General features: G+C 38.6%; 1 protein-coding gene across 3 annotated transcripts; it reads right to left on the minus strand.

Annotated features, from left to right (window-relative positions):
- Positions 1-17,900: 17,900 nt before the first annotated feature.
- On the minus strand, positions 17,901-73,290 carry LOC138072306 (lysozyme C, kidney isozyme-like). 3 transcript variants are annotated; one of them, XM_068963417.1, is made up of 6 exons: positions 73,135-73,290; positions 43,071-43,180; positions 23,712-24,048; positions 21,945-22,109; positions 20,008-20,086; positions 17,901-18,772 (listed from the first exon to the last, which is right to left on the minus strand). In XM_068963417.1, the coding sequence occupies exons 3-6, from the start codon at positions 23,845-23,847 to the stop codon at positions 18,706-18,708; spliced, it is 447 nt and encodes a 148-aa protein (XP_068819518.1). In that variant the 5' UTR covers positions 23,848-24,048; positions 43,071-43,180; positions 73,135-73,290; the 3' UTR covers positions 17,901-18,705. The 3 variants fall into 3 exon arrangements, with proteins under 3 accessions (XP_068819518.1, XP_068819519.1, XP_068819520.1); XM_068963418.1 differs by lacking the exon at positions 43,071-43,180; XM_068963419.1 differs by lacking the exons at positions 43,071-43,180; positions 73,135-73,290 and adding an exon at positions 31,705-31,827.
- Positions 73,291-144,179: the final 70,889 nt, after the last annotated feature.

Here is a 144,179-nt window from a genome sequence, read left to right on the forward strand (position 1 = left end):
ACAAGATATGCAGACACATCTTCATGTAAATATCCCATATGTAGTGGTTTTCATACAGGGCCCCAAAGTCATTGCCATTCTTTCCATCCACATGTGGGCATCTCTCCCCTTGAATTTGGGCAGACTTTCTAAAGCTTCAAAGAATGGAGCAGGAGTCAGTAAATCATGGCTGGTGGGCCAAATCTAGGCCTCTATTTTCTTTTATAAATAAAGCTTTATTGGAACACAGCCATGTTCATTAGTATAGGTATTATCTGTAACTGTTTTCATATCACAGCAGTGGAACTGAGTATCTGCTATAGAGCCTGGATGGCTTGCAAGGCCTAAAGTACTGACTGCTGACACCTTATACAAAAAGACATTAAACTCCTGCAATAGACTATAACAAGGGTGATGCTATGTAATATCTAAGACTAGGTCATAACGGTCACGCAGCTTCTGCATGATTCTCTTGGAAAGCTTGAACTCTGGACACTCATTCTTGAGACACTCTACCTTGAATCCTAACTATCATGTTATAAGAAGTCCAAACCAGGCTGGCGGTCCTAAGATGGCCGAGGAATAGGATGGGAAGACCACTTTCTCCCTCACAAATTCCTCAAAAGAACATTTCAACGCTGAGCAAACTCCACAAAACAACTTCTGTAGGCTGGCAGAGGACATCAGGCAACCAGAAAAGCAGACCATTGTCTTCAAAAACAGGTAGGAAAAAATATAAAAGACGAAAAAGGAGACAAAGGAGGTGGGGAGGGAGCTCCGTCCCGGGAAGGGAATTTTAAGAAGAGAGGTTTCCAAACACCAGGAAACACTCTCCCTGCCGAGTCTGTGGCGAGCCTTGGAAACACAGAGGGCAACATAACCGGAAGGGAAAAATAAATAAATAATTTAAACCAAGAGATTACAAGCCCAACAGTAACTCCCCCAGCAGAAAAGCAGCACAGACGCCTGGATCCGCCACTGGGAAGTGGGGGCAGGGCAGGGACACGCGGGAGGCGTGGGCTGCAGTGCTTTGTAAGAATCGGGCAGGAACGCCCCACACGCAACCAGAACAATCTAACTTGGGCTAGCAAACCAGACTGTGGGATAGCTACCACGCGAAAAGCTCGAACATAAGACACCGCCAGGACCGAGCACAGAACAAAGGACGGAACAGAAAAAGCCAGCTGCAGACCATCCCCCGCCGGGGATAGGCAGCCAGAGCCGTAAGGGCTGGAAAGGGGCAATTACAGACCCAGAGAGACTTTACTTACCAAACTGCAAACAGGCTTCTTTGCTAAGACTTCTGGGGGTGCTGGACGGTCACCATCTGCCTCACAAGGGGCGCCAGCGGTCCACCCAGAAAACTGAGCAGCAGGGGCAGAAAAGGCGGCAAGTTGCAGTGATCGTGTTCGCCAAACTCCTGAGCTACTCAGACCCGGGAAGGGCACAAAATGCAGTCCCAACCGAATCTGAGCCTCTGAGGGCTACCTGAGCACCAAACCTGAGCAGCTTAGACCGGGGAAGTGCATGCAGCCTAGGGCCGGCCTCAGACGGTTCCCGGCTGAGCATCGTAGAGCCGGAGCGGTTTGTGCGCCGCGAGAAGGGACAGGTCCAGCGGGGCTGAGACACTGTGTGCACACGACAGCACTATTTGTTTGCAGCATCTCCCCTCCCCACAGCGCGAATGAACTAGCGAGCCTAAAAACCCAGCAAAAAGAAGAAGTTAAACAGAGGAAACCGCCTTGGAAATGACCCCACACTGCCCACAACATCAGAGAAGGGCCAGAAATATTTTTACTATTTCTAAAATCATTTCTTTTTTTTTAACTTTTTTTTTAATAGTTAAGTCTTCTATTTCTCCTCTAATTTTTATTTCTATAACCTATTATTAATATTCAAAAAAATGACTTTTTTTTTTAAGGCAAACACCATAGATAGTCTTTGGTTGGTTATTGGGTTTTGTTTTTGTTTTTTTTTAATAATTCTTGTGGCTTTTTTTTTTTTCTTTTCTTTTATTTTCCTTTTTTCCTTTTTCCTTCTGCTTCTTTCTTTAATATTGTATTTTTGAAAATCCAACCTCTACTCTAGATTTTTAATCTTTGCTCTTTGGTTTTTGTTGTCAATTTTGTACATTTAAAAACCCAAACTTCACTACCCAATTTTACCTGAGAGCGAGATTACTGGCGTGACCACTCTCTCCTCCTTTGGACTCTCCTTTTTCTCCACCAGGTGGCCTCCGTCTCTTTTCTTCCCCATCTCTTCTCTGTCCAACTCTGTGAATCTTTGTGTGTTCCAGACGGTGGAGAACACGTAAGGAACTGGTTACTGGCAGGATTTGTGTCTCTCCTTCTCATTCCTCTCTCATCCTCCTGGCCACCTCTGTCTACTTCCTCCCTCTCCTCTTCCCTGTATAACTCTGTAAATACCTCTGAGCGGTCCAGACTATGGAACGCACATAAGGAAGTGACCACTGGCTAGCTTGCTCTCTCTTCTTTTGATCTCACCGCATCTCATTCCAGTCACCTCTAACTACCCCCTCCCTCTTCTCTTCTCCTTGTAACTCAGTGAACCTCTCTGAGTGTCCCTCAATGTGGAGAAACTTTTCATCTTTAACCTAGATGTTTTATCATCGGTGCTAAAAGAGGAAGAGGTAGGGAATCTACCTGAGAAAGAATTCCCAATATTGATAGTAAAAATGATCCAAATTCTTAAAATCAAAATGGAATCACAGATAAATAGCCTAGAGACAAGGACTGAGAAGATGCAAGAAAGGTTTAACAAGGACCTAGAAGAAATAAAAAAGAGTCAATATATAATGAATAATGCAATAAATGAGATCAGAAACACTCTGGAGGCAACAAATAGTAGAATAATGGAGGCAGAAGATAGGATTAGTGAAATAGAAGATAGAATGGTAGAAATAAGTGAATCAGAGAGGAAACAAGAAAAACGAATTAAAAGAAATGAGGACAATCTCAGAGACCTCCAGGACAATATGAAATGCTCCAACATTCGAATTATAGGAGTCCCAGAAGAACAAGATAAAAAGAAAGACCATGAGAAAATCCTTGAGGAGATAATAGTTGAAAACTTCCCTAAAATGGGGAAGGAAATAATCACCCAAGTTCAAGAAACACAGAGAGTTCCAAATAGGATAAACCCAAGGCGAAACACCCCAAGACACATATTAATCAAATTAACAAAGATCAAACACAAAGAACAAATATTAAAAGCAGCAAGGGAAAAACAACAAACAACACACAAGGGGATTCCCATAAGGATAACAGCTGATCTTTCAATAGAAACTCTTCAGGCCAGGAGGGAATGGCAAGACATACTTAAAGTGATGAAAGACAATAACCTACAGCCCAGATTACTGTACCCAGCAAGGATCTCATTCAAATATGAAAGAGAAATCAAAAGCTTTACAGACAAGCAAAAGCTGAGAGAATTCAGCACCACCAAACCAGCTCTCCAACAAATTCTAAAGGATATTCTCTGGACAGGAAACACAAAAAGGGTGTATAAACCCGAACCCAAAACAATAAAGTAAATGGTAACGGGATCATACTCATCAATAATTACCTTAAACGTAAATGGGTTGAACGCCCCAACCAAAAGGCAAAGACTGGCCGAATGGATACAAAAACAAGACCCCTCTATATGCTGCTTACAAGAGACCCACCTCAGAAGAAGGGACACATACAGACTGAAAGTGAAGGGCTGAAAAAAGATATACCATGCAAATAGAGACCAAAAGAAAGCAGGAGTGGCAATACTCATATCCGATAAAATAGACTTTAAACCACAGGATGTCAAAAGACACAAAGAAGGCCACTACATAATGATCAAAGGATCAATCCAAGAAGATGTAACAATTATAAATATATATGCACCCAATATAGGAGCACAGCAATATGTAAGACAAATGCTAACAACTACGAAAGGGGAAATCAACAATAACACAATAATAGTGGGAGACTTTAATACCCACTCACACCTATGGACAGATCAACTAAACAGAAAATCAACAAAGAAATGCAAACTTTAAATGATACATTAGACCAGTTAGACCTAATTGATATCTAGAGGACATTTCACCCCAAAACAATGAATTTCACCTTTTTCTCAAGTGCTCATGGAACATTCTCCAGGACAGATCACATCCTGGGCCATAAATCTAAACATGATAAATTCAAAAAAATCGAAATCATTCCAACCATCTTTTCTGACCACAATGCATTAAGATTAGATCTCAATTACAGGAGAAAAACTATTAAAAATTCCAACATACGGAGGTTGAACAACACACTTCTGAATAACCAACAAATCACAGAAGAAATCAAAATATGCATAGAAACTAATGAAAATGAAAACACAACAACCCAAAACCTGTGGAACACTATAAAAGCAGTGCTAAGAGGAAAGTTCATAGCAATACAGGCATACCTCAAGAAACAAGAAAAAAGTCAAATAAATAACCTAACTCTACACCTAAAGCAACTCGAAAAGGAAGAAATGGAGAACCCCAGAGTTAGTAGAAGGAAAGAAATCTTTAAAATTAGGGCAGAAATAAATGCAAAAGAAACAAAAGAGACCATAGCAAAAATCAACAAAGCCAAAAGCTGGTTCTTTGACAGGATAAATAAAATTGACAAACCATTAGCCAGACTCATCAAGAAGCAAAGAGAGAAAAATCAAATCAATAACATTAGAAATGAAAATGGAGAGATCACAAAAGACAACACAGAAATACAAAGGATCATAAGAGACTACTATCAGCAGTTCTATGCCAATAAAATGGACAGCATGGAAGAAATGGACAAATTCTTAGAAAAGTACAACTTTCCAAAACTGAACCAGGAAGAAATAGAAAATCTTAACAGACCCATCACAAGCACAGAAATTGAAACTGTAATCAGAAATCTTCCAGCAAACAAAAGCCCAGGTCCAGACAGCTTCACAGCTGAATTCTACCAAAAATTTAGAGAAGAGCTAACACCTATCCTCCTCAAACTCTTCCAGAAAATTGCAGAGGAAGGTAAACTTCCAAACTCATTCTATGAGGCCACCATCACCCTAATACCAAAACCTGACAAAGATACTACAAAAAAAGAAAACTACAGGCCAATATCACTGATGAACATAGATGCAAAAATCCTCAACAAAATTCTAGCAATCAGAATCCAACAACACATTAAAAAGATCATACACCATGACCAAGTGGGCTTTATCCCAGGGATGCAAGGATCCTTCAATATCCGCAAATCAATCAATGTAATTCACCACATTAACAAATTGAAAAATAAAAGCCATATGATTATCTCAATAGATGCAGAGAAGGCCTTTGACAAAATTCAAAATCCATTTATGATAAAAAAAAACTCTCCAGAAAGCAGGAATAGAAGGAACATACCTCAACATAATAAAAGCTATATATGACAAACCCACAGCAAACATTATCCTCAATGGTGAAAAATTGAAAGCATTTCCCCTAATGTCAGGAACAAGACAAGGGTGCCCACTTTCACCGCTACTATTCAACATAGTTTTGGAAGTTTTGGCCACAGCAATCAGAGCAGAAAAAGAAATAAAAGGAATCCAAATTGGAAAAGAAGAAGTAAAACTTTCACTGTTTGCAGATGACATGATCCTCTACATGGAAAACCCTAAAGACTCCACCAGAAAATTACTAGAGATCATCAATGAATATAGTAAAGTTGCAGGATATAAAATCAACACACAGAAATCCCTTGCATTCCTATACACTAATAATGAGAAAGTAGAAAGAGAAATTAAGGAAACAATTCCATTCACCATTGCAACGAAAAGAATAAAATACTTAGGAATATATCTACCTAAAGAAACTAAAGACAGAAAACTATAAAACACTGATGAAAGAAATCAAAGAGGACACTAATAGATGGAGAAATATACCATGTTCATGGATCGGAAGAATCAATATAGTGAAAATGAGTATACTACCCAAAGCAATTTACAAATTCAACGCAATCCCTATCAAGCTACCAGCGATATTTTTCACAGAACTAGAATAAATAATTTCAAGATTTGTATGGAAATACAAAAAACCTCAAATAGCCAAAGCAATCTTGAGAAAGAAGAATGGAACTGGAGGAATCAACTTGCCTGACTTCAGGCTCTACTACAAAGCCACAGTCATCAAGACAGTATGGTACTGGCACAAAGACAGAAATATAGATCAATGGAACAAAACAGAAAGCCCAGAGATAAATCCACACACATATGGACACCTTATCTTTGACAAAGGAGGCAAGAATATACAATGGAATAAAGACAATCTCTTCAACAAGTGGTGCTGGGAAAACTGGTCAACCACTTGTAAAAGAATGAAAGCTCAATTCCAGAAAAATAAACGACCCAATCAAAAAATGGGCCAAAGAACTAAATAGACATTTCTCCAAAGAAGACATACAGATGGCTAACAAACACATGAAGAGATGCTCAACATCACTCATTATCAGAGAAATGCAAATCAAAACCACAATGAGGTACCACTTCACACCAGTCAGAATGGCTGCGATCCAAAAATCTGCAAGCAATAAATGCTGGAGAGGGAGTGGAGAAAAGGGAACCCTCGTACACTGTTGGTGGGAATGCAAACTAGTACAGCCACTTTGGAGAACAGTGTGGAGATTCCTTAAAAAATTGCAAATAGATCTGCCTTATGACCCAGCAATCCCACTGCTGGGCATATACACCGAGGAAACCAGAATTGAAAGAGACACATGTACCCCAATGTTCATCGCAGCACTGTTTATAATAGCCAGGACATGGAAACAACCTAGATGTCCATCAACAGATGAATGGATAAGAAAGCAGTGGTACATATACACAATGGAGTATTACTCAGCCATTAAAAAGAATACATTTGAATCAGTTCTGATGAGATGGATGAAACTGGAGCCGATTATACAGAGTGAAGTAAGTCAGAAAGAAAAACACCAATACAGTATACTAACACATATATACGGAATTTAGAAAGATGGCAATGACGACCCTGTATGCAAGACAGGAAAAAAGCCACAGCTGTGTATAACGGACTTTTGGACTCAGAGGGAGAGGGAGAGGGTGGGATGATTTGGGAGAATGGCATTGTAACATATATACTATCATGTAAGAATCGAATCGCCAGTCTATGTCCGACGCAGGATACAGCATGCTTGGGGCTGGTGCACGGTGATGACCCAGAGAGATGTTATGGGGAGGGACGTGGGAGGGGGGTTCATGTTTGGGAACGCATGTACACCCGTGGTGGATTCATGTCAATGTATGGCAAAACCAATACAGTATTGTAGAGTAAAATAAAGTAAAAATAATTTTTTTTTTTTTTTTAAAAGAAGAAGTCCAAACCACATGGGCAGCCTTCTGCAGGCACACCAGTCAACAGTCCTTGTCAGCCCCAGTCTTCAAGTCATCCCATCTCAGGTGCCAGACATGAAATTAAGATGATCTAGATGATTCCAGCCCTAGCCACTCAAATCCTCATGAGCTGAGGTTTCAGACATCAGTTACGGAGTAGAGACAAGCCATCTCCTCTGGGCACTGTTTGAATTGCTGATCCATAGAATCTGTGCATATGTTAAAATTTCTCTTCACACACTACTAGGTTTAGACTTTCTATCATGTAAGCGATTGATAACTGTAGCACTGTGTCTGTACACAGGAGATCTACATTTCACAGCACATGTACAAGAACTGATAAATCCCTGCATTGTATAAATTTTCTCTTTTAACCTCATAGACACTCCCTGAGAGAAGCAATATTGTCTCTATTTTATAGATGAGAAAACGGAGGCACGAACAGGTAACATACTTGAGTACTCAACAAGCAAATTTTAGTCAGGGTTTGAATCCAAGCAGTCAAGTTTCAGATCCCTTTCTCTTAGTCATCAAGCAATATGCTGAGAAAGGGGATGCAAGCTGAAAGCCATTACTTCATGTTCAAGAAGACAGAAAATCAGCAGGCATGGTTGAAAGAATGCAGGACTTGGGAGTTGTAAGACCAGAACTCAAGTTATGCAACGAATTCTCCTCTCATCTAGATATAGGTTTGTGTTAGAAAATGAAGAAGAGTACTACATATTTTGATTGTTAATGTCTGTACTTAAGAAAATTACCAAAGATGAGCATTTCACCAAGGAGTTATTTTGCAATGACAGAAATTACTGATTCAAAATTAAATCTTTATTAAGTATCCATTGCATCAGAAGTCTTTCCCATTCTGCATTTTAAAAATTCCTTTTCTGTCTATTCTTGGCTAAAGCCTTGAAGCCTAACATTTGGAAAGACAATAATTTAGGGGAGACTCCTATTTGCTAAGGTTAGAACCAAAAGAGCATGGTGGGTAAAAAGCTGCCCAAGGATATAAGTTCCTGCAGCTGGGAGGAGACAGAATGAATATCTGAAGATGTGTACTGAGCCAACACTAATTCTACAGCATCAAGTTAGAATTCAGGGAGCCAAACTGCTGGCAATTTTTCCTTATTCCACCCCCCGCCCCCGGCCCCCACCAAAAGCAGCAAAACAAGCACATTGGCAAATGAAGAGCATTAGCCATCACAAATTCCTTTTTAGAGGTGACCTAGCAAATGATTTGATGCAATGTAGACTATGATTTGGCTCCAAAAACCATAAGTCAGGCCTTTTATAAGAGGTCTGTCCTCAAATATCCATGATAGAATCTCCCCAGCTGATTATATTAATAAAATGCAAATAGGGTTAAGAGCCACCAACATAGCCAGTTCTAGACACATAATATTGGAGAGAACATTAAAACTGAAATTTAGTTTAACAGTAAAACAAACTGTGACTTTACTGGCTGGAACTAGCTAAGGGCTGTGGATTTAGCAGGATGAGAGAAAAAGATGACTAGGGAGTAAATCAAATGCTTTACACCTGTGCTTAGCTAATTGCTACTCATAATTCAGACAGTCTCATAGTACCTGCAGAGAAGGCAATAGCAACCCATTCCAGTACTCTTGCCTGGAAAATCCCATGGACCGAGGAGCCTGGTAGGCTGCAGTCCAAGGGGGTCGCTAAGAGTTGGACATGACTGCAGCGACTTGGCAGCAGCAGCATAGTACCTGAACCTTAAAATCCCTTAGTTCTGTTAAAAAAAAAAAAAAAAAAAAAACTCTTCAAGTAAATAAATTCTGAGAATTATATAAATCATAAAGAAAAAGAAGAAACCTTACTTTCTGAGTTAGTTGCTTTCATATTTACTAGTTCACTTTCATGACATAAACTAGATTATTTTTCTCTCCAGTTTATATTTGAGGAAAATACGGCTTTAAAAATGGTACTGAAACAATTGAACATCCCTCCAAATAAAAATAATGATAATAACCTCAACCTAAACCTCCACACCTTATATAAAAAATAAATCAAAGTGGATCATAACCTTAAAAAGTAGAGGGAAAAAAATAGAAAATCTTTGGCATCTAGAGCTAGGTGAGGAATTCTTAGACTTGACAACAAAAGTATGATCAATAAAAGCAAAAACAAGAAATTGGATCTCATCAAAATGAATTAAGAGTGCTTCATAGAATATCCTTTTTAAGTGGATGAAAACTCAAATTACACACTGAGAAAACACATTTGAAATCCCATATGAGAAAAATGACTTGTATCTATAATATACAAAGTATTCTCAAAACTAAACTTCAAAAAATGTAATTAGAAAATAGGCAGATGCAGGCAGAATACAGGGAAAGACATTTCCATGGAATAGAATATACACATGGCAAACAAGCACACAAAAAGATGTTCAACATCATTAGCCATTAGAAAAACACAAACTAAGACCATAATAAGATATCACAGAATAACTAAAATTAAAATACAGTGACAACATCAAGTGCTGGTGAGTATGAGGAAAAATTGTATCACATTGCTGGTAGGAATATAAAATGGTTTAGCCACTCTGAGAAACAGCTTGACAGTTTTATTTTTTTAATCCTAAAACTAGATTTACCCTACAAACCAGTAATTGTATCACTGAGCATTTATCCCAAAGCAAAACTTAAGTCCCTGCAGAAACTTAAACATAAATATTCAACTAACCACATTTCTTTCGATGGGTAAATGTTTAAACAAGTTGTGATCAAATATTGTGATAGAATACTACTTAGCAACAAAAAGGAATAAATAATATATGCCAAAAATTGAAATAAACTTCAAGGGAATGATACTGAGTCAAAAACTTTAAAAAGCCAATCTCTGAAGATTAATTCATGATCGTGTTCATATATCATTCTTAAAATAACAAAACTGTGGAGACAGGGAAAAATTAGAAGCTGCCAAGGGTTAGAAACGGGGGTAGAAGGTGCAGGAGGGAACTTTGTGAGTTGTTTTTTTTTTTTTTTTTTTTGGTCCCAGTACAAATAACATAGCAATCTTCGTTTTAATCCCTAAAGATATTTAAAAGCAATTCCTAATATGAGATGTCCAGATATTTAGCAATGGGAGCAGATCAGAGGTGACAACTTCAAAAGAGACTGTACTAATTCAAACTATGTGTCAGTTTTTACAACACCAGTGACACTACTTAAATGATACAAATTTTTTTAATGGAACATACTTTAACTATTCTGGATATCCAGTATACCAGATGGACCAGCAGCATTTTCTCTACATTTAATCTTATTTAAGAAAATAACTTTCATAATAAGACAGTAAGAGAAGAGAAGCCACAAACCTCAAGTACAGTTCTCACAGGAAGACGAGGTTAAAATAAGTGGTAACAGTTCAAAAGCTTAAGCCATAGTACCTAAATTTGGCTGTGCCTTAGGATTATCTGAGAAACTTTTAAAAAACCCTCACACTCAGGATGCACCCTAGATCAATAAACTCATTTTAAAGCTCCTCATGACACCAACATCTAGCCAGAACCAGCAGACTAAACAGAAGGGGATGTTTCTACAAAAATCTTTTAAAAGTAAGTCCTTTCACCCAATCAGATTTACCTCCCCCAAAGACCTCCCTACTCAGCAAGTAAAGAATCTCCCTGCAATGCAGGTGTCACAGGAGACAAGGGTTTGATCCCTGGGTCAGGAAGATACCCTGAAGGAAATGGCAACCCACTCCAGTATTCTTGCCTGGAAAATCCCATGGACAGAGGAGCCTGGCAGGCTATAGTCCCAAGGGTAGCAAAAAATCTGGCATAACTGAGTGACTAAGCGCACACGCACACACACACACACATGTAAAAAAAGGCTAGATGTTGTCCATACTGAACTTTAATTAATACTTAGGACTTGCCAAAAACTTGAATCATGTTCACCCAAATTAGATATCATTCTCTAAGTTTTTCAAACCCAGAGCTAAGGGGAAAAGTTTCCCAAAATGAGATTTTAAGTGCTCACAGAGGACTAGTCCCTGGAAAACCAGAAGAGCCATCACTCTGCGTTGAAACGTAAAGCGTTCTTGATAACCTTACCACTGCCAACAGATACTAGTCTCTGCCAACCAATGGAGAAAAGATATTTCCCATTCCTACCAGGGCAAATTCGGCTGTACTTCTCTTAGCTAGACCCCTTCTTTCCCAGGCACCACTGCCCTTCACCTGGTGGTGGACACTTTGGTTCTCTGACAGTGCAGCTATTTTGAAACTCTCAGGTGAATGAAAATCATCTGGAGGACCTATTATAACAAAGATCACTGAGCCTCTCTAGAGCTGCTGAGCCCCTAAGTCTGGGACAGGGCCTTAAAACTTGAATATCTAACACAATACCAGGGGACACTCTCAGGCTGTCACCGAATGCCAAGTTCCTGGGCCTGAAGCACAGTGAGGCCAAACAAACCTAAACCCTGGAGTGTGGAGCAGAGAAAGGTTTACAGTAGGGCTGAGCAAGGAGAGGGGTGGTTTATGCTCCCAAAATCCCAAACTCCCTGAAGGGTTTCAGCAAAGCATTTTTTACAGGCCTGTCATAGGCAAGGGGCATCCCCAGGAATGTGATAACCTCACGTCCAATTTTGATTGGCTGATGTAGAGGTAATAGGGCAGTTAACATTATCAATCCTCAGGAGCCACAGGCCTGGGGGCTACAAGCTCCAGATCATCAAGTGGTTAATTTCTTCCATTTGGTGCTGGGTTTTAGCATCTGAAAACTCAGGAAATATGCATGAGATACTAGAGGGCAGCTACAGCTGAGGATACCAGGGACGGAATCTGCTCGAAGAAGGCCTGGTCGATTACTGCTTGGTTAATAGATGACCATACTTTGAGACCCACTCGAGGAAGGGCTGGTAGGTTACTGCTTGGTTACTAGATGACCATACTTTGAGAGCCACTCTTCTAGTGACTTGGAATGTTAAGTAATCGAATTCCTTTCCTTGTAGAGCCAACTATGGGGGGCAGGGAGTAAGTTTCGTCTTTGGTTGTGTTTCTTGTTCATTTAAATCAAAGCCTATTTGAGGGACTTCCCTGGTGCCCGAGTAGTTAAGAATCTGCCAGCCAATGCAGGGTACAAGGGTTCAATGTCTGGTCTGAGAAAATCCCACATGTCTTAGAGAAACTCAACCTGGCCGCCACAACTACTGAGCTAGCGCTTTAAAGCCTGAGACTTACAACTACTGAAATTACTGAGGTGCGCATCCCACCCCACAACTACTGAAGCCTGAGTGGCCTAGAGCCTGTGCTTCACAACAAGATAAACCACTGCAATACCTCAATGAGAAGCCCACCCAACACAATGAAGAGAAGCCTACTGCCCCCACCCATCCCCCGCCCTTGCTGCAACTAGGGAAAGCCACCGTGCAGCAAGCAAGACCCAGCACAGACAAAAATATACCTAAAAAAGAAAAAGCCTATTTGAGACAGTGCTGCACTCAAGCAGGCCGGCAGACCTGTCTCTTGCTTCAACAGAGTTTGCACAGAACCGACCCACGTATTCCCCGTCCTCTAGCCTCCACCACCCTCCAACCTCTTTTCCAGGTGCAACCTTTGGAATCCACCACTCAGCTCTCCTCGGCCTTTGGGACTAGCCAACATCAGTTTTGAGCTTACTTTACTCCTGTTCCACCAGGAACTCCCTGATTTGTCAGAATTATTCCACCGTGGTGGAGACTGCCGTTCACCGCCTGTTCATCACGCATCTGCGGGCACTTACCTCTTTCTGCGCTTCCACTGCAACCACAACAATGCGGCTCTGCACAAGCTAGGTCCACTGTTTTTTCCCCCATTGGCCCAGGAGAAGCCAAGAACGCCTAGAGTCTTCGGAAAACACAAAACCAGTGTTGCGACTGCGCCCTCTTCTAGGATATGCAGAAGCTTCTCAAGAGAGTGGGGTAAAACCCAGGACGCTGTGAAGCCACCACTGTCATGGAGAAAAACCTGAACTGGGCCCTTCTGGATCTGTCTGCCCTGGTTCTCGCGAGCAGACTTGCACCTCCGTGATTTCCTGGGGAGACCCGTCCTGGAGGAGCAGGTGAAACTCATATCAAGGCCTGTCTCCTCAGGCTCGCGGCCCCCCAGGCTGGGCTAGGTGAGTCTCTCTCTCAAAGGCTCACCCTCAAGCTCTACCAGGAGCCTCCAAAGCCCAGAGGCCTCTGAGGAGCCCCTCTGGCGTCAGGGCTTCTCCCTGAAGCCCCTTTTCGGAGCCACAAGGCAGCTGTTTAACCACTCTGGAGCCCTCTTTTCACGCCTTGAACCAAATGGAAACAGAAAAGCTTTTTGCAGTGGGGGGTGGGGCGGGGGGAAGCATGTTTGAAACTCAAACAGTATAATGAGATATAAAGAATAGATATATGAATTAATGTCCTTTTTACATATTTATTGCTCTCACTGTATCTGCATGAAATAAGTTTGTCCCCCTATTGGACTGGTTCTCAAACTTTGCTGCTTTTGTTTGAACTACCTAAAGAGCTTAAAAACAAAACAAAACAAAACTAGTGTCTGCGTCCCAGCCCCAGAGATTTTGATTTAATAGGTCTAGGAGGAGCCTGGGCACAGAGAGCTAAGTAGAGTTCCCCAGGTGATTCTAATGTGCAGCAAATTTGTGAACTGCCTCTTGGCTTCAGTCCAGCTAGTGATCAGCTATTAAATCTAAGACACATGGGCTATTGCGTGAGCTCTGTTGCTCTGTGTATTCCATTTTCTTCCTCCTGGAATATCTGTACCAGGGAAAAGGATGGACAGTTGTGTAACTTTGATGAAATGGACTGACATTTTCAATTAGCTTGAAGGCAGGGCGGGGGTAAATGCAATAATGCATATAGCCCTAGGTGAGTGGCTAGAAGCTTTTTCAATTGAGTCCACTCTACTGTTCATGCTAATGGTAATACTTCTCCTCTTAATGCAGCTGTAAACTTTATAAGCCCACAGGTAGAGCGCATCACAAAATATTCACCCCTCCCCATTGGCCCACTCTCAAGCTCCATTCCCTTCCCCAATACACCAAGGTACATCAGTGTGCTTGAGAGCAAAATAAACATATTGATCTTCAATTCCTCTCCTTTGCAGCTTCTCTCTTATCAGGAGATGTCAGCATTTAGTGCAAGGACAAATGCTTGCCTCTTGGGAAGTAATGCAGACCAAGCCTCCAAGAGACAAATGCCCTTTAGGGAGTGGGGGGAAATAGTCTTTCAAAAAGGTTGATGGCCTTTTCCAGTCATCTCATCTTAGAGATCAAATATCCAAGATAAAAATGGTTAAAAAGAAAAAGAAGAAGAAAGGAAAGAAAGAAAATATAACTTTCTTATTACATTATAATAAGGCAATTTTCCTTTAAATAAAACACCTTAAATTCTCTTTCCGAAATAAAATTTGCTATCCCATCTTTAGACTATCCCTCTTACTTCCTATATTATTCATGATGCTTAATTCCCCAAATAGCACATGGCTGAAAACAGAAGCTAACCTCTTGTTAAGCATGAACTAAATCTTTTTCTAGAGCCCACATTCAAGGTACAAATTGGGGTTGGCCAATACAAATATTTTATCTGAAATAAGTTGCAGTATTATGCCTCTTCAATATATTGTTAACACAATATAATTAATATAGTTACTATAATCAATATAGTTAATATAAGTGCAAGACATGGTATGATGCCACTTTGGTGATTTCCTTCATCCATGTAATTTTGAAATTTGACTGTATATATTTTTTTGTATTCTAATGAGCTTAATAATACCTTTCCAGGGATACAAAAATAAAATAAATCTGTAATATTCATGTGTGGTTTGCCCCTGGGGTGGATTATCATAATGGCGGATGAGATATTTGAGCCTTTTCCCAAGTCATTAAAAAACCTCTGGCAAGCAGCCCCTGGTCCTCTCCAGGGGGTGGGAGGAAAGGATCTTTAATCATAATAATCCTGGGGGGGAAAATCTCGGAAATAAGACATCTGCTTCTGTGCCTGTTGTTTTGTAGAATAGCAACGATTGCTTTAGCAGCTTCCATTGCCATATGTGTACAATAAGTAAATGAACATAAAATTGAACGAACACATAAAAGAAGGATAAACCCACCCAGCTTAACAAATCCAGTCTCTCACCTGCTGTGCCCTGAAACATGAAAAAGAGAATCCCTGGATCATAAGGATTAATAAAATAACAGTCTCTGTTAACAATACTGACAGGCGGTACAGGATCATTTGTCTGATGTGGGGACTGACAGCTTAGCTGCTTAATTCTTAAGCCTGCCCTCTTTTATCACTTTTCTCCTAATTAGGCAATAAACATCACCTATACATTTGCCTTAGAAAAAATTAAAAGTTTGTAGTCCAGACATTCCATTTTGTTTTCTGTCCAGCTGGAAATGGAATGCATGCCTGAGTTTTCTCCATCATTCAGACAGTCAGTGTGGAAAACATCAGGGCTGTGAATCTCAGCGCAGTAAGATCAGAAACTTTTATATTGGTCTTTCCAAACCACCAATAATTAACCAGTACTTTGTATAATGCTAAAATCTTAGACTTTATCTGATATTTTACAAGTTCTGAAAACATTAGCAATTTTTCATAATCACATTTCTCATGCCTCAAACCTAGGTATTATTGAAAGTCCTTAATAATTCTTGATGAATAAATGTTTGTGAATTCTCACTGCTGCAGCAAAGTCATACTACTGAGAAAAGAAATTTTATTTTAGATTTAGTAGCACAGGACAGAAGTAGGAGATTTTTGTGTGCTAACAATGGTAATAATTAAATGTGTAAAAGAAGTTTCATATATTGTTGTTGGTCATTCTAAAATGTAATTAATACCCTCAGTTTCACAAGCATTTATCACAAAGAAAGCATATCATGTGTTTCCATTCAAAGTGCTACAAGCTCAGGCAATAAATTCAAGAAGACCCAGGTTCAAGTTAATGGTTACCACTTACTGTCTATGTGACCTTGGGCAAGTTATTTAACCAAGCTAGGCCTTTATTTCCTCCTTTATAAGATAATGCTCGCTTCCCTGGTGGTGCAGAGGTTAAAGCGTCTGCCTGCAATGTGGGAGACCTGGGTTCGATCCCTGGGTTGGGAAGATCCCCTGGAGGAGGAAATGGCAACCCACTCCAGTATTCTTGCCTGGAGAATCCCATAGATAGAGGAGCCTGGCAGGCTACAGTCCATGGGGCCGCAAGAGTCGGACACGATTCAGCGACTAAACCACCACCACCACCACAGTTGCTGAGGAGAAGCTTCAGGGTTCTTGAGCCACCAGGAAGATAGTTGCGGTAAAGTGAAGTGAAGTCGCTCAGTCGTGTCCGACTCTTTGCGACTCCATGGACCGTAGCCTACCAGGCTCCTCAGTCCACAGAATTTCCCAAGCAAGAGTACTGGAGTGGGTTGTCATTTCTCCAGGGGATCTTCCCAACCCAGGGATCAAACCCAGGTCTCCTGCATTGCCAGCAGGCGCTTTACCGTCTGAGCCACCAGGGAAGCCTGTTGCGGTAAAAGGGAGTCTAAAATGATGCTGTACCTGGAGGGCTATTTGCAAGATGAAAGGTTACCAGGGCAGTTCTTACAGTAAAGGGGATGATCCAGCAGAGGGAGAAACTCAGGATCGGGAAACCCTCAGCCTAAACTGGAGTAGGGAGAGGGCTGTGATGAAGACTGCATGTGGAGACACTGCCATCGGCAGGAGCAAGGCCCTTCATCCCAGTGATAACGGGGAAGGAAGGGAGGGTGAGCCCACGGAAAGACATGAGCTCTGTTATGGTGGCCAAGAGGGGAGGGTTTTATATGAGTTGCTTCTGTTCTGTCAGTGTAATGTGAGGCTGGGTGGTCTACCACGGGCAGAGTGTGGAAGGCCAGTGGTTGGCGTGTGCGCCAGGACTTTGAAATGAGAGAAGAAGTAAATAGTAACAGTCATTTTGAGGAATTGGGACACCAACACAGGATTTCAGAGAAGTGACTAAGATGACCAGGCTGATTAGAGGGCCCATTTGAGATTTGTGTTTATGAATTTCGTGTGCGGGACATTCCCTGGAGGTCCAGTGGTTAGGGCTCCAAGCTTTCACTGTGGAGGATGCAGGTTCAATCCCTGGTCAGAGCACTAAGATCCCACAAACCTAGTAGCACCGCTAAAAACATTTAAAAATAGAGATCTGTCAGCATGCTTATGTATTTTTCTTCAGCAATATTTACCTATTTTTGGATTTTGTAAGAACTTTCTTTTTAAGATGATATATACCCTATCTCTTTATGATTAAATCCATTGAGGAAAAAATGTTACTTAATGTCAATGTGCATTCTATGATTAAAGAGAATATACACACAGAAAAAAATCTAGCTGTTTCGGTACAGGTAAGGATGTAGGAAATACTAAGTGTCAGATAATCTTTTTCTCAAATATATATGTATGTATTTTTTCAGAGACGCTAAATGACTTAACAAAGAAAGACAAAGTATAAATTGCAAAGCTTTTACTGAAAATGTACTTTTTATAGCATTCATGATTTCACACCTGTGATTAACTAGCAATGATTTCAATACTTACAAACTCTTCTGCCTCTGAATTTGTGATAATGCATGAAACTAAGCTTATAACATTAAGAAAAAACAACAGCTCATCTAATCCATCTTTATATCCTTCATGACAGCAAGATGCACAATTGAGTTCTTTAAAAGGGCTAAAAGTGATTGACATAAATTCTGAGCTTATTTTTAAAGCTGTGTAAATGCAACATTTTTAAGACAACATTTAAAACAAAGGTCACACCTTATGAAAACAAAATTCTTAATTCAGGCTTTCTTCATTCTTAGTCATTTGGCATTCTGCTCCATTTAACATTTTATATTGCCCAACAAAGAGTGATTATCTTTCACTGTTTTTGGAGATGACTGAACAGATGACGGTGTTACGTGCCTACTACACAGGTGGGATCTTGCCTAAGATCAGTTTGCTTAAAGATATTATTTTGCTATATTTTTGTTGAATATTGGGGAGTACTTGTATGATTCAAGATTAAGTCTGTGCTGTTTCTTTAAGAACTGAATGCTCTGGATATATATTTGATAATTAAGATTTTAGACAAATATTCACCAGCATTAGGTCTATTAAACTGAAATACACTGTGGGCCTCATATCAAATAATAAATACATGAAGTAAACATTAAGTATCTTAAAAGAAAGACCACATGATCCTTCTTCTGTAAAAAAAACATTATTTGTTTGAAAGTATGACCCTTCCCTCAACTATTACTTCCTGAATATGAAAAAGAGACAAAATGGGTTGAAGTAAAAACTCCAGCGTTACACTCCACAACCCTGAATGTAACTGGTGAGATCTTGGTTTTGACAATGACTTCTCCATGCCACCCTGTAGAGAAAGATGAAACAAATGGTAATAAGGTTGAAACATAGCTTCACTGTATTACCTATATTTCAAGTCCTTTGGGAAAACAACATAGTTTATCAATACATGAAATAAAAGCTACAGACAGATCCAAGTATTGCTATTTATTACCTGGAGATATGTATACCAAGGACTTCACATCTCCCCCAAACCTTCGCTGGGGCACAGAACATCTGAGTACAAATGTTGAGTCCTGTGTAGTTCACAGCACAAATGCAAAGTGCATTCCATATTTACTTAATGACAAAAATAATGTCAAGATATGACAAGGAATTAGTATAAGGTGGAGAATCTTAAAACCTCTAGAAATTCCCAAAAATAAATTGAGGAGTAAAAGAATAAGATTTTGAATCCGTTAAAGTAGATTGTTTCTATGTTATACACCATTTAGCATGAATCCAAAGCTGCAATTTTCAGTTCTCAGTACCATACTTTGCTCTTTGGAAATATTCTCTCACCTCTTTCATAACAGTAGGATAAAACAGCTCTCTCCTTTAATACTTAACACATACCACACTCTGTAATGGGAACTAACATAGTGTTGTACATCCATTATATTTCAAACACAAACAAACAAAGCAATAAAGTCCTAGAAAAAGAGGTCAAATTTGTGGTTAGGTAGAGTGAGGGAAGGGGAATTGGATGAAGGCAGTCAAAGGTACTACAAACTTCCAGTTATAAGATAAATAAATACTAGGGATATAATGTGCAGCATGGGGCTTCCCTGGTGGCTCAGCAGTAAAGAATTTGCCTGCAATGCAGGAGATACAAATTCAGTCCCTGGGTTAGGAAGATCTCCTGGAGGAGGGAAGGGCAACCTGCCTCAGTATTCTTGCCTGGAATCATCCCATGGACAGAGGAACCTGGCAGGTAACAGTTTATTGATCACAAAAGTCAGACAGGACTTAGTGACTAAAGAGCAAAAACAAATATAAAGCATGATAAATATAATTAACACTGCTATATTTTATATATGAAAAGTGTTAAAAAGAGAGTAAATCCTAAGAATTTTCACCACACACAGAATTTTTTTTATTTCTTTAATGTTGTATCCATGTGAGATAATGGATGTTCACTAAATTTATTGTGATACTGTTTCCTGATGTAAGTCAAATCATTATGCTATACACCTTGAACTTACATAGTGCTTTATGTCAATTACATCTCAATAAACTGAAAGGGGAAAAAAACCCACATACCATGCTCTAATGCCTTGTGGATCACTGACAACCCTCTTGGCACATGCTACAGCTTGAGTGATGTCATCTTGCAGCAAAGCTGAAAAAGAGGTGGTGAGAAGTGAAAATAACATTCATAGAAATGTTAAGTTTAGGCTCAGTCAGCTTTATTCTGTTAGGCTGAGGAAAGAACAACTAAAATAATTTTTAAGGGTCTGTTTATCTGTTGATGTTGGGGGAAACTCTTCATTCCATCCCATTTGGCATCTGTTTCTCATTTACCAAAGTCATTGGAAGCTCTGGAATTATTAATTAGCATGATAGAAGGTTTTCTTTTTACTAGGAACTATTGGAAAAAAAAAAAAAAGACAAACAAGCAGAAACTGGTCTAGCAGGTTTTTGCTCAGCAATTCAACGCTGGAAATTGATTCTAAAGAAATAATAAGAGATGTGCTGAAAGACATGTATACAAACTGTTTCATAGCAATTAATAGAGGGCATAAATGGAACTAGCCTAAATGTTTAACAGTAAGAGTTAGGTTGATACATTATAGAGCATTTATATTGTGAAAATCTATTCATTTTTAAAAAACAATAAGGATTGGTATTTGTTGACAAAAATAATTTTGTGTAATAAAGACAAAATTGTAAAGCAGTGACTATAGTACAATTTCACTTTTGTTATGTGGGTACAAATGTGTATAATATAGCTTTACATTCATGTCCGGGATTGTTGTGTATTCCAAAAGAACATGTGGATACCAAAATTTCTCTATGGTCATACATGTCTGGGTAGTAAGAATTTTTATTCAATGACAACAGGTTATTCCATAATACAAAATTTTTTAAATAAATTAACTGGATACAAAAGTATATTCTTAGACTCATCTTCACTATTAGGATTTGTAATATTTAAAAATTTAGCAGTATCAATTTTGCTATATTTCTCCAATATTTCAGGCACTAAAGATTCTACATGCTTTGGGAGGTTCAAAAAAAATGTAGGGGATATATGTGTACCAATGGCTGATTCACACTGAGGTTTGACAAAAAAGAACAAAATTCTGTAAAGCAATTATCCTTCAATTAAAAAATAAATAAATTAAAAAAAAATTTTTTTAAAGATTCCACATGCTTTCTCTATTTTAAAAGGAAATCAATAGAATACTTGTTTCACCTCAATTAAGCAAATTTAGAAATTAACTTGTTAGAATGACAATTTTTATATAGGAGCTGTGTTTTTGGAGATTCGTTCTAAAGAATTTATAAATGAAATGTCATAATGTTTCTAATTCACCTTAAAATCACTCAGCAAAAAGAAGTTTATATACATATATATATATATATATATATACACATAAGTAAATATGCCAAAATGTTAACAACTGTTAAAGTACGTGATGAGCATATTGATGCTTATTATAGTAATGTTTCTAATTGTCCATATATTTAAAATATTTTATCGTAAAAAGTAAAAACAATTTTTTAAAAATACCACGTATATTCCTCCACTTTGATTAACTAGTAATTCTTTTGTTTTCCAATAAAGGAGGGTAGATTTTTAAAAACAGACCACCCAACAAAATTATCGCTAATCCTCCCCAAACAAGGAAAGTAGAAGGAATGGCATTGTTTTCCAAAGTATCAATATGTCCAGTTATGATAAAGTGATAGGTCATTCCAGCAACTCCTGTATGTTAGCAAACAGCAAACTTTTATGATTAGAAACTGAAGAAATTAGGAGGAGGAGAATAGAGTTTCTAGATATTAAAATGGAGTTTTTATAGGTCCCTGATGAACCCTTCAAGATTTTTTTATTTCTATTGAATCTTGACCTATAGGATTGTTCCAATTTCCCCATAAGATGTTTATGGAAAAACCTGAACGAACTTTTTGGATAACTCAATAGGCATAACCAGGTGAGTCCTGTGCCATCACTCCACATTATCTTGTCTTACCGCTGCAGGGTATATGACAGGCATTAACTGCTCCTGGGGTTTTGCCATCATTACACCACCACTGGCTATTGATTTGAAATATCCCATAATCAGTGCTTCTGTCTCCACTATTGTAGTTTGTAGCTTGTGTGTTATAACTGCTTTCCCATCTGGCCAAACACATCCCTGAAAAAAACATATTTTGAGTAATAAAGAGTGAATCATGTGACTTACAGTTCATAGCATAATCAGTTCTACTTAACTAGTTCTATTTTACTAACGACTTACTTTACAAGTATAAAGATGCATTTTACTTGTAAAGTGTTTTAACACTTTGGTGTTAAAGGTCCCTTCAGAAAATTCTTTTATTAGCAAATGATTTGGTAATACGAATGAAAAAGATAACATATTTTTAAAAATATCTTCCATTGCTATTACACTTTCCTTACTACTAACACCCAGGTAGGATTAAGCCTAGAACAGAAAAATCAACAGAGTTGTTGACTGGGTTTGGTCATTAGCAGCAGATGCATATGTTAATGGAAAAATGCTTTTTATCAGAAAAAAATAAGGATTTTCTGGGAGAAAGAAAATTTATGATACCGAAGGCGAATTTGGGTATCAAATTATAATGCAGGCAAGAATCATAGAATAGGAAAGGCTGGGTCATCCATCCATCCATCTAGCAATTGGCTAACTCATTCAAAAATATTTATGGAGGAGAAATGTCTGAATTCAGTACGAAAACTACAGTGATGACATTGACAAATATGGACTAAAATACAAAGGAAATTTTCCTTATGGCACATCTTAAATTCTGTGAAAGAAAATGAAAAATAATTAATGAGCTAGAGTCAGAATAATAAAATGTCATTTCATGCTGCATTTCAGGGATCCTTATATAGATATTGATTGAGGGGAGATAGTTCTACTGTCCCTGTTTTAAGAGTTCAATGGAATTTTTAAAAAACCTTGATGTTAAAAGTGCAACATCATGTTAGGGGGATTAAAAATGAGAAAAATACTGCCTTATTCAGAACCCAAGATCCAAATTAGAAATGGCTAGAGTCAAACAACAAGGGCTTGACAGACATGTTCCAGGTGCTAAAATGTATCTTATAGTCAGTCTACATGCACCAGTTGTCAAATTTAGTAGCACTAGAGGAGTACATGGGAACCTTGCATGCTTAGAATGATGTAGAATTTGACCCACCATGCCTCATTCCTTCACCTGGTACATCTGATTCTAAAAGAACAAGTGGATACTTTTAACCATTGTAAGTGTATAAGCTTTTGAACTGTGGTGTTGGAGAAGACTCTTGAGAGTCCCTTGGAGTGCAAGGAGATCCAACCAGTCCATCCTAAAGGAGATCAGTCCTGGGTGTTCTTTGGAAGGACTGATGCTGAAGCTGAAACTCCAATCTTTTGGCCACCTGATGTGAAGAGTTGGCTCATTGGAAAAGACCCTGATGCTGGGAAAGATTGAAGGCAGGAGGAGAAGGGGACGACAGAGGATGAGATGCTTGGATGGCATCACCAACTCAGTGGACATGGGTTTGGGTGGACTCCGGAAGTTGGTGATGGACAGGGAGGCCTGGTGTGCTGTGGTTCATGAGGTCGCAGAGTCGGACACGACTGAGCGACTGAACTGAACTGAACTGAAGTGTGTAAACCCTCCAAGAAAGAAAAAAACATTCACTCAAAGACCCTTTCTTTTGGTTCATCCTCTATTAGTATCTGTTCTACACCTAGCTAACTATTTGAAAGGATGAAAAAGAGTTAACTTACAGTTTGCCAGGCTGATTCCCCTAAAGCCATCCATTCCAAATCTTTTCAGAGTTCTGGCAAGCTCACATCTCTCAAAGACCTTGCCTTGGACAGCGACCGAAAGGAGGAGAAGCCCCAGAATAAGCAGAGCCTTCATGTTGACTGAGAAGCCAGACCTCCAGGCTGACCAGGGGAGCTGGCCCTGCTTTTTAACATCTTTTCACTTCCTTCTTATGCGACTGGTTTGGGAGCTCCACCCTCTGAGACGTGGAAAACAGGAAATGTTGATTGGTTCACTAACTTTAAATTTTTCTTTCTTATGTTTGAAGAGGGACATTCTGACGTCCTAAGAATTAATCTGCAAGAAAATAGTGAAATGACATTACTTAAAGACATTGCTCAGGACTAATTGGGATTAGCACTACTGCCAAAAGCGGAACTTTTTCCTATTTTATTATGAATTTGAGCAAGTATAAAAAAACCTGAATGAACATTTGACTCAACTGAAAATGAATTCCAATCTTTCATTACATTTTTCTTCATTAAGTTGCTTTATGTGCCTTCTGTATGTTGCCTTCATCTTTTTCCTTTAAGATTATTTTATATACACTTTCCACAAAAGAACATTGCCTGTTGTTCAGATAGGTATATAGTACAACACTATGTTGTTCGGCCAAATTCCATTCCTAACTTCTTGGTTACTCTTGTAAATTCTTAATTTATAAATCAATGTTTCGCTATTAGAAGTAAGCCTCGTGCAAATAACATTCTTAACTCCATGAACTGTGAACTTCCAGATGTTCAAGCTGGTTTTAGAAAAGGCAGAGGAACCAGAGATCAAATTGCCAACATCCACTGGATCATGGAAAAAGCAAGAGAGTTCCAGAAAAACATCTAGTTCTGCTTTATTGACTATGCCAAAGCCTTTGACTGTGTGGATCACAACAAACTGTGGAGAATTCTTCAAGAGATGGGCATACCAGACCACCTAACCTGCCTCTTGAGAAACCTGTGCGCAGGTCAGGAAGCAACAGTTAGAACTGGACAGGGAACAACAGACTGGCTCCAAATAGGAAAAGGAGTACGTCAAGGCTGTATATTGTCACCCTGCTTATTTAACTTATATGCAGAGCACATCATGAGAAACGCTGGGCTGGAGGAAGCACAAGCTGGAATCAAGATTGCCGGGAGAAATATCAATAACCTCAGATATGCAGATAACACCACCCTTATGGCAGAAAGTGAAGAGGAACGAAAAAGCCTCTTGATGTAAGTAAAAGAGGAGAGTGAAAAAGTTGGCTTAAAGTTCAACATTCAGAAAATGAAGATCATGGCATCCAGTCCCATCACTTCATGGCAAATGGATGGGGAAACAGTGGAAACAGTGTCAGAATTTATTTTTGGGGCTCCAAAATCACTGCAGATGGTGACTGCAGCCATGAAATTAAAAGACGCTTACTCCTTGGAAGAAAAGTTATGACCAACCAACATAGCATATTCAAAAGCAGAGACATTACTTTGCCAACAAAAGTCCAGCTAGTCAAGGCTATGGTTTTTCCTGTGGTCATGTATGGATGTGAGAGTTGGACTGTGAAGAAAGCTAGCACTGAAGAATTGATGCTTTTGAACTGTGGTGTTGGAGAAGACTTTTGAGAGTCCCTTGGACTGCAAGGAGATCCAACCAGTTCACTCTAAAGGAGATCAGCCCTGGGTGTTCTTTGGAAGGAATGATGCTAAAGCTGAAACTCCAGTACTTTGGCCACCTCATGAGAAGAGTTGACTCATTGGAAAAGACTCTGATGCTGGGAGGGATTGGGAGCAGGAGGAGAAGGGGACGACAGAGGATGAGATGGCTGGATGGCATCACTGACTCGATGGACATGAGTTTGAGTGAACTCTGGGAGTTGGTGATGGACAAGGAGCCCTGGAGTGCGATTCATGGTGTCGCGAAGAGTCGGACATGACTGAGCAACTGAATTGAACTGAACTGAATTCCTTTCTGACAAAGCCTTACTTCACGTTTTCATGTTAGAGCATAAAGAGTCATTGTAAAGCAAGGGAATTTTACAGCAAAAAAACCCCAAAAAAACAGAATATGCCACCCCAAGAATCTTCCCCTTTGACACAAGAAAAATTTTGAGCTGAAGGCAATGCAGAAGAAGAAGATCCAAGAAAAGTTCTCTGTTCTCCCCCTATTTTCCTGAAAGCAGCACATAAATGTGTGCAAGAATTAATCATCAACATCCCTAGACACATATTAGGCCCAAGTCAGGACTAGAGAACTCTGGAAAACAACCTATACTGACTAGCTATTATTTTCCATTAGTTTCTGATGTATTTATTGTACCACTATTTGCTGCCCTTGGAAGCCCAGTACTCTTTGCCTCTGTCTTGTAGTTCCCCTAAAAATATATTGTTCTTTGGTTAAGATGATCTGTAAGTCCAAGTCCTAGACACCTCTTTGAGTTACTCACCACTTTCATTTCTCATAAGTATATATGAGATGTACATGTTAATATACTCATTTCCTTTTCTCTTGTTAAGCTGTCTTTTTGTTACAGAGTCCCAGCCAAAAACCTAAAATAGTGAAAGGAAACAAACATTTCCCCCTGTACAGTTTCTGGTGAGGAGGATGGGACCGTGAAAGGCTAGAACACTCCATTCTCCCTGGCGACTGCAATTGAAATATGGGATAACAGACAGCAGACCAGCAGAAGGTACAGATTCTTACCATGTCAGTCTCCCAGCTCTTTCTCTGTAGTGCACAGACAAGAGAGGAGGATAAAACTTTCTCCTTTTCCCTTCCTTTCCAAATTCACAGTGGCAGAAGAAAAACATTTGTGAAAACAGACCTTGAATTGTGATTCTCGTGAATCTGTTTTTGTTAATCAGCCCCTATGGTTACTGACTCTTAGCCTCGCAGGAAGAGTTACGTTTTCCTTTGTCGTCTGTCATAAGGACGAAAAACCATAAGATGAGAATCTCCATTTGTTTTGTTTTCTCTTCTGAGAACTTGGCTTTGTCACCAGTGAGAATACTCCCTTTGTGGGGTTGGCGGGGTGCAGGTTGTCAGGCTTGCATCAGCAGTTAGCCAGCCAGCCAGCTAGCAGCCGAAGACATGAAGGGACAGGCAATATTCTCTTTGTCCAACCATGCTGGCTGTCAGGGAAATTTGTCTTAATGAAGTGTCTCAGGTCATAAGAGGCCTTTAGGGCCTCTACCTTTGCTGCCTGGTTTGTGAAGGAAAAATTCTCCTCTCAGTATCACCTTTCTGGTAGCATAGGTTAGGAGGTCAGTTATGTAAGGTGTCCCACTTTGCAGGACATAGAGCTTTCTTTGTCACCTGAGACAAGGAAGGTCTTTGTTTCTTAGGCTTTCTCTGGAGTGGCTCTGCATCTTGAGAGGCCTACGTTTCTTAAGGGACAGCTCTTGCGTCCTAATAGTATAAGCTCTAATATTGGTTTTAAGCTCTTGTAAGCCCTAATATTGGTTTTAAGCCATGAAAAAGGCTCACTGGCTCAGACTCACAGTTGGAATAGATCTATTGAAGACTTGAACTTTTACACCTAAAAGGACTTTTAAGATAGCTCTCATCTTAAACAAGTGTCCTACAGGTACCAATGGGAAGATCAAATTGAGAAAAAAAAAAAAAAAAGGAAAGAAAGAGAGAAAAGATAGAAATAGATACAGAAGGTACAGGGTTTTCCTGATGGCTCAATGGTAAAAAATCTGCCTGCCAATGAGGGGGACCCTGGGTCAGGAAGATCCCTTAGAGAAGGAAATGGCTACTCACTCCAGTATTTATGCCTGGAAAATCCCATGGACACAAGAGGAGCCTCGTGGGTTACAGTCCACAGGATTGCAAAGTCAGACATGACTGAGCGACTGTGTGAAAGAAAAACAAAACACTTCCTTAACTTTCTCAACAAGGTTAGGAGGGGAACATCAGAGGACTGTCAAGAGCTACAGCTGGCACTCAAGCAGGTATAAAACTTACAGAAATATTGATAGCCAGGAAATAGCTTTGACAAAGGTCCAGAAAAGGCACATGAAGGTTTGATTTATTGTCCTTTACTTTGTAAAGCCAACCCCACCAGGTCCAGACATCCCATATTTTGGGCCTGCACTACCAAAAAAATGTCAACATTGTTGAGTTATCCTATCCTACTGTTAAACAAAGGGAAAATGTAATAATGATGATCTTAGGTTTCTGATAAGGGCAAATATACCCTTGAGTTCCATCTCATATAAGACCTACAGTCCCTTCTCTGACCCTTGGAAATATTGATCTTACTGTATCTTTGAAATGTAAGCACCCAAAGAGATCCTTGTTGCTAAAGCAATTCAGTTCAATTCAGTCACTCAGTTGTGTCTGACTCTGCCGCACCATGAACCACAGCACTCCAGGCCTCCCTGTCCATCACCAACTCCCGGAGTCCACCCAAACCCATGTCCATTGAGTTGGTGATGCCATCCAACCATCTCATCCTCTGTCGTCCCCTTCTCCTCCTGCCCCCAATCCCTCCCAGCATCAGGGTCTTTTCAAATGAGTCAGCTCTTCGCATCAGGTGGCCAAAGTATTGGAGTTTCAGCCTCAACATCAGTCTTTCCAATGAACACTCAGGACTGACCTCCTTTAGGATGGACTGGTTGGATCTCCTTGCAGTCCAAGGGACTCTCAAGAGTCTTCTCCAGCACCACAGTTCAAAAGCATCAATTCTTCAGCACTCAGCCTTCTTCACAGTCCAACAATCACATCCATACATGACCACTGAAAAACCATAGCCTTGACTAGACAGATCTTTGTTGGCAAAGTAATGTCTCTGCTTTTGAATATGCTGTCTAGGTTGGTCATAACTTTCTTTCCAAGGAGTAAGCATCTTTTAATTTCATGGCTGCAGTCACCATCTGCAGTGATTTTGGAGCCCAGAAAAATAAAATCAGCCATGGTTTCCACTGTTTCCCTGTCTATTTGCCATGAAGCAATGGGACCAGATGCCATGATCTTCGTTTTCTGAATGTTGAGCTTTAAGAAAACTTTTTCACTCTCCTCTTTCACTTTCATCAAGAGACTCTTTAGTTCTTCACTTTCTGCCATAAGGGTGGTTTCTTCTGCATATCTGATGTTATTGATATTTCTCCCGGCAATCTTGATTCCAGCTTGTGCTTCCTCCAGCCCAGCGTTCTCATGATGTGCTCTGCATATAAGTTAAATAAGCAGGGTGACAATATACAGCCTTGATGTACTTCTTTTTCCTATTTAGAACCAGTCTGTTGTTCCCTGTCCAGTTCTAACTGTTGCTTCCTGACCTGCACACAGGTTTCTCAAGAGGCAGGTTAGGTGGTCTGGTATGCCCATCTCTTGAAGAATTCTCCACAGTTTATTGTGATCCACACAGTCAAAGGCTTTGGCATAGTCAATAAAGAACAAATAGATGTTTTTCTGGAACTCTCTTGCTTTTTCCATGATCCAGCAGATGTTGGCAATTTGATCTCTGGTTCCTCTGCCTTTTCTAAAACCAGCTTGAACATCTGGAAGTTCATGGTTCACATATTGCTGAAGCAATTACAGGACCGGAAACAAACAAATATGAGAGATAGTTTTTTAAGAAAACAAACCGTTTGATATTTTCATAAGCTCCCTTGCCCCAAATTTTGTCCATAGCCTCCACAAGATTATTCATTCAAGACAAGTAAAATTCTTAATAGTCTTTTCCACAAATATTGGCAAAAGGCTTTAGCCACCTGAGTGGGTAAATTTAACTTGTTCTATCTGCCAAAAATCCCATTTAGGTCTTCTATAAGCTAGAAAGTTTTTGTACTACTGTACTGGATATGTGGCTAAAATTTTTAAATGAAAGCTATGAGATCACAGTTTGCATCAGTCTCTATCTATATATCCATGTATATCTATGTATGTATGTTATGTATGTGTGATATTTTTATTCCTCTGGATAGTATTTGTAAAAACTTGTGAAAGACCTCTATTTAACTGGCTTAAAGACAATACAAGCACTTATTTAAACTAAGACTAGTCAAATAAGTTTATGTTGTCTCTACTTTATGCTTGAAATTATAAAATTATAAATTCTACTCAAGAACTAAATTTACAATAGAAATTATTTCCTTAATGTATGTCAATATGGTAGAGAAAAAAGTCATCTTTAAATTATTAGATTCTTTACTTCTGTAAGTTTTGCTACTTGCCTAGTTTGTCAACAAGAAAAATAACATAAAATGATGGTTAATTTTTAATATCATTAAATTTTCATGGCGACTCAAGCATAATTGTTAAGTACACATGAATTAAATAGATATAAGTGGTAGAAATGTTCGTAAATGAATTTTGCAGGTATCATTCATAAAATGTGTCTGCTTAAAAATAGTTTTCAAAATCTTTTTGTAACATTAACTTTAAATGATATTCATTGATATCTAGTTCATTTCCAAATAAAATAGTGAAATATTAATTGCCAAACACATGTTTAAGTTTATATGCTTTTCACCTCTTATTACAGACAAACTAAAGGTATTTGGGTTTGTTAATAACATGTTGTTTTTACCACTTAAAAAAAATTGTACTATGAAAAGGCATATGTCTTTAAAAATCACGAAGTGATATATTCCTGGAAATTCCCTGGTAGTCCTATGGATAGGACTTGGCGCTTTCACTGTTGTGGTCTGGGTTCAATTCCTGGTTGGAGAACTAAGATCCTGTGGCGTCCACACAGCACAGCCAATAAATAAAGATATAAAAATTTAAAAGAGCAAATAAGATAAAAGATAAGGGTTCTAGTAAACAGGATTTTAATACAGGAGAAAGGAGAAGGGAAATTATTGAGATGAAGGGAACAGTAACCCTAAGGACTCCCTGGGGGAAAGCCAAGTTAAAGAAGTCCTGGAAGGCTTCCCTAGGGGTGCAGGGGATAACAATCCTCCTGTCAACAGCGGGCATGCGGGTTCGATCTCCAACTGGGAAGATTCCACATGCCGGAGCAACTCAGCCCGGGCGCCACTACTCCTGAGCCTGCCAGCGGCAACTACCGAAGCCCAGGTACCTAGAGCCTGTACTCTGCAACAGAAGCCAGCACAGTGAGAAGCCCAGGCACCACAATAAAGAGTAGCTCCCCACCCACTGCAACTAGAGGAAGTCCACGTGCAGCAGCAAAGACCCAGCACAACAAAAAATAAACGTTGACTAATTTTTAAAAACCCTACTACAAATGTGTGTAATAGACAAGCTTAAAAAAAAAATGTCCTGGAATGTTTGAAACTATTGAAAGGAGTTTGACAACTCTGACTGAGATCTAGGGCGATGAATTAATACATGAATAAGTAAATGGAAGACTATGCAAACAAAAAGTAAGGCAATTGTCAATTCCAAGAAAACTAAAACACAAGAAAAGAAGATATACAACCAAATTATACGATCATAGTATACTCATCTGTGAGAGTTTGTACATGCTTGTAAAGGGGAACAAGACATGGGGAGTCCAGAGAGCTAAATCTTCATCTTCCTTGGCGGAAATCAGTAGAAAATACCCATGATTGAAAATAAAAAATGAATAGAATAATCATACTCTTGACATATATGGCCATAATAATAAAATAGAACTAAAGAAGCTAAAAATACCTAAGAAGTTGAAAGACATTGCCTCTAGTGTTGGGAATTGGATAAGAAAGTTTAGGGCTATCTTTCAGCATTTAACTTATAACACCTCATTTGACTTTAAAAAATGTGCGTATGTATTTTATGATTAAAAAAACTTTAAAACGTCTTATGTAAGAAAAAGGACTAAAAGATACACACCAGAATGTTTATACTGACACTCTTCAGAATTTTATTCAACTTGTATATTTTGGCATTTTCCAAGTTTTGTTCTTTCAGCATATATTACTTTTATAATTAGCAAAATAATAAATAATTACACATACAGAGAGGAGTGTGCAGAATCACTAAAAAAAGAATGATTTTTTTGAAGTCCTCAACATTCCTCTGTGTATATGAATTCACCCATATTGGTAGAAATAGTCTGCCAATTAACTTTAAATTTATCCTTCTTTCATGCAGCTCATCTGTACCCAGATCAGTGGTCTCTTAAGCTTCAATAGAAAGGAGTTAAATATTAATTTTCAATGAACTTCATGAGATGCATTAAAATGGCATATAAGCTATAGAAAAAGAAACATGAGAGAATATGTCAGAACAATCCTGTTTTGTTTAGGATCATTTTTATTGTATCATTAACTTCCTTAAAAGACTGAAAAATACTCTTATAAGAATAGAATTTATATTTCTTGGAATAAGAGATAAGTTGCCAAGCTCCTGGAACACTGTCCCATCCAGGCCTTCATTTGGGAGATTATATTATTGAAGGAGGATAAAGCAGGAAGAAACATTTCCTGAGGCCTGGGTACTTGAGGAGGCAAATTTGGCCAGATCTGAGATGATAGTGGTAACAGGCTTGAGAAGTGGAAGGGCCCTGCATCCCACTCCGTGGGGGTCCCAGAGCAGTGGTAAGAGGTCTCTTGGATGGCATGCAGCTGCTGGGAAAGTGAACATGAATTGCTCTCCCTTGGGAATCAATAAAGCTTTTTAAAAAAATATTTATTTATTTGGTTGTGCTGGGTCTCAGCTGCAGCAATGTGAACTCTTAGTTGCAGCATGTAGGATCTAGTTCATTGACCAGGGATTGAACCCAGGCCCCCTGCATTGGGAGCACAGAGTCTTAGCCACTGGACCACCAGACAAGTCCCTCAACGAAGCTTCGAGAAAGAGCTTCTGCCTTCGAGTGAACCATGTCAGCCTGGGTAATTACCATCATATGAACATCTCAGTGATGGACTGAAACTCTAAGGTCTTCCTCAAGTTTTCTGGGCTTTGTCCTTTCTTGAGATGCTTGTAAGCTCCTGGGCAGGGGATAAGCTAAAGAAGTTTTACAACACCATCTTTTGGGGAAACGGGGCTTAGAGACAAATTTTGTTAGATTTAGAAAAATAAAGCAAAGTGATGGTTCTTGCACCCATTTATAGTATAGCAAATTTAGACCCTCTGCACTATTTGACCTAGACTTACCTTCTCTGAATGTGACTGCAGAGTGGGAAGTGAGATGGTTCTTGAGAGCCCTAGAGATGAAACTACTTTCCTGAAAATGGCTCTTCGATTTAATGATTTTGGTCACCACTGACCCTGGAGGTAAGCCACGGTGTTTTTAATTTTCAGTGACTCAGACCTCTCTGTCTTGATAATCTTGTTTCACTATAATCTATCCCATCACTTTTTTGCTGTTGTTGTTCCTGCAATCTGGTTTTTATTTTCTTGTCATTCAGTCACTCAGTTGTGTCTGACTCTTTGCAACCCCATGGACTGCAGCATGCCAGGCTTCCCTGTCCTTCATTATCTCCTGGAGCTTGCTCAAACTCATGTCCATTGAGTTGATGATGCCATTCAACCATCTCATCCTCTATTGGCCCCTTCTCCTCCTACCCTCAATCTTTCCCAGCATCAGGGTCTTTTTCAATGAATCAGCTTTTCGCATCAGGTGGCCAAAGTATTGGAGCGTCAGCTTCAGCATCAGTCCTTCCAATGAATATTCAGCACTGATTTCCTTGAGGACTGACTGGTTTGATCTCCTTGCAGTCCAAGGGACTCTCAAGAGTCTTCTTCAATACCACTATTCGAAAGCATCAGTTCTTAGGCACTCAGCTTTCTTTATGGTCCAGCTCTCACATCCATACATAACTACTGGAAAAACCACAGCTTTGACTACATAAAACTTTGTTGGCAAAATGATGTCTCTCCCTTTTCTAAATTAAAATCTATTTGTGTCAATATATGAAGGACATGAAAAACTATATGAAAATAGCATAACCTCAGGAAGTATTAATAACTGACACTGGTAAAAAAAAAAAAAAAAAAGACCGTATTAATGAAAAGAGGCATTGGAATGAGTTTTGTCAAAGATTGTAAATAGTCACTTGCTATGAAGCAGTGCCATTCCGTGGTCAGGGCAGCTCCTCTCATTAGCCAGCTGACACTGTCCTTGTGTAGTTTGGCTCAGGGGTGCAGAGGACCTAGTCTCATCTCTGCTGTGGCAGCATGGCTGCTAGGAGAATTTGGAAGAGGCAGGGGAGATGGGAGGGCTGGCATGTGGGGTAAGGGACACAGCTGGACTCTCCCAGGGAGCCCAGATGCTGAAAGCTGAAGATGGAGTAATTTCTAATGGAGCTGTGTAATAGCCCTGTGAAACAGGACCAGCATCCAGCTGCTCCCAGCAAGTCCAGCATCCTAGCCACAGGTCAGAGTGGCTCTCTGTGGGGACATTCCCTGACTCAGGGCAGTGCTTCACCCTAATCCAAAGCTGGCATTTTGTTGGCCAGGTTCTTGGGTCATTGAAAAATGGTAAATGATTTGGGTTTGCCTAATCCAAACCAGTGTGTCTTTTTCGAGGATTAGTGATCACTTTCTGTTCTTTTAGCTCTCAATGTCTCTGTAATTTCAGTTCCCGCTCTTTGCAAAATAGATCGAACAAGCAAGATGCTTTCCTGCATCTCATAACACCACCCAAACTCCAGAAATCATCTAACTTTTGTACTTAATTTACTATGTAGTCTTGGTGTTTTTGTGTTTTGAGTCAGATACTCAGTTCATGGGCTTTCCAGGTGGCTCAGAGATAAAGAATCTGCCTGCCAAGCAGGAGACGTGAGTTTGATCCCTGGGTCAGGAAAATCTCCTGGAGAAGGAAATTGCAACCTACTCCAGTATTCTGGCTTGGGAAATCCCATGGACAGAGATGCCTTGCAGGCTACAGTCCTTAGGGTCGCAAAGGAATCAGACACAACATAGCGACTAAAAAACAACAATCTGTTCATACTGAGAAAAAATACTACTACTTAATATACACAAGAGAAATTATTTCTACTGTGGTGTCAATACTGTGCTATAAAAGTTATTGTGGTCTCGCACAGAGCCACAACTTACTGACCCATGAATTGATCTTTAAGCCTAAAACAGTACCAGCCTAGTCATCTGCCAGGTGCTTTACTGCTAATCACAGAGGAGACTCTACCATTCTTCACCCTTGCCATGCATCACTCTCTTTCATCTTTGTTCCTGCTGTCTCCTCAACGTGCTGTGCAGACAATGGAAGAAATAATAGGTGCTGGTGTCAAAGACAACGCTGGGGGGTGAGCAGAACCAGACCTAAAAGCTTAATCCCCGAAACAGTAAAGTTCAGCAATTAATCCCAAAGACAATGGAAAGTATTCATGAGTATTAAACTGGAAGGTAACTGGATCAAAATCTTAAAACAAAGTAAATTAACACTCTCGATTGCATTCAGGGACTGCTGCTAGAAAACTATACGAGTAATTCAGATGGCAGATGAAGTGGGAAGTGGATAATAGAACTAGGAGAATTCAAGAGATATTTAGGAGGTTTGAATAGTCAAGATTGGAGACTATTTTGAGACACAGGGATAAAAGGAAAGGTATATAATGCTAGCTTTTTTTTTTTACTCAAATGCTTGCAATGTGTTAGCCACTTAATAAACATTATTTATAATTCTTTCAGGGGTCTTAAAGATAGGTATTATGTCCATTTTACAAATGAAAAACTATGTCTCCCAGAGGAGAAAAGTCCTGCCCCAAGACATACAGATAGTGAGTGGGGGAGCTGGGAGTTAGATTCAGGTCAGGTCCATGGTCTTTTCAGTTTACCTCGTTACCTTGAAGTTCAAGTGAAAGGGAAGAAATTCTCTCACAACACACTATAACTTCTTTGTCTACCTCTTGCTGATTTTAGTTCCCAATATAATTATACAAATCCATTTTATGTGTTTTAAGTGTGATTTTCATCTAAGAGGTTAATCTAACTCCAGGCAATGCCGTTAAACAATCAGAGACTATTTCAAAATCAGTATTCTTTTTTTGTTAAACAGAGATGTTACTTATTTATTTTTGGCTGCATGGGTCTTAATTGCCACAGGTGGGCTTTCTCTAGCTGCGACGAGTGGGGGCTGCTCTCTAGTGCTTGGGCCTCTCATTCCCGTGGCTTCCCTTGTTGCACAGCACTGCTCTAGGCACTCTGGCTCCAACAGCTGCGGCTCCCAGGCTCTAGAACACGATCTCAGCGGTGTGGCACTGGGGTTATCTGCCTGGTGGCACATGGGATCTTCCTGGACCAGGGATCAAACCCATGTGCCCTGCATTGGCAGGTAGATTTTTAACCACTGGACCACCAGAGAAGCCCCTAAAAATCAATTTTCTTAATGTGAGTACAACTGATAATTGTGGAAAGTTTTTTATTTCTTTGTGCATACTTTCTTTGTACTATTTACAAAGTACATTTAAACTTTCAGATTCAATGAAATTATAACTTTAGAGTTCACTTCCCTTTTTCACATTATGAACAGATATTTCCCTTCCCACATGGGTCAGGTTACAAAAATCCTTCCTCAATTTACACAAAAATTGGGCGTTCATCATTGAGAAATTGTAATGAAATAAGTAACTGATTTTTCAAACATGTGATAAAACATAATCTTGTTGACAAAGAGATGGGAATGTTCCTATTTTCGTTTGCTCTTTCTAGAAGAGTATTCTGATTTCATTTCTCTGTTAAGTATGACTTTTGAGTTTAAGGTTTGATCTTTTTATTTGTGCCAAATCAACTGCATATCATTAAAGTTCTTTCACTGAACTAAAACGCAGTGATTTCAATCTGTAAATTAGCTCTGGTAACATTACAAAATGCTGAGAAGAGAAGAAATAGTTGGAAATATGGGAATAAGGTAATGTACCTGGATCGTATTTTTTTTCCCTTTCTTGACAAACAAATATTTTATTTCTCCTCTTAAGAAGCAAATAAGATAATATGCTCAACTTCATATTAACAACAATTTATCTGTACACACTGAATTGAAGATGCTTCTGTTCTCTCTTTGACATCACTCTAAATGAAGATGCAGCCACAGATTATTTCACCCCAACACCTCACCTCAAGTCAATATCATACCTCTGTAAGGTGGCTGGTTGCTGGCATGTGAGTGGTCTATTTCCAACTCTGTTAAATAGGAAGTGAACTCACAAACACAGCATCATTTTTCACACTGTCTCACATGAGCTGAACCAGAGATTATGAGGGCTAGTATCAGTGCTTTATACATTTATTTTGGAAAATAATTTCCTTGACTGCTGATTCAAAAGGATTTTCAATTAAAGAGTCACTTATTAATAGTAAATGAGAAATACTGTAAGAATATGGAATGATAAACTCTGCATACAGAATCTATGTGTTATCTTAGTAATTTTTATGTAAATCTCAAACTATTCTAAAATTAAAAGTTTCAGTTCAGTTCAGTTTAGTTCAGTCGCTCAGTCATGTCCGACTCTTTGCGACCCCATGAATTGCAGCACGCCAGGCCTCCCTGTCCATCACCAACTCCCGGAGTTCACTCAAACTCACATCCATCAAATCGGTGATGCCATCCAGCCATCTCATCCTCTGTCATCCCCTTCTCCTCCTGTCCCCAATCCCTCCCAGCATCAGAGTCTTTTACAATGAGTCAACTCTTCGCATGAGGTGGCTAAAGTACTGGCATTTCAGCTTCAGCATCATTCCTTCCAAAGAACACCCAGGACTGATCTCCTTTAGAATGGACTGGTTGGATCTCCTTGCAGTCCAAGGGACTCTCAAGAGTCTTCTCCAACACCACAGTTCAAAAGCATCAATTCTTCGGCGCTCAGCTTTCTTCACAGTCCAACTCTCACATCCATACATGACCACAGGAAAAACCATAGATTTTTTTTTAAAAAAAGTATAAGAGAGAACATAGTATGTTCTGGAAATCTCCTTTGAAGTGGGGAGTGGAAGTGAAGAATTTGGCTAGGTAGGCAAAAGACCTTTTATGCTATTCAAAGGAGATTCAATACATAAATTGTATAGGCTGGATGAGGATTCCTAGATCTGTGGATGGGCTTCAGGGGTGTTGCAAAACCTCCTGAGTTGTATAAGATTATATTGTCTGAATGTGTATAGTATGTTTTTCTCTGAAGAAAGTTAAAAACTTTAATTATTATTCAATTATTCTTAAAGGGAAAAGCACATAAAATTGTTAATAATCACTGCTGAAGGTAATGTTGAAATTGAAATATTTCGAGCAAGAGATATGAAACAATTCTATTTTTGTGTGCAAAAAAGATCCCTTCTTGGTAGTCCAGACTATAGTGATAATGTGTATGTATTTGGAGAAGGAAGGCAGGAGTTAAAGCCAAGATGGTGATAAAGACCATGATCTTCAGACTTTTTTGAATTGTGGTCTACTTTGCAGGGGAAAGGAATGACCCCATAAGATACCCTACCCTACTGTTGCCACTTTCCTGAGAAAAAAATTACTCAGTCTTTGGGATGAAATGTCATTTTTGTAAACCAAAGTTTGATGGGATTATATATACATCAACTTTATCATTGTAGATAAATGCACTGTACAAAAAAGGTCTCAATGACCCATATAACCACAATGGTGTGATCACTCACCCAGAGCCAGACATGCTGGAGTGTGAAGTCAAGTGGGTCTTAGGAAGCATTACTACAAATAAAGCTAGTGGCAGTGATGGAATTCCATCTGAGCTATCTAAAGTCCTAAAAGATGATGCTTTAAAGTTCTGCTCTCAATATGGCAGCAAATTTGGAAAACACAGCAGTGGCCACAGGACTGGAAAAGGTCAGTTTTCATCCCAATTTCAAAGAAGGGCAGTGCTAAAGAATGTTCAAACTACAGTACAACTGTACTCATTTCACATGCTGGCAAGGTAATGCTCAAAATCATTTAAGCTAGGCTTCGACAAGATGTGAGTCGAGCGATTTCAGATGTACAAACTAGATGTAGAAAAAGCAGAGGAACCAGAGATCAAGTTGGTAACATCCGTAGGATCATAGAAAAAGCAAGGAAATTCCAGAACATCTACTTCTGCTTCATTGAGCACGCTAAAGCCTTTGATTGTGTGGATCACAACAAACTGTGGAAAATTCTTAAAGAGATGGGTATACTAGACCACCTTACCTATCTCCTGAGAAACCCGTATACAGGTCGAGAAGCAACAGTCAGAACTGGACATGGAACAATGGACTGGTTCAAAAATGGGAAAGGAGTATGTCAAGGCTGTATATTGTCATCCTGCTTATTTAACTTATATGCGGAGTACATCATGCGAAATGCTGGGCTGGATGCAGCTCAAGCTGGAATCAAGATTGCCAGAAGAAATATTAATAACCTCAGATATGCAGATGACACCACCCTAATGCCAGAAAGCAAAGAGGAACTAAAGAGCCTCTTAATGAAGTTGAAAAAGGAGAGAGAAAAAGTTGCTTAAAAGTCAACATTCAAACAACTAAGATCATAGCATCCAGTCCCATCATTTCATGGCAAATAGATGGGGACGGGGGCGGGGGGGGGGCGGAGCATGGAAACACTGACAGATTTTATTTTCTTGGGCTCCAAAATCACTGCAGATGGTGACTGCAGCCATGAAATTAAAAGATGTTTGTTTCTTGGAAGAAAAGTTATGACAAACCTAGGCAGTGTTTTAAAAAGCAGAGACATCACTTTGCCAACAAAGGTCTGTCTAATCAAAGCTAAGGTTTTTCCAGCAGTCATGTATGGAAGTGAGAGTTGGACCATAAAGAAGGCTGAGCAATGAAGAATTGATGCATTTGAACTGTTATGCTGGAGAAGACTCTTCAGAGTCCTTTGGTCTGCAAGGAGATCAAATCAGTCCATCCTAAAGGAAATCAGTCCTGAATAGTCACTGGAAGGACTGATGCTGAAGCTGATGCTCCAATATTTTGGCCATGTAATGCAAAGAACTGACTTATTGGAAAAGACCCTGATGTTGGAAAACACTGAGGGCAGGCGGAGAAGGGAATGACAGAGGATGCGATGGTTGGATGACATGAGTTTGAACAAACTCCGGGCGATAGTGAAGGACAGAGAAGTCTGGCATGCTGCAGTCCAGGGGGTCACAAAGGGTCAGACATGACTGAGAGTCTGAACAACAACATGGGTCACTATGCACCAGCATCCTGGCAACAGAGAAGAAAAACTCTTCCCCCGGAACAGGGATTCCCACATGCTGCAGCAGCAACTATCTCCAGGCTGGTGAAAGGTAAAGCCCACTAACTTCTTCTGGAGAAGGACTGAGGCTTAGCAATAGTAACAGCAGCTTTACGATCAACAGGTCATTTTCTTGAGCTCTCTGGGATGTCCAGTTTCAGGATGAAGTTAGAGTAACTATAGATACCGTGGACTGAGTAAGTATCCTTGGATTCTTTGAACTTCAAAGGAAGAATTGTTTAATAAAGAAGATAGAACACAATTTCCTGTTAATGTGGCCAAGTGGGATCTTAATTAGGAAAACATCTCAGAATGGTGAAGCCCAACACTAAGGCAGGCCACCTTTCAGGATATAGAAGTAGCTATAATTCTATTGAGTTATCTACCTGTAACTCAGGTACTGGATAAATATCCTTTCTTTTCAACCTCACCTTACCATGAAGAGGTTATCTACGGTTGAATTAGCACTATCAGAGCCCACATTTCCTATAAGTGATATAAACTTGGCTCCAAGTGCTTTATACATATTTGCCCAAGTAACCTATCTTAAAAAAAAAAAAAAAAGGAGGAAAGATTACAAAGCTGCACTAATCTCTATGATCCTGCCAAGATCATTCTCATGAAGTTATACTTTATAAAGTATGTGCTTATGCTCATAATTTGTACTCTATGAAGCTCAATCTTTTCTTCTATAAAATGAGAGTACTAATATTCATCCTGTAGCTTTGTTGAAATCACACCATGAAGATTACAGCAAAATTTAAACAACCAAATGACAGCTCCTTTTCTACCCTATTAGTTCTTTCTCCTCTCTAAACAAGAAAAACAAATTATTATTTTAATATATCACATGCCATAGCATTTACATAGACCACTCTTGACGATCTCAACAAACCACAAACCCAGAGGTAAGAAGATTTTATCATAGTTGATGAATCTTATACTACAATAAGAGTGAGAGAAAACAGAAAATTTGTTACCTTCGTGGCATCTATTTATTAGTTGATTTTAGAAGTGTTTGAGGAAAAATAAATAATAAGAAATACCACCTGGAAAGACCGGTATTAAAAACTTAGCACAGTAATCAAGATAGCATAATACTGAAGGGAAAATAAGACACGTAGGTCAATGGAACAGAATAGAAAGCCCAGAAACAGACTCTTACAAATATGCCCAGTTAATTTTTGACTAAAGAGCAAAAGTGACTAAATGGAGGATGGGCAGCCTTTTCAATAAATGGAACTAGAGAAATTGAAATTCATCAGCAAAAAAAAAAAAAAAAAAACTTGACCTAAAAACTCACACTTTATGCAAAATTGTACTGAAAACAAAATTTTAATTTAAACTATAACACTTATAGAAAATAACATAGGAGAAAATCTTTCAGACCTAGAATTAGGTAAAGAATTCTTAGGCTTGACACCAAAAGCATAATTCATAAAAGGAAAAAACAGATAAATTGGCCCTCATCAAAATAAACTTTTGCTCTGCAAAAAGACCCTATACAAGGATAAAAAGACAAATTAGAGACCAGGGGAAGATTCTGAAAATCACTTATCAAAATTCTTTTGTCTAAAATACATAAAGATCCTTCAAATCTCAACATTTAAAAAATAATAATCTAATTAGAAAACTGGGCATGGACAAAAATTCACAGACATTCCTCCAAAAAGGACAGGTATACAGCTGGCAAATAAACAACTGAAAAGACTTTAACATTATCATCCATTAGACGGATGCTAATTAAAACTACAGTATCCTGTCAAAATTAACAATGGACTTATTATACAACCTAGCAATCTACTTTTGGGTATTTATCCTAGAGAAATGTCTTCTTTCCACATAAGAACTTGTATATGAATATTCATAGCAACTTTATTCTTAAATAGCCAATAACTGTAAACTATCCAAATTTCCTTGAGGTTCCTTAAGATGTTGTTTGTATCAATAGTTTGCATCTTTTTCTAAATCACTGAGTAGTATTCCATGGTGTGGACACACCAGTTTGTTTAATCATTCACCCACTCAATGAAATCTTACTAGTTTATGGTTTTTGGCTATTAAGAATAAAGTTGCTATGAATATTCATAGACTTCTAAATATCACTTGGGTCAAAGAAGAAATCTCAAGAGAAATGAAAGAATTGTTTAAACTAAATGAAAATAAAAATACAGCTTATGAAAATGTATGAAATACACTGAAAATAGTGCTTACAGAGAAATTTACAGCATTAAATACATATATTAGTAGAGAAGAAGACGTAAAATTAAAAAAAGAAAAACACTAAGAAAAAAACCCCTAATATTCTACCTTAGGAAATTAGAAAAAGAAGAACAATTCAAGCCAAACCAAATGCACAAGAAAAGAAATAATACAAATTAGAGCAGCAATGAAATTGAAAATAGGAAAACAATAGAGAAAATCAACAAAACCAAAATCTGGCTCTTTGAAAAGATCAATAAAATTGATAAACTTCTAGTAGGCTAAGAGTACAAGAGAAGACACAAATTACTAAATTCTGATACAGGTCCTGATCAGTCCAAGAAGAACTTTGAAAAATTATGCTAAGTGAAAGAAGCCAGTCACCAAGGACTACCTATGATTCCATGCACATAAAATGCTCATCCCAGGGAAGTACACAGAGACAGAAAGCAGATTGGTGACTGCCAAGTGCTGGGGTTAGGGGTCAGTAGGTGATAGCTGAAGGACACTTCCTTTCTTTTTGAGGTGATGAAAATGTTCTGAAATCAACTTTGGTGACAGGTATATGTATCTGTGAATACATTAAAAACCACTCAAGTGTACACTTTAAATGAGTGAATTGATGGTATGTGAACCATCTCAATAAAGGCATCTAAGAGAAACAACAGAGTGCAAAAAATTGTATACAACAGGCTAAATTTTCTAAGAAAAGAATGAGGGGGGGAGGTGACAAAATGTTTCAGAACAAAAAGCTTATCTATGCATAATATTTCAGGGAGGACCCAGGAAACAGAATATATCTATTGCCTCCAAGGAAGAGAACTGGTGACGGAAGGACATGCTTGGAGGAAACTTTACATTGTATTATCTTTTTGCATTTTCATGTGCCATATTATTAGGCAGATTTACCATGAAACTAATGAAGCTTAAACTTTGGGCCCCTCACTTGCACAGGCTCTTCATAAGGCCCCAAGAGGGCCCTAAAACATACTTACCTGTTTGTAAAATTGATGCTCATGTTTGTAAAATTTCCAAAAATGAGATGTGTTAACTTCCAACAACTCACCTTGCTATTTCTTTCCACTCCAAATTCCCCTTCTTTTACTTCTCCTTTTGTGATGTGTGAGGAAAGGAGAAGAAAGAATCTGGCTGCAAACATTTTTGGGAGCCCATGCTCTGCAACAAGAGAAGCCACCTTAGTGAGAAGCCTGAGCTCGGCAACTACGGAGTAGCCGGTGCTCGCTACAACCAGAGACAGCCCAAGCGTAGCAAGACCCGGTTCAGCCAATAAACAAATAAATGACATTTTTAAAAAAGAAATGTTTGACCAGTTTTATTGAGGTATAAATAACATACAAAAACCGCACTTTAAAGTATACAATTTGATATGTTTTTATATATGCATACACCCATGAGGCCATCACCACAGTCAAAAAAGATCATATTCTTCACCTTCAAAAGATGCCTCTCGTTCCTTCATCAGATATGTGCTTTGCAAAGATTTTATTCCAATATTTTCATTATCTTAGCAGCATCTTTTTAAAAGCAAAAGTTTTATAAATTACACTGAAGTTCAATTTATTTATTTGTCCTTTTCTTGAGTATGCTTTTGCTGTTGTATCTAACAAACAAGTCACAAGATTTTTGCTTATTTTTCTTGGAGGAGTTCTATTGTTTTAGGTTTTTCATTTAGGTCTACAATCCATCTTGAGTTATTTTCCGTATGTAGTGTGCAGTGTGGATTCAAGTTCATTTTTTTGCATACCGACATCTAGTTGTCCCAGCACCACTTGTTAAAAGGCCCATCCCTTCTCCACTACATTGCCTTTGTGCCTTTAAAGCATTTTTCTATATTTACAGAAACGTTGCAAAGGTAGTACTGACAATTCTGTCACTGAGTTTTCCCAATGTCAGTGTTCTAGTTTTGGCAAATGTAGTTTTCTCTTAGTTTTGTCTACGTAAGATGTAGACATTAGTAGATTACTATTAACTAAGTTCTAGGCTTTATTTGATCCCACTAGTTTTCCCACTAACGTTCTTTTTCTGTTCCAGGATCCAACAGGGAATACCACATTATATTTGTTTTCATGTCTTCTTAGGTTTTTTGGTTTACACATAAATAAAAATGCGCTTAGACCAAAGTTTTCAACAGGAACAAGAAAGAACATTAAATATTACTCTAATCGTTGTGGCTATTAAGATTTTAAAGCAAAAGTGACTTCCCTGGTGGTGCAGTGGTTAAGACTCCATGCTCCAATGCAGGAGGCCCAGGTCTGACCCCTAGTCAAGGAACTAGAGCCTGCATGTTGCAGCTAACAGCATGCGTGCCACAATTAAAGATCCTGGATGCAGCAACTAAGACACATCACAGCCAAATAAATTTTAAAAGGAAGTTCAACTGGATTAAAAAAAACGATTTTAAAGCAAAAGAATTTTCTTTCAGAGTTCATAATGAACAGCAGCATTATTAAATAGCAAATATTTCATAGGAATCATCAAAATAGCTGCTGTTTTCATCCAGGAACATTCGGAAAAATACTAAAATGAGAAAAGCTAATTAATATTTATCCAAAACACTTTATTAAAACTTAAAATGGAAAAATATGTATAAAATTAACTGGTAAAGAAACAAATCAGATAGCAAGTAATAGTCCATTACTGGAGATTTTATTTCAGATATAACAGCCCTGATCAATTGTTGACTGTTGTGTAATATGGTTAATATAGAAAACCTTATGAGTGATTTTTAACTTTCTTATCAACTGAAAACTAGCTATGGCTTTATTCAACAAAGTGGAGCAACTTCTGGATGACTTGAACCTGTTGTTGAATGGTATTTGTAGTCAGCTGTATGATAAGAAAGCTATAATGAAAGATGTGAATAAAGCATTTTTTAAAAACATGAACAAGTACAGAATATGTGCTCTGTCTAGTTTCTTTAAATTCACTGGAGAAAATGTCACATCTTTGATATTAGGATTTGTTGAGTTGGATTCAACATTTCGCAACGATTATTTGTGTTCTTTTCAGGTATAATTCTCCACTTTTACAAAAGAATTCTGTTACTAGAATTGCCTACATGATTTTCCAAAAAGATTCTAATTCCATATGCTAACTCACAAATTATCCTAAATAAATATATAAGGAGTATACATGCACGCATGCTCAGTCCCTCAGTTGTGTCCAACTCTGAGACCCCCTGGACTGTAGCCCACCACACTCCTCTGTCCACGGATTTTTCAGTCAAGAATACTGGAGTAGGTTGCCATTTCCTAGTCCAGGGGATCTTCCCAACCCATGTACCTGGAGGCAAATGAACTTCTCCAGTGTGACGGCAATATGTGAGGCTAGCTAGAGTTATGGTGAGAGTTCGTGTCCTTGCCAAGTGCTTGGATTGTTAGAAACAGAGGCTCTTTTTAAGTAGATATACACCAAATTCTGGTAAAAGTTCATTATGCCCTCCAAGTCCCCTATGAGGACACTGGCTTACTATATGAGAACAAAATGAAGGTCCATCATTAGGACTGTGGACCCTTAATGAGGTCACTATTCCAGAACTTAATAAACACACTCACTACTCTCTGACCAGCTCACTGGGAGGTGGCTATCTTGTAAAAATGTGGGCTCCTTGGGAGCTTCAGCTTTATACAAGGCAACACATGGAAGATGGCCTCTCAAATGTGGCTTGGCCATTCCTGAACACAACATGACACTCAGATTGTGAAAGACCCCAGACATCCACTGATTAACAACATTCCCTTCCAGTTACTTTCCCATACAATGTTTTCTCCCATCATCCCCTCCTGAATTCAGTTCAATCATCCTTTTATCCTTACCACTCCATTAATATCATTCCACTCAAAGTCACCATGAGTTCCAGATGTCACAGCCAAAGGTCAACTCAATCTTCATTTTATCAAAACCGTCAATAGTATGTGACACACCTCACTCCGTTTTGAGAAACTAGGCTTCCAAGACACCCTCCTTTTCTTTCCCTCTCTCCCTCCTTTCCTCTCCTTTCCTTCCCTCTCTATCCCACACTCCCTCCTTGTCTCCCCACACTTCCATCTCTCTTCTTTCTCTCCTCTATTCCTTTCTTCCTTGGTTCTCTTACCTCACGAGCTGCTGCCTATCTTTTTGGTTGCATCATTCTATCTTCCCTATTTCTAGGTATAAGAGCCCCCTTTTTCAGACTGTTGACCTTTCCTCTTTATCCATCATTGTTCTCCTGGTGATCTCACCTGGTCCCACTGCTTCAAATATTATTAGATACTGATACCTCACACAGTTGTACCTCTAGTCATGAAATTGTCCCAAATTCCAGATATGTACATCCAAATGAGTACCTAGCTCCCCCTTGGTAGCCTAATCATTGTCTCAAACTCAACATGCCCAATATGAAACTTTTTATTTCTGCTCCCACCAAAAAATTAAAAAAAAAAAAAAAAAAATCCCACCCAACCCTCCAGTTTTATCTCAGTAGAAAACAATTCTATTTTTTTATTTCTTAGGTCAAAGACTATAGAGATATCCTTGATTTCTTTCTCTCTCATTCAGCTTTTGTCCATCAACAAATGAAGTCAGCTCTACCTTTAAAATATACTGTCTTACTGCTTCTTCACAACTATTGCCTCAATCAAACCACTTCAATTTCTCACCACACTAATGCAAAATTGCCAGTTGGTCTGCCTGTTCCCACAACTGTTCCCTAACCATTTCTTCTCCAGATAGTGACCAGTGATAAAAGGGGGATTGCGACACTCCTCTACTCATACCCTTCCATGCTTCCTGTCACACTGTGAGTAAAAACTAAAATCTTCACCATTCCCTATAAAGCCCTACCCAGCCATGCCCCCAAACATCTTCCTAAATCCATTTCCAACCATTCTCCTCTTCCCTCATTCTACTAGCCTTTGCTGCTTCACTTATACGTAAAGTTCCTGTACACACACAGCTCTGCAGCTGAATTATCTGTTTTAATTCACCTAGTTGTTCCTTTGCTAGTCCATACTCTTGTTATAATATTTTCATCAGATCCCTTAATATCTGGTGTAGTCATCCCCCCTTTAATTTTCTTCATCGACACAGATTTGGCAACTCTGAACTCCATTCTTTTATCTGAATTTTAGAATTTGTTATTTTGGATACCCTAAGTATCTTAACAGTAATTTGATTTGCAAAGCATTGAGTTTGCAATTTGGTTGATCTTTAACTTTGAACGTGAAGTCTTCCCATCTTTAAATATGGTATATTTGCCCAATTATTAAAACCTGTTTTATCTGCTTTGTTAGAGATTAAAATACTTCCCCATAAAATCTTGAATATTCTTAATTAGTTTGATTCCTTTTCTCTTTTGGCCTCATCCTTCTCCAGCCTTTCCCCACCTTAAGCCCCATACATATATACGTGATTCAACAGTACTCTCTCAGTGGCCTCTCATGAGTTTTGCATTAGTTCTTCAGGTCTTCCTAGCTTTTCTTTTTATCCTGCGGCATCTCTGGAGCTAGGACGGCAAAGGCAACATGCAGCCTATGCTGGTTTGCCCCCATGGTCCCACTGATTGTCTATGATGGTTTGAGCTGAATTATTTTACTATTGGCAAGTGAATCTCCTAATTAAAACATGTCAGTAAGTGGCACATATAACAAAATGACAAATAGGGTTGTTTATGGGCATTATAGGAGAAAGCAATGGCACCCCACTCCAGTACTCTTGCCTGGAAAATTCCATGGACAGAGAGGCTTGGTGGGCTGCAGTCCATGGGGTCGCTAAGAGTCGGGCACATGACTGAGCGACTTCATTTTCATTTTTTACTTGCATGCATCGGAGAAGGAAATGGCAACCCACTCAGTGTTCTTGCTTGGAGAATCCCAGGGATGGGGGGAGCCTGGTGGGCTGCCGTCTGTGGGGCTGCACAGAGTCGGACACGACTGAAGTGACTTAGCAGCAGCAGCAGCATGGGCATTATTTTATATTTGTCATATGCTCTCTATCTCACACCATCCAGTCCTTCTTAATCTTCCAGGCTCCCTCTGAGTCCTCCAGCAGCCCAGGTCATCACATGGCTGCTAAGTCCTACTCCTCTTTCTGTTCCTTCCACCTGCTCTGCACAACAAAGCTCTTCAGCATCCAGAAAGGCTGGATCTTCCCTCTACCATCAGATCGGGATTTCTTCTTTTTGAAAAGTGATCTAACTTTAAAATTTAGAAGCGATCATTTGTTTGTACCAAGAGATTTTTCATCCTAGCAGAGATAGTTTCAATCCAAATTAATTTATAATTGGTGCAAAATTTCACAGTATAACCAATGAAAGCAATTCAACAAGTATGGTAGAGAATGGTCCTGGGTTGTAGCATTATCAGGTAAGTAAACAAGTTCTAAGAGACTTCCACAGATGGTTTATTCTTTACAGTATTTTCTCCATTTTTATAACTTCTTCCTTTGTTTTCACTTTGCTTAGCACCTAGGTTTTATAATGTAAAAGTGAAAGTCACTCAGTTGTGTCCAGTTCTTTGAGACCCCATGAACTATATAGTCCATGAACTTTTCCAGGCCAGAATACTTGAGTGGGTAGCCATTTCCTTCTCCAGGAGATCTTCCCAACCCAGGTCTCCCACATTGGAGGTGGATTTTTTACCAGCTGAGGTTTTATAAAAATTCTACAGTTTTTTCTTTCTTTTTTCCTTATGCAACACTGTGACATTGTAATGTGGGCCTGTAGTTCTCTGACGGAGACAGGGTTTTATTCATCATGCTGTTTAAGTGCAGGTCAGTCTTAAGGCTAAGACACACGATATGAAAAAATTATGAAATCTGAGTCTCTTAAGCCTAGACATTAACCCAGCAAACCTCTAAATTCTGATTAGCTTTCTCTTTACCCTCATTTTACTTTCTCTTCCCATCTTCACTGTGTGAAATTTTAAGTTCGTAATAGGGTAAAATTGCTTCTACCTTTGTTTGTAAGATATGTCATTTCAAAATTTAATATCTGAAAAATATCCAGAGGGGAATTTCATCAGATACACTCCACTCATTAGTACAAAGGCTACTGAGGTTCTCTATAGAGTCTACGTAGAATATAAGGATCACTCTTTTGTGTGTCTTGCTTGTTTTATTTTTTCTTATTCTTGTCTCCTAAACTATCTGTAGTTACAAATATCTAAACAGGTATATTTGGTACATGCAGAAGTCTGTCAGCATAATAAGCAAATGTTTTAAGTTAAAGTCTCTGGTAAATTACACTTGTGTTCTTGTACTGTTTAGTATGATTTTAGTAAATCATAAGAAAATTGATGGCTGCACTAATTAACTTTTTTCAGTAATTTTTAAACTTTCAGATTTATAAAATGTAATCATTGTTGCAATTCTTAGTGTTTTATATTTCTAAAATATGGTTGTTTCATGATAATCAAATATAAGTTATATTGGAAATATACTCGTTAAAAAATACTCCCTATTTTTTATATTTTCACTAGCTATACCTAGACAACATAAAGGCAGCTATTATTTTTTAATCAACAGTGGTTGTAAATATTCTATTTTACTTTCTTAGTACTAGACTATAGCACCAAGTGATACACTTACTGTTCTATTTCTGATATTACGATTTCAAGGCAGTTGTAGAAAATGCTTTAGTAGATGTAATAGTCAAAGAAGAGTCGCTAGAATTTGGAAAGTCATTTTGTAGTTTAAGGGGAAAATTAATTTTGTTTTGTTGTTTTAACTTTTGTTTGCTTTTCTCAAAAGTCCCTTCTTAACTAGTGAGCCCAAAATGTCAGGCCTGTAATCCCAGCTAGAGCTTTACCAGGTGTGTGTACTTCCCGGATCACACAGTTCAATGAGCTGTATTATCTGTCTCTGCACAATCTCTTCTGAAGTCAGTTGCTGATGCTGTAATCATAACCCTTGAAATGTATGGGTAAATAAAAGCTCCTTTATCAGAAATGTATGACTACTCACTTTCTCAAGAGACTCTTAATGGCAAAATTGTGGCAAAATGAGAAATTTCTTCCCTCCTATTTATTTGAAAACAACAAATTATAGTCATGATTTCAAGATTTCCTTCCAGGGCCTCATTAAATTGCCTCCCATGTCATAAAAAACCTCTTGTGAAAGATGCTTCCGGAGGAAACTTGTCACATTAAACTGTCAGTCAAGTCCTCTTCTCAAGTTTTGCTACTGTCTTTTGATCCAAGAGGAGCCACGGAGATGAACCATCTCTTCCTTAAGATTATTTAATAAATAATTTTCCATCCATTACTCTTATGCATAATAATCAGCAGCACTCTACACTATACAGTCTTGTATGTAGAGCCTACTTTAGATTGGGATGTGGAATAGACATTTTAGAATACTAAAATCATTTCCATACAAAAAGCCAAATTATTAACCTAGCAGGAGATTTTGTTGTGTTTGGTTTGTTTTCTAAAGACGGAGACACACTAGATAAAGCGTTGTTCATCTCTTCCATGAACCATAAAATTAAAGGAGATAACTGGGTTTTCCACACTTGATTCTTTGTCTCTGCAATAGAATAGGTTTTTAGCATTTGAGCAGCTTAAAGCCATTTGGTTAGTTTTTCCATATACTTTCTTTAAAAATCACTCTTCAAAAGTGCCAAGTTCCTGATTTGAAAACTCTAATCATTTGGTTTTGACCAATTGTGTGGGAAGAAATATAAAATAGTTTTTCTTCTGTTCAGCCATATTTTCTTTGGTCAATGCCATTTCTGTTTTCTTGGTTTATTCTTTCTGGATTTTTCTAAATCATTACCCTTCATACTGAATATTATGGGGGAAATATGAGCTTAATTTTTTTTTTTTTTCCAAAACCAGTCTTTTGATAAAGGGCAAAGTTGAAGGCCAAAATAGACAGATAGCTCAATCAACAGATTGATTTGTACCTCCACTAGTTTGTTCCTCCACCAACATAGGCTACATTATATTTTCAGTAAAAACAGAATTTAAGACATTAGTAATAGAAGTGAACAATTCATTAAGTGTTTGATAGGTTCTCATTCTAGTTTATATATTAATCTTTAAAAATATTAACTACTGAGTAGCTCACACAAAATGGAACTTTTTAGAGGGAATTTAAGCTGATTTTTCTGTTCAGAAATTTTATAGTTAGTTTTCAGATCAGATTCATGATTTTCTCTCCTATGTTCTTTGTCTTACTTACACTGTTTTATCTCAGGGTACAACAAAGAACAAAATTAACAGTGCCTTAAATGTGAGAAAATACAGTGGGTCCTCATCATTTAATTCTTACAAGAATATTTTGAACTGAGTGTTTTTACTTTCATTTGCAGATAAGAAGGTTGCAACTTGAATGGCCTATGTAACTTGCTCAAAGTCATAGTGCAGAGCCCTGAGGTTCAAACTCAAACTTCTTTTATTCCAGAACCTAAATTCATAACTAAAATACTAACTCCTAAAAGCTATGTGGACATCCTAGTGGGCATTAGAAAGGTGTCAAAGAATGTTAGAATCAGACGAAATATTAGTGAGCATGTCATTTTAATATGGATAAACAGAAGTTTATAAAGGCAATGACCTTAATGTCATATTTTTGTTTAACGGCAGAAGTCAAATATCTTCCTATTTAAGTGCTCACTGAAAATAATCTCAAAATCATTATTTATAATTTTATTTAAAATCCTTTTTGACAGTATTACTTCTATAATGTAGAAAAATCTTATGGTTGCTATGTATGTATTTTCTTTTTGCTGCTCTAGTCTTGCATGTATGCTAAGTTGCTTCAGTCATGTCTGACTCTTGGTGACCCTGTGGACCAGAGGCTCCTCTGTCCAAGGGATATATCTCCTGCATCGGTAGGCAGGTTCTTTACCACTAGTGTACCTTGGGAAGCCTACTGGGTTAATCAACTTAAAAATAAGTCTTTTGTCACAGAAGAAATTTCTAATTCCCAAAAAAGTTGATTTCCAACATGACAATTTGGAACCTCATGGGAAAGACTTGAAAGCCTGGCTTGTGATAATTGATTTGATTCACAAAAATTACTTATCATCTTTTTTTCAATAATTGTTGCTTAAACATTAGGTAAAACAGACAAATTTGCTTAAGTAAATGTTATATCTCAAAATTTTCAGCACTATACTGATTTACAATAATTTTTCTGAGTTTAACCTCTGTTAAAAGGCAGCCATTCATTAAAAATCATTGCTCCCTCCATAACAATAAAGCAAATAATGAGTGTGTGTGTACACCCACCTGTTTGTGTGTATATGTTTATATACACATATATATTTGAAGATATTCAATAGTTGCAGATGTAAAGAATTCTAAAAGTAAGATATAGAGAGGAATGAGATCTTGAGTAAATAAAGGAAGATTGTTGGCAATTCCCTGGTGACACTTGCTGAATACAAGCATAGAGGAGAAAGATCAGACCTAGCATAGTGAGAGGTAATCTGTTGGAGTAAATAGAATCCAGTAGAGTTTTCCACAGCTGTGTAGGTGACATGAATGACTGGAATCTGGCGGAGCTAGTTTTTTCTTCCTATAAGACTTCACTCACCCAGTAAACATTTACTAAGAGTGTGGCATTATAGAATGCTGGGGGACAGACTGAGGAAGAAGAGGAATCTTCATAAGTCTTGCACTTTAGTTCCAAAGTCCTGCTAGAAGGATGTGCCTATAATAATATCTTATGGATATCAATCTTTAGACATTTGAAAGCTGACATGAATTAAACAAAAGTGGCGAGACTGGGCACATTCAGGGCGGTGAGGAAATGTAGATCAATGGAACAGAAGAGAAAGCCCAGAAATAAACCCATGCATCCAGGGTCAATTAATCTACAAGAAAGGAAGCAAGACTCTACAACAGAGAACAGAGAGTCTCTTCAATAAATGGTGCTAGGACAACTAGACTGTAAAAGAATTAAATTAGAACATTCTCTAATATCACACACAAAAATAAACTAAAAATGGATTCAATAGCTAAATGTAAATGTAAGACCAGACACTATAAGACTCCTTAGGAAAACATAGGCAGAACACTCTGACATAAATGACAGCATAACTTTTTGGATCTGTCTCCCAGAGTAATGGAAATAGAGGAAAAACAAACATATGGGACTTAATTAAACTTAAAAGCTTTTGCATAGCAAAGGAACCCATTAACAAAACAAAAAGACAACCCATAAAATGGAGAAAATATTAGCAAGCAATGTGATCTACAAGAGATTAATCTCTAAACTATACAAACAGCTTATATAGCTCAGTATATTTTTAAAAAGCCAAGCAAAATATGAGGTCCAAATAGACATTTCTCCAAAGAAGCCACACAGATGGCCAAAAGGCACATGGAAACATGTTTACCATTGAGAACTATTAAAGAAATGCAAATTAAAAGTATGATCAGGTATTATATCATCTCAAGTCAGAATGGCCATCATCAAAACGTCTACAAACCTATTTATGAAACAGAAATAGTCACAGATGTAGAAAACAAACTTTCAGTCACCAAGCAGTGAAGGGGAGAGAGGGATAAATTGGAAGATGGGGACTGACATGTATACAACACTATATATAAAACAGGTGAGTAATTAGAATTTACTGTATAGCATGGGAGCTCTACTCAGTACTCTGTAATGACCTCGAAGGGAAGATAATCTACAAAAAGAGTGTTTATATGTATATGTATAACTGAATAACTTTGCTATACAGCAGAAACTAATACAATATTGTCAATCAACAATACTCTAATAAAATTAATTTTTAAAAACACACAAATAAGAAATGCTGGAGAGGCTGCTGAGCAAAGGGAGCCCTGCCACACTGTAGGTGGAAATGTAAATTGGTGCTGTCATTATGGAGAATAGCATGCTATGTGCTAAGTTGCTTCAGTCAAGTCTGACTTTTTGAGACCCCATGGACTGTAGTCCCCCAGGTGCCTCTGTCCACAGATTCTACAGGCAAGAATACTGGAGTTGGTGCCCTCCTTCAGGGGACCTTCCTGACTCAGGGACGGAACCCATGCTTCTTATGTCTCCTGCACTGGCTGCTGCTGCTGCTAAGTCGTGTCAGTCGTGTCCGAATCTGGGCAACCCCATAGATGGCAGTCCACCAGGCTTCTCTGTCCCTGGGATTCTCCAGGCAAGAACACTGGAGTGGGTTGCCATTTCCTTCTCCAATGTATGCAAGTGAAAAGTCAAAGTGAAGTTGCTCAGTCATGTCCGACTCCTAGCGACCCCATGGACTGCAGCCTACCAGGCTCCTCCATCCATGGGATTGTCCAGGCAAGAGTACTGGAGTGGGGTGCCATTGCCTGCATTGCCAGCCCGGTTCTTTACCACTAGCACCACCTGGGAAACCTGGAAAACAATACTGATGTTCCTGAAAAAACTAAAAGTAGCATTACGGTGTGAAGCTACAATCGCAGCCTGGGTGCATATCCAGAGAAAACCATAATTTGAAATGCACCCTCAGTGTTAACTACAGCACTGTCTACAAAAGCTAACATATGAAAGCAATCTAAATGTCCACTGACAGATTAATGGATTAAAAAGATGTGATATATTTATACAATGGATTGTTGTGTGTGTGTGTGAAGTCACTCAGTCGTGTCTGACTCTTTGCGACTCCATGGACTGTAGCTTACCAGGCTCCTCTGTCCATGGGATTTTCCAGGCAATGGTACTGGAGTGGATTGCCATTTCCTTCTCCAGGGGATATTCCCAACCCAGGGATCGAACCCAGGTCTCCTGCATTGTAGACAGATGCTTTACCCCCTGAGCCACCGGCTGACATAATGCAATTTAAAGCAACATGGAAGCACCTAGAGATTACCACACTGAGTGAAATAAGTCAAAGAATAACAAATATTGCATAATATTGCTTATAAGTGGAATTAAAAATAAACCATGGTACAAATAAATGAACTTATATACAAAACAGAAACAGACCCATAGACAAAAATACAAACAAACAAACAAACTTACAGTTACCAAAGCGGAAAGGAGGGGAAGATAAATTAGGAGTTTGGGATTAACATAGGCAATGGCACCCCACTCCAGTACTCTTGCCTGGAAAATCCCATGGATGGAGGAGCCTGGTAGGCTGCAATCCATGGGGTCGCTAAGAGTCGGACATGACTGAGCGACTTCACTTTCACTTTTCACTTTCATCCATTGGAGAAGGACATGGCAACCCACTCCAGTATTCTTGCCTAGAGAATCCCAGGGACAGGGGAGCCTGGTGGGCTGCCATCTATGGGGTTGCACAGAGCTGGACACGACTGAAGCGATTTAGCAGCAGCATGTATAAAATAGATAGCCAGGAAGGACCTACTGCACAGCACAGGGAACTATATTAAATATCTTGTAATAACTTATAACAGAAAAGAACCTGAAATTCTTTTTCAGAGTCACATATATAAATATTTACATGCATATATATGACAATTCAATCATTTTGCTGTATACCTGAAACTAACAAAACACAGTAAATCAACTGTATTTCAATTAAAAAGGAACACAATATTCACAGAAGAATTAAAAAGTTCTAGCGAACTGAAGAAAAAAAAAAAAGGAAGTTAAATTGCAACCCACTGCTGACATGGCTCATCTCCTGAATCAATCGATACATAATCAGTTTCTTATCCTAACTGCCAGAGAGAATGCTCTCTTGCTGGGATGGGGGACAGATATTTCTTTGTCTGTTTGTTTGTTTGTTTTTTAATGTATAATACCTGACATACAACCACAAATTTCAAAACACGTAAAGAAACAGAAAAATGTCAACTAAAATTAAGAGCAAAAATAAAAAATAGAAGCAGACACTAGCATCGCAGATTAGAACTTCTGAAAAGGAATTTTAAATGTCATTATACATATGTTAAAGAAATATAGGCAATAAAGACAATAACTGAAAAAATAATCATTTAACAAAGAAATGGAGACACAGAAGAGAAAATAAATTGAATACTGTACAACTGAAAAATAAGGTGTTTGGAATTAAAAATTTTTGAACAGATTTAACAGAAGATGGGCAGCAGACTGAAGCATCAGTGAATTTGAATTAGGTCAAGATAACTTATAAAGACAAAAGCACAGAGATAAAAAGAATGGGAAATAAAGAACATAGCATCAAATAACTTCTTCCACCAACATATAAGTTGTAATATCAGTAGAACCCATACTTTTCCTTTCAAAACTGATGCATACAATAATATGTCAGGGGAGAATAGTCTTTAACAGTCTTTTTCTTCTCTCTCGTCCTCAAGGAGAGGGATGTGACATCATTTTTTTTTTCTCTCAAATATAAATTTCTTGAGTATATTCATTAAACTAACATTTAGGAAATTTCTACTGTGGCATCGGTTCTGGAGATATATAAGTCAGTAACTACTATATGGTAGAATGGTGGAGTATGTAGATAAAGCAGCGAGCAAAATAAAGATACTCTCCACGTGCATGCACTTTACTTTTAAGCAAAATGAGACAGAAAATGAAACTGTGTGTATGTGTGTGTGATCATAAGGGTTTAAAAACAGTCAAGTAGTAAAAGGAGATATCATATGCACAGGGGATGGAGGAGTGTGTAATATTTGAGATAGTTCATCTGGATATGCCTCCCTGGTGACTTCACATGTGAGTAGACACTTCAAAAAAGTTAGCTGACATTCAGGCCATGAAGATACGTTGGAAGTGTTTTCAACAGAAGGGATGATGAGTGTCAAGACAGTGAACCAGAGGCATTTACGCTGTGTTGGAAGGACAGAGTGTACAGCCTGGTTAGTGGAGAGATCAGGGTGCAGCACAGTAGGAAAAAAAAGGAAAAAAAGGTTAGCTGGAGATAGATCATCAAAGGAAGCTGAACCAGATAAGACCTTGACCTGTACTCTAAAGGATGTGTGGGGGGTAACCTATCTGGCATATTTGAAAACAAAACTTTCTCCTCTTTTGTAGAAAGACAAAATGAAACAGGTAGAAATAAGAACAAAGAGTAATAGTCCGGTTAAAACATGTTCATGGCTGGGCTAGGATGGTGATAATGGAAGTGGAGAGATGCAATCAGAATTTAAATATAATTTTTAGATAGTATTAAAAGCATTTAAGTATGGATTCAATGTGAGATAAGAGCAAAAAAAGGAATACATGAGTTACCCAATGGCTGTTTAAAATGTTAGTGGGTACAAAATTTTCATCTTGTTTGTGAATTGCCAATAGTTTCATAGAAATGCTTTTGAAAGGAAAATTTTGAGTCAGTGTAAAAAGAAAAAAAAAAAAAACGGTTGACATAATTACTGATGTTGATCATGTGTCAAGTTGAAGAAAATACTGGGATATACACCATGTATTTGTAATCCTTCAATTCAGTTCAGTCGCTCAGTCATGTATGACTCTTTGCGACCCCATGAACTGCAGCACGCTAGGCCTCCCTGTCCATTTCAACTCCCAGAGTCCACCCAAACCCATGTCCATCGTGTCGGTGATGCCATCCAACCGTCTCATGCTCTGTCGTCCCTTTCTCCTCCTTCCCTCAATCCCTCCCAGCATCAGGGTCTCTTCAAATGAGTCACCTCTTCACATCAGGTGGCCAAAGTATTGGACTTTCAGCTTCAACATCAGTTCTTCCAGTGAACACCCAGGACTGATCTCCTTTAGGATGGACTGCTTGGATCTCCTTGCAGTCCAAAGGACTCTCAAGAGTCTTTGCCAACACCACAGTTCAAAAGCATCAGTACTTCAGTGCTCAGCTTTCTTTATAGTCCAACTCTCACATCCATACATGACCACTGGAAAAACCATAGCCTTGACTAGACGGACCTTTGTTGGCAAAGTAATGTCTCTGCTTTTGAATATACTGTCTAGGTTGGTCATAACTTTCCTTCCAAGGAGTAAGCATCTTTTAATTTCATGGCTGCAGTCACCATCTGCAGTGATTTTGGAGCCCAGAAAAATAAAGTCAGCTACTGTTTCCCCTGTTTCCCCATCTATTTGCTGTGAAGTGATGGGACTGGATGCCATTTTAGTTTTCTGAATATTGAGCTTTAAGCCAACATGTTCACTCTCCTCTTTCACTTTCATCAAGAGGCTCTTTAGTTCTTCTTCACTTTCTGCCATAAAGGTGGTGTCATCTGCATATCTGAGGTTATTGATATTTCTCCCAGAAGTCTTGATTCCAGCTTGTGCTTCCTCCAGCCCAGCATTTCTCTTGATGTACTCTGCATATAAGTTAAATAAGCAGGGTGACAACGTACAGCCTTGACGCACTTCTTTTCCTATTTGGAACCAGTCTGTTGTTCCATGTCCAGTTCTAACTATTGCTTCCTGACCTGCATACACGTTTCTCAAGAAGCAGGTCAGGTGGTCTGGTATTCCCATCTCTTTCAGAATTCTCTTGAAGAATTTTCCACAGTTTCTTGTGATCCACACAGTCAAAGGCTTTGGCATAGTCAATAAAGCAGAACTAGATGTTTTTCTGGAACTCTCTTGCTTTTTCCATGATCCAGTGGATGTTGGAAATTTGATCTCTGATTCCTCTGCCTTCCCTAAATCCAGCTTGAACAGCTGGAAGTTCATGGTTCACGTATTGCTGAAGCCTGGCTTGGAGAATTTTGAGCATTACTTTACTAGTGTGTGAGATGAGTGCAATTGTGTGGTTTTTTGAGCATTCTTTGGCATTGCCTTTGTTTGGGATTGGAAAGAAAACTGTCTTTTTCCAGTTTTGTGGCCACTGCTGAGTTTTCCAAATTTGTTGGCATATTGAGTGCAGCACTTTCACAACATCAATTTCCAGGATTTGAAATAGCTCCACTGGAATGCCATCACCTCTACTAGGTTTGTTTGTAGTGATGCTTCCTAAGGCCCACTTGAATTCACATTCCAGGATATCTGGCTCTAGGTGAGTGATCACACCATCATGATTATCTGGGTCTTAAAGATCTTTTTTGTACAGTTCTTCTGTATATTCTTGCCACCTCTTCTTAATGTCTTCTGCTTCTGTTAAGTCCGTACCATCTGCCCTTTATTGAGCCCATCTTTGCATGAAAAGTTCCCTTGGTATCTCTAATTTTCTTGAAGATTCTCTAGGGCATCAGTGACCCTACTTTGCTTTCATTTATCTACAAAACTGTCAAATATTTAGTTTATTTCTTCCACATATTCTTCATTGGTTTATTGAGATAAAATCTACATAAACTGAAATATGCAGACTTTAACTTGGTGATTTTTCTCAAATACACACACACACACATATACACACACACACATGCAACCGCACTAAAAGATACAAGAAAATTTTTAAGAAAGATATTGTTTCTTCTATCTCTGGCTAGTCTTAACTTCCCCTTTGTATTTACTATTTAGATTTTTACTATTCTAGATTAACTTGGCCTGGATTCAGTTGATTGGTCTGATTTTTTTCACTCTACGTTTGGAGGTTTATCAATTTTGTTTTGAGGATCAGTTAGCTTAAGTTTTTAAATTAATGTTAAGTAGTGTTCTCTCTCAAAAAAAAAAAAAAAAAAAAAAACCCAGTATGTTTACCTGTTCTCTTGTGGATTGGTATTTGAGTTGTTCCAGTTTGGGGATATTTAAAATAAAACTGCAATATATATTTCTGTACAAATAAGATTCTTCATTTTAATTTATGATGTTTTCTTAGCAGGATATAAAAATTAGGTCTCATAAAAAATAAATTCATAATTGTACTGTGCTCAGCTGTGTCCAACTCTTTGTGAGCCTTTGGAGTGTAGCCAACCAGGATCCTCTTGTCCATGAGATTCTCTAGACAAGAATACTGGAGTAAGTTGCTGTTTCCTCCTCTAGGGGATCTTTCTGACCCAGGAATCAAACTCACTTCTCCGGTATCCCCTCCACTGAAGGATGATTCTTTACCTGGTGAGCCATCAGGGAACCCCAGATAAAGCCAGAATCTTTAAAAGGAGACCCCTCTTTCTACACTAAAATAAAAATTATCTTAAAAAGGAGAAACATGGAAGAAAAAAATAACTTTCAGGTGGCTTCCTAGAAACAATCTTTTTTAAAGAAATGAAAAAATCGTCTCTGAGTGTTTGCAGCCATATTTAGCTCTTGCACAGGTTTCACGTTACAACTGATGCCATTGGGGCCTTCTGAATATATTCAAACTGGTTTTTAATTTTAAAGTTTTGGATTGCTTGTTTATTCAGGCACACAACTGAAGCAACACCAAATCTTTTCTGGAAATGGATTAATGTTTAAAATCACCCCCCATAGTTTACCATACATGCTAAAGAAAATATCGCCCACCTTCTACTACACACACATACACAAAGAACATACTCGGGGAAAAAAGGTACCATGAGTGAGAGTTGATAGAAGCAATAAACTGAAGAATTAGACTCACAAAGTTTGAAGATACTGTAATTATCAGATAGAGATCATGAAAATTTTGTTTATTGTTGTTGAGGAAATAAAAGAAGGAACTGAATAAATGACTGAAAAAACAAAAGACAGAAAAAATGACCAGACAAATTGAAAATATAATATCTAAAAGAGAAAATATAACAGGTAAAAGAGAAAAACTATAATTGTTAAAAGGTAAATCTCAGTACATAGACTAGCAAGAAAAAAGACATACTTAAAAAATAAAATTTGTAAGCTGGAAATTCGTTTTTCTAAGGCTACCTAGAATGCAGCAGAGAAGGATAAAGAAAAGGAAAATGTGAAAGAAATGTTAAGAGACCTGGATAATACCATGACACTTTCTAATATACAGTTTCAGAGGGATAGAATAGAGAGCACATAAAAAGGAAATAGATGTATATCATCTCTCAAAATTACAGGCTGGCTTGCTTTCCCTTACTCACAATTTTTGAAATTGAGACATCATTCACATCACTTAAAATTTACCCTTTATGAGTATCTAACTCAGTGGTCTTTATTTATAAAGTTGAACAGTTAGCACCATCTAGTTCCAGCACATTTTCATCGTCTCCCAACAAATGGGGCTTTCTTGGGTGACTCAGTAGCAAATAACATGTCTGCCAATGTAAGAGTCATGGTTGGGAAGATCCCCTAGAGAAGGAAATGGAAACCCACACCAGTATTTTTACCTGGGAAATCCCATATACAGAGGACCCTGAGGGCTACATACAGTCCATGGGATCATGAAAGAGTCGACACAACTTAGGGACTAAAAAAGAGATACTATTCCCATCGAGAGTCACTCTTCATTCCATTTTCTGTCTATGTGGAATTATCTATTTTGCACATCTCAAATATATGAAATCTTCACATATGTGATCTTTTATTTCCTGTTTCTTTCACTTAGCTCAGGTCACGAGCTCCTTATTGCAAAAATCATGCTTAAATTGAAGAAAGTACAAGAAACCACTAGGTCACTCATGTATGACCTAATCTAATCATTTATGATTATACAGTGAAGGTGATGAATAGATTCAAGGGATTATATCTGGTAGACAGAGTGCCTGAAGAACTATGGACGGAGGTTCATAACACTGTACAGGAGGTGGTGAGCAAAACCATCCCAAAGAAAAAGAATTACAAGAAGGTAAAGTGGTTGTCTGAGGAGCCTTTACAAATGGCTGAGAAAAGAAGAGAAGTGAAAGGCAAAGGAGAAAGGGAAAAAATATATCCAACTGAATACAGTTCCAGAGAAAAGCAAGGAGAAATAAAAAGCCCTTCTTAAATGAACAATGCAAAGAAGTAGAAGAAAACAAAAATAACAGAATGGGAAAGACTAGAGATCTTTTCAAGAAAACTGGAGCTATCAAGGGAACATTTCATGCAAGGACGGGCACAGTAAAGAACAGGAACAATAAGGACCTAAGAGAAGCAGAAGAGAATATTAAGAGGTTGCAAGAAAGCTGAGCCCCAAAGAACTTATGCTTTTGAACTATGTTGCTGGAGAAGACTCTTGAGAGTCCCTTGGACTGCAAGGAGATCCAACCAGTTCTTCCTAAAGGAAATCAGTCCTGAACATTCATTGAAAAGACTGATGCTGAAGCTGAAACTCCCGTACTTTGGCCACCTGATGGGAAGAACTGACTCATTGGAGAAGACTCTGATGCTGGGAAAGATTGAGGACAAGGGGACGATAGAAGATGAGATGGCTGGGAGGACAAGGGGACGATAGAAGATGAGATGGCTGGATGGTATCACCGACTCAATGGACCTGAGTTTGAGTAAGCTCTGGGACTTGGTGATGGACAGGGAGGCCTGGTGTTCTGCAGTCTATGGGTTCGCAAAGAGTCAGACACAACTGAGCAACTGAACTGAAGAATATATAGAAGAAGTATACAAAAAGGTCTTAATGACCCAGATAACCACAATGGTGTGATCACTCACCTAGAGTCAGAAATTTTGGAGTGTGAATTCAAGTGGGCCCCAGGAGGCATTACTATGAACACAGAGGAGGTGACGGAATTTCAGCCGAACTATTTAAATTCTAAAGGATGATTCTGTTAAAGTGCTATACTCCATATGTCAGCAAATTTGGAAAACTCATCAGTGGCCACAAGACTAGACAAGGTCAGTTTTCATTCCAATTTCAAAGAAGGGTAGTGCCAAACAATGTTCAAACTACTGTACAATTGCACTCATTTCACCTGCTAACAAGGTTATGCTCAAAATCCTTCAAGCTAGGCGTCAGCAGTATGTGAACCTAGAAGTTTCAGATGTACAAACTGGGTTTATAACAGGCAGAGGAAGCAGAGATCAAATTGCCAACTTTCACTAATCTTAGAAAAAGCAAGAGAATTCCAGAAAAACATCTACTTCTGTTTCACCAACTATGCTAAATCTTTTGACTGTGTGGATCACAAAAAACTGTGGAAAACTCTTACAGAGATGTGAATACCAGACCATCTTACCTGTCCCTTGAGAAACCTGTATATAGGTCAAGCAGCAACAGTTAGAACTGTACACGGAACAACAGACTGGGTTGTTGCCACCCTGGTTATTTAACTTCTACGCAGAGTACATCATGTAAAATGCTGGGCTGGGTGAATCACAAGCTGGAATCAAGACTGCTGGAAGAAATATGAACAACATCAGATATGCAGATAATACCACTCTAATGGCAGGAGGTGAAGATAAACTAGAGAACCTTTTCTTGAGGGTGAAAGAGGTGAGTGATAAAACTTGCTTAAAAGTCAACATTCAAAAAACTAAGATCATGGCTTCCAGTCCTATCAATTCATGGCAAATAGAAGAGGGAAAAGTGGAAACAGTGACAGATTTTATTTTCTTGGGCTTGAAAACCACTGCAGATGGTGACTGTGGCCATGAAATTAAGACAATTGATCCTTTGAAGGAAAACTACGACTAATCTAGACAGCATATTAAAAAGCAGAGATATCACATGGCCGACATTGTTTGCATAGTCAGAAAAATGGTTTTTCAAGTAGTGATGTTCAGATGTGAGAGTCAGACCATAAAGAAGGCTGAGCAAGGAAGAACTGATGCTTTTGGATAGTGGTGCCAGAGAAGACTCCCGAGAGTCCCTTGGACAGCAAGCAAGGCTTCCCTGGTGGTTCAGTAGGTAAAGAATCCACCTGCAATGTGGGAGATCTCAGTTCGATCCCAGGGTTGGGAAGATCCCTTGGAGAAGGGAATGGCTACCCACTCCAGTATTCTGTGACCAGAGAATCCCATGGACTATAAAGTCAGATACAACTGAATGACTTTCACTTTTACTTCGGACAGCAAGGAGATCAAACCAGTTAATCCTAAAGGAAATCACCCTTGAATACATACTCACTAGAAGGACTGATGCTGAAGCTGAAGCTCCAATACCTTGGCCACCTGATGCCAAGCGTTGACTCATTGGAAAAAACCCTGATTCTCCAAAAGACGGAAGGAAAAAATAGGGGACAGCAGAGAATGAGAGGGTTAGATAGTATCACCAACTCAATGGACATGAGTTTGAGCAAACTCTGAAAGATAGTGAAAGACAGGGAAGCCTGGCATTCTGCAGTTTGTTAGGTAGGACATAGCGACTGAACAACAACAACAACAATTTGTAAAATTCATCCACACTGTAGCAAGTATCACTTCATTCCCTTTAGTGGCTGAATACTTTCCCATTGTATGGATATACCACTGTTTACGTCTCCATTAATCAGTGAGGTTCATCATTTGGGTCATTTCCACTTTTTGGTTACTGTCAATAGGGCTATTGTTTTGTTTGGTCTGATGGACATTCTACTCCAAAGCTTTAACTAACACTCTCTCAATACTAGTTTTTAACAACTATGCCTGGCCCTAAACCTTAAACGTATGTTATGATACTGGGAGCCACGCCCTAGGCAGTATGTGTTTAGATGTAATGAAATACATACATTCCATTATGTATGTATTTGTGGAATAATGTATGTAATAGTGGAAGAAATGTATGTAAAAGTGGAAGAAAGTATTTAAAAGTGGAAGAATACGTACTTCCACTTTTATAAATTCATGGGGTCACAAAGAGTCGGACACGACTGAGTGACTGAACTGAACTGAACTAAAGGGGCATCTCTGTGTTGGCATTTAGGCTGGATGTAAATATACTTAAAATATCCCATGCTTTCACTAACCTCATGGTCTTTCAAAGCAAAAAATTTAAAAACCTAAATAATTTTAACTCCTACTGAAATGTGTCCTGAAATAGATTTCTTACTGCTCTCTAAGGAAATCACAATACATTATCAATATTTTATTGTTTTTATTTTCTTCCTTGGAAGTCTGTGAAGAAGTCTGTACAAAAAATCAAACAGTTTTTTAAATCTTTATCAAACAAAACTATTTTAATGAATCTTTATTCTTTGTTAGAGATACTCTATCTGCTCTATGCAGCATCTGATTGAGAGAGATTTTTAATTATGCTAAGACTCATTGGAAAAGACTCTGATGCTGGGAGGGATTGGAGGCAGGAGGAGAAGGGGACGGCAGAGGATGATGAGATGGCTGGATGGCACCACTGACTTGATGGACGTGAGTCTGAGTGAACTCCGGGAGTTGGTGATGGACAGGGAGGCCTGGCATGCTGCGATTCATGGGGTCGCAAAGAGATGGACACGACTGAGCGACTGAACTGAACTGAAGGTACAACTGAGAGTCCCTTGGATTGCAAGGAGAACCAACCAGTCCATCCTAAAGGAGATCAGCCCTGGGTGTTCATTGGAAGGACTGATGCTAAAGCTGAAACTCCAATACTTTGGCCACCTCATGCGAAGAACTGACTCTGATACTGGGAGGGATTGGAGGCAGGAGGAGAAGGGGACAACAGTGGATAAGATGGCTGGATGGCATCACCGACTGGATGGACAAGAGTTTGGGTGAACTCTGGGAGATGGTGATGGACAGGGAGGCCTGGCGTGCTGCAATTCACGGGGTTGCAAAGAGTCAGACACGACTGAGCGACTGAACTGAACTGAACTGAAGGTACAACTGAACCTAACATGAAGCATGAAAGACATGCTTCGCTTTCAACTGCAGTCTTATTTCTGTCCTAGCTCACAAACTTTCAAGCCTAAGTCAGAATATGCTGTCTTTTCTCCTTCACTTAACATCTGATGTGTACAACTGAAGCATGAACAGCTGGTACTGATCAGAACAGGCCAAGCACTCAAAAACTTACATCAGTGGAGCAATGCCGGGGGTCAGACGTCCTTGGCAAAACTCACTAAACATTTTTGTAAAATTACTTACAGATTCATCAAGTTACCAGTAATATTTCTACATGGATGAGATCCAAAACACATTTATGTGCCTGTTGATGTGCTTTTCAAACTCAAGCAAAAAGTAAATAGTTGCCCAATCAGCATTACTGAAAATATGGGACCTGAGAGAAAGGTGCATAAGAGGCAAATTAAGTGAGAGGGGGAAAATAAAAAGGTATTCCCAGAGAGAGCTATTCTAGATGTTACAAGGATAACTTTTAAAAAGAAAATGACCTTGAAGGTTGGAAGTTCATTTGAGAGGGGGTAAAAGAAACAGTCAGGTCTGTGATCCAGAATAAAAAGGAAATGGAAGTGCTTTTATTTTGCCCCTAGAGCAATGGAAATTTATTGTGTGTATTTGGATATAGATTTTATTTTATTTTTTACTACCCTGGTGGGTGAGCTGAGCAAAAAAAAAAAACAAAAAAAAATCCATTTTATGACATTATGGACCTTTTAGACAGAGATTTAGGCCACTGGCAAGAAACATTAGTTTATTTGGGCAAAAGGTTAGTCCAAAGATAAGGCATCTTTCTCACTGGGCTGGCTTACCAAAGGGACTCTTCTTTTCCATACACCTTGAAACAAAGGGAAGGGTAAAAATTCTTAGGAAAATAAAATCTATGTTAGTTCTGTGAGACAGTGTGTTGTCACTGAGTACACAAATCTTGTTGGCTTACTTATAAAATAAGCAAATCAGATAGGGAAAGCTGTGAAATTAAAGCTTAAACTCAGGATGCGTTTTGTTTGTATTTCTTCAACAGGCTTCTGGGAAAGTAAACTCGTCTTTGATTTTCTCTTTGCTCCTCTCTTTGCTTGCTTTTCCTGTTGTTGTTCAGTTGCTTGGTTGTCTCTGTCTCTTTGAGATCCCGTGGACTGCAGCACGCCTGGCTGGCTTTGCCCTCAAATTATGGCAATTGTTTACTGTTTGAACGCATTTCTCTTTGAGAGACAGGATTATGTCTTTTTTAAAAATTATTCCCAGTGTCTGGCATATAGTAGCTGCTCAATAAATATACAGACTAAATCATTCATTTGCAGCAATCGAGATTATGAAAAGGCTGTCCTACAAACCATACTAGTTGAGATTAAGATCATTATTCCTTATTTAGAATCTTTTCTCTGAGAGCATGTAAATCCCTTGGGTTTGGGAGAAAAGAAAAAAAAAAAAAACTGGAAGAGTTCAGTGGATTGGCTTTCCTTGAAAGACAGCCAACACTTTTTTCTCCTGATCCATAATTAGAATAAAGTAAGGACAGCCATTTAGATGTTCTTTCAGCAGTTCCTAAATTAACCCAGACTCACAAGAGAAGTGGGAGGAAGAGACTGGGAGGGAAAAGAAGGAGAAGATAGAAGCAAAAAGAAAGGGAAGCAGAGGAGGACAGAGGAGGATTGGCTAAGAAATCTACTGCTGTGTTTGTCTGAAGACATTAGCACTTTTTATTTAATTGTACTTTTGGTCCCAAAATTTATTTTTACCACATGTGCCTTGTTTTAAACTAACTCCCAGAACTGTGCCACAAAATATTCCTGCTTCAACATCACACCTGGGTCCAGTTCAAGAACCTAACTACTTCTAGTCCACATGCTAAAGCCTTGCTCTCATATGCCAGGAAAAATAGCCAGTGCCATTTAACATCTGGACCCAATGTACTCTCTTTACTAATTTATATTTGTGTAATATTTTATTTACCAAAAGATAAAATCAGTAAAAGTAGATAGTGAAAATCATTTAGAAATTTTAATGAAAATCTGAATATAGTAAACGCAGATTTATAATTTATACTTTCATGATTTTAATGTTATATATGCCTAAAATGGAAAATATCTTTTAAATGCAACTAACTGCCCATCAGCAGTCAGGCATGAACCTGGGATGTATCCATTCTGTAGTACATATTCTGTATTTCAAATACATATTGAATAGGTTCTAGCTTATCATTAATCCTGGTTCTTACTGAATTTGCATCATCAAAATGCAACACTTAAAAGCAATTTTTCAGTCTCTTGGATGATATAATTTTGGTTGTATCTTCTTTGCTCTATACTTAAGACCATTTTCAGTTTTACATCTATAAACACAATTTAGAATGATCAATGAGTTTTTAAATTTCCTCATGACTTTCTCCCCCAATCACCTTTTCTTACACATCTGTCTTCAGCATTTGCTGATTACAAACTGTATCAGGTAAGTTTGGTGCAGAGATATCATAACAGGTGAAAGAAGGGTGTCACACATCTTTTAAATAAAATGGAATGGTCTTGTTTTTCTCACAAATATAGATGGTAATGTGCTTTCTGTGTTAACAGTTAACTATGAGGAAACCAAATATCTTTTTCATCCTTAAAATTTTATTTTGGATCATTATTGATTTTTGAATTTGAGAAAATTTATCCAGGACATCATAATCTGAATGTCTGAAATTTTTGCTTATGAAATGAATTTCACTGTCAGATTATAGAATGTTCCTAATCTGTCTCCATTAGGATTCTGAATCATCTCGCAGTTGTGAAATATCTTCCTCTTACAGTTTTCTTCAATTTGCCATTATGGACAGAGTATGAGAAATTATGAGTCCAAAGTTACATTCCACAAAAGAGTGGAGTACAAAGATGATGTCTCCAGTCCCCTTTTATATCTTCTCAAAAAGAGAACCTGAAGCATGAAACAGTAGTGATAGTTTATTTTAATAATTTACTATCCTTCTAGGTTCCTTAATTACTCTTGTGTTTGTTTATAATTTTTTTAAAGTATATCTGGGAATAATTGATAAGTAAGTTGACTCATTGGAAAAGACTCTGATGCTGGGAGAGACTGGGGGCAGGAGAAGAAGGGGACGACTGAGGACGAGATGGCTGGATGGCATCACGGACTCGATGGACGTGAGTCTGAGTGAACTCCGGGAGTTGGTGATGGACAGGGAGGCCTGGCGTGCTGCGATTCATGGGGTCGCAAAGAGTCGGACACGACTGAGCGACTGAACTGAACTGAACTGAATGAGAAAATAATTCCTAGGATGATTAAATAGCAAATGTTTCAAGAAACAGAGAAAGATGAAATCACTAAGAACTCGTATCTCAAATATGTTAAAGGTTCCAATGGATTCAAATGATTATTACAAAACAGAGTTTTATTCTAGTTTCATAAAAATAGGTGTATCTTTCTCTTTATTTTTTGGAATAAAGAGAAAGAAAGAATAAAAGTCAAGAAATATTAATACTTGCAAATAGAGTTATTCCAAAATAATTAATAAACTAAAACTGGGTCATATGAACCTTAATGGTATATTGAGTTAATCAGATATTATAGCAAATACTTTAGAACAACAGAAATCAGCAGTATATATTTGTGAGTATGTTGAAACATACCATCCATTCTTACAATTCTGTACAGTATTGGGACTAATACTCTGGTGTTCCATTTCCATTTTATTCACTGCAACATTCCTCATAAATCCAATTCAGCATCAGTTTTACTCTGGATCAGTCCTGAGGACTTTGATCTAGCTCACTGCCCCCACAGGTGGAAGAGTGTGAAAATCTTGATTTGGTAAACAACTTGAGCTTTTGATCTGAAAATAAATAGCTTCCACGGAAATAGGACCAAAATATATTTTATTTCTCTGGCTGTCTCTCTCGTTTTCACTCAGAAACTCCAACTGCATACAGATGACCTCTCTCCACATTTTATCTAGGAGCACCTAGTGGGTATCTCACACGTGCTGAAGAAAATGTCAAGTCTCTTTCAGGCATAGTGCTTCTTGGTACTTCTCTATTAGAAATAGCCATGGTCCTGGCAGGAATTGCTGGTCCAAGTGCACAGTTCTCTCATTGATAAAAGCAGCCCACAATTTCTTTATCAGTAGAGGGTACAAGTCTAGAGGAATGAATGATGTCTATTTATTCTCTTTAATAATTGACTGGAAGGGTCCCGAAGGATTACTGCTTGGGCCCTAATGTGTTACAGAGTTCAGGGAAGCAATGTGTCCAGATTTTTCCTACAACTCTCTCTTGATTTCCTTTTGCCTGAGATAGGATTCCACAACATTTGGCAGGGCTGGCTTTGAGTAGAGGCCACCTGCAAATACTTTTTTTTTCCTGAGGATGACTAAAAACATCTAATTACTGCGTCTTCACTTACTTTTGTTATGTCCTGGTAGGTTTTCTGCAATCTCCTTGAAAATGGATGCCCATTAAATTCCCTTAACTAACTGGTTAGATATGCAAATTTCATTACAACATTCTCTTTCCTTTTGGATAATTCAGACAATGTACAAAGCTAACGCATGTGGTGCGCTCATCCAAACATTTGCCAAAAAGGGCCCACATTTTATAAAGGCAGTGGTGCAAAAGAAAAGGCAATGTCTTAAACTGCAGTCCCTCTGTAGTTAAATCTAAAGGAAACATATGATTTTTTTGTCAATAAATGTTATATATTCTTATGTCAGAATTTGGAGGAAAACAAAACATGAACGAAAATATGGCCTGTGTCATACTATGCTCATGATTATTAACCCGAGCTGAAGACAGATATAGAGAAAAGAGATGGAATGGTATTTTAAATTTGAAATTCATTTGTCTTAACTGTTTATGCTGTGACAATATTTTGGTTGATTTCTTTTAAGTTGAATAAAAATAATTATGTTAAATATTCAATTTTACAAAATTGGCATCACATTGTAAATTTAGCTTTATATTCTCCTTTTTCACTTAAATTTATATTTGAGCATTTTCTATGTCATCAAACATTACTTGAAAATACATTTTAATGGCTTCATAATAGATTATTTTAAAGAAAAAATACCACATATTTAACTAATCTCCTATTGTTAGACACTTAAATTGCATCCAATTTTTCATTATTATTAAAAAAAATTATAAACAGTATTATATGTAAGTTTTTGACTGAGTATCTCTGATTGTTGGTTTCTCTGGGATGGATTTCTTGGAATAGACTTACTACTCAAAGTTTATGGTATTTCTAAGGCTTCTGAAGATACGACCAGCTTGCCCTCCCAAAAGGGGTTTATGTATTTACAGTTGGTTAAGTGCCTTTCAAAGCATTGATTCTAAGTCCAAAAAACTTTTTAAACTCTCTTCTGCCCCATTTCAGAGCTGAAGTGTCAGATCAGATGGTTCATTTATTTATCTGACTTACTTTCCCAGAAGCATGCAAAAATGTGTTTGTTCCGACAAATTCTAGTCTTTTAACATTTCCCATAGGTTATTAAGATAACATGACCTAATAAGAAAATTCATTTAAAGGTGACAAATTTTGCCTCTGGTTGGGTGACCCAACTTACTTAGAAATATTTTCTTTCATTTTTGAGTGCCTATTTTGAGCAAACTTGCCAAGGTCCACACAATTTTGGAAGGGAAGGATTATTGATCCTGTTGTTTGTATGGACGTTGAAGATGACACTGAGAAAGCTTTGTCCCATATGACATATATAATACATGGCAGAGTCATGATTCAAAACTCAGGTCTAATCCTATAGACTGGTAGAAAACATTTGCAAATGATACAACCAACAAGGGCTTAGCTTCCAAAATAAACAGATTGCTTCTACAATTCAGTAACAAATAAACAACCAATCCAATTGAAAAGTGGGCAGAAGACCTTAATAGACATTTTCCCAGAGAAGACAAACATATGGCTAACAGACACATGAAAAGATGCTCATCAGCGCTAATTATTACAGAGATGCAAATCAAAACCAAAACAAGGTATCACCTCATACTAGTCAGAATGACCATCATACAAAAGTCCACAAACAATAAATGCTGGAGAGCATGTGAAAAAAAGGGAACTCGCTTACATTGTTGGTGGAAATATACATTTGTGCAGTCACTATGGAAAACAGTATAGAAGTTCCACAAAAAACTAAAAATAGAGTTACCGTATGATCCAGCAATCCCACTCCTGGGCATAAACCCAGACACAACTATAATTCAAGAAGATGCCTGCACCTCTGTGTTCACAGCATCTTTATTCACAACAGCAAAGACATGGAGACAGCCTGAACATCCACGGATAGCTCTGTTTACAGGAGCCAAACATGGACACTACCTAAAGGTCCATTGACAGATAAATGGATAAAGATGTGGTGTGTATACAACGGAAGACTACTCAGCCATAAAAAAGAATGCAATAATGCCATCTGCAGCAACATGGATGGACCCAGATTATAAGTGAAGTCAGAAAGAGAAAGACAAATATCATATACTCTCACTTATACGTGGAATCTAAAATATGACACAAATTCACATAGCTAATAACCAAAATCAACTTAGATACAGAGTACAGACTTGTGGTTGTCAACGGAGAGGAGAGGTAGGGGAGGGAAGGACTGGGACTTTGGGTTAACAGATGAAAAGTATATATAAATAAATGGATAAACAATACGGTCCTATAGGATAGCACAGGGAACTATTCTCAGTATCTGAGATAAATCAAATGGGAAAGAATATTAAGATGAACATATATATATGCATATATATATATATATATCTGAGTCAGTTTGCTATATAACAGAAATTAAACACAACATTTTAAATAAACTGCACTTCCTTAACTTTCTCGACAAGGTTAGGAGGGGAACATCAGAGGACTGTCAAGAGCTACAGCTGGGGCCGGCCCTAGGCTGCGTGTACTTCCCCGGTCCAAGCCGCTCAGGTGCGGCGCTCAGGCAGCCCTCAGAGGCACAGATTCGGCTGGGACTGCGCTTTGTGCCCTTCCCAGGTCCGAGTAGCTCAGGAGTTTGGCGAGCGCGACCACCGCGGTTTGTCACCTTTTCTGCCGCTGCTGCTCAGCTTTCTGGGTGGACCGCTGGCGGCCCCCGTGAGGCAGATGGTGACTGTCCAGCACCCCCAGAAGTCTTAGCAAAGAAGCCTGCTTGCAGTTAGGTAGGTAAAGTCTCTCCGGGTCTGCAATTGCCCCTTTCCAGTCCTTACGGCTCTGGCTGCCTATCCCCGGCGGGGGATGGTCTGCAGCCGGCTTTTCCGTTCCGTCCTTCGTTCTGTGCTCGGTCCTGGCGGTGTCTTATGTTCGAGCTTTTCGTGCGGTAGCTATCCCACAGGCTGGTTTGCTAGCCCAAGTTAGATCGTTCTGGTTGCGCGTGGGGCGTTCCTGCCCGATTCTTACAAAGCACTGCAGCCCGTGCCTCCCGCGCGTCCCTGCCCTGCCCCCACTTCCCAATGGCGGATGCAGGCGTCTGTGCTGCTTTTCCGCTGGGGGAGTTACTGTTGGGCTTGTAATCTCTTGGTTTTAATTATTTCTTTATTTTTCCTTCCTGTTATGTTGCCCTCTGTGTTTCCAAGACTCGCCACAGACTCGGCAGGGAGAGTGTTTCCTGGTGTTTGGAAACCTCTCTTCTTAAAATTCCCTTCCCGGGACGGAGCTCCCTCCCCACCTCCTTTGTCTCCTTTTTCGTGTTTTATATTTTTTCCTACCTGTTTTTGAAGACAATGGTCTGCTTTTCTGGTTGCCTGATGTCCTCTGCCAGCCTACAGAAGTTGTTTTGTGGAGTTTGCTCAGCGTTGAAATGTTCTCTTGAGGAATTTGTGAGGGAGAAAGTGGTCTTCCCGTCCTATTCCTCCGCCATCTTTATACCACTTCACACCAGTCAGAATGGCTGCGATCCAAAAATCTGCAAGCAATAAATGCTGGAGAGGGTGTGGAGAAAAGGGAACCCTCCTACACTGTTGGTGGGAATGCAAACTAGTACAGCCACTATGGAGAACAGTGTGGAGATTCCTTAAAAAATTGCAAATAGAACTACCTTATGACCCAGCAATCCCACTGCTGGGCATACACACCGAGGAAACCAGAATTGAAAGAGACACATGTACCCCAATGTTCATCGCAGCACTGTTTATAATAGCCAGGACATGGAAACAACCTAGATGTCCATCAGCAGATGAATGGATAAGAAAGCAGTGGTACATATACACAATGCAGTATTACTCAGCCATTAAAAAGAATTCATTTGAATCAGTTCTGATGAGATGGATGAAACTGGAGCCGATTATACAGAGTGAAGTAAGCCAGAAAGAAAAACACCAATACAGTATACTAACACATATATAATATGGAATTTAGAAAGATGGCAATGACGACCCTGTATGCAAGACAGGAAAAAAGACACAGCTGTGTATAACGGACTTTTGGACTCAGAGGGAGAGGGAGAGGGTGGGATGCTTTTGGAGAATGGCATTCTACCATGTATACTATCATGTAAAAATTGAATCGCCAGTCTATGTCTGACGCAGGATACAGCATGCTTGGGGTTGGTGCATGGGGATGACCCACTGAGATGTTATGGGGAGGGAGGTGGGAGGGGGGTTCATGTTTGGGAACACATGTAAGAATTAAAGATTTTAAAATTTAAAAAAAATAAAAAAACGTTTTTGAGACACAGTCTGAAGAAGCAACTTTTTGTTTCAAAAGTGGTTGAGAATGAACAGGCCTCCACTTCCTTACACTACCTGTAAGGTTTCCCTGGTGGCTCAGACAGTAAAGCATCTGCCTGCAATGCAGAAGACCCAGGTTCAATTCCTAGGTTGGGAAGATCCCCTGGAGAAGGAAATGGCAATCCACTCCAGCACTCTCGCCTGGAAAATCCCATGGACAGAGGAGCCCGATAGGCTACAGTCCTTGGGGTCACAAAGAGTCAGACACGACTGAGCAACTTCACTTTCACTTTCCTTACACTCCTAGTCAGCAGTATATACTGAGCTTACCCATAGCCCACTCAGGTTCTGGTCCCGTTCTGTTCTGGTTCTATGGGCCATTATATATAGTTGTGAGCAGCTAAAGTAAATAATAAAAAGATTAACAAGGTGTTTTATGACAGTGAAAAGTATACTTCTTTTTCTAATATTTACTTTATCTCCACCTTTTATACCTGGGTAAAATTAATAATCTCTAACTAGAAACTCCCTCCAAAAAGCATTAATTAAACTCTGTCTTATAGAGAATACAGTAAATGATGCTTCTTTGAAAAGTCATCTTCTCCAAACAACAGATGCGAAGCTTAGCTTCAAAAGTATGATTGGTGGGACTTTTTGGTTACCATCTGCATGTGTGTATGAACAGTGGGGGCTTCCCTTGTGGCTCAGATGGTAAAGAAACTGCCTGCAATGTGGCAGACTCAGGGTCAGTTCTTGGGTTGGGAAGATCCCCTGGAGAAGGAAATGGCAATTCACTCCAGTACTCTTGCCTAGAGAATTCCATGGACAGAGGGGCCTGGCAGGCTACAGTCCATGGGGTGGCAAAGAGTCAGATAAGACTGAGCGACTACATTTGATCCTTGGTTCTATGAACAGTGGGACTCCATTGTTCAGCTCGTAGAAGCTGCCATTGAAAGTAGGCCTTGTGAAGTGGGAGGAAAGAGCACTGCAATGAGAGGTAGATTCAAGCCTTAGATCTTCCACCAGGACAAGCTGAGCTTTGAGTCAAGGCCCCTAATGCAACTCAATATGCTCTCCTTTAAGAATTACCTATGTTAAGAATTCTTCATGAAATTCTTGAGATGAAATAATGCAATGTGTGAGAGAGAGAACATGCTATACTACACATGTGGAGGAGTAATGAATACTATCCTGGTTCTGTGCCAAAGAACCCAGATGAACCCACCTGTTCCAGAGGGTGTGAATTCTGGATTGGTTTCTCAGTCTCCCCAAACTTGAGTTTCTGATTCCAGAAAACAGAAATAAGAATTATTTTCTTATTACACAAAGAATTACTCAAAGGGCTGTTGTGAGGTTGGAGATAACATACGCCAAGCATCTGGTCTAGTTGTTGACACACAAAAGGGGCTGAACAAATGATAAGTGGGATAAAAACAAGTTGATAAGAAGGGTTAGAGATAGTTCATGACAAGTATCTAGTCTAGGCCTGGTCATGCAGCAGGTGCATACTAAACACTAAGTGGGATTATAACCACAGTGATAACAGTCACAATAAAACGGTTGCTACTGATGGTGATGAAGACAATGACAATGACAAGGATTATGATGATGAAAGAAAAGAAATGCTATACAAGATAACTGGAAAATTTTATCTGGAAGCAACATGGTGTAGTCAAAAAGTGAAATGAATTTTGAGTTTGGAAACTGATTTGACCTCTTAGTCATATTTTGAACTTGTAAAAGTTATTAACTTCTCTGAGCCTAGATTTTCTCATCTGTATGAAGTCTGGTATTTCTTAGAAAGGAGATGTAATTAAAGCATGTAATCCAACTGCTGCCATCTAATATATTCTGGATACACATTAGCCCCTTTCCCTCCTTCTGCCATCGACATACATATAGAGACCAGCTTTTTTTTTTTTTTTTTTCATTTTCTTTCAAGTTTTGGACACTGGTATACTCTCCACACTAAAGAGTTTGTTTTTTTTCCATTCTTTTATAACACAAGTCTATATCTCATAAATGAGAACAAAACTTTATACAATAAAAGACTCCCGCTTTTTCTGCCCCTTCAAAAAAAGGAAAGTGGGTATCTCAATATCTAACACTATCAGACACAAACTGAGATGATCATATATTAATATTATCATACATAAATTAAGATGATCTATATAAAGGTAAATATGCCTACTGTAATAAGTAAACTTCCACATTACACTAATTTATCATAAAACATGTTGATTCTTCAAAGGCATAAAGTCTAACTGTAATAGGTTGCCATGGAGGACTCTGTTTCTTACAGGTTAAAACTATCTTCAACAAGAGGCTTGCAAGGGCATGTCAGGCACTGGTATCCAGCTGGCAAACGAGGGGAGAGAGAAGATCATGTGGGGGAGGATTTGCACAGGCCAAGCCTGGAAGAACACAATTCACTCATATTCCACTGTCGAGTGCCAGTCACATGGCACCAGTTATATGCAGAGAGAGTAGTGAGAGCAAGACTATCTAGCTGAGAAGTCACTTTCCAGCAACAAACTTTATGGAAGAGGAGTCTTATGGTGGAGAGTTTGTCATATTTGCCAGTTAGCTTTTCTTGCCCTCAACTATCCATATCCTTCCTGCCAAACACTGTACACACTCTCCATTTGCCCAAGGCAGGCAACCCAATATCCACTTCATACTCTCCATTCAACTCAAAGCCCCGGATCTCCAGAAGATTCACAGTCCTCTTATTCATGTCCATTCCTGGCTTCTCGGGTCCAGTGGCCTAAGGCCTGAAAGAACAATCTATCTGCAGTTTTCTACAGATTAACCGCTAAATAAGAGTGAAGCAGCTGCCCACACGGATACTCACCATGGAAACCAGTTTCAAATGGAAGATGTCAGCACAGCAACTGTGGAGACCTCCTACTTTGAGGGCAAGAAAGTTTCTTAAATAGCCCAAGATTCATGGATATACCCCCTCTTTCCTTGTTCTCCATGATCCGAGGCTCAGAACTATCTGAGGTTCTTCCTTGTCCATATTTAAAAAGGAAATTGGGACAAATGGACAACTTGGAGACTGAATAACTTCTGTGGACTACTTCTTATGCAAATGTGGTGTATCATGAATTGTTTTCAAGCTTGACAAATTAAAGGGGATTTTTAAAAGGTTAGTCACATCGTCTCTTGGCAAGATCATTTCTTCCACATATTATTAGAACACTGATCCATTTCCTTATAGATTATTTCAAATTCCAGTAACTTTGACAAAGTTGAACTTCACCTGAGACATGAGCTCATGAAAAAGAGTGACAATAAAGAAATCCCTCACCATTTTGTGTTCTGGGAAACAGCTTACTACCAAGGATCACTCTTCCCCATATGCCGTAGATAAGGGTGGTCCTTGCTAAAGAAAGCAAGTATATTCCTAAACCCACTGTGAACCAGTATGACACATTAAAGCACTTTATATTTAAGTGCATTTTATTTATTTATGAAAGATTATGTAACCAAAATGGTTTTATTTAAAGGAAATGTTCTAATCTTACCCATAAATGATAAAATTCACACAATCATAAAATACACAAATAAGTAGCCTTTCAAAATTATTTCTATTGATAAAAATACATGAAATCAACAACAAAAAGATTCATAAGGCAAATGAGAGCTGAAAAAAATAATACAATGGATTTTCTGGTAAAAAACAAAAACCTAAAGTCAATAAGGAGATGAAGAATGGCTTCATAAACTTTGACCATAGCCCTAAACTGAAGAAGATGTTTATGTATAAACCATTCAGAAAGATTTCATTTGGTCGTCTTCATCATAGCTCATGAAGCCCTGCTTCAGAAAGGCAATAGTGCACACTATTTGAAACATGTAAAATTAATGATTATGAGGCCTGTGATTTCTGCAGTTCCAAGTTAGCATCATTATTCCAGTTTTTAATACTCACATTCTTTATAACGAGCTTTGCATTTTCTTTGGGTGGATATATTGCAATTCCACATAGCTTAATGGGGAAATTGTGTTAGGATAATACAGGAATAAAAGGTGCCCCTTAATTTTCCTTTTTTTTTTTTTTTGTTAAGACTCGAGAGTCCCTTGGACTGCAAGGAGATCCAACCAGTCCATTCTAAAGGAGATCAGCCCTGGGTGTCCTTTGGAAAGAATTATGCTAAAGCTGAAACTCCAGTACTTTGGCCACCTCATGTGAAGAGTTGACTCATTGGACAAGACTCTGATGCTGGGAGGGATTGGGGGCAGGAGGAGAAGGGGATGACAGAGGATGAGATGGCTGGATAGCATCACTGACTTGATGGACGTGAGTCTGAGTGAACTCCGGGAGTTGGCGATGGACAGGGAGGCCTGGTGCGCTGCGATTCATGGGGTCGCAAAGAGTCGGACATGACTGAGCGACTGAACTGAACTGAACTGAAGGGAAAAATAAAGTATTGTATAATGTGAAAGTGAAAGTCGCTCAATTGTGTCCGACTCTTTGTGACCTCATCGACTGTATAGTCCATGAAATTCTCCAGGCCAGAATACTGGAGTGGGTAGCCTTTCCCTTCTCCAGGGGATCTTCCCTGCCCAGGGATCGAACCCAGGTCTCCTGCACAGCAGGCAGATTCTTCACCAGCTGAGCCACAAGGGAAACCCAAGAATACTGGAGTGGGTAGCCTATCCCTTCTCCAGGGGATCTTCCCGGCCCAGGAATTGAACTAGACTCTCCTGCATTGCAGGAGGATTCTTAACCAACTGAGCTATTGTATAATAGTCAAATAAAACTTCACCAAAAAGTATAGTGCAGTTTTTATGTTGCTATTGGTGTGTGCATGCTAAGTCACTTCAGCCGTGTCCGACTCTCTGCAATCCCATGGACTCTAGCCCACCAGGGTCCTCTGTCCATGGGATTATCCAGGCAAGAATACTGGAGTGGGTTGCCATGGACAGGCCAAAATCAACCATATAGATAGAGTTCTCTCTGTCACTCAAAAATGCTGGAATTTTAGGGAGCACACTACAAAGTTTCCTTTATTCTCCCAAGGTTTTTTGCCTTAATTACCATATCAGTTATCAGATATGTGGGAGCTCAGGGATGACAGATGAACTTACTTTAAGGATGGACACTATATACGGTCTTTCCAGGTAGTGCTAGTGCTAAAGAATCCGCCTGCCAATGTAGGATTTACAAGAGACTCAGGTTCAAACCCTGGGTTGGGAAGATCCCTGGAGTAAGGAATGGCAACCCACTCCAGTTATTTTTGCCTGGAAAATTCCATGGAAAGAGGAACCTGGCAGGCTACAGTCCATGGGGCTACAAAGAGTCAGACACAACTGAGTGAATAAGCACACACATACAGACACTATATATACACATACACAATATAATCTCAAACACTCTTGTTCCACAAACCAACAAAATATTAAAAATATTTGCACATTTCATGTTTCTAACCTTATTAGCCAGTTCTAGACTGTCTTTTAACCTTGAAATTGACACAAACATCCATTAATGGGCCATGTGCTCCTGCTATGTGCTTCTGAAAATATAATCATTATATTTTCAGTATTTGGCAGCTACAAAAAAAAAATTGTGCCTCTGCTCACACTTATCATAACCCAGAAGTAAGGAAATAAAAACATCCTTTAGGCAATGAAACAGTAAAATCAAAAAAGTTCCATTCAGATTGCATGAAAATGCACAGCCACTTTCATGCAGCAGCCTATTCAGTGCACAAGAGCACAGGCAGCAGTACCAGGCAGCCTAAGTGTGACTTCAGGCCCCACCTCTTCTCTCTATATGCACTGACCAACTTATTTAATCAGTCTGTGCCTCTGTTCTTACCTGTAAACTGGAGATGAAAATGGTGGTGGCTTAGTCACTAAGTCATGCCCAACTCTTGCTGTGCCCTCCAGGCTCCTCTGTCCATGGGATTCTCCAGGCAGGAATACTGGAGTGGGTTGTCATTTCCTTCTCCAGAGGATCTTCCCGACCCAGGAATCAAACCCGATTTCCTGCATCGCAGGCAGATGATTTACCAACTAAGCTATGAAGGAAGCCTGGAGATGAACATAATGGTACCTATATCTAGTATATCTAGCCTATCCCTTCTCCCTGGGTTGGGAAGATCTGCTGGAGAAGGGATAGGCTACCCACCCCAATGTTCTTGAGCTTCCCTTGTGGCTCAGCTGGTAAAGAATCCACCTTTAATGTGGGAGACCTGGGTTCGACCCCTGGCTTGGGAATATCCCCTGGAGAAGGGAAAGGCTACCCAACCCATTCCAGTATTCTGGCCTAGGGAATTATTCCATGGACTGTATAGTTCATGGGGTCGCAAAGAGTCAGACACGACTAAGTGACTTTCACTCACATATCATGGCATTTTTTGAGGCCACAATGGTTAATACATTCAAAGTGCTTCAGGAGTGCCTGGCACAAAGGAAGTGCATTTTAAAATGTCTAAGATTTTAAAATTAAAAAAATAAAAAAACTAATAAAAAAATAAAAATAAATAAATAAAAGTAGCTTAAACCAGTGGGGAAAAAAAAAATAAAATAAAATAAAATGTCTTTTCTCCTCAATGTGTTGTTATTATCATCATCACTATCACCATCACCATCATCATTCCTGGCCAGAAAGACTAGCTTATAACTAGAGTAGATGAAGCAATATAATTAAAGATATAGATGAAAGTAGTTGATTACAGTAAGTCCCCAGGAGAAGGATGTATTCTAACAATAAGAAAAAAAATCTAGAAAAACTACAAAGAAGGCTGGAGGATGACAAGTACACTAATTTATAGCCACTCCACGAGGTATCTTAGAAACAAACCTGTAGACATTCCCCTGTGACCCAACATCCCAAAATCCATTGAATATTTTTCACATCTTGGGACTCCTTTCAGAATGGACAACCAAGAAAAACAGGTTGATCCATTTATTATTATTCCTAGTTTATTTTTATAAATGGAAACATATTTGATCTTAAAAAACAAAAAAAAAAATACAAATTTTATTTTCTTATGAAACAGTGCAGGGTTTAAAGAAACAAAATTCTTACAGTTGTATAAAGCGTCTGCCTGCAATGCAGGAGACTCAGGTTCGATTCCTGGGTCAGGAAGATCCCCTGGAGAAGGAAATGGCAATCCACTCCAGCACTCTTGCCTGGAAAATCCCATGGACGGAGGAGCCTGATAGGCTACAGTCCATGGGGTCGCAAGGAGTCGGACACGACTGAGCGACTTCACTTCACTTCTTTTAAAGACAGAGTCATTGTTGTCCCACTTAGTACTGCTACCAGACCTTTGTTATTGGTTTTAATAATCCCAGTCTGGTTTGGCTTATTCCAGGTGTTAAGGCAGAGGTGCTAAATATATTATCAATACCTTCTTATTACATTAGAAAAACTTAGCATAGAAAGAAGGGTGGATGGAGATGCTGGGCAGATTTGAAGTGGAAATCTGCTCTTCTGTTTCTGATAGACTTTGAACAAGGTATTTAACATCTTTCATCATTTGTTTTCTTGACTATAAATTGGGAGAATGATATAATTTATAAAATTAAAAGAGAATAAATAAAATACTGTAAGTAAAATCACTGGCACATTGCCAAATCTCAATCAATATTAGCTCCAATCTACCGCCCCCGCTGGCTTTTCTGAAAATCAACCACCACCAAAGATACTTGTACATTTCCCTAGTAGGACCAGGTTAATTACATTTCTCTTCATTCTCCTGATTCTATGCCTTTTTAGCTATCACTTTTAATTATGAATAAACCCTTAAACAAAAATGCAATTCAAATCAAGGAAATCAAACCAATATTTATGGAGCAATTCCCTCATGTTAAGTATGGTGTTTAATTATCTAGTCAATTTTATGAGATTTGTATTATTATCCCAAAGAACTGATAAGATCAAGGCTTAAAGTAATTCATCGGACATAGTTAATAAGTCTTAGAATAGAGTTTTACACTCCTAGCCAACTTCAAAGTTGTCTAGGCTTTTCTAGCTTTCTCCAGGAGTTCTGAACCCTTAAAAGTAAAGGGCATTTTTTCTATTTAACTTAAATTGAGTGATGTCTTGCTTGCAATGAGATAGATGTTCATCTAACTTTCTGGAATACAGTAGTAAACCAAAGAGAGAGGCCTTGCTGAAATGGGGCTTACAAACATTGGGAGGAAAGGGAGATCAGACAGTTTATAACATCTATTTTCTATTCTATAAAGTATACAAAGACTCTCCATTGAGGTGCCTTTCTAGCAGAGATGCAAATAACATAAGGAGCAGACATGACAGTATCCAGTAGAGGAGCCTTCCATGCAGAGCATGAGCTAAAGGTTGAGTGGTGCAAGTCGGGCCGTCATGTTTGTGGAACTGAGATGAGGCCAGTGGAGTGAAGCAGATGGTCAAAAGTGGTGAGTGGCAGGTCATGAAGGAAGCAAGAGTGCTGCCTGACATTTTTATTAGACTATACAGGTCATGTGAAGGACTTCTGCTTTATTTCAATAAGATGAGAAATATCCCAGTAATGGAGAATTGATGAGAGGAGTTCTATGATAGGAAGAGAACAGACTGTGAAGGGAACAAGAACAAAAACATAGAGACTAGGAAATTGTTGCCATACTAGGAAATGCTATTGGGAGGAATTATTACAATACAAGCAAATCTCCAGGTCAGATTATTTTCTTCCATTTATCTCCAAATCATTATTCTTTCTTCTTTTACCACTTAATTTAACCAAACTTCACACTTCTCATTTCCTGTGATACTTTCAACCTCTACACATCAAAATGCCTCACAAGATACCACGATTTACTATAATGTCTAGAAATTAAGAGAGTGAAGTATGATGTAAAGTTTTCTTTCTGTGCAAGGCCAATTGCTCCAGCCACACTGGTCTCCTTGCTGATTCAGAGGAACATCCACATAAAATCAATATGTCACAGAAGAAACATCACAAATGAGTGGGAGAATGACAGTAAGTAATTCCAGGACAACTGTTTATATGTGTGGGGGAAAATTTTTGATCCCTACTGAACATCATTTACAAAAATTAATACCAAGAATTTGAACAACATAAATGAGTGAAAAATTTCCAACAAATATGGAATCTTATTTTAAAAATATGAGAGTGGGAGGCTAGTGTTAAGATTTCAAGGTAGGAAAACTCTGACTAAATAAGATGCTCAAATATATAAACCATGAATAAAAAAAATCGACTCCCCTCCTATCAACTTTATTCTTTCTGACCTTATATTGCAGGTTGGCAAAAACAGGTTCCTGTCCTGCTGGACCATGACAGATTTATTCGCTGTGCAGAGAAATTATAACAGTGAAATATCTAGTTATAGGGCTTTATGCTCATTGGCAATACATACAACAGTTTAGACTGTTTTTTGTTAAATGAAAGGAAATTTTTCTCAATGATCCATTAATCATAAATACAGTTTCTATATGTGACATCTAAACACTTTCAATTTATCTATAAAATACATAGACAATAATACATTTTCTTACTGTATAAAAATTAAAGTCTGGTAAGATTGTATAAGTTTAAATGCTTTGGGATGTTTTAAGCATGCTAAAAATAACAACTATTATTAAAACTAAGTCAAATATAGGTTAAAAGTAGAGATCTAAGGCATGCATTATGAAAACTGTTAAATTTTGAAAGTCACTTCTCTTTAGGTTTTCTGGTTAGCTGAGACAAAACTGGGAAGTCCTGATTTATCAAATAAATTGTTTTTTCCCTCTGTTTCATTCTACTAGAGTAGATTTGGCCAGTTACTATTTTGACAGATATGTAATCTCTCTGGATCAAATGTAACCACAGTGATTATTCACATTAAGCCCTCGATTTTGCCAAAAAATGGAAAACATGAGAGATTTCTAAAACGTTAGACACATGGGAGCCCCAATTTTTCTCAATTGAACTTTCTTTTTTTTTTTTTCTAAAGTATTCAAACTGCTTTGGATGGGATATTGTTTTGTGTGTTTGAATGAGATAAATCACTCATATAAGGAGATGATCCCAGAATGTAGTTTGATGAGCAACCACAAAGCACCAGGGAAAATTCACACACACACACACACACACTGTGGCTATTATCTCAATAAACAAGCCAAAACAACAAAGAATTGAGATATTAGGTAGCAAAACACAGTCCACTTTTGTTGATATAACTGATACAGGTTAGACAGAATTGTTATGTGTACTTAGATGACAATGTGGAGATGTGAGACAGCCAGAAAAAGAAGACAAGGTAGGGGCTATTGAACTACTATGGGAAGCAATAAACCTAGGTATAATATTAATAGATCAAGGGCATATGAATTGCAGGTTTCCTCCTAGCTTACACTGCCATCTAGATAGGCCCATGGTAGCTAGCAGCAGAAATATAGTGTCACATGACATCAAGTTGTACATCCTATAATCCTTGGTAGTAACTGAAAGAAATCTCTCTCAAGAGCAAGATGTATTAAGGATGATAATTTATGATTCCAAGGACGAAAGCTTGGTATGGTTGGTATCAGGCATTGCTTGATTCCCTTCTCCTTTTTTGCTTTTGTCCAGACAGCAAATGCCCAGGAAAAACACTTAACTGCCCAGAATTCCTTGCAGGTAAGAGGAGGCATGTGATTCATTCTGACCAATGAGATAGAAATGGAAGTCTGTCTGCCTGAAGAATAAACTCCGTATTTTTTTTCATGATAAAAATGAAAACTTGGCTGGCCACCCTTTGCCTTTTGCCTGTTATTCTTCTTTCTCTGTGGAGTCTGGATTCAAGGTTAAGACTGGTGGGGCAGAGGGTTGGAAGGAGGCAAACCCCTCTCTGCCTCCAGATTTTGATTAATGTAAGAGCAAATAAAAACCTCTATTTGATTCAGCCACAAGAGTTGGATTTTGGTTACATGCCACTGAACAAAATCCTATGTGACACAGCAACCAGAAGTTCACTACGAATGAGTGTTTCTCATTATCTTATAGTGTGATATTCTTAGCAATGGAGACAATTTGGAATAATATTAAATTACATGGTTAGAAGAGTAGCTTTCAGTTATCAATCAGTCTTGATTACTTCAAGGAGGAAAGTCTCAGTTTAGTGCTTGTATGCCTTAAACAGCTCTCTGAAACTTGTTTTTCTCCCTTGCAACAAACTGAGATACACTTCAGACTAAGGACCTTTGTTAAGCATAATTATCTAGCTAAAATTTAATAGCACTGTTTTGTTCCATTAAGTCTGGTTTATAGTTACCTTCTCATTTTTGACACTGTTACTGCATTTCCATTCATGACAATGATATAAAGTTTCTTTATAAAATATATTCATATAAAATATGAATTGATTTGAAGAAAAATACTAATACAAACAAAAGTGATACACAGAGAATTTTTTTTTTTTTTAAGAAAGACAGTGGTATACAAATGACTACGGTTGAGCCCTAGATAAACAATCTTGCCTATAAGAGTAATGGCCGACTCACTAACACTTTTGGGTTATATCATATTTAACAATTTAAAACAGCCTTGACAGAACTCACCCTGTTGGTCAAATATCCTCAGTACTGAAAATAAACCAACATAGGAAAAGTTTTACGCAAAATTTCTTGACCTTCCCATAAACTTGTGAAGATAAACAGGATGCTTCAGGCCTACTATGTCCTCATCTAGACTGTTACTAAATCTCAGTCCAAATTTCATCCTCTTTAATCCTAAAAAATTATTCCACAGTGTTTCCTGTATGGATGATCAATCAATATTTGTACAGTTTCAGTTATTGCAAAGGAGGATTGCCACAGGAATATTCTATTGGGCTAAAATTGCAGATTCATCACCTAGGATCATCTATTCAATAACTTGAAACTTATTAAAATTTGAGAGTGAATGTTGTATGTCAACACTCTGGTCATCTCTCTGTTCATCTGTTTGAAGTAGCAAGTTTGGCTGCTAATACAAATATTATTTGCTGTTGCAAGCTCCCTTATTTGAGAAATCTGAGGTTTTAGTTCTTAGGCATAATCTTATAAGAAAAACAAATCAAAGCAAAGGTCAAATTGTGAATGAAAATTCAAAACCAAAGCTCTGCAACTATGGAAAAGGAAAGCTTACAATTAAGAATCACAGATTCTCTGATTTCAAAGTTTGCCAAATGTCTTCTGTATTCACTGCAGTGCTCAAATAATTATCACATCGAATTTCATAACAAAGGCCTTGGAAAGACTGAAAAATTGTCTAGTACTTATACACACTCCTGATAATTTTATTATGACAGTAATTTGTTCAAATATAAGCTATGTGCTTCTTCCTCTTGTTGATTCTCATCATTCCACCTTAAAAATGGACATCTACAGTGAAGTTACAGGCACAGAAGGATGATGGGTTACTGTATAAGGAAAGGACATAGAAAATAATTCAAATGATAAAAGAACAAGGCTGGAACTGTGGCTTGGATCTGAAGCATGCAGGACAGTGCAGAGGATAAATGGCAAAGAATTATCACCTTTGGGGCTAATGCAGGAGCCAAGGGCATAGTCAGGGCTGGGGAAGAGTTCTCTAGCTTCAGAGCTGATGCTAAAAGGCAAAGTGGGAACTAGATGAATTCTCCAAGAAAAGCTGCCTTACAGATTACATCTTAATTCTAAAATACTGGCCTTGAGATATCCAGTTAGGTGCTGCTACTGCTAAGTCGCTTCAGTCGTGTCCGACTCTGTGCGACCCCACAGACGACAGCCTACCAGGCTCCGCCGTCCCTGGGATTCTCCAGGCAAGAACACTGGAGTGGGTTGCCATTTCCTTCTCCAATGCATGAAAATGAAAAGTGAAAGTGAGGTCGCTCAGTCGTGTCCGACCCTTCGTGACCTCAAGGACTGTAGCCTACCAGGCTTTTCTGTCCATGGGATTTTCCAGGCAAGAGTACTGGAGTGGGATGCCATCGCCTTCTGCAGTTAGGTGAGGATTATATAATAGCAAGGAACTGTGGGTTGACCAGAGGTTAAGAGGTACTGTGATTCTGACCTTCTGTTGTGCAGAGCACTCACTACATTATGTTAACTCTTAGACTTCAATACCACTTGGGGAAAAGAGCTGTTGGGCTCCAAACTGAACCCTATCATTTCTGGCTGGGCTAATCTGCAGTCTAGAGAGTGAATGGTGAATGAATGGTAAAAGTCGCTCAGTCATGTCCGACTCTTTGCGACCCCATGGACTCGTCCATGGAATTCTCCAGGCCAGAATACTGGAGTAGGTAGCCTTTCCCTTCTCCAGGGGATCTTCCCAACCCAGGGATCAAACCCAGGTCCCCCACATTGCAGGCGGATTCTTTACCAGCTGAGCCACAAGGGAAGCCCAATCTAGAGAGTATTCCTGGACTACTGTGAATCAGTCTGAGAAACTGAATACGACCTCATCTTTGCTCTACCATCTTTAGAGTCAAGTCAAGTGGCTGGTTCTACAGAAACTGGAAGTTTTGGCACATGTATCTGAGAGACAAGTTGCTGGTAAACAGTAATCACTGTCCTGGGAGAAAACACAGCTTAGGACAAAAGATAATTAAAAACCAGGAAGGAAGTGATTTGAGTAAGCATGGGCAAAGCAGAGATCACAAAAAGCAACAGGAAATCCTAGTGGGTCTCTGTTCTTGGAGCTAGCTTGATCATATTTCAGCCAAACTAGGAGTGTCTCCTAGTCTAAGGTACCTTGAAAATAAGATACAGTTGGTAGCACTGTCTCTTCTGTACAATAATGGTCATTATCTATTCAGAAATAATATTGTCCTGATATATCTAAAACTGTCATAAAGTAACAAGATCATTCAAGCTTAGTTGGGTGTACTTGTGTGAGCATGAATGTGAGCTTTACAAGAGACATAATACATATGAATAGATGAGAACAGCAGGTTGTTTTTAAACCTCAGGTTACATAAAAGAGTGACTGCTGAGTAAATGTGCGGCTGCTGACTATTGGGATGCTGAGCCAGTTTTGAATATTTAAGCAATAATTGATACTGTCTTCAAAGAGATGAATGGTTCCCATGTTGAGACCACATATTGTTATGTTTACTTAGAGGCTGAGTTGATGATAGGCTTTATATTACACGCAGGAAAGAAATGAGAGTCTCTGAAAGATGTTTCATACTAATATTACTGTCAACACACAAGAGAGACAGACTGGCTTCTGACATGAACTTTACAGATTTCACTCTTCATGAGGAATTAGAATTAAGTTTTAATTGAATCCTTAATTAGCATTATCCAAATATATTTGGAAACTGATTCATGGTATAGAAACTTGTTCAGATTAATGTTAGAGGGAAGGAGGAAGTGATTTTCTTTAATATTCAGAAGAGAATATCATGACATTCAGATAGGCTCCTTTTGAATTATACCCTACAATTTGTAAACATCTATAAAATAACCAGATATTTTGAGTCTAATATATATAGGGAAATATGACTAGATTAATTCTTTCTGTCACTAAAGTATTCATTTTGTTTTTGTTTTTGATCACACAGCATGGCATGTGGGGTTTCAGTTTCCCAGTCGGGGATCAAACTCACACCCCCTGCACTGAAGTGCAAAGTCTTAACCAAAGGGCCACCAGGAAAGTCCCATCTGTCACCTAAGTGCTTCACTTTGGTTCAGAAGCATGGTCCAAGAGGTGAGGTAAACGTGGCGGTAAGAGATATCTAGGAGACTTCTGACTGAGTGAAGTAAACAAACAGGGTTCCTAAGGAAAAAGACCAACATTCTAACCTATCTTCTAGACAGCTCTCCAGCTGCAACTCAGTTTATTTACTGTTTTTGTTTTATATTCACTCTATGCAGCAGAATGACTACTCTTACATACTGAATTCACTAATTCAAGAATGTTAGAGTCAATGTTTAGACAATCTAGATGTTCCCCCGCAATGTGTAATAGCCAGTTAGTAAGTGTAAATTAACAATATAAATTGAGTATGCTAAAGTAAGGGAAAGAAAGTGATCCACAGACACTCTAAGGTTAAAAGGTGACCTCAGAGGCCAGCTGCTCTCTATATTTCATAGGTGTGAATTACCAAAAAATAATGGAGCAGAACTGAAGTTTCAACTTTAGATATATCTTTAGATGTAACCATGGTAAGACTATTAGTATGAACATCTATGCTTGGAATATTCTTAGAGAGCTCACTAACCCTTGCTCTTCTCTTGAAAATGTAATTTATTGGGTGTTGTGAATTTAATCCACCTAAAGCTCCCAAGTGTATCACCTATCTTTCATGCAACTCAGTTTGGCCAGCTCTCTCTCTCTGCTGAGGCCATGAAGATCCTTTTTAAGCCTCTGTCATTCTTAGAACATGAAGGTATTTCATATCTTCTTTAAAACGACCATATCTATTTTAGGCATAGCTCTATCTTGATATGGAGAGCTTCTTATAGGCAAATAGAAGTTAAGTGGGATTCTTTAGGACTGATTCATTTTTTAAAAGATTTTATAACCATGACATTAACATGAAAATATAATCTCTTTAAAATACCCTACTAGTCATTCTCAGATAAGATGGGAGAACATAGTTTTATATATGTGTTCAAAGGCAGTCAAATATCAAGCTAGTGAAAAATAATAGGTTAGGACTGCTATACAAACATTGATAATTAAATTTTAAAAATATCTTAACAGAGAAATATATAGTCATAAGATTTTAAAGAACAGCCCATATATTATGATTTAATCAAAAATTTCCAGGAGGCTGTGGTTTTTTATCACAACAGTTGTTTTTCTCCACCACTTACTTGTTCTCCTATTTTCTCATGTTGAATAATCCTTATAAATAATCATTTTATTTTCCCAGTAATTTAGAAATGGTGCTGTCTACACACAAATAGGAAAAGGAGTATGTCAAGGCTGTATATTGTCACCCTGCTTATTTAACTTATATGCAGAGTACATCATGAGAAACGCTGGGCTGGAAGAAGCACAAGCTGGAATCAAGACTGCTGGGAGAAATATCAATAACCTCAGATATGCAGATGACACCACCCTTATGGCAGAAAATGAAGAGGAATTAAAAAGCCTCTTGATGAAAGTGAAACAGGAGAGTAAAAAAGTTGGCTTAAAGCTCAACATTCAGAAAATGAAGATCAAGGCATCCAGTCCCATCACTTCATGGCAAATAGATGGGGAAAAAGTAGAAATAGTGTCAGACTTTATTTTTGGGGGCTCCAAAATCACTGCAGATGGTGACCGCAGCCATGAAATTAAAAGATACTGACTCCTTGGAAGGAAGGTGATGACCAACCTAGATAGCATATTCAAAAGCAGAGACATTACTTTGCCAACAAAGGTCCATCTAGTCAAGGCTATGGTTTTTCCAGTGATCATGTATGGATGTGAGAGTTAGACTGTGAAGAAAGCTGCGTGCAAAAGAATTGGTGCTTTTGAACTGTGGTGCTGGAGAAGACTCTTGAGAGTCCCTTGCACTGCAGGGAGATCCAACCAGTCCATCCTAAAGGAGACCAGTTCTGGGTGTTCATTGGAAGGACTGATGCCGAGGCTGAAACTCCAGTACTTTGGCCACATCATGTGAAAAGTTGACTCATTGGAAAAGAACCTGATGCTGGGAGGGATTGGATGCAGGAGCTAAAGGGGACGACAGAGGATGAGATGGCTGGAGGGCATCACCGACTCAATGCACATGAGTTTGGGTGAACTCTGGGAGCTGGTGATGGACAGGGAGGCCTGGCGTGCAGTGATTCCTGGGGTCGCAAAGAGTCAGACACGACTGAGCAATTGAACTGAACTGAACACATGTCCATATCTATCACACTTGTATTTCTACTTCCTTGTCTCTGATTTGTATTATTATTCTGCTGTATTCAAGTTTCAAACTATCTTAACATGAGAGAAAAAATTAAGTAAAGCCTTCCTCTGAATTTCCTCAAAAAGCTAATGACTAAAGGGCTAACAACACATGGCTCCACAGATAAGCTTCTTTTGCCTCCTTCACAGGGTGTGCACATCTTCCTAAGATTGTCTTCCACTTACTATTTTACAGGCACAGAAGCCCCTCCTGAGGATAACAACATTCACAGAGAAAGCCTGGTCACAAGGTCCTTGATTTGGGAAAGCACTACATTTTCCCCTCAGATTTTCTGCTCTTCCAGGGATCAACACCTGCAAATCATTTTTTCCAAGTGTCAGTGATGCAAATGGCATCTATTCTTTCATGTATTCATTCCCCAATGGGAATTTTGAAAAAGGGGGATCGCCTATTTTATTTGCTTCTAGAAAGAAGTTTTTTAAAAATAATAAAAGAATGAAATCCCTAGGAATACATCTACCTAAGGAGGTAAATGACCTGTACTCAGAAAATTATACATAAGATGCTGATGAAAGAAACGGAAGACAACAAAAACAGAAGGAAAGATAACAATATTATTGGATTAGAAGAATTAATGTTAAAATAACCATACTACTCAAGGCAATCTACAGACTCAAGGCAATCCCTATCAAAATACCAACTGCATTATTCACAGAACTAGAACAATTTCAAAATTTGTATGGAAACTCCTGCATAACCAAAACAATCTTGAGAAAGAACAACAGAGCTATAGGAATCATGTGCCCTGATTTCAGACTATAGTGCAAAGCTACAGTTAATCAAAACAGTATGGTACTGGTGTAAAAACAGACACAGAGATTAACAGAACATAATAGAGAGGCCAGAAATAAGCCCACACACTGATGGGTAATTAATCTATGACAGAGGAGGCAAAAATATACAACAGAGAAAAGACAAATCTCTTGAATAAGTGGTGTATATGTAAAAGAATGAAATTAGAACATTCTCTAAAACCATACACAAATATAAACTCAAATGGGTTAAAGACCAGAATGTAAGACCAGATACCATAAAACTCCTAGAGGAAAACATATGCAGAACACTCTTTGACATAAATCATGGCAACATTTTTTTGTATCCATCTCCTAAGGTGAAAAAGATAAAAGCAAAAACACATAAATGGGACCTAATTAAACTTAAAAGCTTTTTCATAACAAAGGAAACTATCAGAAAACCAAAAGAGTCTACTGAATGGGAGAAAATATTTGTAAATGATATGATTCATAAGGTGTAAGTATCTAAAATAAACATACAGCTCATACAACTCAACATCCAAAAAAAAGAAAAAAAAACACAGTAAAAAATGCACAGAAGAACAGGAGAGAATTTTTTCCATAGAATACATATAGATGTCCAACAGACACATGAAAAGATACTCAACACTGCTAACCATCAGTTCAGTTCAGTCGCTCAGTTGTGTCCGACTCTGCGACCCCATGAATCGCAGCACACCAGGGCTCCCTGCCCATCACCAACTCCCGGAGTTCACTCAGACTCATGTCCATTGAGTCAGTGATGCCATCCAGCCATCTCATCCTCGGTTGTCCCCTTCTCCTCCTGCCCACAATCCCTCCCAGCATCAGAGTCTTTTCCAATGAGTCAACTCTTCGCATGAAGTGGCCAAAGTACTTGAGTTTCAGCTTTAGCATCATTCCTTCCAAAGAAATCCCAGGGCTGATCTCCTTCAGAATGGACTGGTTGGATCTCCTTGCAGTCCAAGGGACTGTCAAGAATCTTCTTCAACACCACAGTTCAAAAGCATCAATCCTTTGGCGCTCAGCTTTCTTCACAGTCCAACTCTCACATCCATACATGACCATATGGAAAAACCATAGCCTTGACTAGATGGACCTTTGTTAGCAAAGTAATGTCTGCTTTTGAATATGCTACCTAGGCTGGTCATAACTTTCCTTCCAAGGAGTAAGCGTCTTTTAATTTCATGGCCTGCAGTCACCATCTGCAGTGATTTTGGAGCCCCAAAAAATAAAGTCTGCCACTGTTTCCACTGTTTCCCCATCTATTTGCCATGAAGTAATGAGACTGGATGCCATGATCTTCGTTTTCTGAATGTTGAGCTTTAAGCCAACTTTTCACTCTCCACTTTCACTTTTATCAAGAGGCTTTTTAGTTCCTCTTCACTTTCTGCCATCAGAGAAATGCAAATAAAAACTATAATGAAGTATCACTTACTCCTGTCAGGATGGCTATTATCAAAATGACCACAAATAACAAATGCTGGCAAAGATGTGGAGAAAAGGGAATTCTATACACTGTTGGTGGGACTGTAAATTGGTGCAGCCACTCTGCAAAACTAAAAACTATGGAGGTTTTTTAAAAAACTAAAAATAGAACTACCGTATGAATCAACATTTCTACACCTAGGTATATATCTAAAAAGAGAAAAAAAAAAAAAAAAACACCACAAATTGAAAATGATATGCATCCCAGTGTTCACATCAGTATTATTTCCCATTGCCCAGAAATGGAAACAACCTAAGTGTCCATCAACAGATGAATTCATAAGGAACTCTGGTGTGTTTGTGTATATATTTAAACATACACACACAATAGAGTAATACTCAACAATAAAAGGGGTTCCCTGGTAGCTCAGATGGTAAAGAATCTGCCTGCAATGCAGGAGACTTGAGTTTGATCCTGGGTTAGGAAGACACCATGGAGAAGGAAATGGCAACCCAATCCAGTATTCTTGCCTAGAGAATTCCATGGACAGAGGAGCCTGGTGGGCCACAGTCCATGGGGTTGCAAAGAGTTGGCACGACTGAACAACTAACACACAACCATAAAAAATAAGGATATTTTGAGATCTGCAGTAACATGGATGGACTTGGCGAAGTAAAAGAAGTCAGACAGAGAAAGACAAATATGCATGATATCACTTTTAGTGGGTTCTAAAAATATAAGAAACTACCGAGTATAACAAAAAAGAAACAGAATCACAGATGTAGAGAATGAACTAGTAGTTACTAGAGAGGAAAGGGAAGGAAGAAGGGACAATATAAGGGTAGGAGATAAAGAGATACAACCTAGTAAGCATAAAATTAACCTTAAGAATATTTAAGAATATACTCTACACCATGGAAAATATAGCTAAATTTTACTATGAACAAAGATATTGGAGGTGATGGAATTCCAGCTGAGCTATTACAAATCCTAAAAGATGATGCTGTTAAAGTGCTGCACTTAATATGCCAGCAAATTGGGAAAACTCAGCAGTGCCCACAGGACTGGAAAAGGTCAGTTTTCATTCCAATAACAAAGAAAGGCAATGCCAAAGGATGTTCAAACTACCACACAACTGTACTCATCTCACATGCTAGCAAAGCAATGCTCAAAATTCTCCAAGCTAGGCTTCAACAGTACATGAACAAAGAACTTCCAGATTCTCAAGCCGAATTTAGAAAAGACAGAGGAACCAGAGATTAAACTGCTAACATCCGCTGGATCATATGAAAAAAGCAAGAGAATTCCAGAAAAAAAAAAAAACAGCTACTTTTACTTCATTGACTACTAAAGCCTTTGACTTTATGGATTACAGTAAAGTGTGGAAAGTTCTTAAAGAGCTGGGAATACCAGACCACCATACCTGCTTCCTGAGAAATCTATATGCAGGTCAAGATGCAACAGTTAGAACTGGACATGGAACAATAGTCTGGTTCCAAATTGGGAAAGGAGTACGTCAAGGCTGTATATTGTCACACTGCTTATTTAACTTATATGAAGAGTATATCATGCGAAATGCCAGGTTGGATATAGCACAAGCTGGAATCAAGACTGCCAGGAGAGATATCAATCACCTCAGGTGTGCAGATGGCACCACCTTTATGGCACAAAGCGAAGAGTAACTAAAGAGCCTTTTGATGAAAGTGAAAGAGGAGAGTGAAAAAGCTAGCTTCAAAGTCAACATTCAAAAAAAGATGATCATGGCATCTGGTCCCATCACTTCATGGCAAATAGATGAGGAAACAATGGAAACAGTGACAGTGAGAGACTTTACTTTCTTGGGCTCCAAAATCACTGCAGATGGTGACTGTAACCATGAAATTAACAAAGGCTTAACTCCTTAGAAGAAAATCTATGACAAACCTAGACAGCATATTAAAAAGCAGAGACATTATTTTGCCAACAAAGGTCCATCTAGTCCAAGCTATGGTTTTTCCAGTAGTCATGTATGGATGTGAGAGTTGGACCATAAAGAAAGCTGAGCGCAGAAGAATTGATGCTTTTGAACTGTGGTGTTGGAGAAGACTGTTGAGAGTCCCTTGGACTGCAAAGAGATCCAACCAGTCATTCCTGAAGGAAATCAGTCCTGAATATTCACTGGCAGAACTGATGCTGAAGCTGAAACTCCAATACTTTGGCCACCTGATGTCAAGAGCAGACTCATGAGAAAAGACCCTGATGGTAGGAAAGATTGAAGGCAGGAGTAAAAGGGGACATCAGAGGATAAGATGGTTGGATAGCATCACCAACTCGATGGACATGAGTTTGTTTGAGCAAGCTCTGGGAGATGGTGATGGACAGGGAAGCTTGGCATGCTGCAGTCCATGGGGTTGTGAAGAGTTGGACATGACTGAGTGACTGAACTGAGTTGAACTGATAACTGGAGTACAACCTTTAAAAATTGTGAATCACTTTATTATGCACCTGTAACTATATAATGTTATACATCAACTGCAAATAAAAAATAAACCAAAAAGAATTTTCTGGTTATTGGAAGTTATATAAAAGCTACTCTAATTTGGTGATTTCCAAGTGAAGCCGTTAATCAACTAACCTATGCCACTAGGGCACTTCCTGGCCCCCCTCAGCAATAATACCAATAATGCCTTTTCACTAGAGAGCAGTCCTGTGCAGTTCCCTCACTGGTCTTGACCTGTGAGGACACTTATTAAAACCATTAGGGAGCATTAAAACCTCATTAAAACCTGGTATTGAGTGAAGCTTGTAATCAACATTGTCTGCTCCAGAGATCTGACAATGGGACTGCCTGGAGAAAGCTCTGCACCCTGGGGCTGGCTGAGCCATGCACACTCAGACTGATCTTGTCCACATTAGACTGTGGCCTTGAAAGTCCCTTATGTCTCTACATCTTTGGACTTTGATCTCTAAAACCTACATAACATCTCTTAGGTCCTAAAACTAGATTATTTCTTATTTACATATTAACACTTATGAAATGGAGAGCAATCATAGAGCCAAATATTTTTAAAGTAGTATCTCTCCATTTTCCCAATGCCAAAAACTATCATTAAGTCAATAGTGGGTTCTATCTGCAGTAGAATCTTTGAGATGAGAAAATATCACAATAAAGTATTTGGGAGACAAGGGTGTCCAAAGTAGGCTAATAATTTCAAACTCCTTCAAATATACACTATTTAAATATTCTTTATTTAGGCATTTATTTTGTGAAGCTAAGGGAATAAATGAATTTCTTAGGGCTAGTGGCATGAGCTTCAAGGACTTTTCAACTTGCATATGTCCATCCCATCACTTCATGGAAAACACAGGGGGAAAAGTGGAAACAGTGACAACTTTTATTTTCTTGAGCTCTAAAATCACTGTGAACAGCGACTGCAGCTATAAAATTAAAAGACGCTTGCTCCTAAAGACGCCTGGCATGCTGCAGTCCATGGGATTGCAAAGAGTCAGACACAACTGAGTGACTGAACTGAACTGAAATCAAGATTGCCAGTAGAAATATCAACAACCTCAGATATGCAGATACCTCTCTAATAGCCGAAAGTGAAGAGGAACTAAAGAGTGTCCTGATGAGGGTGAAAGAAGAGAGTGAAAAAATTAACTTAAAACTCAACATTCAAAAAGGATAGATGTTATCATGGTCTCTATTTATAAATGGAGAAATAAACGGGTAAACAGATTCTATAAACTGCTCAGCATCTCCCAACCTATAAAAGGAAGGACCAGAATTCAAATTCAGGGCTCTCTGACTTCAAGTGAAGTGAAATGACGTGAAAGTTGTTCAGCCATGTCCGATTCTTTGTGACCCGATAGACTATACAGTCCGTGGAATTCTCCAGGCTGAAATACTGGAGTGGGTAGCCTTTCCCTTCTCCAGTGGATCTTCCCCACCCTGGGATTCAATCCAGGTCTCCTGCACTGCAGGTGAGTTCTTTACCAGCTGAGCCACCAGCGAGGCCAAGAATACTCAAGTGGGTAGTCTATCCCTTCTCCAGAGGATCTTCCTGGCCCAGGAATCGAACCAGGTTCTCCTGCATTGCAGGTGGATTCTTTAACAGCTGAGCCACCAGAGAAGCCCATTTCTGAATTCAAGGTACAGATATTTTCACTGCATCTATGATGGCTTCATAAAATTTGCAGAACAGATTCAAAACACAGTATTTTGAAAAAGCTGTTCCCTGTCTCTTAGGGGAAACTATTCCAAATTCACTTGATTTTGTCACGGTCTGTAAAACATATGCAGCAAGTGAGATAAAAGAACAAGCAAATCCCAGAAATAATTTTCAATCATTTTATTTTTTCATTGTAAATTCATTCCTAAGTATCTTTTTCTTTGTTGGTTCTTAGAAGTAATACTATCAAAATCTCTGGGTACACATAAAACCACTTATTGTTATTAATGGTTTTAAAAATATTTTCATGTTTGAAATAGTATCTTTTTCAGAAAAAGTGAACATTTCTTATTATTTTCATGGGGTTATTAGTATGATATTGGGGGTTTTATCAAGAAGTTAATTTTCTGGTTATTCTTTTTTTATTGTAAAGTGAAGAAACAGGGTCTAGAGAATAATTTTCAACATTGAATAAAAACAAGGAAGGCAATGAGTTGTGAATGCAGATGCTGAGTAAAGGTAGAAAGCAGTAACTCATATAAACATCTATTTTTTCTGGTCTTGAAACTGATGTACTACAATGATAATCTGAGGTGCGCTATAATGTAGGATTTAAAGGAAGTGATAGCTTTACAGATATGCATTATCCTCTGAATTTATAAACATTTAAATAATACAAGCATCACAGTGATAGAAAACAGGTGCACTGGCACAAAAATGAAATTGTAATGTAGTGTTCTGTCAGATATTCATTTTCAGACTTCAAATTTCTTTCAGAATAAGTTGTGTCCCTGCTAAGTCACTTCAGTTGTATCTTACTCTTCGTGACACCATGGGCTGCATCCTGCCAGGCTTCTCTGTCCATTACGTTCTGAAGGCAAGAATACTGGAGTGGTTTGCCATGTTCTCTCCAGGGGGATCTTCCCAACCCACGAATAGAATCCATGTCTCTTAAGTCTCCTTCATTGGCAGGTGGGTTCTTTACCACTAGTACCATATGGGAAGCCCAGCATAAGTTAGGTAAACATTAAAGTTACAAAATAACTGTCATTTGTCAAAAACAGAAATGTAAAATATTCAGGGGCGTTTTGTTTTTTTTTTTTTTTTTTTTTTTTGAGGATCCACATCAGCACCATGATCTGAAAACTACAATGTTTATGACCAAACCAAATATTTGTTCCATTCCTTTGAGACACTATTGGCTGGCAGCCTTTTCTTTGGAGAATGGATAGATTGGTGTTAGCTCTACTCTGGTGGTTAGGCCACTTAGCTACACTGATGTATTTAATTACATGGTTTTAAAATTCTGTTTATGCCTTCAGAGGAAATTAATGTAATTATAATATAAAGTTAGTTTCCTCTTTTTTGTTGCTAGGGACACAAATCTACACAAGAAGAGGCTTTCCTGGTTCTTTGTTTGTCTTTTGTTTGAACACGTATCCTTGAATTTTTTAGCTCCAGACAGAGTTTGATAGCAGCAATTCGGGTTGGCAGAAAAACCAATCTGGGGTCTGGGAGTCAGACAGAGTTTGAAGCAGAGCTTGTTCACCTATGGGTTGAGAGACTAAAGAAACAGCTGGGCCTACTGTGCTCAGTTTGTCATCTGTTTACTGTATATATTAATACCTTCTTGACAGGACTGAGATAAATTTTAAATGATTTGGATGTGACCATTCCTCTTATGTGGGCTTCCATGGTGACTCAGTGGTAAAGAATCTGCCTACCAATGCAGGAGACACAGGTTGGAAGATCCAGGGTATCTTCCCAGCCTAGGGATCAAACCCAGGTCTTGATCAGGTCTCTCAGGAAGATCTCCTGGAGAATAAAATGGTAACCCACTCCAGTATTCTTGCCTGGGAAATCCCAAGGACAGAAGACCCAGTGGGCTATAGTTCATAGGGTCACAAAAGAGTTGGACACAACTTATTGACTTAAACAACAACAATTCCTCTTATGCAGGAAACGACTCAGGAATTTTGCTTTTGTTTTCTTTTTATGTTGGAGAGTGGGGCAAACAGGCATTATTTTGTATTTCATTTTCTCCTATTTGTCTGTGAATATGTGTTTGAATGCCTGCCTCATCATTATTGTTCAACACTACAGAGAAGATGAACACATCATATATTTCCTGCATGTAAGGTATGGACTCCTGTTCTATCAACATTCTTTATATCTGAAACCATCCAGGAACTGTGATGTAGCTATTCTGCAAGGGAGAGGACTTTTCCCTCACTGCCACCATCATAGGAGATGTGGTTCTGCTTCTGCAATTTCTCTTCTGAAATAATAAAAAACCAGCCTTTAATGCATTGGTCTGCAAAAATTAAGTACCATTTACAATAGCACTCTCATGGAAAACTGTGTTCTAAGTTTACTGACACAAGACAAACTTATGAAACCATCCACACATAAGAATCTTAATTTTGCATAATGAGTACATATATTTCTGTCTACTTACAGGCCAGGAAGCAACAGGTAGAACTGGACATAGAACAACAGACTGGCTCCAAATAGGAAAAGGGGTACACCAAAGCTGTATATTGTCACCCTGCTTATTTAACTTATATGCAGAGTACACCATGAGAAACGCTGGGCTGGAGGAAGCACAAGCTGGAATCAAGATTGCTAGGAGAAATATCAATAACCTCAGATATGCAAATAACACCACCCTTATGGCAGAAAGTGAAGAAGAACTAAAGAGCCTCTTGATGAAGGTGAAAGAGGAGACTGAAAAAATTGGCTTAAATCTCAACATTCAGAAAACGAAGATCATGGCATCTGGTCCCATCACTTCATGGCAAACAGACGGGGAACCAGTGGAAACAGTGCTTGACTTTATTTTTCTGGGCTCTGAAATCACTGTGGATGGTGACTGCAGCCATGAAATTAAAAGACGCTTACTCCTTGGAAGGGAAGTCATGACCAACCTAGACAGTGTATTAAAAAGCAGAGACATTACAAAGGTCCATCTAGTCAAGGCTATGGTTTTTCCAGTATCATGTATGGATGTGAGAGTTGGACTATAAAGAAAGCTGAATGCAGAAGAATTGATGCTTTTGAACTGTGGTGTTGGAGAAGACTCTTGAGAGTCCCTTGGACTGCAAGGAGATCCAACTAGTCCATTCTAAAGGAGATCAGTCCTGGGTGTTCATTGGAGGGACTGATGTTGAAGCTGAAACTCCAATACTTTGGCCATCTGATGTGGAGAGCTGACTCATTTGAAAAGACCCTGATGCTGGGAAAGACTGAGGGCAGGAGGAGAAGGGGAAGACAGAGGATGACACTGTTAGATGGCATCACCGACTCAATGGACGTGAGTTTGGGTAAACTCCGGGAGTTGGTGATGGACAGGGAGGCCTGGTGTGCTGCAGTTCATGGAGTCGCAGAGTCGGACATGACTGAGCAACTGAACTGAACTGAATATATATCCAGTGCATCAATGCTATTAAAAATAATAGAAAAGGCCTGAAGATTATCAAAAGAAAATTTAAGCTATATACTTAACAAGATCCAGAAAAAAGGTAAGTCATCTTTTTATTATAAATGCTATGCTTTTTTGTTTTCTTAAATATGTACCATATTTCATGTTAAATATTGCTTTAGATTAGAGGCTTTTTCTCATTTAATTAAAACATGGAGCCTAGCTCTTACCATTACAGAAACTTCCTACTGTAATATGTTTATAAATACTGACTTTTAAAAACCTTTGTTTTCTTTTTTTTTTCTTTGCTTTTCAAATGTACTTCATCAACATTTGATTTAACTCAAAGTTGCTATATGGGTTGAAGCAGTTTCTGAAAGTCTCAGAACTGAAAGTGTTAGTCATATCTGACTCTTTGCAACCCCATGGACTGTAGGTCACCAAGCTCCTCTGTCTATGGGATTCTCCAGGCAAGAATACTGGAGTAGGAAGCCATTCCTCTCTCCAGGGGATCCTCCCAACCCAGCGATGGAAAGTGGGTCTTCCGCATTGGTAGATGGGTTTGTTACCATCTAAGCCATAAAGGAAGCCCCAAAAGCCTAGTTACTACATGATAATGAGTATGAGAAAGAGTGGCAAAAGGAGAGAATGCACAGTTAGACTTGAAAAGTATAATGTTGAATTCAGGCAAGGAGTATGATTCAGTGGGAGACAACTGGGACTGGAGGGCAAAGAGTCAGTAAAGCAAGCTCAGTTAACAACTTGTGCTGCTGCTGCTGCTGCTGCTAAGTCGCTTCAGTCATGTCCGACTCTGTGCGACCCCATAGACAGCAGCCCACCAGGTTCTGCTGTCCCTGGGATTCTCCAGGCAAGAACACTGGAGTGGGTTGCCATCTCCTTCTCCCATGCATGAGTGTGAAAAGTGAAAGTGAAGTCACTCAGTCGTGTCTGACCTTCACGACCCCATGGACTGCAGCCTGTGCATCCCTGGTCGAAAGTTGCTCAGGTCTCCATCTATGCTTGCTGCTGCTACTGCCAAGTCGCTTCAGTCGTGTCCGACTCTGTGCGACTCCATAGACGGCAGTCCACCAGGCTTCACTGTCAATGGGACTCTCCAGGCAAGAACGCTGGAGTGGGTTGCCATTTCCTTCTCCAATGCATAGAAGTGAAAAGTGAAAGTGAAGTTGCTCAGTCGTGTCCGACTCTTCGCGGCCCCATGGGCTGCAGCCTACCAGGCTCCTCCACCCATGGGATTTTCCAGGCAAGAGTACTGGAGTGGGGTGCCATTGCCTTCTCTGCCATCTATGCTTAGAGAGATGAATTAGGCAGCCCTGAGAGTCGGCCATCTCTGCAAACTAGTTGGTGTTGTTGCTGTGGTTTAGTCACTAAGTCATGTTGTGAAGTCAATTTGCTTCTGGCTTTAAGTAAAACAGACTTTGAAACTCCATGTATTGTAGCTCACCAGGCTCCTCTGTCCATGGGATTTCCCAGGCAAGAACACTGGATTGGGTTGTCGTTTCCTTCTCCAGTGGATTTTCCCAACCCAGAGATCGAACCTGCATCTGCTGCTTGGCAGGCAGATTCTTTACCACTGATCCATCTGTGAATCCCCTCTACAAACTAAAGGAACAGATAATCTATATAAAAATTATATCAAATAGAGACCATTGGGGTCTCTCCAGCCATTCTGGCAGGAGACCCCGGTTCAATTCCTGGGTCTGGAAGATCCACTGGGGAAGGGATAGGCTACCCACTCCAGTATTCTTGGGCTTCCCTGATGGCTCAGCTGGCAAGGAATCTGCCTGCAATAGGGGAGACATGGATTCAATCCCTGGGCTGGGAAGATCCCCTGGAGAAGGGAAAGGCTACCCACTCCAGTATTCTGGCCTGGAGAATTCCACAGACTGTATAGTCCATGGAGTCCCAAAGAGTCAGACACGACCGAGCGATCTTCACTTTCACTTCACAGTCATTCTGGCATGAGTTGTCTGTGTCATGTGATGTTAGAGAGACATGTTAGAATGAACTGCAGCATATGATCTCATTTGTGCTTATTCAGCACTTAAGTTCACTCTTGAACTTAAGTCTCTGGGAAACAAAGTGATTTTAACTGCTTGTAATCTTGGTACAGAATAGAGAAAAGTAAGTGAGGAGTTTTAATTTTCTTTACTATAATAAAAGAGGAATTAGGCTTAGATGAACATTTTTAAAAAAGCTTTCTCTGTTTTTAGGCATGTATTTTGCTAAAAGATGATTAGATGACTTCATGCTTAAGAAGTTAAAAGTGAAAAAGGCAAGCCTCGTGGATTGTATCATTAGCTGATTAAAGAAAATGTTACTAAACGACCCTGTATGCAAGACAGGAAAAAAGACACAGCTGTGTATAACGGTCTTTTGGACTCAGAGGGAGAGGGAGAGGGTGGGATGATTTGGGAGAATGGGATTCTATCATGTATACTATCATGTAAGAATTGAATCGCCAGTCTATGTCTGACGCAGGATACAGCATGCTCGGGGCTAGTGCATCGGGATGACCCACAGAGATGTTATGGGGAGGGAGGTGGGAGGGGGGTTCATGTTTGGGAACACATGTAAGAATTAAAGATTTTAAAATTAAAAAAAAAAAAAAAACGAAAGAAAAAAATAAAATAAAGCAATACAAAATAAAATAAAATAAAACATCACCATCAAGCATATGACCTGATCTAATTAGTTGATTACTAATTCAGATTTAGTGTTGAGTACCTTTACTTTGAACATCAATTTCAGCTTAACAGAAGTTCTTCCTGCTTCTCTGTCATCATAGAAAACAAGGTTTGGCAATTGAGCAATTAAAGAACTGAATGAATAAATATTAGATTAAGGCTTTTCCTGACATCCATTTCACACCCATGTTCACAGCATGTCATTACAGAATAGAAAGCCACGTCTCCTTTCCAAACAAAATGGCATCTTTCAACTTTATCAAAATCTCTCTCCATCCAAAACTATATTATCATTTTTTTTAGCACTAGTAAGTTCCTGACCCTGTGCTCTATTATGTGAATCTCAGGACAAATGAGATAGAGAATCTATATATAAGTACCACAGTGTACTGGATTAGAAAGTCACATTAACAATCTCCTGTGATTAATGATGGAAGGAGAAAGTGGGCATTGGTGATTACAGTGGAGAAAAGAAGAAATAGCTGTAACCCCTGTGGGCTAGGTAGACAGAATTAGAGAAGGCAGTTCTGTATTAGAACAAGGGGAGATGAAAGGAACTCCCTCTGCCTTTCTAACTTATTCCCTTTATCGGATTTTTAAAAGGTGGATGTCATTACCCGGCTCCATTTCTAGTCTCTCTCCCATTTTATCAAGGTTTCTTTCTCTTCCTCCTAATCTCTCATATTCCTTTCCTGCTAGAGACCAATAGTCTTATCTGTGCAGTGGCAATGATCTGGAGGTCTACTGACTAATAATTTCATTAACTCTCATGATACTTGTCATAAAAAATAATATACAAATGGCAATCATTACTTCAATTCTACATATTTAAAATTTAAGTCACAAAGAATGAGACAGATTTTACTAGGGTTACATAGAAAACAGAGGAGTCAAGATGGGAATGCATGAAACCCCAGAATTGCATCTTTCGATGAGCATTTCATATCATATATAGTCACCCTGAACTTCATTAATAGACATTATCAAAACAAAAAATGTCAAATTTCATCTAGAAATATCATAACCATACTCATGTTATAGCATATTGCATTATAAATTGTAAAATAATTCTAAAGATTGGAACATATAATATTTTACATTTTCAGTTTTTATAATATCATTATCATTCACTAAATTTGTAATAGTGTGAAACAAAAAAAAAAAATTTCTTAGGTTGAGCCTGTGAGTTTGTTTGTTTGTTCATATGCACGTGTGTGCAATGTTTAGTCTGATTATAATGGCAGTTTGAATGCTTGGTTACTCTATAGAGATTGGCAGTAATTAGCATGACAGACAAAAGGAGGAAATGTAGTCCACTTATGCCTCAGGCTGAACTAATTTTAGTGTTAAGTATGAATCTAATATCCATAAGTAGGGAATAGTTATTAAAATGTATTGACTCAGAATCGTATTTGTAGTTTTATAACAAAGGTAAGAACTGCCTAGCTTCAGTAAGGCCACACACAGGTTTTGTTAAAGATAAAATTATGAAAATATTGTCTGGATATAACTCTACTAGGAAAATTAGTGTCTAACAATCCATGGACATAAAACTTGAGCTTATCATTTCTGTTAAATGTTAATGTTTTTGGTATAACATGTACTCAATTAGGAAGTAAATTTTACAGATCAGTTGAAAATAGGATCTTTATGCAATATGCGTGTATGTTTACAGACTATATCTCCCAACCTCCAAGATGAAATTAATTTGCTTCTGGCTTTAAATAAATTAGATAGTACCTCAGTGTAGATAAAGCTGAAGACTCCAGTTTTGATAGTATCAGGTGAATTGGAGATTTGGGAATTTGATTCCAGTGATTTTTTATGATCTCTCAGTCACTGTCATGTTATTAGAGTATTATAAGAAAAATTCCGTCATGTCGCTTCTAGATTTTCAGAGAACTATGGAAACAGCAGTAAATCTGACTCTCCTTCAACATATCCTAGTCCTATACCCTTTCCACAACTGTACTGTTGGAGCCTGACACATGTAAAGAGATAAGTGAAAGGACATGTAGCTACAAGAGAGCCACACGCGCACTGTCACCTTGGGATCAGCAAATTATACATGAGACCTTAAGGAAGTAATCTAACCTCTCAGAATTTAGTCATTGTAACTGTAGAGATAATACAGACCTGACCACATCATGAGACTATTTAAGTATCTCATTGATTGCTGACTATTAAAATAGGTCAATAATACTGTCTGAAATACAGTGTTAAAAATACTATTAACAATGAGCATGTGCTATAAAAACTAATTAGGGCTAATAAACAATTTCAGCAATATTGCAGGATATAAGATCAAACATAAAATCAATCATATAGCTATGTACTAGTAATGTAAAAGTGTAATTAAGCAAATAAGTCTATGTATCATAGCAACAAAAGGAATAACATATTTAAGAATAGGTTAAATGAAAAATCTATACATTGAAAATGATAGAACATTGAGGAGGACATAAATAAATCAAAAGGTATGCTATGCTCATAGACTGGAAAGCTTAATATTCTTAAGACGGTAATACTCCTCCAAATGAGGTATAGGTTCAACACAGTCTGTATCAAAGTCAAAGCAGGATATTTTTTTAATTGACAAACTGATTCTAAAATTCATATGAAAATTAAAGGTTTTCAAAATAACCAGAACCGTCTTTCAGAAGAATAATAAAGTAAAATGACTCACATTTTCTAAGTTCAAAACTTCATATCTAGCTACAGTAGTCAAAGCAATGCAGTATAGCAGAAGGGCAGATATATAGATTAATTAAACAGAATCAAGAGCTCAGAAATAAACCCTTACACTTACAGTTAATTAATTTTTTGACAAGAGAGCCAAGGCAATTCAAAGGAGAAAGAAAAGAATTTCTATAAATGGTGCTAGGAAAACTTGACATCCACATATGAAAGAATGAAGGTGAACCTCTAATTCACCCTACATAGAAAAATTTATTCAAAATGAATCAAACACCTAAATGTAAGAGCCAAAGTTATAAAAAAGCACAATAGAAAACCTAGGCATGTATCGTCATTAACTGGGATTTGGTCGTGGTTGTTTAGACACAAGTACAAACAGGAGACAAAAGAAAAAATTAACTGGACTCCATCAAAATGTAACACTTTTGTGTTTCAAAGGTTACCATCAAGAAAGTGAAAAGATAATCTGCAGAATGGGAACAAAATGTTTGCAAATCAGGCATCTGATGGACTCTACTGACTAGAATATCTAAGAACAATCAAAACTTAAACATAAAAATATAACCCAATTAAAAAATGGCCATAGGGCTTGAATAGGGGTTTCTACAAAGAAGATACACAAATGGTCAATAAACACATGAAAAGGTGCTCAATATCATTCAGTTCAGTTCAGTTCAGTAGCTCAGTCGTGTCCGACTCTTTACGACCCCATGAATCGCAGCACGCCAGGCCTCCCTGTCCATCACCAACTCCCGGAGTTCACTCAAACTCCCGTCCATCGAGTCGGTGATGCCATCCAGCCATCTCATCCTCTGTCATCCCCTTCTCCTCCTGCCCCCAATCCCTCCTAGCATCAGGGTCTTTTCCAATGAGTCAACTCTTCGCATGCGGTGGCCAAAGTACTAGTTAATGCAAATCAGAATCACAGTGGGGTACTATTTCATACCCAGTATTGCAATTAAAATAAAAAAAATAAACAAAAAGGAAAATAAGATGTGTTGATGAGAATATGGATAAATCAGACCCATCATAATCTTTGGAAAACACTTGGGCAGTTCCTCAAAGAGTAAAACAGAGTGTTACTATATTGCCCAAGACTTTCACTCCTAGATTGGTACTCTCCAAAACTGAAAACTGTATTTACAAAATAGCTGTAAGTGAATGTCCATTGTAGCATTATCTATAATAGCTAAAGAAGGACAAGCAATCCAAATGATGAACCCAACTGATAAACTGAAAACAAATGTAATAAACCTGCACAGTAGAATATTATTTAATAATAAAATGAATGAAGTACAGATATATGCTACCACAAGGATAAATCTTGAAAAGGTTATGATTTTTAAAGGAAAAAAAGTCAGAAACAAAAGGTCACAGAGTGCATGATTCTATTGCTAAGAAATATCCAGGATAGGTAAATTCATTGAGATGTTCTTTCACTGAAAGTAAATTTACTGGTTGTTAAGGAATGAAGTGGGGGAATGGAGACAGAATGCTAATGGGTATGGAGTTTCTTTTCAGAATGATGAAAAAAGTTCCAAAATTAGACAGTGATGACAGTTTTAAATCTCTATAAATATACCAAAAATCACAGAATTTTACGCTGTAAAAGATGTATTTATGGAATGTGAATTACATATCAATAAAACAATAATAATAAGTAGGCATTCCAGTAATGCATTCAAGGTAAGAAAGACACAGTTTGCTACAACACATGAAATTCTTTTTGTTAACTGAAGTTGAAGACAAAGGTTAACATTGAAATCTTTTCTGGGATGAGCAAATATTTCTTTAAACAATAAGTTTGTTCAGACAGGTAAACATTTTGGGAGACCAGGGAAGCCTGAAGACTGAGTGTCCATTAAAGTAGGGTCCAGAAATAAAAAGCTCTGGGTCACCTACGGGCAGCCTAAGACACTTGCCATCTTTGTGCAGAGGTAGACAGATTGATTAAAGGAAATAAGAAGATTCAGAAAACATATAAAAAGAAAGAATGAAAAAAACAGATTAGAAAATAGAATTCACCTTCATCAAATTTTGCCCAGATCTAACACTGCTCAGAAATATAATCCTAAAAAATCACTCCCTATGCTTTAAGAAGCAGTGGTTTTTAAAATATTATCTTTTTCTTCATATGTCTTCCTTTGCATATTACAAACATCACACAACACATTTATTGGATTCTTTTAAGTTTATGTCTTCTAAACTTGTATCAAACTCTGCAAACAGATCCTTAATCTCACATGTATTAAAATTGTGGAATAATTACATAGGCATAAAAGCTCAGGTAAAGAAAATTTACCATAATGTCCAGTTCATGAAAAATTATTTGTTCTATAATTATGAGGCTCAGAGTGTACTTTATCAGAGAAAGTAAAAATTTCCTTAGATCATTAATTCATCATAAGTTACACAAAATCATGTCATACTCCTACGTCTAATTTGAAGTAGTAGTATTAATTTAGACCTATACTCTTACAGAGAAATGTCCACTTAGAGAAATGAACTTTTAGGTCATGTCTATATGACCATAAAAAGTGTAAAAAAAATTTACTGTATCCGTGGGCTATCTTAATTAACATTCTGCAGGTGGTAATACCAGGTCACTGCCCTTGGCATAGTCATAAAAATGTAACCTAGGCAGAAGAACTAACCATTATTATTTCTTATTTTCCCCCAATAAGATTATGCTATGGTTACATAGTTCTAGCCTAACAAGCCAATTCAGTAGCACAATTAGTTAAGCTATCCCAAAGGAGGCTGTTGAATGTTAGTGAAAGGAGTATTTCACTTGAATTCAAACAAGCTTAGTCCCAGCATTTGCCATTAAAATTTAATATGGTAGTATATGTAAGAAAGGCACAGGAAGTTTCTCTTCTTCCCTCTATCCTTCCCTCCCTTCATTCCCTACTTCTTCCTTCCTTCCCTCCACTTTTCTTTTCTTTCTCCCTCCCTCCTGCCTTCATCTTTCTTTTATCCAATAACTTTCAAAACACCCTTTTCATATTACTATTTAGAATACTTCCTTAGAAGTATCATCGTTGTTATCTGACTATCTCTTAAAGGAGGCATGGACTATAAAATATTCAGTCATTCTTCAGAGTATAGTTTCAAGAGCTAACAGAACTCCATGTAATGACAGAAATGTTCTAAATATGCAGTCTGTGAGTTGTCACTACTGAGAATTTGAAGTGAGATTAGTGCAATCTGTGTGTGTGCACACTTAGTCAAGTCCGACTCTTTGCAACCCCATGGACTGTATAGCCCATCAGGCTCCTCTGCCCATGAGATTTACCAGGCACGCATACTGGAGTGGGTTGCTATTTCCTTCTCCAGTGGATCTTCCTGACCAGGGATCAAGCCCGAGTCTCCTGTGCTGCTTGCACTGGCAGGCGGATTCTTTACCACTGAGCCAGGTGCCTGAGGTTTTGAATTCTGAATTTAATTATTTCAATATGGCAAGTTGCTATATTAATGCCCACTTGGAATTAATTTAAATATTTAAGTACATATCAATTGCCAATAAATAATTAATAACATTTATAACATTCTATTACATTAATAAATATTGATATATATTAATATAGGTATAAATTTAACTATATATTTTATTAAACTAAAGATATACAATATTAGTTTCAGGTGTACAGCATAGAGATTCAATATTTTTATAGATAATATTCCATTTAAAGTTATTACAAAATAATGCCTATATTTCCCTGGGCTGCACAATATATCTTTGGTGCTCATTTATTTTATGGTTAGCAGTCTCTGTCACTTAATCTCATACTTCTATTTTGCCCCTCCCCCATTCCACTCCATACTGGTAATCACTAATTCTTTGTACTTATGAGTCTGTTCCTTTTTTGTTATACTCATTTGTTTTACTTCTTAGATTTTGTGTATAAATGATAACAGAGTATTTGGTTTCTCTGAATTATGTCACTAAGCATAATACCTTAGGTTCACCATGTTGATAGAAATGGCAGAATTTCTTTTTTATGGCTGAGAAATATTGTGTCTGTGTGTGTGTGTATTTTCTAGAGGTGATTTGAAAAGCACAGGTTATTTATTATCATACAAAATTGACCCCATGTGGAAGAAAAGCAAGGGCTTCCCAGGTGGCTCACTGGTAAAGAATCTCCCTGAAATGCAGGTTCTATCCCTGAACTGGGAAAATCTGCTGGAGAAGGAAATGACAACCCATTCCAGTATTCTTGCCTGGAGTGTGAAGTCAAGTGGGCCTTTAGGGGAAGCATTACTACAACCAACTATAGAGGAGGTAATGGAATTCCAGCTGAGCTATTTCAAATTCTAAAAGATGATGCTGTGAAAGTGCTGCAGTCAATATGCCAGCAAATTTGGAACACTCAGGAGTGGTTACAGGACTGGAAAAGGTCAGTTTTCATTCCAATCTCAAAGGAGGGCAATGCCAAAGAATGTTCAAACTATGACATAATTGTGCTCATTTCACATGCTAACAAGGGAATGCTCAAAATTCTCCAAGCTAAGCTTCAACAGAACATGAATCGAGAACTTCCAGATGTGTGTGCCTGTGTGCTTAGTTGCTCAACAGTGTCTGACTCTTTGCCACCCCACGGACTATCGCCTACCAGGCTCCTCCGTCCATGGGATTCTCTAGGCAAGAATACTGAAATGGGTTGCCATGCCCTCCTCCAGAGGATCTTTCCCACCCAGGGATCAGACCCAGGTCTCCCGCACTACAGGCACATTATTTTCCATCTGAGCTAGCAGGGAAGCCCAAGAATACTGGAGTGCGTAGCCTATCCCTTCTCTAGGAGATCTTCCTGATCCACGAATCACACCAGGGTCCCTTGCATTGCTGGCAGATTCTTTACCAGCTGTGCTACCAGATGTTGTACAAGCTGGATTTACAAAACACAGAGGAATGAGAGATCAAATGGCCAGTATTTGTCGAATCTTAGAGAAAGCAAAGGAATTCCAGAAAAACATCTACTTCTGCTTCACTGACTACACTAAAACCTTGGACTGTATGGATCACAACCAACTGGAAAATTCTTAAAGAAATGAGAATACCAGATCACCTTACTTACTCCTGAGAAACCTGTATGCAGGTCAAGAAGCAACAGTTAGAACTGACATGAAAAAACAGAGTGGTTCAAAACTGGGAAAGGAGTATGTCAAGGCTGTATATTGTCACCTGGTTATTTAACTTCTATGCAGAGTACATCATGTGAAATGCCAGTCTGGATGAAGCACAAGGTGGAATCAAGATTGCTGAGAGAAATATTAACAACCTTAGATATGCAGATGATACCACCCTAATGGCAGAAAGCAAACAAGAACTAAATAGCCTCTTGATGAAAGTGAAAGAGGAGAGTGAAAAAGCTGGCTTAAAACTCAACATTCAGATAACTAAGATCATGGCATCCAGTTCCATCGCTTATGGCAAATAGATGGGGAAAAAATGGAAACAGTGGCAGATTTTATCTTTTTGGGCTCCCAAATCACTATGGACAATGACTACAGCAATGAGATTAAAAGACACTTGCTCCTTGGAAGAAAAGCTATGACAAACCTAGACGGCATATTAAAAAGTAGAGATATCACTTTGCAGACAAAGGTCCATATAATCAAAGCTATGGTTTTTCCAGTAGTTATGTACGAGTGTTAAGAGTTGGACTATAAAGAAGGCCTGAGTACCAAAGAATTGATGCTTTTGAACTGTGGTGTTGGAGAAGATACTTATCAAACCAGTCAATCTTAAGGGAAATAAACTCTGAATATTCATTCAGAGGACGGATTCTGAAGCCGAAGCTCCAATACTTTGGCCATCTGATGTGAAGAGCCGATTCACTGGAAAAAAACCCTGATGCTGGGAAAGACTGAAGGCAGTAGAAGAGGATGACAGAGAATGAGATGTCTGGATAGCATCACCGACTCAGTGCACATGAGTTTAAGCAAACTCTGGGAGATGGTGAAGGACAGGGAAGCCTGGCATGCTGAAGTCCATGGGGTCACAAAGAGTCAGATACAACTTAGTGACTGATCAACAACAAAACTTTTAATTCCCCTTTGGCTTGGCAGTTTAAAAATGTTCAATTGCAGATTTATATAATGTATGAAGTTTTTACGCTCTTAGATATGTTATAGCTGAAAGTTGAACAAAGCTGGGGTAAAACCTCAGAAAGTTTGGATAATACCATTAAACACAGCAGAATCCATACAGAACCAATTCCAATGTGAAGAGGAACCACCAGGGCCAGCCCCAGATTAGGTAGATTTCTCACCTCAGCCTGGCCAAACCGAAATTCTTTGGAGCCTGCCTTTGAACTGAAATGCTTACTCTGGGAACCTTGCAAATACAGAGTTTGAGAAAGTACAGGTTGATGAACAGAGCCTGTTTCACTTGCAACCTATTCAGAAGTATATACATTTTTATAATGCGTGCTGCAAGACAAAGGTGAGAACAAATTTAGAGAGATTCTTAGAAAAAGTAAAGCCAGCAGGTAAATGTCTCATCTCCACAGCAGGCTAATACATTTAATTATAAAATCCCCAAATCCTTATAGTAGACTACATCTGCCAGGGATGTGGTAGATTTCAGTCCAGCTCTGTCCCCCTCTCCCTCTCTGCCCACCTTTAATCAAACCACTCTTTCAAAATAGGAGATAGTATCATTAGTGATTATCTTCATTTTTTTTTTTTTTGGTGATATTCCTCCAAACATTTTTAGCTATATTGAGAAAATTCTGCTTTAAATATGTTGCATATTTAATTTTTTCAAACTGTTAGGTGGATTTTTAAAAACTTATTTATTTATTTTGGCTGTGCTGGGTCTTGTTGCTGCAAGGGCTTTTTTCTAGTTGTGGTGAGTGGGGCTATTCTCTAATTGTGGTGCACAGGCTTCTCATTGTAGTGGTTTTCTCTTGTGGAGCACAGGCTTTAGAGAACCTGGGCTCAGTAGCTGCAGGGACAATAGTTGTGGCTCACAGGCTTAGCTCCTCGGCATGTGGGATCTTCCAGGACCAGGGATCGAACCAGCATCACCTGCACTGGCAGGTGGATTCTTTATCACTGAGCCACCACAGAAGTCCCAGGTAGATATTCTTAACCCACTTTATAGATATTTACATGTCAAAATAGTTAATAAATGTACTCTAAATCAGGCAGCCAGTTATTGCCGGAGTTACAAGAAAAATGGGAGCTTAGCTTTAGGAGTTTAGAGTAATTTTCAATCCGAAGCAAGTGAGTTCAGTTGCCAATGAATGTGTCTATGACCAAGTATTTCCAAACCTACTCAACTTACTAAGCTCTTTACCTTCTCTCATTTCTCTTGCCACAGTCCCATAATGGTCTCTGGGTCATTTTCTGAACCCAAGCTGAGCTACACTGTCAATCATTGTTCATTGATAAATAATACCAACAAAAAACTAGGATATCATTCACTGTAATCAAAAAGGAAGTTTTCTTCAAACAAAAATGTCAGTTGAATATAGTAAAATTAAACAGTGTCAATTACTGGAAGAAAACAATTAAGATAACATTTTACTTAAGTGTTCACCTAGTTTTCTAAAACTGCATTGAAGAAAAGGTCACATGAAAAAGGAAAGAAAAATTAATTTTAAGATGTAAACTGCCACTCAGATTTTTTACGTTTCTCATTTCATTTTAAAATAACCATGCATGATATTTAATGGTTGCTAAATGCTGAAATAAAATTTATGTTATTTAACTTGTCTTACATCTTTATGTACTGTCAGCTATTAGAATGTGAGCCCCTAGAAGGCATGAACCATAAGGTAAATACGTTGCAGCCTCGCAATACTTTGATATGTACTTATATATTATACAAATTCAATAATGTAATTGTTTAAAATTTATATTTTCATTTCAAACAAGTATTTTATGAGTCTCAGGTAATTGTTTTCTTTTCCATTTAAAAACTTTAAAAAGTTTTCCACTTTACTTGTTTTTTTTTAATGTTCCATGACTGTTTATTACCATCTTTAGCTCTCTTTTTACTTTTTTAATTTTTATTTTTACTTTATTTTACTTTACAATACTGTATTTGTTTTTAATTGAAGGATAATAAAAATATTTTCATTCTACATTGCCATGTTAGTCAAGTACATAGCAAAGCAACTCAGCCATACGTAACATGTATCTACTTTTTTTCTAATTCTTTTCCCATTCAAGTTATTACAGAGTATTATTAGGTAGAAGTTCCCTGTGCTGCACAGTAGGTCCTTGGTTATCTATTTTAAACATGCCGATTGTTTAAGATCATGGTGGACGTGCTGAGCATGAATGACTGGCCCATGTATTAACTGAGCCCGGGGAAATGGTTTGTGAACCGCCATGAAGCAGCCTGCACATTTTAGAGAACGGATGTGCAGCCGCTTTGGACCACCCACTGCTGTGGATCTCTTGGTCTGGCATCAAAATTTTAGGAGAGACGAAGCACAGAGGGAGAATGTAAAATCTGCTTTATAAACGGGGAGAGAGGTGGAAGGAGCCTATGTAGTTTACTTTTTTAATAACAAAAGGAAGGATCGAATATGAGAAATCAGGTTGCTCCACTCTCAAAATGAACTGATTTGTGTTCCTGCTTAGAGGGACAGAAAAAAATTAAAGACTAATTGCTATAATAATGATGAATTATTTGCTCTGAATTGTATTTAACCGAACTACTGGTTTTTCTTTTCTTCTCATCCTATATCACATGTAGTTCAAACCATTGTGAGGAGAGGCTACAGAGTTAAATCAAGATATAATAACATATCACATACAGACACATGTATATATGTGTATATTTATATTATAATGTACATGTGTGTACCTCACTATCTTCTTTGGATGAATCCAAATATCTTTTTTAATGCAGCCTTTCTTTTCTAGACATTTAAATATTTTTCTGCTGAAATAGGGCACTTATTTAAATTGATCAGAAATGCTCAGTGATATGTCAAACAGTTCGGTGGCTACTGGTAATAGTCTGAGGGCTTGTGGATATTTTTCTTCCACTAGCTACCATTCTAGGTTTTAATAGAATAGATTAAGCCATGCAATTAAATCATTAAAAAAAAAAAGAAACATAATTACATTACCAGCTTAGTCACTTGAAATACTGATATTTGAAGGACAAATTGTACAGTATCTCTTAGGTGCACAGATGATTGATATTTTACTTTTTAAGGGTGAATATATTCATTATTTATTGCTATGTAAGAGAGCACCATTACAATACAGTGATTCAAAGTAACAACATCAATTTATAATCTCTCACAGTCCTGTGGATCATGAATTAAGTCATGGCTTAATTAGTGGTTGTGTCTGAGTCTAGAATGAGACTTACAGCTAGATATTGAGTGGGACTGCAGTTATCAGACAGCTTGGAGGATCCATATGGCTTGTTCAGGGGCCTGGAAAATTGGTGTTGGCCATTGACTGGGACCATAGCTCCTCTCCACATGAGCCTCTCTACAGGGCTACTTGGATAATCTCACAGCACAGTGGCTAGCTTCGAAAGTAAGTGATCCAAAAGAAGAAGGCAGAATCTGCAAGGCCTTTTAGACTCCAAAAATCACGCATCACCACTTGCATTGTATTCTACTGGTCACTCAGAGCAAGCCCTGATATAATGAGGGAGGGCAAGAATACTAGGACAGTAGGATCATTGGGAGACATACTCAGTTCAGTTCAGTTCAGTCGCTCACTCATGTCCAGCTCTTTGCGACCCCATGAACCACAGCATGCCAGGCCTCCCTGTCCATCACCAACTCCCAGAGTTCAGCCAAACTCATGTCAATTGAGTCAGTGATGCCATCCAGCCATCTCATCCTCTGTCGTGCCTTTCTCCTCCTGCCCTCAATCCTTTCCAGCATCAGGGTCTTTTCAAATGAGTCAGCTCTTTGCATCAGGTGGCCAAAGTATTGGAGTTTCAACTTCAACATCAGTCCTTCCAATGAACATCCAGGACTGATCTCCTTTAGGATGGACTACAGTCCAAGGGACTCTCAAGAGTCTTCTCCAACACCACAGTTCAAAAGAATCAATTCTTCTTCATTCAGCTTTGTTTATATTCCAACTCTCACATCCATACATGACTACTGGAAAAACCATAGCCTTGACGAGACGGACCTTTATTGGCAAAGTAATGTCTCTGCTTTTTAATATGCTGTCTAGGTTGGTAATAGGAGAAGGCAATGGCACCCCACTCCAGTACTCTTGCCTGGAAAATCCCATGGACAGAGAAGCCTGGTAGGCTGCAGTCCATGGGGTTGCTAAGAGTCGGACATGACTGAGCGACTTCACTTTCACTTTTCACTTTCATGCACTGGAGAAGGAAATGGAAAACCCACTCCAGTGTTCTTGCCTGGAGAATCCCAGGGACGGGGGAGCCTGGTGGGATGCCGTCTATGGGGCTGCACAGAGTTGGACACGACTGAAGTGACTTAGCAGCTAGGTTGGTCATAACTTTCCTTCCAAGGAGTAAGTGTCTTAATTTCATGGCGGCAATCACCATCTGCAATGATTTTGGAGCACCCTAAAATAAAATCAGCCACTGTTTCCACTGGTTCCCCATCTATTTGCCATGAAGTGATGGGACCAGATGCCATGATCTTTGTTTTCTGAATGTTGAGCTTTAAGCCAACTTTTTCACTCTCCTCTTTCACTTTCATCAAGAGGCTCTTTAGTTCTTCTTCACTTTCTGCCATAAGGGTGGTGTCATCTGCATATCTGAGGTTATTGATATTTCTCCCAGAAATCTTGATTCCAGCTTGTGCTTCTTCCAGCTCAGCATTTCTCATGATGTACTCTGCATAGAAGTTAAATCAGCAGGGTGACAATATACAGCCCAGACGTACTTCTCTTCCTATTTGGAACCAGTCTGTTGTTCCACGTCCAGTTCTAACTGTTGCTTCCTGACCTGCATACAGATTTCTCAAGAGGCAGGTTAGGTGGTCTGGTATTCCCATCTCTTGAAGAATTTTCCACAGTTTATTGTGATCCACACAGTCAAAGGCTTTAGCATAGTCAATAAAGCAGAAATAGATCCTTTTCTGGAACTCTCTTGCTTTTTCAATGATCCAGAGATGTTGGCAATTTGATCTCTGGTTCCTCTGCCTTTCCTAAAACCAGCCTGAACATCTGGAAGTTCACGGTTCATGCATTGCTGAAGCCTGGCTTGGAGAATTTTGAACATTACTTTACTAGCATGTGAGATGAATACAATTGTGCAGTAGTTTGAGCATTCTTTGGCATTGCCTTTCTTTGGGATTGGAATGAAAACTGACCTTTTCCAGTCCTGTGGCCACTGCTGAGTTTTCCAAATTTGCTGGCATATTGAGTGCAGCACTTTCACAGCATCATCTTTCAGGATTTGAAATAGCTCCACTGGAATTCCATCACCTCCCCTAGCTTTGTTCATAGTGATGCTTCCTAAGGCCCAGTTGACTTCACATTCCAGGAAGTCTGGCTCTAGGTGAGTGATCACATCATCATGATTATCTGGGTTTTGAAGATCTTTTTTTTAATAGTTCTTCTGTGTATTCTTGCCATCTCTTCTTAATAGCTTCTGCTTCTGTTAGGTCCATACCATTTCTGTCCTTTATTGAACCCATATTTGCATGAAATGATCCCTTGGCATCTGCAATTTTCTAGAAGAGATCTCTAGTCTTTCCCATTCTATTTTTTCCCTCTATTTCTTTGCATTAATCGCTGAGGAAGGCTTTCTTATTCTCCTTGCTATTCTTTGCAACTCTGCATTCAAAAGGGGTTACCTTTCCTTTTCTCCTTTGCTTTTTGGCTTCTCTTCTTTTCACTGCTATTTGCAAGGCCTCCTCAGACAGCCATTTTGCTTTTTTGCATTTAGTTTTCTTGGGGATGGTTCTGATCCCTGTCTCCTGTACAATGTCATGAACTTCTGTCCATAGTTCATCAGGCACTCTATCTATCAGATCTAGTCCCTGAAATCTATTTCTCACTTCAACTGTATAATCATAAGGGATTTGATTTAGATCACACCTGAATGGTCTAGTGGTTTTCCCCACTAGATATGTTGGAGTTTGGTAATTACTACGGTGAAACAGCTTTTCTATTTGAAAAAAAAAATTTTATATTAATCTTTGTAAAATGTGTTGTTCATGTTCCTGCCGTAGAAAATGGTGTACTTTGAAAAGAGAAACCTTTCTTTTTTATGCGGTCAAGACGTAATGAACATTAGCGTAGTATTGTGTTGTAGATCAACAAAGACTTCAGAGGTAACTGAGGTATTGAGAGAGAAGTAGTCCTTCGTGGACTAGTCAGAAGAGGTATGCTATTTTACGGACATGCCGTCGCTGTGTGACCTTAATACCAGGAGGATGTTTAAGTGTGCCCTTTCATTAAATATACCCAAACTATAATTCTGCTTTTATTAATACATTTTCTTTACTTTTCCCCAGTGGCAATTTCTGGGCTTCACTGTCATTTTATACGGCTATCAGTGGTTCCAGGTCTTGCCACTTCAATTGTTTTTATTTTTGCTTGTACTGAAACTGTCAACAATTACTTATCTACAAAGTGTCCAGATTCACTTTTTTTTTTGTCTTTGCTTGCCTTTAAAGCTTTTCTTAGACTTCAAAAATTCAGGAATTAAAATTTACAATGCTGGTTCAGGATAATGCCTTTTAACAGTCCAAGCACAAGTTAACCTTTTTCATCTTTTGGTTGTTAGGTTTTTATGGGTATAAGACAAAATCAGGATTATTGTATATAACTATCATTGCTATATACTATATATACAACCATTCAACCAACCTTGATCAAATATAACCTTCAAAAGTTCAGTATGGAAACACCTTAATTCTGCCATCTTCTCCATTGGCACTGCTTATTTAACAGAAGACAAAAAGGAAATAACTCACTTCTTTCCTATTTTCCCAGACTGTACTTCTCCTCTCCTCCCTAGCTTGCCAAGAGAAGTTTCTTATCTTTAGGGTCATGGAAAAAGATGTGAGGAGCAGCAAGAAACAATAAAAATTCTTGATTTTTACTCTTCGAGCTACTGCCAGGCTTCTCTTAGCCCAGCCTTGTTTAAAGTTGATTCTTCCTTTCTTGATACTTCAGTGGGTTCCTAGGCTACCTTCCTTCACTGGTGTAGTAGAAAGAAGACAAGCCTCCCAAAGATATCCATGTCCTAATCCCTAGAACCTGTGGATATGCTACCTAACATGGCAAAGTGAAAGGCACTCAGTCGAGTCTGACTCTTTGCGACCCCATGGACTATACAGTCTATGGAATTCTCCGGACCAGAATACTGGAGTGGGTAGCCTTTCCCTTCCCCAGGGAACATGGCAAAAGGACTTTAAAAAGTGATTAATTAAGGATCTCAAGAGGAGAGATTATCCTGTATTGTCTGGTTGGGTTTAATGTCAATCATAAAGGTCCTTCTAAGCAGAGGAGTCAGTACAGTCCAAGACATGGAAGGTGAAGTGATGATGGAAGAAAAGCTACAGAGAGAAGGATCTGAGGATTCTCAGTCATTGGCTTTGGAGACAGAGGAAGAAGCCACAGATAAGGAACACAGGTGGCTTCTAGGAGAGAGAAAAGGCAAAGAAACAGATTATTCCCTAAAAGGCTCCAGGAGGAATGCAGCTTGACCTCACTTGGACTTCAGACTTTTGACCTCTAGAACTGGAAGAGAATAAATCTGCATTCTTTTAAGCCACTAAATTTGTGGTGATTTGTTTCAGCAGCAATATGAAAATAACCAACACTCCCTGAACTGAATTTCTCTGATGAAGATGAATGAAGCTTTTACAGAAAATTGCTTAGGATTCCTGCCTCAGTCCTTGAGTAGCCATTAATATACCATCAGGCTATGTTGGTTGAAGCCTCCTCACCTCTCTAGTTAGACATTTTGCGCAAGATTTAGGACCATCTCATCATACCCACCTGAAACATATATTTTGATCCAACGTAGTGACTTCTTAACTGCAATTTTCTACTTTATCTGTACAGCCTGGTTCAGACACCTTCTGGCCCTTTACCTTTTTCCAGTGGCAGTAACTCACTGTGTCCCCCAAGCTCTATGGAACTGTTATCTAAACAACTCTAACCGATCTACAAGAAAGATTAAGCAATTCTCTCCCCTCCCTAACAACTTCCACTAAAGAAAATTCTCTCTTGAGACTGTAACTTCTCTTTTAGTCTCTTCAATCTCAGCTTAAAAGAGAACATGTACAAATCCTGATTTTACCAAATGTAACCTAGCCCCTTACTTTGTAATATTAAAGTCCCTGCTAACTATGTTCTTGGTGATATAACTAAAACCACGATATATAGAGTTCCGTTTTAACATCTTGTTATAATGATTAAGTCACAATCTGGGATACACATATGAGAAAACCAAAGAAAGCAGTGCAGCTTCTTAAAAGAAATAACCGAACAGCAAAAAAACAAAACAAACAAAAAAAAAAAACCTCTAAATTTAAAAAGTTGTCCTTGATCTCTATTTCCACACAAAGATTCTTATTTTTTCTTATTACAAAATTCTAAAACAAGTCAGTGATCTGATTTTCTAAAACATATTATTTGAAATGGCAAGCTAAAAAGAGTGCATTGGACGATTGGAGAGTAAAAAAAGACAACCCTGGGAAGTAATGGCTGACAGTACAATTGCAGAGGGGAAGGTACTTTTATTCTTCCAGCTTTACTGAGATATGATTGACACATAAAATTGTGAATATAAGATCTACAAGGTAATGATTTCACATATGTATATATTGCAGCATGATTACAACAAGGTTCATTAAACACAACCATCACTTCGTATAATTAAATCTTTTGTTTCACAAGTTTGGGGAGCATTTTAAAAATATACTGTTTCATTTACTTTATTATTTTGCGTTCAGGTTTATACACCCTTTTTGTGTTTCCTGTCTAGAGAATAACCTTTAGCATTTGTTGGAGGCTTGGGGCTGGTGCACTGGGATGACCCAGAGAGATGGTATGGGGAGGGAGGTGGGAGGAGGGTTCAGGATTGGGAACATGTGCACACCCATGGCAGATTCATGTTGATGTATGGCAAAACCAATACAGTATTGTAAAGTAAAATAAAATAAAATATGAAAAAAATATATATATACTCTTTCAGCAACTTTTAAATATATAATGCAGTACTGTTAACAACAGACACCAAGCTATATATTGTATCTCCAGAATGTCTTCATCTTATAATTAATTAGAAGTTACCCCACCCTCACTCCTGCCCTTCAGTTCAGTTCAGTTCAGTCGCTCAGTCATGTCCGACTCTTTGCGACACCATGAACTGCAGCACGCCAGGCCTCCCTGTGCATCACCAACTCCCGGAGTTCACTCAAACTCACATCCATTGAGTCAGTGATGCCATCCAGCCATCTCACCCTCTGTCATCCCCCTTTTCTCCTGCCTCCAATCCCTCCCAGCATCAGAGTCTTTTCCAATGAGTCAACTCTTCACATGAGGTGGCCAAAGTACTGGAGCTTCAGCTTTAGCATTCCAAAGAACACCCAGGACTGATCTCCTTTAGAATAGACTAGTTGGACCTCCTTGCAGTCCATGGGACTCTCAAGAGTCTTCTCCAACACCACAGTTCAAAAGCATCAATTCTTCGGCGCTCAGCTTTCCTCACAGTCCAACTCTCACATCCATACATGACTACTGGAAAAACCATAGCCTTGACTAGACGGACCTTCGAAAACATCAATATGTTCTTGTTTCTATGAGTTTGGACTTAGATTCCGCATGTAATGAACTCATCCAACATTTATCTTCTCTCTCTGACTTATTTCACTTAGTATAATGCCCTAAAGGTTCATTTATGCTGTCGCAAATGACGATTTCTTTTTTTATGGCTGTATGTCTATATATACGCGTGTGTGTGTGTATATTATTCATTCATCCTCAATAAGAGCCTATTATGAATTAGACAACATAGAAGAAATAGATAAATTCCTAGAAACAGAAAATCTACCAAGACTGACTTATGAAGAAACAGAAAATCTGCATAAACCAATAACAAATAGGATATTGATTCTGTAATTAAAAACTTCCCAACAAACAAGCAAAATCCAGGACCAGATGGTTTCACTGGCTAATTTTACCAAACATTTAAAGAAGAATTACTCCAATCCTTCTCAAACTCTTTCAAAGAACTGAAGAGGAGGGGATTTTCCAAAACTAGACCAGCATTATCCTGATAGCAAAGTCAGAGAAGACACCACAAGGGAAGAAAATTAAAAACTACAAAAAACTCCCATATCCCTGATGGATACAGACACAAAAATTCTCAATAAAATACTAGCAAACTGAATTTAACAGCACATTACAAAGATCATACACTATATACATATATAGTCCTTCACCTTTAACCATCAATAGTCTAATAGGGAGGAGTGCACATAAAACATTCCAAAGAACCAAGCTAAGCTAGTGTATTGGTTATGTTTCACCACTGGTGGGTTTTAGGAGAAAAGCTCAGATTGATTCCAGATTGACAAGATCTAGTGTGTTTCCATGTGTGGGGATGGCGATGGTTGGGGTTTTCGCTGGGTATCTCTTCTGTATGGTCACCCCATCTCTAGGGGTCCTGACATATTCTCTGACATGTATCATATATATGATATCATTCAGTCCTAAGCACAACTTCCTTGAGGAAACAGGAGCTTAGGAAGACTGATTCAGTTGGCAAATTTCACAGATAAGTGGTAGAGAACAAATAAAAAACTAGAGAGACTGAATTTAAATTCTTATTAACTACAATACAGTACCACCTCCCAGGTAGTAGACAGATGTATATTATTACACATCATTTTTTAAGGGAGAGATTCTAGAGTTCATAGACATTAAATTCTTTACCACAGGTCATATGATCAGTACACTGAAACAAGAATCTGGACCTTCTGATTTCTCACTGATTTTTTTTTTTTTAACTTGCAATACCTGTTTCTTCATTCTTTATGGGAAATGCCCAATTCCTTAATCACATAATAGAAGAAATACTTCAACATACCCCAGTAGGATAATATATTTATTCATCAATCAATGTATTTTACCCTTAATCCCTACTATACCATGACACTCCCTGCTTTAACATTAGCAATCATTCCATTGTTTCAGTACAAAATTTATTTAGGAGGCCAGGGAATAAAAAGGTCAGATTCTTGGCTTTTGTTTCCAAGTTCACTTGTGAAACAATAATAAAAAAATAATATTTAATATTGTTGATCACCAGGGGTGTTTTCCATTTCCCTTGGAAACTAGATAAATGTGTCAACGTCTGGTTGAAGAGGAAGAATACGGCAGCGAGAGGGGTAGAAGTCCTGAAACTAGAGGATCCCACGTGGAAAGATCAAGTGGCCAAGAACAAAATCTTCTCAGAGTCAGCTACCTCTTAACAAAATCTCTATCAATACTACCACGGAGCCAGAGTAGCACTTGGAGGTCCAATCTCCATGTGAGAGGGCCCTCAGTGAATCAGTTCAGTTCAGTTTCTCAGTCATATCTGACTCTTTGCAACCCCATGCCAGGCCTCCCTGTCCATCACAAACTCCCAGAGTTTACTCAAACTCATGTCCATTGAGTCGGTGATGCCATTCAACTACCTCATCCTCTTGTCCCCTTCTCCTCCCACCTTCAATCTTTCCCAGCATTAGTGTCTTCAAATGGGTCAGTTCTTCGCATCAGGTGGCCAAAGTATTGGAGTTTCAGCTTCACCATCAGTCCTTCCGATGAATATTCAGGACTGATTTCCTTGAGGATTGATTGGTTGGATCTCCTTGCAGTACAAGGGACTCTCAAAAGTCTTCTCCAACACCAGAGGTCAAGAGCATCAATTCTACAGTGCTCAGCTTTCTTTATAGACCCACTCTCACACATCCATACATGACTACTGGAAAAACCATAGCTTTGACTAGACGAACCATTGTTGGCAGAGTAATGTCTCTGCTTTTTAACATGTTGTCTAGGTTGGTCATAACTTTTCTTCCAAGCAAGCATCTTTTACTTTCATGGCTGAAATCACAATCTGCAAAGATTTTGGAGTCCCCCAAAATGAAGTCTGTCACTGTTTCTATTGTTTCCCCAACTATTTGCCATGAAATGATGGGAGCAGATGCAATTTTCTTAGTTTTCTGAATGTTGAGTTTTAAGCCAGATTTTTCACTCTCTTCTTTCATCAAGAGGCTCTTTAGTTTTTCACTTTCTGCCATAAGGGTGGTGTCATCTGCATATATGAAGTTATTGATATTTTCCCAGAAATCTTGATTCCAACTTATGCTTCATCCAGCAAAACATTTCCCATAATGTACTCTGCATATAAGTTAAATAAGTAGGGTGACAATATACAGCCTATTTGAAACCAGTCTGTTGCTCCATGTCTAGTTCTAACTGTTGCTTCTTGACCTGCATGCAGATTTCTCAAAAGGCAGATCAGGTGGTCTGATATTCCCATATTTTAAAGAATTTTCCATACTTTGTCGTGATCCACACAGTCAAAGGCTTTGGAATAGTCAATAAAGCAGAAGTAGATGTTTTTCTGGAACTCTCTTGCTTTCTTGATGATCCAACGGATGTTGGCAATTTGATCTCTGGTTCCTCTGCCTTTTCTTAATCCAACTTGAACATCTGGAAGTTCACGGTTCATGTACTGTTGAAGTCTGGCTTGGAGAACTTGGGGTATTACTTTGCTAGTGTGTGAGATGAATGCAATTGTGTGGTAGTTTCTTTGCCTTTCTTTGGGGTTAGAATGAAAACTGACCTTTTCCAGTCCTATGGCCACTGCTGAGTTTTCCAAATTTGCTGGCATATTGAGTGCAGCACTTTCACAGCATCATCTTTTAGGATTTGAAATAGCTCAACTGGAATTCCATCACCTCCACTAGCCTTGTTTGCAGTGATGCTTCCTAAGGACCACTTGGCTTCACATTCCAGGATATCTGGCTCTAGGTGAGTGATCACACCATCTTGATTATCTGGGTCACGAAGATCTTTTTGTATAGTTTGGCGTTTTATTGCCATCTCTTCTTAATATCTTCTACTTCTGTTAGGTCCATACCATTTCTGTCCTTGATTGTGGCCATCTTTGCATGAAATGTTCTCTTGGTATCTCTAATTTTCCTGAAGAGATCGTTAGTCTTTCCCATTCTGTTGCTGTCCTCTATTTCTTTGCCTTGATCACTGAGGAGGGCTTTCTTATACCTCCTTGCTATTCTTCAGAAATCTGCATTCAAATGGTAAATCTTTCCTTTAACTCCTCTGCATTTTGCTTCTCTTCTTTTCACAGCTATTTTTAAGGCCTCTTCAGACAACTATTTTGCCTTTTTGCATTTCTTTTTCTCGGGGATGGTCTTGATCCCTGCCTCTTGTACTATGTCATGAAACTCTATCCATAGTTCTTCAGGCACTCTATCAGATCCAATCCGTTTAATCTATTTCTCACTTCCACTGTATAATCATAAGGGATTTGATTCACATCATACTTGAATCATCTAGTGGTTTTCCCTACTTTCTTCAATTTCAGTCTGAATTTGGCAATAGGCAGCTCAAGATCTGAGCCACAGGCAACTCCTGGTCTTGTTTTTGCTGAGTGTATAGAGCTTCTTCATCTTTGGCTGCAAAGAATATAATCAATCTGATTTCAGTATTAACAATCTGGTGATGTCCATGTGTACAGTCTTCTCTTGTGTTGTTGGAGAGGGTGTTTGCTATGACCAGTGCATTCTCTTGGCAAAATCTATTAGCCTTTGCCCTGCTTCATTCTGTACTCCAAGGCCAAATTTCCCTGTTACTCAAGGTGTTTCTTGACTTCCTAGTTTTGTATTCCAGTCCCCTATAATGAAAATTACATCTTTTGGGGGTGTATTTTTAGAAGGTCTTGTAGGTCTTCATAGAACCATTCAACTTCAGCTTCTTCAGCATTACTTGTCAGGGCACAGACTTGGATTACTGTAATACTGAATGGTTTTCCTTGGAAACAAACAGAGATCATTCTGTCATTTTGAGATTGCATCCAAGTACAGTATTTCAGATTCTTTTGTTGTCTGTGATGGCTACTCCATTTCTTCCAAGGGATTCTTGTCCACAGTAGTAGATATAATGGTCATCTGAGTTAAATTCACCCATCCAATCCATTTTAGTTTGCGGATTCCTAAAATTCGGATGCTCACTCTTGCCATCTCCTGTTTGACCACTTCCAACATGCCTTGATTCATGAACCTAATTAATATTCCAGGTTGCTCTTCAATATTGCTCTTTATAGCATTGGACTTTACTTCCATCACCAGTCACATCCACAACTGGGTGTTGTTTTTGCCTTGGCTGTGTCTCTTCATTCTTTCTGGAGCTATTTCTCCATTCTTCTCCAGTAGCATATTAGGCACCTACCAACCTGGGGAGTTCACCTTTCCGTGTCCTATATTTTCCCTCTTCATACCTTTCATGCGGTTTTCAAGGCAATAATGCTGAAGTGGTTTGCCATTCCCTTCTCCGGTGAACCACATTTTTTCAGAACTCTCCACCATGACCCATCCATCTTGGGTGGCCCTACACGCCATGGCTCATAGCTTCGTTGAGTTAGACAAGGCTGTAGTCCATGTGATCAGATTGCAGTGGTGGCTGTGCACTGCTGGAGCTTCAACATTAGTCCTTCTCATTGTGGTCCAAAGGAGATTTCTTCCTAAGAACAGCCAGCGAATCTCTTGTTGATCACTTTTTTAAAATTTAAATTTATTTATTTTAATTGCAGGCTAATTACTTTACAATATTGTATTGGTTTTGCCATACATCAACATGAATCCACCACGGATGTACACGTGTTCCCTTTAAGTGACATCCAAGTCATGGGACTCTGTCCAGGCTGTATTCAACTCAGTCCTGCTCAACCCCATTTGAAATGATGTATAATGCCAAATGCCCTTTCCTCAATGTAAATCCTCACCCAAGGCAGAAAATATGCTAGGACCCCTGGAGAAGGTGTGACCATATCAAACAAATATCCAGCTAGACCCTCAAACGAACCTACTCCCATACACCTAAACACACTCGACCATGTGAGACCAAATCAAACTGAGCTTTTCTTCTGAAACCCAACAGTGGTGAACACATAACAATACACTAGCTTAGCTTGCTTCTTTGGAATGTTTTATGTACTTCTCCCTATTAGACTATTAGATCATTAAGGGCAAGGATTATACCTTTTCTTTTTTAAATTACTCTCCCAATACCTGTAACATTAGTTTAGAAGAAATTAGGATGAATGTTTGTCTGATGGGCAGCTTAATCAGTGAACCCTAGAATTCAGGCAAAAAGTACTGAACATAAAGCAGGTCTCCTTATCCTCTCTCTGTTACCACACAGTAAAAGAAATGGGAAATCCATAACACTGTAACAGAAATCCCTAAGTACATGGGCACTTGGGCTGAATTGCTAATACTTAGGGGTGAGGATTAGCTTTTGGGCTCCTATTCCAAAGCACCAGGTACTCCAACTAGAGGAAATTATCAATGATCCCTCTAGGAAGGATTTAGCACTATCTCCAACAGAGGACAAGTATCTCTTTGCCTGTTTCTCCTTCTCTCTTGGTCTTACTTGCAGCATTTTGTAGTTCACTAATTCCTAGCATGTTTTTTTCTTTGTTTTTACATGAAAAAGTATATTTTAAAAATGACTGTTCTCAAGACTGCTATCTCAGGGGTTTTGTTTTGTATTCTTGTTATTTAACTTTTACAAAGCAATTGGGTTTATGTTTTGGTTTTGTAACAAGACTTGTCAAGAATGACATGAATCTTACTTAAAACTGCAGGAAGCTAGAGGAGATTGCCTGACCGCCAAGACGCTGGAGACATTTAATGTAAACAGTCATGCCAACTAATTTTGTGCAGCTTTTAAATTACAGTTTTATTCACTTTCTAAACACCCTTTTCACTAAATTCCAAGTCAGGCTCCATTCTTTGTCGGTGCTGACTCCAAAGCATTCTGTTAGTTTCTAAACCCAAGGAGAAAGCAATCATAGATCTTTCATGCTCTCAAAAGGCTGCTCTCACAAAGTACCTCAAATTTTTGAATTTTAACGACTCCTTGAAAATTTTAAACAGACTCAGAAAATGGTTAATAGGAAAACCAATTCGGTTGAAAGGTAGCATTTTTAGATAGGATCAAAACAGCCTAGAGCCATCCTAGGTCTGTCTTCTAGCTTTTTTTCAGCTCTTGTACAAAACAGAATTTAAACTGTGTTAATGTCTCTGGCAATGTTTTCTTCCTTGCATATACCAATGTTTCAGGCATATGAAATCTGACTAAAAGACCCAGGCAATCCAGTACTTTCAACAAATCAGTTTGAAGGGTGCACATTCACCCTGCTTTTTATAGATATATTTATATTTGTAAAACAAATAGTGAATAATGTAATTACTAAGATACTGACTAAAGCAGTTGCAAGATATCATACCCATTTTGCTTCCCAAACTAACTTATGGTAAAATCTTTCCATTAGGTTAGCTAAAAGTTGTTTGCATGACAATGTCCAAGTTAGTTGCCAATAAACTCAAAGTTTCATTTTATGCTTAAATTTGAGGGCAGAGAATATTGATGCAAAGACATGCAGTAAACATTCATAGAAAACCATAGAACTAATGCTATACTGAAGAAACAGGCTGGCCATTGTCAGACCTTGTACCTCAAGTTCCCATTCTGATAGTTGCTAGATTCTATCAGCTATTTTTAATTCTTCAGATTTGAAAGATTTCCTTGTCACTGTTATTTTTCTAATAGTTTGGTTCAGGCACCCAAGCATCTTTCATACTCTCCCTGAAGGGTGCTCTGGAGAGCTCTGAAGCCAATTACATCATTATATCCTCAGCAGTGTTTCAATATAAACTCCAGTTTATAAATGAGGCCACAGAGTCACCAAGAGGTCAAATGACAAATTCAGTCTTCATGGAGTGTCTCAGCCAAGCTTAACATTTATCCTAGAAGGCCACATTATCACACTTGAGAGCTTTGCTCAAGCCCAGAACTCCAAAACTAAACAAAAATTATCTGTAGTTTACAAAAGATTTCACAGAATTCACTACTGGTACTAATGGAAACTTGCAAAGACTTCAGATATTTGTTTTGCTAAGCAAACACCAATTTATATATGGATACGAGTTTATTAGCATAGTAATTTTTTCATAATTATCCCAGAATGAAGTATTATACAAAGGTGACTCAGCCACAATATTTTGCCTTTTATTTTAATTTTTCTGATAATATTTTTTATCTAATGAAAAGTTTTACCTCCTTAAGCAGTTAAAATTGTATTAACATAATTCAGTTTTACATTAATGATTCAAGATCATTGTTATGAGACTCCTCAGTGATTCTGTGAGAAAAAAAAAAGTGGGCTAAATTTTTTAGTTAAGTTAATCAGTGTTTATTGTGAAATTATTTAATGAATATTTAGAAGAAATATGAATTCCAGTTTGTTACTGAAAAGTTAGAATTCAAAATGTCTTCTAAATCACCAAGTGAAAAATTTATGTAGACTAAAAATGAAAGAAATACCAAGAAAGCATAAAAACTCAGTTAAAAACAAGTTTTTTTATTATTTGCTTACAAAAAAAAAATAGTCTTTTTTTTTCTGTACATAAAATTTACAAAATAAATGTAAACAACTAAACTACTATATTAAATCAAAGACCCTAGGACTGGATCAAAAGCAAAATCCAAATATAAGTTGTTGCACCTTAAAGCAGAGTAAATGTTTCAATTTAAATGTTCAGAAAATACTAATAAATAGGCAATTTACTAGGCTAGAACAAAAATTACATATTATTTTATTTAAAAATAACTTTTTGACTACTCTCCGCACCCTGCCTATTGCAGCCACCAAGCTGTTCTCTGTACCTATGAGCTTTTTTTTTTTTCCCCATAAAAGTGAGATCATATGCTATTTGTTTTTCTCTGACTTATTCCAATTAGCAAAATGGGTTTGAGGTCCATATACATGGTCACAAATGGTAAAATTAAATATAACTTGTTAAATTTAAACAATCACAACATATTGCACCTTAAAGGGATAAAAAGAAATATATATATATATATCCTATAAATCATTATTAATGACATGAACAACAAAAGTGGACAAAAGTAAAAACAGATTTCACAAAAGAATTAACAGCTTTTGCCGTTAAATATTTTAAAAGATGGTCAGCCTCATTAGTAATTCAGTTCAGTTCAGTTGCTCAGCCATGTCCAACCCTTTGCGACCTCACGGACTGCAACATGTCAGGCCTCCCTATCTATCACCAACTCCTGGAGTTCACTCAAACTCACGTCCATTGAGTCGGTGATGTCATCCAACCATCTCATCCTCTGTCGTCCCCTTCTCCACCTGCCCCACCAGGGTCTTTTCAAATGAGTCAGCTCTTCGCATCAGGTGGCCAAAGTAATGAAGTTTCAGCTTTAACATCAGTCCTTCCAATGAATATTCAGGACTGATTTCCTTTAGGATGGACTGGTTGGATCTCCTTGCAGTCCAAGGGACTCTCAAGAGTCTTCTCCAATATCACATTTCAAAAGCATCAATTCTGTGATGAACATTGAGGTACATGTGACTCTTTCAATTCTAGTTTCCTCGGTGTGTATGCCCAGCAGTGGGATTGCTGGGAACATGTGTATACCTGTGGTGGATTCATGTTGATGTATGGCAAAACCAATACAATATTATAAAGTAATTAACCTCCAATTAAAATAAATAAATTTATAATTTTAAAAAAAGTGAAAAAAAAAGCACCAATTCTTCGGTGCTCAGCTTTCTTCACAGTCCAACTCTCACATCCATACATGACTACTGGAAAACCCATAGCCTTAACTAGACGGACTTTTGCTGGCAAAGTCATGTCTCTGCTTTTGAATATGCTGTCTAGGTTGGTCATAACTTTCCTTCCAAGGAGTTAGTGTCTTAATTTCATGGCTGGTGTTACCATCTGCAGTGATTCTGGAGCCCCAAAATTAAAGTCTGCCACTGTTTCCACTGTTACTCCATCTATTTGCCATGAAGTGATTTAACTGGATGCCATGATCTTAGTTTTCTGAATGTTGAGCTTTAAGCCAACTTTTTCACTCTCCTCTTTCACTTTCATCAAGAGACTCTTTAGTTCTTCTTAACTTTCTGCCATAAAGGTGGTGTCATCTGCATATCTGAGGTTATTGATATTTCTCCGGGCAATCTTGGTTCCAGCTTGTGCTTCTTCCAGCCCAGCATTTCTCATGATGTACTCTGCATATAAGTTAAATAAGAGGGCGTCCCTGGTGGCTCAGAGGTTAGTGTCTGCCTGCAATGCAGGAGACCTGGGTTCGATCCCTGGGTCGGGAAGATCCCCTGGAGAAGGAAATGGCAACCCACTCCAGTACTCTTGCCTGGAGAATCCCATGGACAGAGGAGCCTAGTAGGCTACAGTCCACGGGGTCACAAAGAGTCGGACACAACTGAGCGACTTCACTTTCACTTTCAAGCAGGGTGACAATGTACAGCCTTGATGTACTCCTTTTCTTATTTGGAACCAGTCTGTTGTTCTATGTCCAGTTCTAACTGTTGCTTCCTAATCTGCATACAGCTTTCTCAAGAGGCAGGTCAAATGGTCTGGTATTCCCATCTCTTTCAGAATTTTCCAGTTTCTTGTGATCCACACAGTCAAAGGCTTTGGATTAGGCAATAAAGCAGAAATAGATGTTTTTCTGGAACCCTCTTGCTTTTTTGATGATCCAGTGGATGCTGGCAATTTGATCTCTGGTTTTCTGCCTTTTCTAAATCCAGCTTGAACATCTGGAAGTTCACAGTTCACATATTGCTGATGCCTGGCTTGGAGAATTTTGAATATTACTTTACTAGCATGAGAGATGAGTGCAATTGTGCAGTAGTTTGAGCATTCTTTGGCATTGCCTTTCTTTGGGATTGGAATGAAAACTGACCTTCTCCAGTCCTGCGGCTACTGCTGAGTTAGTAATTAAGAGATTACAAATCAGGAATGCTATGAAATATGGTTTTTACATTATTTTAATAGACAAGAATCAAGAAATATTGCATTCCAAGTGATGCACTGAGTAGAGACAAAATACATTTATTTAGGTTTGTGGTCATACAGCTACTTTGGAATAACCAGATCACCTAAAAATTAACTATCCAAAACTCAAAACCAAGGTTATTGTTTTAGCTATACACCCAAGAGAAACTCCTCCAAATATACATGAGGAACTCTGTCTATAAGTGGCTGAGACAAAAGTTTTCTAATAAAAAATGCCTGGAGAGAATGAAGTAACCACTGGACTGGAGAATGGTTTAATACACTGTCTGCCATCTAGTCACCCAAAGGAATATAATAACAGCAGTCAAATTGAATTAACCAATAAAAATATGGATCATCTTATGAATATAACATTGAATTAAAAGAGTAAACAATCGAATATTTTCAAGAAATAATACCCACTAGGAAATCTATTATCTGGAAAAGAAATGGAATAATGAGCACATCAGGCAAGCCGCTAACTTGAATGGAGAGAGGCAGAGAGTAGGATAGTGCAGAGCCACATACGCTGACATCAGGTATTGTCAGTGTTCCAGTTTCAACGTTGGGTGACAATTATACTGATATTTATTAGTAAAATTTTTTTACATGATAATAAATAACTGTAAATTTCCCTTAGCTTTGGTGAAGGGAATGCCCCCTGGAGTGCCCCCACTGGTTAAGTTTTAGCAGGTGGGTGAGCAGATCTTAATGTAAGCCCATGCTAAAATCCCAATCTCCCTAAACATTTCAAAGTTTTCTCCCCAGTGTACCATGGAAGCAACTTCATCTAGTGTAAGCCATATTTGCTACAAGCTTCAGTCAACCAAAAAAGTAACCTGTTTAGGGCCACTCTCATTTCCTCAAACTAACATATTAAACTCTCTCAGCTGTTTAGTCCCTGATGAAGAATTTGGTCTGTCCAACTTGATAGTGTTTTCACCCTAATGTCCTATCTTAGGATCAACTTCTGTATTTGTCTTCCAGTTTATATTAATACTGTTGCCATTTAGTTGCTAGATTGTGTCTGACTCTTTGCAACACCATGAACTGTAGCTTACTAGGTGCATCTGTGCATGGGATTTCCCAAGCAAGAATACTGGAGTGAGTTGCCATCTCCTTTTCCAGTTTATGTTAATATACATAGCTAAAAGTTTTCCATCAAATTGTTCTATGGCATCAAATATTTGGTCATCCAAAACCCTGCCTTCTATAGGTATGTGATTATAGGTGTCTGCAAGTAATAATTTAAATAACTGTTTTATGACGCATGCCAAGAACAATTAGTGTTCCCCAAACAAATCGAATCAATGCCTTTAAATTTAATTACTCCTGAGAACTGGCAAATAATACAGAACTAATTAAGAGAAGTCATATATGGATGTGAGAGTTGGACTGTGAAGAAGGCTGAGTGCCGAAGAATTGATGCTTTCGAACTGTGGTGTTGGAGAAGACTTTTGAGTCCCTTGGACTGCAAGGAGATCCAACCAGTCCATTCTGAAGGAGATCAGCCCTGGGATTTCTTTGGAAGGAATGATGCTAAAGCTGAAACTCCAGTACTTTGGCCACCTCATGCGAAGAGTTGACTCACTGGAAAAGACTCTGATGCTGGGAGGGATTGGGGGCAGGAGGAGAAGGGGACGACAGAGGATGAGATGGCTGGATGGCATCACCGACTCGATGAACGCAAGTCTGAGTGAACTCCGGGAGATGGTGATGGACAGGGAGGCCTGGCGTGCTGCGATTCATGGGGTCGCAAAGAGTCGGACACGACTGAGCAACTGAACTGAACTGAACTGAATTAAAAGAATCCATGTTTAACTTTCTTTTCTTCTGGAATTACTTGCATTCAGTATGCATAAATCACTGCTCTTCCAAAAGAAAAGGAATATGATGGAAAAACTCATACCATGTTGAGGGCTAAACACCAGTCTCTGTTTTTGGATGGTTAAGCATCAGCAATATCATTAGCTAGGTCAGTTTTCGTGGAGAGAAGTCCAGACTATAATGTCTATACATAACCTTCATCGTGGTGCTCAGGGCCAATCTGTACAATGACCTACCAAGCAGACTGAGGACAGAGACTGGCTGATATCCTGAGAACATGTTATTTTGTTTACCCAGTTCTTGAGAGCCTCCTGGAAAATATATGCTCCTTGGTGAGCATAGACATGGTACATTAAATATCTTTACACTGTTTTCTCATGCCAAGGGGTCCACCTACATAATTCTTCCTCACACTTTCTGGCCACCATTTTTCAGTCTGGTCTTTTGAAGTCTCTGACTTCCCAGTTCTAACCTACTAGCAACTATCCATGTATAAGCACAATGTGTAAGTATGTCTCATTTGAGGCAAAGTAAAAGTCAGTATATTGCTTGAAGTTCTGCCCACTTTGGGAATTCCCCATCATTACTATTCATCACAGCCAAAACTCAGTGAGGCTGAAATTCTGCAACCATCCACTTGTCAGGCTGGTGCCAGAAAATCATGCAAAACATCTGTAAGTCAGGTTCAAGGTGTTTGCTCTTCAGTTAGTTGGCCCCAAGAAATCACCTTAAGAATATAGGTGAGGGTCAGGGGAAGAGAGAGAATGTAGAAGAAATTGTCAAAGGAATCTCTATTATGTGCTCATGCAATTTAATGGCGTTTGTTCGAATTTGTGTAACCTCGTTTCTTGTATACCCTTTCAATTTCGTGATTTGCTCTGAGTACCTAAGCTGAAGAGATTCATGTAATACTGTTCCTGATAAGTAGCTCCAATTCCATAGTCACTTGGTATTCACTGATTAAGTAAGTATTCATTCCCTACGATGGCCCACTAGCAAACCAGAAGCTGTTTCTCCACAGAAGGTAGATAATATCTTCACAAGAGGGCATGGATTTAAGATACAGATGTCTGTGCTGCTCTTCTGCTACAGAGGCTTGTAAGAATTCCAAATAGCATCTGTGATTATAGACATTTCATGAACTAGTTCCTAAGTCTCAAGTAGAAAAGTAGTTGGAGTTGCAGCTGGATTTGCTGCAGAATTTTTTCTTTCTCAGTTTCTACTCAAATGGGGCAGTCATTTGTATTAATTACACATGGCTCACATTAGCACACAAAAATAAAAAATACTGTTTTCAAAATCAGAAAGTTTCCTAAATTATTGTGCTTCTTTCATAGTGGTACGTGTGCAAGTACATTGCCTTTTTTTTTTTTTTTTCTCACCAAAAGGAATATCAAGATACACTGCAGACTACTGAAACCTCAAAACTTTACTGATGTAGTAGGTTTACGGATTTATCTGGGGTGTATCTTGACTCATTTACGTCTGACTAAGGCATTTAAAGTATTTGAAGCTCCCAGTCAATGCCGGTCCAAAGATCCTCATCAAAAATACAGTGAACAATGTGATATTCCCATGTCAAGAGGATCAAGATATTTGTGAGCTAGGACCATATTACATCAGAGAGCAGTACAATTAACATAACTCTGAGGCAAGACTTCAGAGTTGTCCTTTTCATGTAAAAGTATGCTTCTTAAGTCCTTTATAAATTGGTACAGAGAGCAAAGTGATTTACAGGTCAACAGCTCCATACTAGATTCCAGGAAGCAGGGTTGACTGACTTCAGGGAAGATACTACATCTGGAACAGCAGCTAAAATCAGAATCAATACCTTATTAAGATATTAATAATCTAAGATCCATTCCCCTCTGTATAAACAAAGCGGCAAGTTAAAAAGGTATGTGAATCCTTCAAGTCTTTGGTGGTACTTCCAATTCCTCCAGGGATATGGCATCATTTATCTACATATGGACATCACCAGATGGTCAACACTGAAATCAGATTGATTATATTCTTTGCAGTCAAAGATGGAGAAGTTCTATACAGACAGAAAAAACAACACCGGGAGCTGACTGTGGCTCAGATCATGAACTCCTTATTGCCAAATTCAGACTTAAATTGAAGAAAGTAGGGGAAACCACCAGACCATTCATGTATGACCTAAATCAAATCCCTTATGATTATACAGTGGACGTGAGAAATAGATTTTAGGGACTAGATCTGATAGATAGAGTGCCTGATGAACTATGGACGGAGGTTCGTGACATTGTACAAGAGACAGGGATCAAGACCATCCCCATGGAAAAGAAATGCAAAAAAGCAAAATGACTGTCTGGGGAGGCCTTACAAATAGCTGTGAAAAGAAGAGAGGTGAAACGCAAAGGAGAAAAGGAAAGATATAAGCATCTGAATGCAGAGTTCCACAGAATAGCAAGGAGAGATAAGAAAGCCTTCTTCAGCAGTCAATGCAAAGAAATAGAGGCAAACAACAGAATGGGAAAGACTAGAGATCTCTTTAAGAAAATTAGAGATACCAAGGGAACATTTCATGAAAAGATGGGCTCAATAAAGGACAGAAATGGTCTGGACTTAACAGAAGTAGAAGATATTAAGAAGAGGTGGCAAGAATACACAGAACTGTACAAAAAAGATCTTCATGACCCAGATAAACATGATGATGTGATCATTCACCTAGAGCCAGATATCCTAGAATGTGAAGTCAAATGGGCCTGAGAAAGCATCACTACGAACAAAGCTAGGGGAAGTGATGGAATTCCAGTTGAGCTGTTTCAAATCCTGAAAGATGATGCTGTGAAAGTGCTGCACTCAATATGATAGCAAGTTTGGAAAACTCAGCAGTGGCCACAGGACTGGAAAAGGTCAGTTTTCATTCCAATCCCAAAGAAAGGCAATGCCAAAGAATGCTCAAACTACCGCACAATTGCACTCATCTCACATGCTAGTAAAGTAATGCTCAAAATTTTCCAAGCCAGGCTTCAGCAATATGTGAACTGTGTACTTCCAGACGTTCAAGCTAGTTTTAGAAAAGGCAGAGGAACCAAAGATCAAATTGCCAACATCCGCTGGATCATGGAAAAAGCAAGAGAGTTCCAGAAAAACATCGATTTCTGCTTTATTGCCTAAACCAAAGCCCTTGACTGTGTGGAATACAATAAACTGGAAAATTCAAGAGATGCGAATACCAGACCATCTGACCTGCCTCTTGAGAAACCTATGTGAAGGTCAGCAAGCAACGGTTAGAACTGGACATGGAACAACAGACTGGTTCCAAATTGATAAAGGAGTATGACAACACTGTACATTGTCACCCTGCTTATTTAACTTATATGAAGAGTACATCATGAGAAAGGCTGGGCTGGAAGAAGCACAAGCTGGAATCAAGATTGCTGGGAGAAATATCAATAACCTCAGATATGCAGATGACACCACCCTTATGGCAGAAAGTGAAGAGGAACTAAAAAGCCTCTTGATGAAAGTGAAAGAGGAGAGTGAAAAAGTTGGCTAAAAGCTCAACATTCAGAAAACAAAGATCATGGCATCTGGTCCCATCACTTCATGGGAAATAGATGGGGAAACAGTGTCAGACTTTATTTTTTGGGCTCAAAATCACTGCAGATGGTGATTGTAGCCATGAAATTAAAAGAAATTTACTCCTTGGAAGGAATGCTATGACCAACCTAGATAGCATATTTGAAGCAGAGACATTACTTTCCCAACAAAGGTCCATCTAGTCAAGGCTATGGTTTTTCCAGTAGTCATGTATGGATGTGAGATTTGGAGTGTGAAGAAAGCTGAGCACCAAAGAATTGATGCTTTTGAACTGTGGTGAAGACTCTTGAGAGTCCCTTGGACTGCAAGGAGATCCAACCAGTCCATTCTAAAGGAGATCAGTCCTGGGTGTTCTTTGGAAGGAATGGTACTGAAGCTGAAACTTCAATACTTTGGCCACCTCATGTGAAGAGCTGACTCATTGGAAAAGACTCTGATGCTGGGAGGGAGTGGGGGCTGGAGGAGAAGGGGACGACAGAGGATGAGATGGCTGGATGGCATCACCAACTCGATGGACATGAGTTTGGGTGAACTCCGGGAGCTGGTGATGGACAGGGCGGCCTGGTGTGCTGTGATTCATGGGGTCGCAAAGAGTTGGACACGACTGAGCAACTGAACTAAACTGATGCTTCACTCATTTGGTCAGTGGGGGAAGTATTAAGGGCTTCCAAATGTCTCCCTCCTATTACAGCAGTAAAGTAGGCATTTTTTTTATTCTCAAATCTGTCTTTTCAAAATTTTTCAAAATTTAGGACTGAGAAAGTAACCATAAATTACTATGAACTTACTGGGCCAATTGTGATCCAAACTTTAACCAATGCACTATTTATCACCTAACATCCATTAGACTCTAATTTAATCAAGAAATTACAACATGCGTTTGGGTTCTCAGTGATTATTGTTAGGAAATGCCTAGTCCAATAATTTCCTACTCCAAGTCCTAGCTATTCTCTTCATCAGTGCTTACTCTCTCTATCAGTTTCTTCAGGGGAAGGCGTGGAGTTACAATATATACAATATAGGCTGGTAGCAACATTTCAAGATCACTCCTCAAGAAACTCTAACCTTTCCCCTAAGCAAGGGGTTCTACATATCGACCAATATTTGGACTTAATTAAGTCTTGAAAATGGAAGAGAGGCCATAGCTATTCATTATAAAGATGACTCAAGTAGGACCATTCTACAGTTCTGCAGTTTTACATGTTATATAAAGTAAGATTTTCTTGACTGCCTAACTACTTCATTCTTAGGGATACCATGGTATTTGAGACTTAACAACTAAGGAACACTTTATCTTTGTTACCCTTCTTGGAAATCTGGTTCTGTCACCTGACCTCTGTTACTCTAGAGACCCCTCTGACCCAATGAAATAACATAATTCCTAAAATAACAGAACAATAATTCTTGCCAGTATGGTAGAACTCATAGATAGGCCGTACATGAATTAGGGAGAACATCTGTCTAATGACTATCAGAAGCATTTGACATTGCTGGTGATCCCTTTCTCATATGATACTATATTCATTTACCTTCCTGGACACTACCCTCCTTGGTTTTTCCTCATATCCTCTTCTTCGTTTCATTTGCTGTATTCTCCTTTTCTTTTAGACTTCTTACTATTGAAATGCTCAGGGATAAGCTCTTGAATCTCTTCAGTCTCATGGATTCAAATATCATCCTAATGTTGATTATTAATCCCTCAATTTCAACCCACTACTCCACCTAAACTCAGGTTCACATGTTGAAGTGCTGGCTTGACATCTCTGCCTGATGTCAAACAGGAATCTCAGATTTAACAAGTTTGAAGTCAGTTCTTAATTCTCACCTCCAACCCTAACTATACTAAAGGAGGCTCTTCATCCAGTTTGTATCAAGTTTTTAAATGGTATTATTATTCATTCAGTTGTTTAAGTCAACAACTGAAAATGAAAAATAAAAACAGAGACATTCTCACTAATCTCTCTTGATTAGACTACTGTTTCCATTCTTCCCTTTCTCCCCTCACTGCTGTATTTTATTCAGAGTTAGAGATTTTTTTTTAATATATATGAATCAGATGTCTCTTAACTGTTTAATATTTCTCAATACAATTCCATCGATTCTGGTCATTTTAATTTACTCTCAGAAATTAGAACATTATTTGATATACAGGAGACCTTGGTAGACAGAATAATGTCCCTTCAAAGATGTCCACACCAAATCTCCAGAACTTGTAAAAATGTCACTTACATGACAAAGAAGACTTTGCACATATAATTGAATGATTAACATTTCTGGATTATCTCTGTGGGCCCAATATAATCACAAAAGTAGGAAGGTGAAAATCGGAAAGAAAATAAGACAAAAGAAACAGGAGTAAGGGTCAAAGAGAGGTTTGAAGATGCTAATATTGTTGGCTTAAAAATAGAGTTGCTGCTGCTAAGTTACTTCAGTCGTGTCCGACTCTGCGCGACCCACCAGGCTCCCCCGTCCCTGGGATTCTCCAGGCAAGAACACTGGAGTGGGTTGCCATTTCCTTCTCCAATGCATGAAAGTGAAAAGTGAAAGTGAAGTCACTCAATCATGTCCGACTCTTCGTGACCCCATGGACTGTAGCCTACCAGGCTCCTCCGTCCATAGCATTTTCCAGGCAAGAGTACTGGAGCGGGGTGCCATTGCCTTCTCTGAAAAAAATAAAAATAGAGTAAGGGGCCATAAACATCACAAATGCAGGTGGGCTCTTGCATCTGGAACGTATAGGAAACTGAATTTCCCTTAGATCTTCTGGGAGGAATGCAGGCCTGCTGACACCTTGATCTTAGCCTAATGACACCATGTTAGACACTGAGCTCCAGAACTACTGAGGATCAATGCGTTGTTTTAAGTTGTAAAGTTTATGATAATTTGTTATCTTAGCAGTTAGAAATTAATACAGAGTTGCCTAATAAACATTGCAAAATGATTTAACTGAATTTTAGTAGAACCAAGCGCTGGACTTGAGCTCATAAACCTAGGTTCTACTTCTCCCTCTGCCATATTAACTATACAATCCTGGAAAACCATAGCATTCCTATAAACTGGAAATAATCTCTTACCTTTTCAAATCTCAAAACTTGTTAATAATTAGTTTCCTGTTGCTGCTATAATAAGCTAATATGATCTTGGAAGTGAAAATGAAGTCACTCAGTCGTGTCCGACTCTCTGCAACCCCATGGACTATAACCCACCAGGCTTCTCCATAAATGGGATTCTCCAGGCAAGAATACTGGAGTGGGTTGTCATCTCCTTCTCCAGGGGATCTTCCCAACCCAGGGATCAAACTCAGCTCTATCACATTGCAGGCAAATTCTTTATTGTCTGAGTCACCAGGGAATCCCAATATGATAATAACACAAATTATTTTTCTTACATGTCTAGAGGTTGTCACCCTGCTTGTTTAAATTCCATGCAAAGTACATCATGCAAAATGCTGGTCTGGATGAATCACAAGCTGGAATCAAGATTGGCAGGAGAAATAGCAATAACCTCAGATATGCAGATGACACCACCCTTATGGCAGAAAGTGAAGAGGAACTAAACTGCCTCTTGATGAAAAGGAAAGAGGAGAGTAAAAAAGTTGGCTTAAAACTCAACATTCAGAAAACTAAGATCATGGCATCTGGTCCCATCACTTCATGGCAAATAGATGGGGAAACAATGGAAACAGTGACAGTCTTTATTTTCTTGGGCTCCAAAATCACTGCAGATGGTGACTGCAGCCATAAAATTAAAAGACACTTGCTCCTTGGAACAAAAGCTATGACCAACCTAGATGGCATATTAAAAAGCAGAGACATTGCTTTGCTGACAAAGGTCCATCTAGTCAAAGCTATGGTGTTTCCAGTAGTCATGTATTGAAGTGAGAGTTGGACCATAAAGAAAGCTGAACACTGAAGAATAGATGCTTTTAAACTGTGGTGCTGGAGAAGACCCTTGACAGTCCCTTGGACAGCAAAGAGATCAAACTAGTCAATTTTGAATATTCATTGGAAGGACTGATGCTGAAGCCCCAATATTTTGGCCATCTGGTGCAAAGAGCAGATTCCTTGGAAAAGACCCTGATTCTGGGAAAAATTGAAGGCAGGAGGAGAAGGGGACAACAGAGGATAAGATGGTTGGATGGAATCACCGACTTGATGGACAAGAGTCTGAGCAAGTTCCAGGAGTTGGTGATGGACATGGAAGCCTGGTGTGATGTGGGTTTCAAAGAGTTGGACATGACTGAGTGACTGAACTGAACTGAGAGGTTAGATATTCAAAACTCTTCTTACTGAACTAAAATCAATGTGCCATCGATCCTGTGGTATTTTCTGGAGACTCTAGGGGAGAATGATCCCTTTAATTTTTCAGATTCTAGAAGCCACCTGAATTCCTTATCTCAGAGGCCCTTCCTCCATCTTCAAACTCAGCAGTATAGCATCTTCTAATCTCTCTCCGCTTGCTTCCATGTCTTTTTCTTAATTCTCACTCTTCTTGCCTCTGTTTTATAAAATCTGTTGTGATTACATTGCTTAGTCAAGTGCTTAGTTGCTCAGTCATGTCCAATTCCTTGTGATCCCATGGACTGTAGCCCACCAGGCTCCTCTGTCCATGGAGTTTTCCAGGCAAGAATACTGGAGTGGGTTGCCATCTCCTTCTCCAGGGGATCTTACCAACCTAGGGATCAAACCTGAGTTTCTTGTTCTGCATTGTAGGCGGATTCTTTACCAACTGAGCTATCGGGGAAGCATTGTGCTCACCCAAATAATCCCTGAGAGTTTTCCCATCTCAAGATCTTTAAATGGATTATATATGCAAAGTCCACTTGGCCATGTAAAATAACATATCCACAAGTTTGGGAGATGAAGGTATGAAGACATTATTCTGTCTTAGCACACAAAGTCAAATAAAATAGTCTATTGACAAACGCCATGGAGCCACTAAAGTAAGAAGCAAATATAGGCCAAAATATTACTTTTTTTGGCTGTGCCACACAACTCACAGGATTTTAGTTCTGCAAACAGTGATCGAAACCAAGTCCTTGGCACTGAGAATGCAGAGTCCCACCAGGGAATTTCCTCCAATTTGGTTTAACTATTAATGAGATACTTTTGAAAGTACAAGTTTTAAAGCTATATGCATATTTATGTTTATCTTTACAGCATAAAAATGATCCTTTTAAACGGATCAGATGCTGTCATTTCATGAATTGAGCCTTCCCTTTAATCACCCACGTTTATCACATATACAAAGGGAAGTTATGTGCTTCTCTGAATAAAATAATTACCTTATTAAAAATCAAAAGCTAAAAGCTAAAAATTGTACCACAAACCCGAGAGCCAATATCACCTATAGTTATTACTGAAGGACACTGCTAGTTTTATTCCCTGCCAAACAGATTTCAGTGAAAAGAGTAAACTGTACATGTAGTATCTGTATTGTAAAGTTGCCTTTTTACATATTTTCCAGTGGCACCTCATCCTAGTATGATAGTTTAATTCTATTTCATTTCCTACGTATGTACAGGTACACAGGAATAAGACTTGTGAGATCAAACTTTCTGAAATGTAGTCAACTGCCAAATTTCCTTTGTCTTTGTGAAAAAAGTAAGTGATCCTCATGTGTAGGTTTTCATCAGCACTTCACTGGCTGAAGATAGAGTTTTTTCATATGCAATTATACGGTTTCTATGTTGGAAAGAGATCAAAGTCCAATGTTGGCTGAATTTTTGAGTCTCCTTTCTCTTCGCCAAAACTCATGAACAGTTTTAGGTCAGGGAGGAGAGTGATCATTAAACATTTCTATAGCATCATTACCCAAGCATGTGGAAATTTTCTAGGTTCAGTTGAGTGGAAGAATACCTTTTATTGATCCAAGAGCACCAAGCCAGATGCAATTACACATTCTGAATGTTTTCCAGTGGGTAACTCTTCTGGTGCTAGTTGGGATGATTACTGAATAAGGTAAAGAGTTGTCCTCTTATTCAGTAGGAGAAGCCAAGAAGTTTCTTACTCACCAATAAAACTTTACAAAGGCTTCAAAAATCGTTCAATCATCAAGGATTATTTCCAAAATATATATTTAGTCTTCAATAAACTTTTGCTTTTATCTAAGCATGTTTTTTTTAATGCTCCAGGAAAGATGACCCCACCATTCCCAAAATAAATTTCTAGAGAAGAAACTGAAAGCTTGGACAGAAGCTACATTTTCTACCTCAAAATTAAAATCCCTGCGAAGAATCTCATTAAATGAAGGGAAAAAAAAAAAGTACATGGTATATAACTTATCTTTCTAAATTACTGACCCTTTGTCAGGGAAGGTTAAAAAGTGTTGACATTATTTTCTTTCATGTCTAGGGATGCTTGCAGTAAACAAAAATTAAAAATGTCTCTTACAAAAGTTATTTAACCAGACAAGGTAAAAATACCAAGAAACATTTGAAAAGACTGAGTTGGAATGAAACCATACAAGAGAAATCTTTACATAAGTATATAAGAACAGATTGACTAAATTTCATTTCTTTTTTGTTTAATTTCATTTAAAAAGATGGGAATAAATAAGACTAGCACTTTAATTTGCACAGGAAGAGAAGGATGAAACGGTCCTGAAGACGTGAAAGTGG

This window comes from Capricornis sumatraensis, unplaced genomic scaffold, assembly GCF_032405125.1.
Source record: "Capricornis sumatraensis isolate serow.1 unplaced genomic scaffold, serow.2 scaffold1, whole genome shotgun sequence".
In the NCBI taxonomy this organism is placed as follows: domain Eukaryota; kingdom Metazoa; phylum Chordata; class Mammalia; order Artiodactyla; family Bovidae; genus Capricornis; species Capricornis sumatraensis.

Excerpts from the sequence above, each read along its gene's own strand:
- LOC138072306 (XM_068963418.1), bottom strand. The coding sequence starts at position 23,847 with ATGAAGGCTCTGCTTATTCTGGGGCTTCTCCTCCTTTCGGTCGCTGTC. Across the intron at positions 20,087-21,944 it reads CTGTCATATACCCTGCAGCG|CTTTGCTGCAAGATGACATC; the intron begins GTAAGACAAGAT and ends CCTCTTTTTCAG. Across the intron at positions 18,773-20,007 it reads CCACAAGGCATTAGAGCATG|GGTGGCATGGAGAAGTCATT; the intron begins GTATGTGGGTTT and ends CTTTCTCTACAG.